Source organism: Pelophylax lessonae (assembly GCF_965119305.1).
Source record: "Pelophylax lessonae genome assembly, chromosome: 6".
NCBI lineage: Eukaryota > Metazoa > Chordata > Amphibia > Anura > Ranidae > Pelophylax > Pelophylax lessonae.
Window position 1 is genome coordinate 40,416,638 of NC_138773.1, and position 144,179 is coordinate 40,560,816.

Below are 144,179 nucleotides of genomic sequence, written 5' to 3' on the forward strand. Positions count from 1 at the left end.
AATTTAGTAAAGATATAGGCCGGTAGTGTTGAGGGAGAGTGGGGTCTTTCCCCGGTTTCGGTAGAGTTATAATAATAGCTTCCATCATTTCCTTGGGGAGACTGCCTCATTAAAAAGATTAGACAAGTGAGGAGTGAGAATGTCAGAGAACGCTTTATAATACTCTGAGGACAGGCCGCCTACGCCTGGCGCTTTATGGGATGGAAGATCTTTAATTACCTTGGTGATTTCTTGAGGGTCTATAGGTCTATCTACTAATTCTAGGGTCAATGCATCTATTGCGGGTAACCTCAATTTGTCCAAGAAAGTGTTAATTTCCTCTAGAGAGGGCTGATGTACACCAGGGTCCTCCCGCAAATTATACAATGAGGAGTAGTAATCGCTAAAGTTCTGTGCAATGTCATGTGGGCTAATAGCCAAGGTACCTTTGGCGTGATGAGCCAGTTGGGAGATCCGGGTTCTAGTGCGTTGTTGCTGCAACTGTCTGGCTAACCATTTCCCTGCTTTGTGTCTCTGCGAATAGGAGGATGCTTTTAATTTCAGGATATACCTATCATGATTATCTAACAGGGCCAATCTAAGATCAGATCTAACTTTAGTGAGTTCTGCCAGTACCGAGTACTGTAAATTAATTTTATGCAAATTCTCCAGCCGAGCAATCTCCGCCAGAAGAGACGATATATATTGTGTTTTTTTACGTTTAACTCTGGCATTCATCTATATTAGCAATCCCCGAACTAATGCCTTGTGAGCACACCATAGATTAAATATATCGACCGAGCCCCCTGCATTGAAGAAAAAGAACTCCTGAAGGCGGACCTTCAATTCCTCAGTGCAAGCCGGATCAGCCAGCAAAAAGGTATTATTCCTCCATAAAGAGGTATTGAACCTGGGGTGACCATCCGCGATCTCAAGAGAGACCGGTGCATGGTCAGACCAGGAAATGTTATCAATTGTTACATCAGATACTTTCAACAACAGCTTACGATCAACCAGGAAATAGTCAATTCAGCTATAAGAGGAATGCGGATTAGAGAAAAAAGTGAAATCCCGTCCAGTGGGATTCAAACACCACCAGGGATCGTGGAAGTCCTCTTTAAAAACATAGGGAGCCAAACTTTTTCTTGCAAGTTCCAGCTGTGGAATCTATAGATGGGTCCATGGTGATATTAAAGTCTCCACAAAGAAGAACATACCCCCTCTGCACTGATCTCACCTTCTTTTGTCAACAAACTTTTGTTGATGGGTATTAGGAGCATATAGTGTGACCAGGGTATAGGTAATGTTATTGATGGTTGCCACAACAATCGGGAACCGGCCGTTGACATCCGTAACTAGGTCCAGTAAGTGAAAGGACAGAGTGTCCCTGAATGCCATCATGACACCCCTTTGATTTTTAGAAAAGTTTGCCTGAAAAATATGTGGAAAAGATCTGTGAGAGCATTTAGGTGGGTTCAGTGCTGTGAAGTGCGTCTCCTGTACGCATAGAATATCTGCTTGTTTGTTAACAGCGTCTTTCCAAAGAGATCTCCTTTTGTGTGGGCTATTAGCCCTTTGTATTAAGAGATACTAGTTTCAGTACCATGGCAACACATTAGAAAAAGTATACAAAGGGAGTGCCACAAAGTCACGTCAGGTGATAAAGAAGTGCACGGTGCACCAACAAAAGGTTTGCTGATGAAATAAAAATATAAAGAATAATAAGACAACAAAAAAGGGGAAAATTTGAACATACAGGCAGCCGCCCTGGCAATGGAGGGCCTCCAGCGGCCCATTGGACAGGCGAATCCTATACGCATCTCTAAGGGGTTAAGATCAATAGTCCAGCCGGACGGGATCTGTCAATTTAGGAGGGGAAAAGCAACTCAAGGGAGTACGGTCAGGTAGGGGCCCAGAGAGCTCGGTGTAATAATTCCAAGGTGGAGGAACCACAGCGTGGTGTGGTAGGAGGGTCAGCGACCCGAATTGCCCGCTTGAGAGGGTTGGTCCGCGATGTCTTCATCATCCTCTGGGGGGAGTAGTCCCCATTTTCTCATTAAGAGGAGGCCATCATCCAGGTCAGAAATCCAAAAGGTCCTGTTGTTCCTTTCAATTTCAAGTTTAGTCGGGAACTTCCACCTGTACTTGATGTTATTGTTGCGCAGGATTTTTGTGATGGTGTTAAGATTTTTCCTGGCAGCTACAGTGGCTTGGGAAAGATCTGTGTAGAGTGAGATACCTGCATATGGTTCAGGCAGGGAGGCACGTTGTCTTGCATATTGCATTAAGCGATCTTTCACATGAAAGAAATGTATTTTTGCAATGACGTCTCTAGGTACTCTCTCAGGCAAAAAGGACGGCTTAGGGGGCCTATGAGCTCTGTCAATTGTCAAATCCTGACCTTGCACATCAGGGAGGAGTTCAGCAATCATCTTTTGTAGGTAGGAGCCTAGTTCTGCCGCAGGAACCGACTCAGCAATGCCGCAAAACTTAATATTGTTGCGGCGGGAGCGGTCCTCCAAGTCCGCCATTTTTATTTTCATGGTGCGCATTTCATCCAACAGAGCATCATGGGCATCTACTAATTCATTGTGAGCCTGAGCATAATCACTCATATTAAATTCCACTTGATCAACCCTATTACCTAGAGCTTCCATTTCAACTTTAGTTTGTTTCATAAAGCTTGACATGTCATGTTGCAAAGCTCCCCGCAGTGTAATAAGCATATCCTTCATTGTGGAATCAATTATGGGCTGGCCAGCAGTGGGAAAAGCATCCAGTTTTTCCCCAAAGAGATTTGTGTCAGGTGGAGTAATTATAGAGGAGGGAGAGGTACTCACTTGAGTAGTTGTAATGTCCAGCTTCCTCTGTTTCACTGGGCTCTGGAAAATCAAGGTGTCAGTGTGACCCTTCCCCTCTTGTGTATATTCCTGCCTTAACCACTTTACCACCGGAGGATTTTGCTGTCTTACGTCTGGGCCACTTTTTGCGATTCGGCACTGTGCGACTTTAACTGACAATTGCGTGGTTGTGCGGCGCCGTACCCAAACCAAATTTATGTCCTTTTTTTCCCACAAACAGAGATTTCTTTTGGTGGTATTTGATTACCTGCGCGATTTTTTTACTTTTTGCGCTATAAACAAAAAAACTGCGTAAATTTTGAAAAAATAACAATATTTTTCACAATTTTTTTATATGAAATTCCCCCCAAAAAAATGATCACCGCCGCTCCTCCGCTGGCCTGACTCCCGCTGTGACTGAATACAGTGGGAGCAAACCTCCGGTGGCGCACACGCGCCGCCCACAAGGGGAGGAGTCCATCGACGTAGGTCTACATCGCTGGATGGGAACAAGCCACTTTGCCGAAGTACAGTCAACGTGACTGGTCTGCAAGTGGTTAAGGAATCTGTCTCATGAGACACAGCAGCAGTAGCTGCTGTGGTTCTGTGTGGCAGTGCTGTGAGGCTGGTGCCATTTTGACTTCTCTGAGGCCCCGCTGTACTGAAGAAATGTATAAGTTTGCGGGGTCCTTCCCGCGACTTGCGTTTCCCCATGTGAAAAGTAAAGTTGTGGGGTAATAGTAGAGGTGTCTTGGGATGAATTTGCTACCTTCCCCATCGCTGTGAGCCGCCTAAACGATCCCGCTCATCCAGAGCTCAGAACTAAGCGTCCATCACCTCAGGATGCCGGCCACGCCCCCCCAAAAAACAAAAATAATAATACAAAAGTACATATATCACACAAAAATATAATACATTAAAATTCCTACACATATGCATGTATAAATACAATTCACATGTAAAGATATTGGATGAACCCCGAAAGAGGTACCGATCTATGCGTTTCGCCAACACTACAGGCTTCTTCAGGATCCAACTTCTATTTCATGTAAACCTTATATTTAAAAAAAAACAACAACACATAATAAATATACAAAGTGTACAAATAAAAATGAAATTAAATAAATATTGCATATACTAAGCGAACATACATTAATTATATATTGCATATAGGGATGCACCGAAATTTCGGCCACCGATATTTTCGGCCGAAAATGCAACTATTTCATTTCGGCCGATAGGGGGTTAAATATGCCGAAAATGTATGGCCGCTTATCTGTGCAGAAAGTGAAAGTAAAACTTTCCTGTCCGCCGCGATCCTATGCTGGAGCTTCACTGTGATTTACAGTGACGTCCCGGGGGAGAGGGACCCAGAGTGCAGAGTGTATGGGGGATCTCATCCTCCTCCGCGCCAATTGCTGCTCCGATTGATCGCTCCACCCACCTCCTCCCTTCACATGTTGTTCGCTCACGCTGTGGAGGAAGGTAATGTCAATGTACTGTATGCTGTAAAAAAAAAAAAAAAAAAAACGTTTCTCCCCTTTTCTCCTGTATAATAGAACAAATTCACAGCCTAGTGCTCATCCCATTCTAATTGCAGCGCGCTAGTCAGTGAGTGTCAGTCAGTTAGTCAGTGAGTGTCAGTCAGTTAGTCAGTGAGTGTCAATGAGTAAGTGTCAGTCAGTCAGTGAGTGTCAGTCAGTCAGTGAGTGTCAGTCAGTTAGTGAGTAAGTGTCAGTCAGTGAGTGTCAGTCAGTCAGTGAGTGTCAGTCAGTTAGTCAGTGAGTGTCAGTCAGTTAGTCAGTGAGTGTCAGTCAGTTAGTCAGTGAGTGTCAATGAGTAAGTGTCAGTCAGTCAGTGAGTGTCAGTCAGTCAGTGAGTGTCAGTCAGTTAGTGAGTGAGTGTCAATGAGTAAGTGTCAGTCAGTCAGTGAGTGTCAGTCAGTGAGTGTCAGTTAGTGAGTGTCAGTCAGTTAGTGAGTGTCAGTCAGTTAGTGAGTGTCAGTCAGTTAGTGAGTGTCAGTCAGTGAGTGTCAGTCAGTGAGTGTCAGTCAGTCAGTGAGTGTCAGTGAGTGAGTGTCAGTCAGTTAGTGAGTGTCAGTCAGTTAGTGAGTGTCAGTCAGTTAGTGAGTAAGTGTCACTCAGTGAGTGTCAGTCAGTTAGTGAGTAAGTGTCAGTCAGTGAGTGTCAGTCAGTGAGTGTCAGTCAGTTAGTGTCAGTCAGTTAGTGAGTGTCAATGAGTAAGTGTCAGTCAGTCAGTGAGTGTCAGTGAGTGAGTGTCAGTCAGTGAGTGTCAGTCAGTGAGTGAGTGTCAATGAGTAGGTGTCAGTCAGTCAGTGAGTGTCAGTGAGTGAGTGAGTGTCAGTCAGTTAGTGAGTAAGTGTCACTCAGTGAGTGTCAGTCAGTTAGTGAGTGAGTGTCAATGAGTAAGTGTCAGTCAGTGAGTGTCAGTCAGTGAGTGTCAGTCAGTGAGTGTCAGTCAGTGAGTGTCAGTCAGTCAGTGAGTGTCAGTCAGTTAGTGAGTGAGTGTCAATGAGTAAGTGTCAGTCAGTGAGTGTCAGTCAGTGAGTGTCAGTCAGTGAGTGTCAGTCAGTGAGTGTCAGTCAGTTAGTGAGTGTCAGTCAGTCAGTTAGTGAGTGTCAGTCAGTCAGTTAGTGAGTGTCAGTCAGTCAGTTAGTGAGTGTCAGTCAGTTAGTGAGTGTCAGTCAGTCAGTGAGTGTCAGTCAGTCAGTGAGTGTCAGTCAGTGAGTGTCAGTCAGTGTCAGTCAGTTAGTGAGTGTCAGTCAGTTAGTGAGTGTCAGTCAGTCAGTTAGTGAGTGTCAGTCAGTCAGTGTCAGTCAGTTAGTGAGTGTCAGTCAGTCAGTTAGTGAGTGTCAGTCAGTCAGTTAGTGAGTGTCAGTCAGTCAGTTAGTGTCAGTCAGTGAGTGTCAGTCAGTCAGTGAGTGTCAGTGAGTCAGTCAGTGAGTGTCCAGTCAGTCAGTCAGTGAGCCAGTCAGTGAGTCAGTCAGTCTCTCTCTCATAATGCAACAGATTCAGGAATTTATTCCTAACCGTAACATGTGCAAATTTGACAATAAGTGCTCAAAAATGGGTATCATAAATTATTAAACCCATTTTTAGCACTTAATGTCATATTTGCACATCTATTACGAATTTATTCTTGATCTGTTGCATTATTTGCACATTTTCTTCATCATTGTTTAGTATGCGAATCATGTGGTTATATTTCATTTGTTTATTGCTGTATTATTACTATCTACTTCTTGGAATTTGCATCATTCATTTTTGCTCCAGCCATACAGGCATACACAAACACAATTCCTTTCCTGCAGGCTGCACAGGACGCCCTCATCTAAACTAGCTTGCCCTCTGTGTATGTGGAGCTGTTAGCCATTAAATAGTCATTAAATGACAGGCAACTCATCACTGCTGAGCTACCCCTGCTGGTCAGAGGAAGGTCAAGGTATTGCAGAAAGCTGTGCTGGGCTTAAAGAGAGTGTCTGACTCCTGCTGCTGCAATTACTTAAAGCAGAGTTCCGGCCTCAACAATGACTTTGGGCCATCCGCTTGCGGACATTAACCTGAACAAGAAATGGATACTCCTGATTTTTTTTTTTTTTTTTTACTTACCTTGTTATAGAAGAAAATATACTTACCTTCCTTCCTCTTCCTCCCTCTGCTTGCGATGACTCCTGGGAGCTGAACGTCATCACTCCCAGGAGTCAATGCGCCTGCACCGGCCCCGCTCGTCACATCCGGTGCAGGCGCGTCATTCCCTGCTAAACAGCTTCTGGCTGGGCATGCCCAAAAGCTGTGCAGGGATGACGTTCCTGCATCGGAAGTGACAAGCGGGGCCAGGGCGGGGCATTCTGGGACTCCAACGTCACTGAAGAGGATGCAGAAGAGGACGCGCTGGCCTCAGCTGCCCACACCTGAGATGGCAGCGCTGGACAAGACATTTTCAAGGTATTTCTTTTAAAAGGCAAGTGTGACCCGGGACAGTTCAGAGGCTATCCATTGTGGAATGTACTAGCCCTGACTGCCCCAGGGGTATTTTTTTCTAAAAAACTTTTCCGAGGCCGGAACTCCGCTTTAAATCGTGTGATCAAGTTTTTATAAGTAAATAAAAAATAATAAAAAGTTAATTTTTAAGTTAGTCACTTTTTTTTTCTTTTTTAATCTATAGCTGAGTTATAGTTCTCTTCCAGTGACTTTACAATGTCAGCGGTGTGGAAATATTTCAAAGTTTCTGATAAGGACTTAAAATTTGCAGTTTGCAGTATTTGTTCAGCTGAAATTTCAAGAGGGGGTACAGTAGCGAGGCACTTTTCCACAACAGGGTTGATACACCACCTGAAAACACGACATCCAATTCAGCATGAAGAGTACAGAAAAGCAACAGTTCTTAAAAGTACCCCTAGTACTAGCACATCAACACCATCTGTCGCCACAGTCTTTGAAAAGACTAAGAAATTTGCAAACGATGGTCCCAAAGCACATGGCATTACAGAGAAAATAATGGAATTTATTGCCTTAGATGACCAGCCATTCTCTGTTGTGGAAGACATTGGATTTCGTAGGCTCATACAACACATTGAGCCTCGTTACACATTGCCAAGCAGACGTTATTTTGCAGACACCTGTCTACCTGAAATGTTTGATCGTGTTTCAAAACACATTCATGAGCTCATGATGAACGCAGACATCCCAGCTCTCAGTTTTACCACTGACATTTGGAGTTCAGACGTAAGTCCAACTAGCATGCTCAGCTTCACAGCGCAGTGGATAGACACTGATTTTAAGTTGCAAATAATTTTGCTTCATGCACAAGAATTTGTTGGACCACATACTGCAGCAGCGATATCTGAGGCTTTAGCTACCATGCTTGAAACTTGGCACATTGACAAGTCTAAAGTGCATCTGATTGTCCGAGATAATGCACGGAACATGGTAAAGGCTATGGAGGACAGCGGCCTTAATAGCATACCGTGCATGGCACACACACTGCAGTTGGCTGTGAATGAGGGAGTGCTCAGTCAGCGTAGCATATCGGATATAACCGCATCGGGGAGAAAAATTGTGGGCCACTTTAAGCATTCTCCACTTGCTTATTCAAGATTACAAGCTTTACAACTACACTTTGGAATGCCACCCAAACGACTGCAGCAAGATGTAGCCACTCGCTGGAACAGCACGTACTATATGCTGGAAAGACTACTTGAACAAAAGCGAGTCTTAGCTGCGTACATAGCAGATTACGAACTGCCAGCAACGTTCAGTGCACATCAGTGGATGTTGATTGAAAATATTGTGTCTCTTCTTGCTCCATTTGAACAGTTAACCAAGGAAATAAGCTCTGCTAATGCATCCGTTGCTGAAGTTATTCCTTTGATTGCAGCACTGAAGCGTCTGCTAGGAAAAGAGGTGCAAACAGACCATGGTGTAAAAACCGCTAAAAGCACTCTATTGGAGGCCGTTAACAAACGCTTTCAAGACACTGAGTCCAATCCCCTCTACTGCATTGCAACAATACTAGATCCTCGATTTAAAGACCATTACTTCGACGTGGAGAAAAAGCAGCGTGCACGGGAAATGATACAGGCACAGTTGGAGGAGATGGAAGCATCTGGTGAAGGTGACTTGATGCGCAGCACAGAACAAAGTGTGCCAGAGAAACGGTCACGACGTACAAGTGATGAGGAGCACAATCCCTCACTTTCTGACATGTTTGACGAGATTCTACAGGAAAGCAGCACCCCGATCCACAGCAGTGCCACAACAAGCGCAGCTACACAACAGCTGGAGATTTATCTCGCTGAACTACCCATCTCCAGAAGCGACAATCCCCTTGACTACTGGCGCATGAACAAAGATCGCTTTCCATTGCTTGCGCAGATTGCACGCAGATATTTATCTGCCCCAAGCACCAGCACAGAGAGTGAGAGACTATTCAGTGCAGCATCTCATGTTCTTGATGCGAAAAGGAACCGTCTCTCCTGCGAGAAAGCTGAGAAACTTTTGTTCTTGAAAAGAAACCTGCCACTTTTACTTAAATAGAAAGCGCTGCAGTCCAATTTGTGTAGTTACAGTTATTTTATTTGTATTAAAATTGTGTAGCCCTGCAAACATTTGTTCATGACTTAAGGCTACATCTGTTTACACTTGGAGGTTGGTTTATTTTTATTGTTTTAAGTTATTTTCTGTCCAATTTTGGTGTTAAAATACTTTCAAAGTTTCAATAAAAGTGTGGTTATATTTATTTTATTGGCTTGTAGTTTTTCATTTCAGATTCATTAAATTCAAGTCTAATATTGATAGAACTTATTTAAAATCATTTGGGGAAAAAAGTCATTTTCGGTTTCGGTTTCGGTTTTCGGCCAAGGGCATCCTGAATTTTCGGTTTCGGTTTCGGCCCAGAATTTTCATTTCGGTGCATCCCTAATTGCATATATTAAAAACAAGGAAGAAAGATGAAGAAACTGTGCCAAAAATAAAGAAGGGAAAAAGGAATGGGAGAGGGAATGTAAGGGACCACTCTGGGTCAGCATATTGGGGGGGGGGGGGGGAACAAAAGGCAAAGGAGGAAGGAAGGGAAGGGGAGGAAAGATGGAAAGAGCCAGATGTAAAGCCAAAAGGTTTACCTCCACAAGCCATCCACAAACCATCAATGCAAAGAACATCCTATTATTATTATGAATCTTGAAAGGGTAGAGAGACAACAAGTCTAAATTTAAACGTTTGGACGTTGGACGCTGAGAGTGTAAATGGGAAAATCGACATTAAAATAGGAATCTGGAGAATATAATCAAATAGTATAAAATATTTTTATAATATTATTATATTTTTGTGTGATATATATACTTTTTTGTATTACCAATTTAAAATGTATTATTTTTAGCTATTGTAAGATTTTTTTTGTCTTGAGCACACTCATATCCCCCATTTCCAGTGTCTCTTCCTTCCTTTTGAGACCTGAAACATACCTTGTACGTTATATTGTAATACAAACTTGCATGTGTAGTTAAAAGTGCAACAGCTACTATTTACAAAATACACTTGTAGCCAGTTGCAGTCTGTTTTCTCCACAGCAGGTGGCGCTCAAACGAGTCGTACCGTAAAGGAAGTCAATTGAAACCTGATTTCTCTGTGGTTTCCTGGGTCATGGAGCAGCATTCCTGGTTACTCTGCATCCATTTGTCCACTGGCAGCCATCTTGGGTCAGCAGGGTCATTATAATTCCCTGCCCCAAGCTTTTGGTGCACTCTTGCCAAGTGGGTAGAGTAGGGAGAGAGACCAGACAGGGAAAGTGATTAGCGGTCGTCAACGCCCCCTGAAGACGTGTTTGAGACAAAACGTACGTCGGAGTAGGGATACGGGAAGCAAATCGCAAAGAGCAGGAACCGGCACTTGAAGGTGGTGAGACACTGTAATCGGATCGTGCTCTCACTGAAAGATAATGTTTTAACCCGGGTGCAAGAAGAATGCACTGTAAAATGTATGCAAATTTTACGGTGGCTTGTAAATTATATTTTAAGCAATGTAAGGATTTTAGACTATTAGAGTCCTCTTTCCTCAATTTTATGGTAACAGGGATGTTAGAGTGGATGAGTGGCTGTCCTGGATATATTAACCCATGGGGGGAAAAAGTGATTTAAAGAGGAAGTAAACCCTCCTCTGACACTTTTACCTATAGGTAAGCCTATATTAAGGCTTACCTATAGGTACTGTAAATATCTCCTAAACATGTACCGTTAAGGAGATATTTACCTTACATGCAGCCAGTGACGTCACTGGCGCATGCGCTCTGAAGGAACGGCCGCTCGTGCCGTTCCTTCAGAGCCCCGTGCCGTGACCGTCGGCTCCCGCGCGCGTGCGTGGGAGTGATGTCACCGCAGCTCCGGCCAATCAGATGGCCGGATGCCGCGATCCCGGAAGACGGGCGACTGGTCATACAGGTAAGCGGGTGGCACAGCGGGGGCTCGTTCTAAGGTATTTCATAATGAGCTAGTATGCGATGCATACTAGCTCATTATGTCTTTCTCATTCAGGGTGAAAAAAAAAAATTTCGGTTTACAACCACTTTAAGACCTTACCATACTTTGTAGAAACACCTTTCCCTGCAATTACAGCTGCAAGTCTTTTTTGGAATGTCTCTACCAGCTTTGCACATCTAGAAAGTGACATTTTTCCCATTCTTCTTGGCAAAATTCCTTAAGCTCTGTCAGATTGGATGGAGAGCGTCTGTGAACAGCAATTTTCAAGTCTTGCCACAGATTCTCAATTGGATTTAGGTCTGGACTTTGACTGGTCCATTATAACACATGAATATGCTTTGATCTAAACCATTCCATTGGAGCTCTGGCTTTATGTTTAGGGTCGTTGTCCTGCTGGAAGGTGAACCTCCGCCCCAGTCTCAAGTCTTTTGCAGACTCTAACAGGTTTTCTTCTAAGATTGCCCTGTATTTGGCTCCATCCATCTTCCCATCAACTCTGACCAGCTTCCCTGTCCCTGCTGAAAAAGCATTCCCACAACATAATGCTGCCACCACCATGTTTCACGGTGGGTATTGTGAGTTCAGGGTGATGTTCAGTGTTAGTTTTCCACCACACACAGCGTTTTGCTTTGAGGTCCAAAAGTTCATTTTTGGTCTCATCTGACCAGAGCACCTTCTTCCACATGTTTGCTGTCCCCCACATGGTTTTTCACAAACTGCAAACAGGACTTCTTATGGCTTTCTTTCACCAATGGCTTTCTTCTACCCACTCTTTCATAAAGGCCAGATTTGTGGAGCACACGACTAATAGTTGTCCTGTGGGCAGATTCTCCCACCTGAGCTGTAGATCTCTGCAGCTCCTCCAGAGTTACCATGGACCTCTTGGCTGCTTCTCTGATGAATGCTCTCCTTGCCCAGCCGGTCAGTTTAGGTGGACGGCCATGTCTTGGTAGATTTGTAGTTGTACCATACTCTTTCCATATTCGGATGATGGATTGAACAGCGCTCTGTGAGATGTTCACTGCTTGGGGTATTTTTTTTTTTATAACTTAACCCTGCTATAAACTTCTCCCCATCTTTATCCCTGACCTGTCTGGTGTGTTCCTTGGCCTTCGTGATGCTGTTTGTTCACAAAGGTTCTCTAACAAACCTTTGAGGGCTTCACAGAACAGCTATATTTATACTGAGATTAAATTACACACAGGTGGACTCTATTTACTAATTTGGTGACTTCTGAAGGCAATTTGTTCCACTAGATTTTAGTTAGGGGTATCAGAGTAAAGGAGGGTGAATACAAATGCACAACACATTTTTCAGATAATTTATTTGTAAAAAATGTTGAAAATCATTTATTATTTTTCTTTCACATCACAATTATGTGAAAAAATCCCAATAAAAATACTTTTACGATTTTGGTTGTAACATGACAAAATATGGAAAATTTCAAGGTATATGAATACTTTTTCAAGGCTCTGTAGTAGATATGTTGCACTAAAATAAGGGTTAATATTGTACTAGAGAATGTGGTAGGAATTCCAAGGCACAACATTTTTGAGCGCTGTTTACTGAGATCTACATAGTTAATAGAACACTGATTGTGTTTTCCATAGCAGCTGTCATTGTAGAGAATGTGGGTAACGCGGGTACTACTGGTATATATATATATATGGTAACGCTGTATTGCTCTGATCACAGTGTGTTAAAAAAATAAATTAAATAAAACATGTTCTGTCACACTGCCACACTAGTTATATGATGGGGCTTTACTGCACTGGTGACAGCATGTAAAAAATAAAAATAAAAAAAAAATAAATTGTGAATTTTTTTTTTTAATTACTTTATTTTCCCAAAAATTATGACAAAAAAAAAATACAACTTTAAAATACTCACCATGCCTCTTACTAATTACATTGGCCTGTCTACTTTCCAAAAAGGGGTCATTTGGGGGATATTTGTACAGTCCTGGCATTTTCGGGCTTCAGGTAATGAGATAGGCTGCCAGTACATCAGAATGGATTGATTGTGCTTTGCATAGCAGCTGTCATTGTAGAGAATGTGAGTAACGCGGGTACTACTGGTATGTATATGGTAACACTGCATTGCTCTGGTCACAGAGTGTTAAAAAAAAAAAAAAACACTTTCTGTCACACTGCCACACCAGTTATATGATGAGGCTTTTCTGAACTGGTGACAGTATGTAAAAAAAAAAGAAAAAATTGAAAATTGTGAATTTTTTTTTTTAATTACTTTATTTTCTTAAAAATGATGGCCAAAAAAAAAAAAAAAAATACAACTTTAAAAAACTTACCATGCCTCTTACTAATTACATTGGCCTGTCTACTTTCCAAAAAGGGGTAATTTTAGGGGGTATTTGTACAGTCCTGGCATTTTCGGGCCTCAGGTAATGAGATAGGCTGCCAGTACATTGGAATTGATTGATTGTGTTTTGCACAGCAGCTGTCATTGTAGAGAATGTGAGTAACGCGGGTACTACTGGTATATATATATATATATATATATATATATATATATATATATATATATATATATATACAGTGGGTACGGAAAGTATTCAGACCCCATTAAATTTTTCACTCTTTGTTATATTGCAGCCATTTGCTAAAATCATTTAAGTTCATTCTTCTTCCTCATGAATGTACACATAGCACCCCATACTGACAGAAAAACACAGAATTGTTGACATTGTTGCAGATTTATTAAAAAAGAAAAACTGAAATATCACATGGTCCTAAGTATTCAGACCCTTTGCTGTGACACTCATATATTTAACTCAGGTGCTTTCCATTTCTTCTGATCATCCTTGAGATGGTTCTACACCTTCATTTGAGTCCAGCGGTGTTTGATTATACTGATTGGACTTGATTAGGAAAGCCACACACCTGTCTATATAAGACCTTCCAGATCACAATGCATGTCAGAGCAAATGAGAATCATGAGGTCAAAGGAACTGCCTGAAGAGCTCAGAGACAGAATTGTGGCAAGGCACAGATCTGGCCAAGGTTACAAAAAGATTTCTGCTGCACTTAAGGTTCCTAAGAGCACAGTGGCCTCCATAATCCTCAAATGGAAGACGTTTGGGACGACCAGAACCCTTCCTAGAGCTGGCCGTCCGGCCAAACTGAGCTATCGGGGGAGAAGAGCCTTGGTGAGAGAGGTAAAGAAGAACCCAAAGATCACTGTGGCTGAGCTCCAGAGATGCAGTCAGGAGATGGGAGAAAGTTGTAGAAAGTCAACCATCACTGCAGCCCTCCACCAGTCGGGGCTTTATGGCAGAGTGGCCCGACGGAAGCCTCTCCTCAGTGTAAGACACATGAAAGCCCGCATGGATGTTGCTAAAAAACACCTGAAGGACTCCAAGATGGTGAGAAATAAGATTCTCTGGTCTGATGAGACCAAAATAGAACCTTTTGGCCTTAATTCTAAGTGGTATGTGTGGAGAAAACCAGGCACTGCTCATCACCTGTCCAATACAGTCCCAACAGTGAAGCATGGTGGTGGCAGCATCATGCTGTGGGGGTGTTTTTCAGCTGCAGGGACAGGACGACTGGTTGCAATCGAGGGAAAGATGAATGCGGCCAAGTACAGGGATATCCTGGACAAAAACCTTCTCCAGAGTGCTCTGGACCTCAGACTGGGTAGAAGGTTTACCTTCCAACAAGACAATGACCCTAAGCACACAGCTAAAATAACGAAGGAGTGGCTTCACAACAACTCCGTGACGGTTCTTGAATGTCCCAGCCAGAGCCCTGACTTAAACCCAATTGAGCATCTCTGGAGAGACCTAAAAATGGCTGTCCACCAACGTTTACCATCCAACCTGACAGAACTGGAGAGGATCTGCAAGGAGGAATGGCAGAGGATCCCCAAATCCAGGTGTGAAAGACTTGTTGCATCTTTCCCAAAAAGACTCCTGGCTGTATTAGATCAAAAGGGGGCTTCTACTAAATACTGAGCAAAGGGTCTGAATACTTAGGACCATGTGATATTTCAGTTTTTCTTTTTTAATAAATCTGCAACAATGTCAACAATTCTGGGTTTTTCTGTCAGTATGGGGTGCTATGTGTACATTCATGAGGAAGAAGAATGAACTTAAATGATTTTAGCAAATGGCTGCAATATAACAAAGAGTGAAAAATTTAAGGGGGTCTGAATACTTTCCGTACCCACTGTATAAACAAAGATTATTTATTTGCAAAATTTGCAGAAACAAAGAAAAAAACGCAGGGTTTTTTTTTTTTTTCAAAATGTTCCATCTTTTTTTGTTTATTTAGCAAAAAAATAAAACAAAACAGTGGTGATTGTGATCAATATTATATATTAACCACTTAAGCCCCGGAAGATTTTACCCCCATTCCGACCAGGGGGTATTTTGTGATTCGACACTGCGTGACTTTAACGGACAATTGCGCGGTCGTGCGACGCTGTACCTAAACGAATTTGGCGTCCTTTTTTTCCCACAAACAGAGCTTTCTTTTGGTGGTATTTGATCACCTGTGCGATTTTTTGATCATGCGCTATAAACAAAAAAAGAGCGTCAATTTTGCAAAAATAGCAATATTTTCACATTTTTTATATGAAATCCCCCCCCCCCCCCCAAAAAATGTAAAAATCAAAATTTTTTAACATTTTCGGCCAATTTGTTTTATGCTACCTATGTTTGGTAAAAAAAATCGCAAAAAGCGTATTTTGATTGGTTTGCGCAAAAGTTATCGCGTTTACTAACAAAGGGAAAGATTTTTGTCATTTTTGTTGTTTTTTTTTTTAACGCGTAATGGCGGCGATCTGCGATTTTTTTTGTGGTACTGCGACATTGCGGCGGACAGATCGGACCCTTGACTGACATTTTTGACACTTTTGGGGTTACCAGTGACATTTCTACAGTAATCAGTGCTATATATATGCACTGTTACTGTAAAAATACACTGGTAGTGAAGGGGTTAACTTTATTTGGGAGGGAGGGGCTGTGTGTATCCCTAGGGGCGTGCTTTCTACTGTGATTGGCTGTGGCTTCAGCTGTAAGGACACTGATCAACGGATCTACATAGTAGATCCATGTGATCAGTGTCTTTACAGCGAGGAGAATGACAGGTGGCTTGTTTACACAAGCTGCCTGACATTCTCCCTCTCCCCCGCCGATCGCCGAGTGGCCGGCGGACATCGGGTCTGCTGGTCACACGCGCGGGGGGGTCCGTGACCACGCGGGAGCGGGAGCGCGCGCGCGCTCCCTAGACCCTCACAAGCAAGCGACGTAGCCCTACGTTAGTTTGCCTGTGAGGGGCTGACCGCCGACGTGGATAGTCGTGCGCGGTTGGCAAGTGGTTAATTAATATTATATACAGTAAACCCCCGCTCCATTGCGGTTCAGTTTTTGCGGTCCCGGTATATTGCGTTTTTTTCTGTAATGTTATTTTACTATATAAATCATTAAAAATTAAATATATTTGTGTTTTCCATAGCTCTTGCTCAGTCTCTCAGTATCTTTTATGTGTTTAAATGAGTTTCTATTGTTTTAAAAGTGTGTTTAAAGACCCTAAAATGCTTTTACACGTACAGTGACAGTAAAAAAATCATGCCTACAATGTATTTTAATAGGGTTTTTCTATTTTGCGGATTTTCACTTTTCGCGGCTGGGTCCGGTACGTAACCCCCACAATGGAGGGGGGTTTACTGTATTGATAAGTATGTATTTAGTATGGAATTGACGTCAGTCTCTGTATCCCAGCTACACTCAGACATTTCCAGCCGGGAAGTTCATCAGCACTAAGCTCAGTGGAGGGAGGAGGAGGAGGAGAAGGAAAACAAAAGTGAAAGGAACAAATTGCTTCCCTTTATCGGGATAGAGGACATTTTCAAGCTGTTTTTTTTGTTTTTATTTTTAATATAGATCTACATTTCTCCTTCTGTAAAATCGCATGAACAGCTGAGTTGGAAGTTCAGCAAAGGATAAAGACACTGAAGGGGTGACAATGGGGAATAGGAAATTCTCCACCTTCCTAGGAAAAGAAATGTCTCTGGGATTATTATTGCTTCTTTTCTTACAACACACGGGTACGTTTTCTTTACATTCATTGTAACATATGAGACAATCAGTCGGAGGTAGGTGCCCCACCCGCACTCAAAGGGAGGGGGGAGATATTAGCAGATTTGTGGGAAGTGTTCTGCCGTTATGTGACCTCAAGTTTCCAAAAATAGTCAGCAAAAGTTCTATGCAGACATTCCCTGCATTAGTCCTTGGTTATAGGACTATATCGTATGGCTGATGTGTTTCCTTAACCACTTAAGCCCCGGAAGATTTTACCCCCTTCCTGACCAGGCCCTATTTTGCGATTCGGCACTGCGTGACTTTAACGGACAATTGCGCGGTCGTGCGACGCTGTACCCAAATTAAATTGACGCCCTTTTTTTCCCCCACACACAGAGCTTTATTTTGGTGGTATTTGATCACCTGTGCGATTTTTACTTTTTGCGCTATAAACAAAAAAAGAGCGTAAATTTTGAAAAAATAACAATATTTTTAACATTTTTTTATATGAAATTCACCAAAAAAATGTAAAAAATCAAAATGTTTTAATATTTTAGGCAAATTTGTTTTCTGCTACATATTTTTGGTAAAAAAAAAAAAATTGCAATAAGCGTATTTTGATTGGTTTACGCAAAAGTTATTGCGTTTACTAACTAAGGGAAAGATTTTTGTCATTTTTATTGTTTTTTTATTTTTAACGAGTAATGGCGGCGATCTGCGATTTTTTTTTGCGGGACTGCGACATTGCGGCGGACAGATCGGACCCTTGACTGACATTTTTGACACTTTTGGGGGTACCATTGATATTACTACAGTAATCACTGCTATAAATATGCACTGTTACTGTAAAAATGACACTGGCAGGGAAGGGGTTAACTTTATTGGTGATGCAGGGGTTAAGTGTGTCCCTAGGGGCGTGCTTCTAACTGTAGAGGGGTGTGGCTAGTGATGTAACCACAGAGACATACGATCCTACATAGCAGGATCGTATGATCTCTGCAGTTAGATCAGGGAGAATGACAGACGGCTTTGTTTACATCAGCCGCCTGCCTTTCTCCCTCTCCACGGGGAGATTATGAGTGACCGGCGGACATCGGGTTAACGCGCAAACTTGTTAGGGAACGAGCGGGAGCGCGCCTCCGGTGGCGCGCGCTCGCCCCCTACAGGCTCACAGGCTAGTGACGTAGTACTACATCACTTTGCCTGTACGGGGCTGACCGCCGCTGTAAATAGTCGTGCGGCTGCGGTCGCACACCTGACTCCTTCACATATAATGCAGGATTATTGGTCTTGCATTGTACACAATGATGGCAAGGGAATGCCCAGTGTCAGGGAGAAAAGGAGAAAGCCGAAGCATGGGCTAAGGTAAGTTATACATCCTCTTCAGTTCCCCTAGAGGGGGGGAGGTCTCACAGCAAGGGTTTTTTTTTTTTTTTTTTCCATACTTGGATTGAGCTTTAAGTCCTCGTTCACACCGGTGCAACTTATCATGCCATTTGACAGTTTTAAATCGCATGTCAAGTCGCACCCTATGGTTGGCAATGGAACTGTTTAAATCCGGTAAACAGTCTAAATCGGTTCCTGCACTATTTTTTGCAATTTCAGGTGTGACTTGCATAAACATCTGTGCACGGAATCGCACAGTTGTCAGGCAAGTGGCACCTGAAATCGCACTGACCTGCTGCTTTGAAATCGTGATCACAAAGTCAAGATTTCATAGTCGCATTTAGTGTGAACCAGAGCTAAAGCAGAACTGCATGCAATTATATAAGCCATAATATAGTTTAGTATTGTATATATTGTAATCAATCATATTTTTCAATATTGTTAGTTCCAAATAAGTTAATATTTGGTCCTTAGTCCCCCTGTACTCTTCCCAGATCTCAAAACTCACTGTATGTTTCCCCCCCACAATTCATATTTTCAAGGAGGAAAATTGCACTGTTTTAATCAGCATACACTGCAGTAAATGGCTTGTGATGTGTGCACATTGCATATTGATTTGACTAAAGTCCATTACATGTAGATTGTTTGACGTTGATCCTCCAGTATATTGTACCTGGTTAGTATTTACTGCAGACTTAGGCCTCATGAACACTGGATTTTTACAGCTGCTTCTAGGGGCGCTTAAATGAAAAAGGACTGAAAATTGTGAAAAAAAATGTTTTCTTTCATTCCGGTAAAACTGTTGTAAATAAGTAAATTTTCTCCTTCACTGATGTGTGCTGATGAGGCTGCACTGATGGGCGCTGATGGGGCTGCACTGATGGGCGCTGATGGGGCTGCACTGATGGGCGCTGATGGGGCTACACTGATGTGTGCTGATGAGGCTGCACTGATGGGCGCTGATGAGGCTGCACTGATGTGTGCTGATGAGGCTGCACTGATGTGTGCTGATGAGGCTGCACTGATGTGTGCTGATGAGGCTGCACTGATTGGCGCTGATGAGGCGGCACTGATGGGTGCTGATGAGGCTGCACTGATGTGTGCTGATGAGGCTACACTAATGGGTGCTGATGAGGCTACACTGATGGGCGCTGATAAGGAGGCACTGATGGAGGTGGCACTGATGAGGAGGCACTAATATGCAACACAGATGGGCAATGATAGGCGGCACTGATATGCAGCACTGATGGGCACTGATATGCAGCACAGATGGGCACTGATGGGCAGCCTTTAAGGGCACTGGTAGTCGGCAATGGTGGGCACTGATGGGAAGTACTGATGGACACTGATAAATGGCACTGATAGGCAGCACTGGTGAGGAGGCATTGACAAGCATCACTGATGGGTACTGAAGGGCAGCAACGATGGGCACTCGTGGACTTTGGCAGGCATTGCTGATTGGGCTGCAAGGATAATCATTGCACTGATTATCAGTGCAGATCCCTCATCAGGAAAGCCGCTCATCAGCTCATTTTTATTGTTTTTTTTTTAACTAGTAATGGCGTCGATCTGCAATTTTTTTTGCGGGACAGATCGGACCCCTAACTGACATTTTTGACACTTTTGGGGGTACCAGTGACATTACTACAGTAATCAGTGCTATACATATGCACTGTTACTGTAATAATGTCACTGGCAGGGAAGGGGTTAACTTTATTGGTGATCTAGGTTTTAAATGTATGCCTGGTGCTTACTGACGTGTGTGGGGGGGAGGTGACTGAGTGACACAGGCACAGATCGCAGGTTCAGCTATGCTGAATCTTGCAATCTGACCCTGCCTGTCACATAGGAGATCCGCCCACTTTGTTTACACAAGCGGGCGGATTTCCACACTGGATCCCCGACAATCGGGGAAAAGCGGCGGTGATCACCGCCTCTCGTCCCCTGGCCTGACTCCCGATGTGTCTGAATACAGCGGGAGCGAGCCTCCGGCGGCAGGCGTGTGCCGCCCACAAGGGGAGGAGTCCAGCGACGTAGGTCTACGTCGCTGGACGATAACGAGACACTTTGCCGCAGTACGCTCCATGTGAGCGGTCGGCAAGTGGTTAAAGTGTTACTAAACCTACAACAGTAAAATCAATGTGTATATGCAGTAAAGCATGGCTTGTTGTACTCACTGAGGAACCTTAGGGGTTAATCCTCCGCATTGTGTAAAAAGGCAATTTGATTCTGGCTTCTCTGATCCTCCCCTTCTTCCACAGTTCCTAATCTATCTCTTGATAGTACAGAGACTTGGGGACACTCTAGCAATACACACCAAACTGAACATGTACAGAGTTTTTTTTTTTTTTCTTGAGAGGGCGCATGTGATCAGCACAGGGCCAATCAGCACTGTCCAAACAGAGGGTCAGGGGTCCTGCAACCTTATAGGAAAACTCCTCTTACAAGCTTAAAGCAGTGCTCAGCCGGACAGTTATAGAAGTTGCAAGACTGATATATACCATGAGATAAGGTATTTAACAGTTTAGATTTACTATAATAATTGCATTTCCATGTTCTGTGTACTGTGGGGGACCAGATAGACATAGTGAATGAAGGGTTCTGGGCTTAGTAACACTTTAACCAGTTCTGGACCGGAAGGATTTGCCCCCTTAATGACCAGGCCATTTTTTGCAATTCAGCACTGCGTTACTTTAACGGAAAATTGCACGGCCGTGCAACGCTGTATCTAAATCCTTTTTTCCCCACAAACAGAGCTTTCTTTTGGTGGTATTTGATCACCTGTGTGATTTTTATTTTTTGTTTTTTTAAACAATAAAAGAGCGACAATTCTGGGAAAAAAACTATATTTTTCACATTCTGCTATATTAAAAAAAAAAAAAAAAAAAAATGTTTTATCCTTTTAGGCCAATTTGTATTCTGCTACATATTTTTGGTAAAAAAAAAAAAATCGCAATGATTTTTTTACTAGTAATGACGGCGATCTGCGATTTTTAGTGGGACTACGACATAGCGGCGGACAGATCGGACCCCTAACTGACATTTGTGACACTTTTGGGGGGAACAGTGACATTACTACAGTAATCAGTGCTAAAAATATGCACTGTTAATGTAATAATGACACTGGCAGGGAAGGGGTTAACATAGGGGGTGATAAAGGGGTTAAATGTAAGCCTAGGGGAGTGTTTTCTAACTGTGGGGGAGGGTCTTGTGAAATGATCATAGAGACCTGTGATCCTATATAGAAGGATCACTGTCGCTCTGTGATCATTTCAGAGAGAAGAACGGTCAGCTGTGTTTACAACAGCTGACCATTCTCTCTCAGCGGGGCCCCGTGCATCGGCATCCCTGCTGCCTAGTGGGGGCGGGAGTGCACCGCCGTCAGCGCACGCTCGCCCCCCTAGCACCACGAGCAATCGATGTAGTACTACGTCGGTTCGCGCAGCCGAGCCAGCCTGCCGCAGTAAAACTGCAGCGGGCGGTCGGCAAGTGGTTAAATAAAGTTATGTTTTGGGGATGGATAATGCACAAGCCAGTGCACCCTGTGTTTTGCTTTATGGTTTCAGGTTTATGGTATTTCCAGACTTCTCCAGTCTAATGAGGGCAGCAAGGCGAGAATTATCCATGAAAGCCAGGATGGGAATATAGTCGACTGGTATTTCTGGGCCCATTCTCAAGCACAGGAGATTTTATGTTTGATCTACTTTGATTTATCAAGGGTTTGGGGAGCACTGTTTGAATACTGGGAATAAAAAATAGTGGATAAACCCACTAGGTCAGGTGCAGTGGTAGTCAAATCAAATAAATACATATAAGTGTGTGTGTATATATACCCCTATACAGAAGTTCAGATGTTTTGCCTGTCTCCAAAGACCCCAATAAAATGCCCCAATGGGCATTTTTTGGGGGTCTTTGGAGGCAGGCAAAACATCTGAACTTCTGTATAGGGGTATATATACACACACTTATATGTATTTATACACATACACACATATAGGTGTGATAGCAGAGAAGCCATATGGGTGTTAATTATTTCATTAGCGCAAGCATAGTGTTCTGCTACTTTCACACCTATATATGTGTATGTGTATATATACATACATGTGTGTGTGTGTATATATATACCCCTACACAGCAGTTCTGATGTTATGCCTGCCTCCAAAGACGCCCAAAAAATGCCCAAAAAAATGCCAGCTACAAAAATGCCCAGGTGTGTTTTTGCAGCAGGCGTTTTTTTGGGCATTTTTTTGGGGTCTTTGGAGGCAGGCAAAACATCTGAAATTCTGTATAGGGGTATATATACACACACACTTATATGTATTTATACACATACACACATAGAGGTGTGATAGCAGAGAAGCCATATGGGTGTTAATTATTTCATTAACGCAAGCATAGTGTTCTGCTACTTTCAAACCTATATATGTGTATGTGTATATATACATACATGTGTGTGTGTATATATACCCCTACACAGAAGTTTTGATGTTATGCCTGCCTCCAATAACCCCCAAAAAATGCCCCAAAAAACGCTTGCTACAAAACCGGCAATGTGTGAAAATAGCGGAGCCATATCCCTGTTCTATATTAATTCTAATACAAACAAACTTTTTTTTTTCTGGTTCTGGACATGCTACATAGCTTCACAGGTACACTTTTTAGACCCCCAGACACTAAATCCAAAGAAATCTCATTTTTTTTTTTCAATAATTTTTTCAATAATTGGCTCTCTATCAAAAATGACAGTTTTTAAGAACTTTTTTTGTGTGATTAATAGTCCCTGGGGCATGACCCAGAACCCTAGGCACTTTTTAGGGGCATTTATTGGGTTTTAGGGCTTCAAAATGGTGTTTTTTGATTACCGAAGTTAGGGTCCCATTGATTTCAATGGGGTTCTGAAATCCGGGCTGAACTTTCGGGAAGTTCGGGTGTTCTGGTAGAACCAAACTTTTGAAAAGTTCGATCATCCCTAGTAGCAAGGAAATGATGCAGATCTGCTGTGTAGTCAAGCAAGGTAAGGACTATCCCATAGGGCTAGCACACTCGTGACTGAGAATTGAACTTGCTGCATATGAATTACAGGATCAATAGATCAAAAGGGTTATCACCAGGGTATAGTTGAGACTGCTGGTGTTCCGTGAAAAAACCCTACCCGTGAAAATTCCCTACCCTCGTCACTTCCTGTGCACGTACGTCATTGAACAGCTGAGAAGCTTCCCACTGCACATGCTCACACCTCTGGAGGGTAGGGAATTTTCATGGGGTAGTGTTTTTTAACATTACACCGCATCAGCTGTTGCCGCGGGTACATTAAAACATCTCCGCTGCAACATTAATTCATCTCCGCTCCAACCCCTCTGACTTCCCTGATCTCGGCTCCAAAATATAAAAGCGGCGGCAGGTCTATGAAAAAATAACTCATGGAGCTGAGATCTCTGTGAGTTATATTTTCATAAACCTGCCGCCGCTTTTACATTTTGGAGCCGAGATCAGGGAGGCTAGAGGGGTTGGAGCGGAGATGAATTAATGTTGCAGCGGAGATGATTTAATGTACCCGCGGCAACAGCTGATGCGGTGTAACGTTAAAAAACACTACCCCGTGAAAATTCCCTACCCTCCGCAGCTGTGAGCATGTGCAGTGGGAAGCTGCTCAGCTGTTCCATGACGTACGTGCACAGGAAGTGACGAGGGTAGGGAATTTTCACGAGGTAGGGTTTTAATGTTACACCGGCATCCTCATTTGTGAAAGATATGAAGGGGGGAAGGGAGGAATCAATCTGTGTAGCAGGTCTAGAAGTTCAGTCCCTTGTGAGATATGGCAAGTAAAAGCAGATTATGCTATACGGACATCCAGGAAGAGAGAACATGAGACATTTGCACAGATGACAAGCTCTCCGTGTGTGAGGTGTCAGACTTGAATTCACAGGAGGGGCTGACTGGTAACTTCCGGCCCAGGAGGCAAGTACAAACCAGAGGCCCATGGTGCAATGATTTGGCTCCCCTCCCACTCTCCCTCTTCCCAGCTTCCTCCTGACCCCCATTCCAAGCTGAAGCTCCTCTCAGGTACTCTCTACTCACCGGCTGAATCAGGGTTCCTGACCTGACCAGCAGAGGGTGGTTGGGGGGAGCTGGGACAGCTAAGTCGGGGCTGCCTGGGGAAGGAGAGTTTCCAGTGGGGCATTGAACTGGCCTCTGCTCAAACACAGTTTACACCATCCATGCTAGGGAAGGGGAGGCCTGCGCTCTGTCCTTGTCTTCAACCTGCACTCAATAGGTCAGTGCAGGGACTTTTTACTACTCTTCACCAGAAAACTTTAGGCATGTCTGTGGCAGAAGTGGTGCGGCCTTTTTACGGGGCATCAGAATGGCCCAGGGGGCAATTGCCCCCCTGTCCCCTGGCCCAGTCCTCCCCTGATCTACAGTAATGCAGATAGAGTGCTGAAATTGCTGACAGCAGCTGTGGGCTGAACAGCAGCAAGAGTGTGTGAATATCACACAAGGGGCATATAGGGATATATATATATATACATAAGGACATGTCCGAGGCTGCGGGCATGGTACAGGAGATGCAGGGGATGCGGGCATGGTACAGGAGATGCAGGGGCTGCGGACATGGTACAGGAGAGGCAGGGGCTTTGGACATGGTACAGGAGATGCAGGGACTGTGGGCATGGTATAGGAGATGCAGGGACTGCGCACATGGTACAGGAGATGCATGGGCTCCGGGCATGGTATAGGAGATGCAGGGGCTACGGGCATGGTACAGGAGATGCAGGGGCTGCGGGCATGGTACAGGAGAGGCAGGGGCTCTGGACATGGTACAGGAGATGCAGGGGCTGTGGGCATGGTACAGAAGATGCAGGGGCTGCGGGCATGGTATAGGAGATGCAGGGGCTGCGGGCATGGTACAGGAGATGCAGGGGCTGCGGACATGGTACAGGAGATGCAGGGGCTGCGGACATGGCACAGGAGAGGCAGGAGCTCTTGACATGGTATAGGAGATGCAGGAGCTACGGACATGGTATAGGAGATGCAGGGGCTGCGGACATGGTACAGGAGATTCAGGGGATGCGGACATGGTACAGGAGATGCAGGGGCTGTGGACATGGTACAGGAGATGCAGGGGCTGCGGGCATAGTACAGGAGATGCAGGGGCTCTGGACATGGTACAAGAGATGCAGGGGCTGCGGGCATGGTACAGGAGATGCAGGGGCTGCGGGTATGGTACAGGAGATGTCAGAGGCTGTGTTGGCATGGTACAGGAGATGCAGGGGCTGCGGACATGGTACAGGAGGGGCAGGGGCACTGGACATGGTACAGGAGATGCAGGGGCTGCAGGCATGGTACAGGAGATGCAGGGGCTGCGGACATGATGCAGGGGCTGCGGGCATGGTACAGGAGATGTCAGAGGCTGTGAGGGCATGGTACAGGAGATGTCAGAGGCTGTGGATATGGTACTGGAGGACATGTCAGAGGCTGCGGACATGGTACAGGAGATGCAGGGGCTGCAGGCATGGTACAGGAGATGCAGGGGCTGCGGACATGGTACAGAAGATTTAGGGGCTGTGGGCATGGTGCAGGGGATGCAGGGGCTGCGGGCATGGTACAGGAGATGCAAGGGCTCTGAACATGGTACAGGAGATGCAGGGGCTGCAGGCATGGTACAGGAGATGTCAGAGGCTGTGTGGGCATGGTACAGGAGATGTCAGCGGCTGCTGAAATGGTACAGGAGGACATGTCAGTGGCTGCGGGCAGGGTACAGGAGATGCAGGGGCTGCGGGCATGGTACAGGAGATGCATGGGCTGCGGGCATAGTACAGGAGATGCAGGGGCTGCGGGCATGGTACAGGAGAGGCAGGGGCTGTGGACATGGTACAGGAGATGCAGGGTTGCGGTCATGGTACAGGAGATGCAGGGGCTGCAGGCATAGTGCAGGAGATGCAGGGGCTGCGGACATAGTACAGGAGATGCAGGGTTGCGTGCATGGTGCAGGAGATGCAGAGCTGCGGGCATGGTACAGGAGATGCAGGGCTGCGGCATTGTACAGAAGATGCAGGGCTGCGGGCATGGTACAGGAGAATCCTGAGGAGATGCAGAGGCTGCGGAGGAGTCTCACCTTTTGGTGAGGCGCCTTACATTTAAAAATGCCGCCGCCCAGCGCCAACACGTCACCGCACATACGCCGTCTGCCCGGGAATAGCCGAACGTGTACGGGCTTTCCCGAGCGCATGTTGGGCCGGCCGCGGCCATTTTTTTTACAGGTATCAGCGGCCCCAGGGCAGGGGGATTTGCTGGCCTACCTGGAGATTTCTTGGTATCCCGATAGGCTTTAAGCATAATCTGCTTTCACTTGCCATATCTCACAAGAGACTGAACTTCTAGACCTGCTACACAGAATGATTCCTCCCTTCCCCCTCCATATCTTTGACATATGAGGATGCCAGCAGTCTCAGCTATACCCTGGTGATAACCCTCTTGATCTATTGATCCTGTAATTCATATCATATGCAGCAAGCTCAATTCTCAGTCACGAGTGTGCTAAACCCTATGGGATAGTCCTTAGCTTGCTTGGCTACACAGCAGATCTGGATCGTTTTCTTGCTACCAGTGCACTTTATTAGGGTCAAGAGTTCTGTTTGTTTTACATAGTGTATTTATCATTATCCTTCACTATCAATGTTGGTATTTGGTGGAGTTGGTTATTTATTATTGCAACAGTGTGTCTCTTTTTCAAGTCTCAATCAATAAAGTATTTTAACTAGTTCTATTACTTGGATCTCTGTTTACCTCTTTGCATGGCTCTGTCCATGCTTTCTTTGAATATTGGGAAACCTGAACTTAGAATCAAATACAAAATCTATTGGAAGTGCAAATCCTGTTATTAATTTTACCAATTTTTAGGGCTAATAGGTAGGCTAATATCCAAAGTTTGAGAGTCTTTTCAGGCAGATTCAAGGGCAAAGGCTGAAAACACACCTCTAAATAACATGCTTGGGGGATGCCTTAAAAGAGAAGTACAGCCAAAGCTCAGGAGTGCAGTCCGTTCTACACTCCTGTGACCCGTTTTCAGCTGACAGTGGGCTGAAGCCGCTGTCGGCTGGCGTCACAGAGCCGGTCCAGGCTGGGGAAATATCTCGACCATATGACCGTGATCCACCCTGGAGCCTGGACAAGCACCTTGCTCAGCCTCTCATCCAGTTACAGAGATCCTGGGCCAGCCGCTCCCACCCTCTCCACAGCCCAATGCTCCAGTGAGCTCTGATGGGGCAGAGCAGAGAGTCGGTGACTGGCAGTCACCAGCTCTCTGCTCAGGAGCTCTGAGAACCAAGCGATTAGCGGTGTTAGCTAATTCAGTTCTCACCCTTAGAGACGGTGGGGGACAGATGCAGCATTACATTGATGCTGCATCCACCTGGGTAAGTATGATTTAAAAAAACAAAAACAAAACCCAAACTTCTCTTTTAAAGCGGTTGTAAACCTAAAAAAAAAAAAAAAAAAAACCTGCAAGACAAAGGCATAATGAGCTAGTATGCATCACATACTAGCTCACTATAAATTAATTACCTTAGAACGAAGCCCCAACACGGACCCCCGAACACCGCTGTGGGAGCTGACATGATCCCTCGGCTTCTCTTCTGGGTTTGGCGGCTCCGGCGCTGTGATTGGCCGGAGCCGCGATGACGTCATTTCGGCAAGCTCCCGGCAAGGAAAGCTGAAGGTCCGCCGGACCTTCAGAGCGCATGCGCCGCTCGCGTGAGCGGCTGCATGCACTGCAAACATCTCCTAAACCATGCCGGTTTAGGAGATATTAATTGTACCTACAGGTAAGCCTTATTATAGGTTTACCTGTTGTTAAAAGTGGAAAAAGCGGTATACTACCGCTTTAAAGCTGTATGTGATGTTACAGAACAGTACAGTGTTCATGGACAGTTCCAGTGACAGTATGCAAATTTGGTTTTGGAATTGATTCTGTTTATAATATAATGCTTACTTCAGGTAGTTCTAGCAGTGATGCATGCCTTCATCAAATGGTAACAAGTTTGACCCACAGAAAAAAAATGACTAGTAGTTTAATGAAACTGTCCTTCTTGCTGATGAAAATTTGTCCTATCACTGGCTAATTTCTATCAAGCTTTCAAGAACAGTGATGGGCAAATCTTGCTGGGTTTCCATCCGCCGAGGGTTCTGCAATTCTGGTTTGAAATTTGGCAAACCCAAACTAGAAGGTGAATCCCATTGAGGCCTATCCTGTTGATACATTCTGGGCATTTGTAGGGCTATGAGACTTACTACTGCAAAGAAAGGCATGAAAAGATGAGGCACTGCTATGGGAGACATGGACCAATGCAGGTTTTACCATACAGTAGGAAGATGATCTTTTCATGTGGCTTTGAGGGCAATATTAAAAATGCATTACATCAAAATCACATAGTAAACAGGTTTTGCTGTAAGCATACATCATTTATAGTAAATTCCTGGCAGTAATTACATTCTATTGTATATATGATTTGCAGGTGCTGCTCTGGAGTACATACTTTTCACTCATTCAGCTAGAATGGGATCAAATACAACTATTCCCTGCAAGTTTGATGTCAATGCTGTCCCACCAGCACAAAGAACTTTCTCAGTACTATGGCATTTTCAAGAAAAGGAAATCTTCAGGTATCCAAATAACCCAGGGGCGCTTAATTCCAGACTATCATTAGATCAAGATAGAATAAAAGATGGAATTGCCGATTTGTACATATCTGGTGTATCTATATCGGATGGTGGACTTTACAAGTGTTCTATGGTTCATATCCCTGGGGAGAAGGAAAAAGAGATCAGACTGGATGTCTATGGTAAGGCCGTCCATTACATCAAAGTTTCCCTTTCACATCAGAAGACCCCCTTCCATCAAGTCCCCACTTTCACAACAGGAAACCTGCCATTACATTAGAAACCCTCCCATCACTTCACAGCTGCTTTGGACCGGGTAAAACCTTGTAGCAGGCCAGATGTGGCCCTCGGGCCATAGTTTGTAAACCCCTTGCCTAGAGCAGAGCATTAGTCTACAGCTTTGTTTGCTAAAGTGCAGTGATATGCATTTCTGAAATGTTGGATTACATTCCAAATCAAGTCCATTATAAACAGAGATGTATAAAGTACTATAGACCCAGACTTGAGTAAAAGTACAAGTGCTCTATCAATAAAGTGACTTGAGTAGAAGTTGAAGTGCTCTTTAAGCACCACACTTAAGTAGAAGTACTAAAGTATTCAACATTTTTTGTACCTAAGTATTGCAAGTAGTTTATTTTAAAATTGACTACTCAAGTACTGAAAGGAAAAGTACAAGTATTGTGTTATGTAGTTATTAAAGAAAGTAGTCAAAAGGCCAGGGCCCCCCTCCCATTTTAGATCCCCCTTAGAGCAGGCCAGGGTCCCCCTCCCATTATAAATCCCCTTAGAGCAGGACAGGGTCCCGCTTCCATTACAGATTACCTTTAGAGTAGGCCAGGGTCCCCCTCCCATTATAGATCCCCCTTAGAGCAGGCCAGGGCCCCCTCCCATTATAGATCCCACTTAGAGCAGGCCAGGGTCCCCCTCCCATTATAGATCCCACTTAGAGCAGGCCAGTGTCCCCCTCCCATTATAGATCCCACTTAAAGCAGGCCAGTGTCCCCCTCCCATTATAGATCCCCTTTAGAGCAGGCCAGGGTCCCCCTCCCATTATAGATCCCCCTTACAGCAGGCCAGGGCAGGTCCCTCCCCCCCCCCCATTGAATAGATCCGATCCCCTTAGTGAGTGACTTGACTTCAAGACAGTTCTTACTTCTCCTACCTTAGGCTGTCTCGAGTCATCCAGCCTCTCTCTCCACAGTCCCCAGTCCAGTCCCCCCTGCTGACAGAAGAATATATTCCTACCTCCATCCAGTTCTGCCGCGCTGCACAGTTCCCAGAGACAGTCTAGTAGTCTAGTCTCTAGTAACTCACAGTCCCTTCCCCAGCCAGGGCCCAGAGAGATCACTCCGCAGGCAGGTGTCTCTCCTCTCTCGCCACCACCACTTCACTTGAGAGCCGAGCAGAGGTGGCGAGGCTCTGCCCCTGAGCCATCGCAGCGGGTGGGGGATTGGTCGTGACTTGTGAGTTTCAGAGACAGTGACACTTGAGTAAAAAAAAGTCAGCGGCAGTGCGGGTTGGAATGGAATGATTCGTAACATTTTTATAATTGTAACGAGTAACGATGCAGCACATTAAAAAAATCGCAGTAAAAGTATTAAACTCATCGAAAATATGTACTGAAGTAAAAGTGGAAGTAGGAGAAAAAATTTATACTCTAGGAAAGTAAAGATACCGCCTTTTAGTACTTAACCACTTGCCGACCGCCGCACGACTATCTACGTCGGCGGTCAGCACCTCACAGGCAAACTAACGTAGGTCTACGTCGCTTGCTTGTGAGGGTCTAGGGAGCGAGCGTGCGCCCCCGGAGGCGCGCTCCCGCGTGGTCACGGACCCCCCCGCGCGTGTGACCAACGGACCCGATGTCCGCCGGTCACTCGGCGATCGGCGGGGGAGAGGGAGAAAGTCAGGCGGCTTGTGTAAACAAGCTGCCTGTCATTCTCCCCTGTGTATGAATGATGATCATACGGTTCTACTATGTAGAACAGTTTATCACTGTTCATACATCTGAAGCCACAGCCAATCACAGTAGAAAGCACGCCCCTAGTGACACACATAGCCCCTCCCTTTCAAAAAAAGTTAACCCCTTCACTGCCAGTGTATTTTTACAGTAACAGTGCATATGTATAGCACTGATTACTGCAGTAATGTCACTGGTAACCCCAAAAGTGTCAAAAATGTCAGTCAACGGTCTGATCTGTCCGCCGCAATGTCGCAGTACCGCAAAAAAATCGCAGATCGCCGCCATTACGCGTTAAAAAAAAAACAACAAAAATGACAGAAATCTTTCCCTTTGTTAGTAAACGCGATAACTTTTGCGCAAACCAATCAAAATACGCTTTTTGCGATTTTTTTTACCAAACATAGGTAGCATAAAACAAATTGGCCAAAAATGTTAAAAAATTTTGATTTTTACATTTTTTTGGGGGGGAATTTCATATAAAAAAATGTGAAAAATATTGCTATTTTTGCAAAATTTACGCTCTTTTTTTGTTTATAGCGCATGATCAAAAAATCGCACAGGTGATCAAATACCACCAAAAGAAAGCTCTGTTTGTGGGAAAACAAGGACGCCAAATTCATTTAGATAAAGCGTCGCACGACCGCGCAATTGTCTGTTAAAGTCACGCAGTGCCGAATCGCAAAATACCCCCTGGTCGGAATGGGGGTAAAATCTTCCGGGGCTTAAGTGGTTAAGTACAGTAGTGAAGTAGTTCTACTTAGTTACTATACATCTCTGATTATAAAGAAGCTGGTCTTCCCTTTGTTGCTTTTCAAACAACACAGCCTTTACTGCAGTATTAACCTAGCATGATCAAGAACACACTACCAGCCTGCTCATTGAATAATTAAAGTGTAAGTTTACTTTTACAGAAAATCTGTGAGGTAAACTTGCACTGGACCCCCTTCCTTATTCCCCCTGGTCCCACTGACCTGGAGTCCCGCATTCACCCACTGTGAGACATTGGGTCCCTGCTTTCTCTCCCCTTCTCCGGGGCTGGCAGGACGGGCTAGGCAGGCTCTGATTGGTCAGCGCTGTCCAAGTGATGGCGCTGACCAATTCGAATGCCTCCTATCCATACATGCAGAAAGGTACTGATAGGAGATTAAGCCGCAGGGATTTCAAATCCCTGGACTGGTAAATTGGCGACCTGATGTCTCACAGCGGGGGATCGCGGGACTGCAGGTCAGCAGGACCCAGGGGAGGAGGAAGGGGGTCCAGTGCAAGCTTACCTTACAGATTTTCTGTAAAGGTGAACTTACCCTTTAAGGAGCAGCAGAAAACTTTGAAGGTGTTTCCTTGTGTGTGCCAAGGGGATTGCTTTAAGGAAGAATTTTTCAACCAGTCTGCAACCCTAGCTGGCCCATGGGTATAACCTAGATGACCCTAGCCATCTTTATGCAGGATATGTTTTTATTTTTGACAATAACAAAAAAATTCCAGATGGTAATTGACTTTACATTCATAAATTACATTTTTTTACTCACCACAAAATCCTTTTCTTGCAGTACATTTAGAGACACAGGATTCAAAGACAATTGGGTTATGCTGATGCCTACAGGAGGATTTGGACACTGGCAAACAAAAAAATAGTAACCAGCCACAGCCAGATATAACCCACCAAGTCCAAGCATGCCTCTGTTTTAAGAGCAATACTTTAACACAGAGGGTTAGGATCTGTGTATGAACAAATAAACTCCAAGAAAATAATTTTACAGTAAATACTAAAATCCATTTTTTTTTCTCAAACGTTGAGGGACACAAGATTCAGAGACAAATGGGTCATCTAAAAGCACTCTTATTGAGAGGTTGGCAGCACATCAAACAATTGCTAACCTAGAGAATGCAGGAATAGAAGGCTGGCAGCCCTTAAAATTTGGGAAACAGTTGCTTGATGCCAAAAACCACAAGAAGCACTCACAGATCTAGTAGAGCAGGGGTCTTCAAACTATGGCCCTCCAGTTGTTCAGGAACTACAATTCCCATCATGCCTAGTCATTTCTGTGAATGTCAGAGTTTTACAATGCCTCATGGGATGTGTAGTTCCCCAACAGCTGGAGGGCCGTAGTTTGAGGATCCCTGTAGTAGAGTATTCCTTGGCATGAAAGGGTGGAACCCAATCCTCATTACTGGAGCAGATTAAAAAAAAGGGAATGATCTTTTTTTATACAGACATACAGAAAAGGTATACGGAGAGGGAGGGTACATTTTTAGGAATAGATATAGTAAGGCTTTCTTCCACTTTAAGGCTTAGAAAGGTGCAGTCTATACTCCCCACTGCAGGTGGCACTTGACTGAAGCAGCAATGCAAGAGGGGAAGGAAGTTGTGAGGAACTTGTTTCCTCTACCATACATGATTTCAGTGGACATCTTGGATCAGGCAGAGTCTATTTAAGACTCCAGCTCCTGAGTTTGGTGTGCTTTTTGCCAGTGGATAGTGTAGAGACAGGTCCCCTGTCTAGCAGGGACAGTGCATAGAGATAGGGAAAGATTCTAGAGGAGAAAGGACAGTGCGGGGACTACGTCTACCTTGCTTCAGGAAGCTTGCTATTTTTGGGCATGAACTATCCAGGCCGCATTCTGCTCTTTGTTGCAGACGCTGTTGGCATCTTCGGTTCTACAGACCGCTCCTATGTAAGTGGCTCCGGGTGGTATGCCTACCTGCCGGGCCTAACTGCATTGTGTTTAACCTTTCTACAATATATCACTAGTGCCTAACTTGGACTCTCTGTGTTCACTATCCACTACCCCACACTGCACCTTGCTCACAAGGGTAGTCCATGAACTACAGAAATCAGAAAGTCTCCACTTTAAAAACAATTCTTTAAAAACTGAAAAACTCGACTTTGTAGCAAACTCTTATAGTCTAAGCTTGTTTTGACCTAACACGGCTTTTGTTACAGCCCCTCCAAGAATCAACATAACAGGCAAAAATGTAAGTAAAACTAAAGAGAATATCCTGAGCTGTGCCATTTCTGGATTCTACCCGGTGGACATCGACATTAAATGGCTTCGGGATGGAATAGTACTGAACAATATTACATTGGAGAAACCTCAAAGAGGCCCAGATGGGATGTACAGTGTGAAAAGTTTAGCAACAATAATACCCACTGAGGAGGACAGGAAGCGGAACTTCTCTTGTAGAATCCAACACGAGTCTCTCACTGCACCTCTCCAGGAGGACTTCAAGCTGGAATTTGGAGGTAAAATAATTATTTCTTAGATCTGGCATAGACAGAGCTGTGTAGTCTGTATGTGGTTGAAACTACAAGGACACAAGCAGATCATTAAAACAGAAATTTCATATCACTGTTTCTCTCCATGGAGATTTCCATCTACATCTTGGTACAAGCATATAAAACATTCCACAAGATGAGAGTCCTTCAATAACTGTTGTATATTAGGCAGTGTTAATTTCGTCGACTAAAACCGACTAAAACATTTTCGTAGACTTAATTAGCACAATTTTAGTCGACTAAAATACAACTAAAACTAAAATGGCATTTTAGTCAGAAGACTATAACTAAAACTAAATCGAAATTTGCTGCCAAAATTAACACTGGTGGATGCTCAAAGCTTAATACCATAAATAATAACATATTCGATTTTTCACTCCAGGACCAGCAGTAGTATATAATGAGTTTGGAAATTGTAGAGAAATGCTTAAATAATGCATTACAATACAAATTACCATTGAACTACACCCATTAGATTATAGATGACTAAAATGAGTTTTAGTCGACTAAAATGTAGGACATTTTAGTCGACTAAAATGTACTGGAGTTTTAGTCGACTAATTACGACTAAAACTAAAACACTTGCAGAAGACTAAAATGGGACTAAAACTAAAATGCCATTTTAGTCCTAAGACTAAGACTAAAACTAAATTGAAATTTGCTGCCAAAATTAACACTGATATTAGGTTGACTTTAAATCAGTGGCGGCTGGTGGATTTTGGGAGGGGCGAAGTCGGGCCCCTCCAGGTCAACACTCACCCTACGGTGAAGCCCTCCAACTGTTATGGCTCCCCTTGTGCCTGGCACCATGGCTTCTATCTTAACCTGGTCTTTCTGGGTCTTTCTGTCCTGATTGGCCGGCAAGCCAGAAGCCGCTGGTAATCCCTGGTACCGCAGGGTGAGAGGGCTCTGCACCCTGAGAACAATATGAAACTGCTCAATTTGGTCATGTGTCTATGAGGGGCTGACCTGGTTCGGCGCTCCACACAGTGCACGGCCACACGTTAGCTAGAACTGAAATCACACGCAAGTCGCACCCACATATGTAAACGGTGTTCAAACCACACATGTAAGGTATCCCCACAATCGTTAGAGCAAGTGCAATAATTTGAGCCCTAAACCCCCACTGGAACTCTAAACTGGTAACCTGTAGATATGTTTAAAATGTTGTCTATGGGGATTTTTAAGTACCGATGTTTGTCGCCATTCCACGAGCGTGCGCAATTTTTGAAGCATGACATGTTAGGTATCTAATTACTCGGCATAACATCATCTTTTACATTATAGAAAAAAATTGGGCTAAATTTACTGTTTTCTTATTTTTTTTTTTTCATTAAAAATAATTCATTTTTTCCAAAAAAAAAATTGTGTTTGTAAGACCACTGCGCAAATACGGTGTATTAAAAAATATTGCAACAATCTCCATTATACTCTCTAGGGTCTCTGCTAAAAAAAAATATATATATATATTTGAGGGTTCTAAGTAATTTTCTAGCAAAAAAAAAAACAAACAAACAGATTTTAACTTGTAAACAAGTGTCAGAAAAGGCTTCCAGTCAGTGTGGGGACAAAGACACCATGAGACTGTCCAGAAATTCCTAGAACCAGCCAGGCTGAAACTGAGAACCTCGGACCCCCTGATTTTGCTGCAAACACCAAGGGCAGCAAATCTAAACCTTATCCTTATTTAAGCCCCATTCACACTTGTAGCTTGAAGCTCACAAAGGCTCAACAAGCAAAAATCTATTGTTTTCAATAGCCCTTGTTCACATCTGAGCATCTTCTCGCTTGTAGTAAAATGCCTGTTGCTCAGGCAGAACTGAAGAAGAGGGAAGGAAATACCCCGGATCACCACTAAATAGTACACCCTGATTAATCAGGAAAGGTCAGTCCGTAATTCCAACTATGTAGACCATAGCTACAGGGTCTCCTATCACAGCCACCAGGGCTGAGCAGTCTCCAACCTTGACAAAAAAGTAAGGAATCTGTATAGTGCAGGATCCCAAAAGAGGTTGATCTGAGCATTTTTGTCTTAGACTTTAATGGAAACTCCTGAAGAGCGCAAAATTAGCTTTTTTTTCATGCATTTTTTAAGCGTTTTCTGCTCAAACAGCAGCTCTCTGCCCCTTTTTTCAGCAGCACTCCACACCTTTTAATTGAAAAATGCTTGAAAAAACACCTGAGGCCCTGTTCACACCTGAGCGTATTTCAGCTCATAAAACGCTCATCTCTAAAGTCTCAAAACGCCCAAAAAGCAAAATCCAATTCATTTCAATGGCCCCTGTTCACATCTGAGCGTTTTGTCTCCTGAAGCAAAATGCCTGAAGCTCAAAAAAGTACATGGGCTTCTTTTTTGGCAGATTACAAGCGTTTTTGTTTAGATGTCAATGACTTCCTCCAAAAACCTGCAAAAAACACCTGAAAAAAACACCTCTAAAAAGCCCAAAAAAAATGTCTGTAAAAAGCCCCCAAAAAAACGCCTGAAAAATGATATGCTCAGGTGTGAATGGAGCCTAACAAAAGCTTAAGTGTGAATGTAGCCTTATTGAATTAAATGTTTGAAACAATGTTTCATTTCTATTCAAGCTCTTATTAACCTCCCTGGCGGTATGATTATGTCAGGAATTCTGTACCAAAAGCGGTACAATTTTTTTCATGGAAATTTGGCGTTATGTATTATAGGCCTACAATTCTTAGTAATTACTGACTTAAACCTGACCAAAACAAGACTCTAGTAGACATCCCAGATGTGATAAATGTGAAACACAAACGCATGAATTATAATCGAATCAATAATTATTGATTATAAATTATATTATTGATTTGATTATAATTCATAATATATGTGTGTGTGTGTATATATATATATGTGTGTGTGTGTGTATATTATATATATATATATATATATATATATACATATATACACATATATACATATATACGCACACATATATGTTTGTTTGTGTTTTGTGCAACATTTGAATTTCCCTCCCAGTTCCGCTCCCATGCAGCATTGCTGCTGCAGGGAACAGAACTAGGAAGTCATCACACCGACGGAGGACGGAGGAGCGGCGGGGATCTCGGCTGGCGGTCACAGCAATGAGAGCTCATCGCTGGATCGCCAGGAGAAGGTAAGAGAAAGCGCTGCGTGCTCTGCACATCTATCCCGAGCATGACTCGGGGATACCGATCCTAGTCTAAAAAATCCACCCCGAGTCACGCTCGGGGATACCGCCAGGGAGGTTAAAAGAGATTAGTACATAATTCAAATTATAGATTATACAGCTCAGTTCTCACCAAATTTAAAAGTCAAGAAGTATGACAATTAAAGTGGAACTTCACTCTCTCAATTAACATGGACTGTTTCTAATCCTTATGCTGCTAGCAGTAGTAAATAGATCGGAAAGCATATAATATTTATTCGTTTTACTTTTTTTTTTTGCATTTCTTCAGTTACTTCCTGGTTTCCTGCCTGGACAAATGATGTCATACATCCCAGCAGTCTTGAGGAGGGGAGGGAGGGTTCTCAGCTCAGCCCATGCCTGAGACGGATTCCAGGAAGTAAAAAAATGCTACATGAATCATCTGCCCTTACTCAAGATGGCCACAGCCAGAAATGCCAGGGAGGGCATTTTTCTAAATTATTTCTCAGCAAAATAAAGCATTGAGACATGGATGGATGGGGGAGTTTGCTCCAAATACTACAAATTAATGACATAGCATTTTTGGTTTGTGGTGTCCAGATGCAGTGCAGTTCCACTTTAAATTCCTAACAAATGCTGTTTAAAGGCAATCATTGTAACACATGACTTGTGGTCTGGTATGTTGATATTTGTACTTTATCTTTTATATCCTACAGATACACAGAGCTCTACACCCTACACCATCATTCTATCTGTGATTGCTGGTGTTGTGATATTTATTATTATTATTATAATAGTTGTTGCAATATTTTGGATCAAGAGAAAAGGTAGGAAAGTATTTATTTCTCACAAAAGCAAAATCACAATCCTTTTTTTTTTTAAAGGGTTAGTTCACCTTTTCAGAAAAAATAAAAAGGTAAACTAGCCTCCTGCACCCTCCTGCTCCCCGCTGTATTTACCGCCATGGGCAATGAGCTATCAGTGTCCATTTTCTTCTTTACGACAGGCAAATGAATTCATTTTTAGCTGATGATTGATAAAGCATTTGCTATAACAATGTATTAAAGGGTAACTCCACTTTCGTGGGGAAAAAAATAGCAAATAAAGAAAAAAAACAATATAGCGTATACAATTGTCACACAAATCATATTGTAATTGAATGTTATTATTAAAAATGACCTTTCCTTTTCAATCTACAGCTGTTGTAATTTTCTGGAAATGCAATACAATATGGCCACCTGGAGGTGTTCTGTACACAGAATGTATACTGACCACACCCCCAGAAACATCATTTCCTGCTTGTGTGATTGGCTCACCAATTTTCCCAGAAGTCTGCACTAAGATACAAGTCAGATTTCTGGCATCCCCTGCAACAAAAATGTCATTTTTGGTGAGATACTCCCAATAGGAACAGGTCTAAAGGGATTCAGGCCTAGCAGCTTCCCTCATTAGAGCCCTGCAGCTGCCACAGGTGATAGATAATTATGAAACTACTCCTATTAGACCCACACAGCACAGAGGAACAAACAATGATTTCTTCAGAATAACAAAAGGTAGGAATCTGCAACAAAGTTTATTAAAATCCTTGTAATGTACAGAGATCACCCAGAGGGAAATGTTTTTTTCTCAACAAAGTGGAGTTACGCTTTAAGTATGTGTATCACCCTCCCTGGTAGGTACTAGGCCAACTATAATGGGGGGTCTTGTCTGCTTATCAGAAGGGCCTAATTGTTCAGCTAGGCTGTCATGTGCTTTCAGGTGTGACTGTTGAGCTTGGGGAGTCTCCCCACTGTGTCCAAGGAGGCCTCTCATTGGGCAGTGGAGGAAACCTGGCCAATAGCACACCAGGGCTTGTATCTGTCCCAGAGGGCAGATTCTGCCGCAATGCATCCTGGGAGGGGGTATAAATCTGAGGGGAGAACATAACAGGTTGTCTTTGGCAGGAAGCAGAGTCCCAGGATGGAGGTGACGGCTGTCTCTCCTCCTGTCAGCGTGAGGCAAGTGTCCTAGACAGTCGGCCTAAGAGGACAGATGGTTGAGCTGAGCTGCAGAGAGGGATCCAGAGTGCTGAGGACCAAGCGGAGCTGCTGGGGCAGGAGTTTCCAGGAAAGCAGAGTCGTGAGTACTGTAAACTGCCCAGGGGTCTGCCTAAGAGAGGGGACCACTCTGGAAGGTCAGAGGGATCCAAGAGCCAGCTAGCCGGTAGAGAAGGCTTAGAAAGGGGGTGCAAGTATCTAAGCCCTGAAGAGAAGGAGGGCGCCAGTGTGGGCCCTGAAGCGTCAAGAGTTGCAGCAGTATACAAGTAGCTACCTCAGCCAGGAAGGCTAAAGGGAGCAGTAAAAAGGACTTTTGAGTCACAAGGAGGTGTCAGAAGTCAGTTCAAGTTCACAGACAGTCAGTTAACTAGCACCATCGGGCGTTGACCGGCATTCAGCCAGCGTCAAGTCAGCATCAAAAGGCATTTTTCTCAGTGTCCCATTCTATGTGTATAGTGGAGTCAGAGGAATATCCCACTCATTCCCTTCTCCCATCCAAGTTCCTAAAATAAATCCAAAAACCAAAGATACCGGACTGTTTCATGTCTCAGTGCGCACACTTGGGGAACATGCTTAAATGTGCTGTTGTTGCTAGCGGTTACCTTGGCGGACCCACATCCAGCAACATGGCTGGGAAAAGTGCTATATATGTTATAATTTATGAATATACATAAAAACCAACAGTTGATAGTTTTTTAAATTCATGATGGATGTATAGCAGCATTGCCTGTTCTGCTTTTTTGAATCGCTTCCAGCTTGATTCCAGTGTGGTAGGGTCAGGTATCTGTGCGCCACCTGGAGCCGCTTTCCCATTTCCTTTTTCCATATAAGTCCCCAAGTAACTGATTGGGGCAGGCTTGACAAATAGGCGTAACCTCAAAATGCGTTGCCACTCCCTCATTTGCTGTATGATCATGTCAGCAATTCACACAGCAGTGGGGATTCGGGAATGCTGCTTTGGTCTTCCTGTACATAGTGAGTTCCAGCCAGCACGGATGAGTTCTCCACATCTCATGTCTGAACTGTGATATCTTGGTCTTACACGAATTTGGCTGACAACTGGCTGCTGTGATGGGAGTCTGCTATTGTTTTTTTATCCAGTATACTGTATATTGAAGGCTTTCTAATCAGATCCCGCACTCCTGTCCACCTTGAACACCCCAGATGGAACCTTGGCACCCCAGATGTTTTGGAACTACATTTCCCATGATGCCCATGCCCTTTACATTGTAGTTGAGCATCATGGGAAATTTAGTTCCAAAACATCTGGGGTGCTAAGGTTTGCCATCACTGGTATAGGGTATTGGTTCACCTTTCTTATTTTTTCTGAAAAGCTGAACTACCCCTTTAAAACGTAACTCCACTTATGTGGAGAAAAAAACTTTCCCCTCTGGGTGATCTCTGTACATTACAAGGATTTAAAAAACTTTGTTGCAGATTCCTACCATTTGTTATTCTAAAGAAATCATTGTTTGTCTCTCTGTGCCTCTTTGCTTAGTGGGTCAAATGGGAGTGGTTTCATAATTATCTATCAGCAGTGCACCTCACCAAAGGATCTCACCAAAAATGAGATTTTTGTTGCAGGGGATGCCAGAAATCTGACTTGTATCTTAGTGCAGACTTCTGGGAAAATTGGTGAGCCAATCACACAAGCAGGAAATGATGTTTCTGGGGGTGTGGTCAGTATACATTCTGTATACAGAACAGCTCCAGGTGGCCATATTGCATTGCATTTTCAGAAAATTACAACAGCTGCAGAATGAAAAGGAAAGGTCATTTTTAATAACATTCAATTACAATATGATTTGTGTCACAGTTGTATACCTTATATTGTTTTTTCTTTATTTGCTATTTTGTTTCCCCACAAACGTGGAGTTACCCTTTAAATATACCTAAAAGTCTACTTGGATTAAAACAAAAGTAAACTTTATAAACTTTTATTATATCTGGAAAACCACATTAGCTCTTTAAAGGCTATGAAGTGTTGCCTTTTATTATGTGTAAATGTGCATACACCCCAATCATTGTAGTAGCATGCGCCTATACACATCTAGATCCTGAGAGATCTTTACAAAAAAGAGGTAGTTCAATCCTCAATACACATTTATTGAAAGGGTTATATAATATACATATATATATATACAAATTACACACTAAACAGTATTTACAACACATTATTGGTATAAATCCCCTGACTTATATGATATTTACAAATTACCCACAATAGCCATATTTACAATACAATGTATGTATAAGCAGGGATTCAGTTTACCTTTCCACTCCAGGTTGGGACATGATGCCTGTCCATAGTTACCATCCCCATGAGAGTTTCATCCTAGTCTTCTTGCAAGAGAGATTTCTCTCCTTCCCACCTTCACTAATATGGATCCATATTGCCTTGCTCAGAGCCATTCTGATTGGTGTAGCAATCTTACCCTTCTCCCTCTGGGCGTATCTTATTCAGGATTGGACAATTTCCCCATCCCCTATATTTAGCATAACCCAGCCTCTCGATAGCCCTCCTCTCTGTTGGAGGGAGAATTTAATAATACATGTTGATTCGCTCTGAAATTGAAATTTAAGATATGCAAAGTCATATCAGGGGCACATTGTCCAACCCTCAACAGATGGTCTATCTTCATTACCTATATTAATGAGAGTTCTTTGATATGGAGGCTGAATGACATACCCTATCGCCTTGGCCCCAGGATGTCTGGCTAACCGGAACTTAATTATAGGGTGATACTATCATTATGTGTTTAAGTGTAAATTGCAGGTGCCCCCTGGTAGCTCAGGCATGCATTTCAAACGGACTTGTTAATCAAATTACTATTGCTGGTCAGACTTAAAAGTCTACACTAATAGTCATCTATGTGTTTGACATCAACACTCAATATCTTGAAAAATAAATATTTACATCCATCTATTAACAATTACTATAGGAGATTTATACATAACTCCTCATCAGGCAACACGCTAAGGCCCCGTTCACATAGGGGCGATCCGACTTGGGGTGGCGACCTCCGAGGTCGCGGTGCGAGCAGCGCGCCGCGACCTCGGAGCGGCCACCATGGACTTCATATCATTGAAGTCTATGGCGGTCGCCTCCTGGTCGCCCCAAAGAAGCTCCGGACCCTTTTTCTAAGTCGGAGCGACTTGTGTCGCTCCTATTAGAACGGGTCCGCAGCTTCCCTATGGGAGACGACCTACGGCGACCTGTGAGGCGACCAGGTCGCCTCACAGGTCGCCTTAGTGTGAACGGGGACTAATGGAGATTACACATAAACTCCTTATAAGGCAACAGAAGGCAACTTCCAACCAAAAAATAGTTGTGTGATCCAAATGGTGAGTGGGCCAACCAGTTATCCAATAACTGCAAACTAACCATTTGGATCACACTTCTTGATGTTGTAACCCAATTTTGTCCGTTATTTTATACCATGTAATATGTGATGTAATATATGTGGTTCAAACCTTATAAATTCAGGAAATAAATGCTATTTTAACCTTCATTTTTGGTTAGAAGTTGCCTTTAAAGTCCTAAAAAGAGCAATTGTGGTTTTCCTGATTTAATTAACAAGTATGGTGGCAATGACACCCAGAGTCACACACAATAATTGTAACTAAACGTTTATTGCTGATAAAAAGGAATGAAGTGTGGCTTTCATTCCTTATTGACACTAAAATAATTACTTCATATGTAGATAATTATTGAAGAACCAGTTTGCATGCATCTTCTTCACACTGAATACTAAACTGAACCTGTGATAAAACAAAGACCTCTAAACTGATCCTTTTATTGGCTCATTCACACATCAGTGCAGTCATACTGCGCATCATAACACACATTATAATGTAATGTGAATGACGTGAAGTGGAACCTCCGCTCATTTGCTTCCTCCCCCCCTCCGGTGCCACATTTGGCACCTTTCAGGGGGGAGCGGGGAGGGGGGAACGGGTACTTCTTTTTGTAAGGTACCCTTCCCCACTTCTGGGATACGGCGCCGCGGCGCTGTTCCTCCGAACTTTGGCCCCCTCCTCCTTGCCCCGCCGCAAAGCCAATACGAATGCACAGCACGCTACGCGCATGCGCAGTAGGGACCCGCCCATGAAGCCATAAGGGGTTCCCTTACCGGAAATGCCGGCGGCAGCACCCGACAGCCGACATCGCCGGACTCCAGGACAGGTAAATGTCTTAATATTAAAAGTCAGCAGCTACAGTATTTTTAGCTACTGACTTTTAATTTTTGGAGGGAGGAGCGGAACTCCGCTTTAACACGCGGTAGCATGCTGAATACAGGCCGGGACAAGGGGTGGATGCAGTGAAGCAAAGGGGGCAAAAAAATTGATGCAGGATGGTACACCCATTCTACGGCATGTATTAATAGTGGGGGAGGAGGAGCAATTCTGCATCCTTGCCCTGGACGATGGATGACGCTGTCCAAGTACTGGCTGTATATGTGTGTTGCAGTGCATTGCAATTCTTTCTGAATAGCGCTTGTTGCGGAGTACACCACAGTGCACAGATAAAAGTGAACCCTGTGTTGTAGAATACTTGGTTTAAAAAAATAAGGGACCCTGCTCAATGCTGTTTTACACCAGCTATCAGTGATCTGGCTTAGTGGAAGTAATATCCTGCTGGTGGATTTAATGACCTCCAATTAGCCAATTACAACACACTTGTTATCTGGCTGTAAAAACCTGGCCAAGATACACTATGATACCAAAAGTATTGGGACACCTGCTTTTACATGCACATGAACTTTAATGGCATCCCAGTATTAGTCTGTAGGGTTCAATATTGTCATTGTCATGTTGGAACAGGAAAGGGCCATCCCCAAACTTTTCCCATAAAGTTGGGAGCATGAAATTCTCCAAAATGTCTTGGTATTCGGATGCCTTAAGAGTTCCCTTCACTGGAACTAAGAGACCAAGCCCAACCCAAACCTCTAAAAAAAAACCCACAACATAATCCCCCCTCCACCAGATGATTAGGACCAGTGCACAAAGCAAGGTCCATAAAGACATGGATTAAGAAAAAAAAAAAAAAAAAAGGAGAAGCGCTCTAAGTGTAGACAGTTTAATAATACATAAGAAGCAATGTGTGTAGTAACTCACAAGACATAAGTGAAAGTCAGGCTGTGTAACATCATCAGATCTTTAAAGCATCCTCTGGGGGGAGGGAGGTGGTGATGTCCAATCCAAAGCGCTGTCCGTGGCTGAGTAGATGTTTAATGGGAGGAAAAAAAGCCGGCAGCCTCCCGCCTCAGTGTACGATGAGCGGTCAGATGGAAGTGACCGACGGCTGCAAGGTTCCGTGGATGGATGGACGCTCTCCCGTCACCAGGGGTGGTGAGTTCAAACAGCAAAGGAACGGCAGGCACGACGCGTTTCTGAGCATGCGCGGGGTCGATGTACCCGGCGCGCTCTTTCCTCAGGTGCTGGAGAGCCGTGGACTCTACAAGGTTTTTATCTAGCTCAGTTAATTAGTGATTCACCGCAGCTGGAACAAAAGGGGAATGCCTCGGGATGAAAAGGATTTGGAACCAGAGCTGAAAGCAACCAGTTCATGGAAGGACAACAACTTTAAAATCAATTATACTTGAATGTACAGCATTAAAAACATAAACAATTAAAAGCATATGTTAAAGGTGGATTGTACTCGATTGGCTGGCCACAAATTCACATGTATGGGGCTGAAACAATAATTTCTCATAAGAATCAGATATATACCAAAATGGATGATAGGAGATAATCAGTGATAATATTCAAAGTTAGACAAATGAGCATGAACTGATCATGACTCCTAAACATGATAATAAAGATAAAATTACAAATATATATGTACATGAAAAATCATGACTTTAATGAAATTATGAATGTTTTAGAGGTGAAATACACTCTAAACCTATGGACACTAGGTATGTGGAAGGGGAAAAGGGGGACAAAAAAATTGTGATATTAATGTATTTATGACTAATAGTCCAAGAAGACATCATGTAACATAATAAATTATTATGACATGATGGAACATGCATCAAGCAGCACAATACACAAAAAGTATCGTAAAGGATCTATATAAATCTATAACAACCTATAAATGTAAGGTATGTAAAAAAATATAAATATATAAAAATATTTATATATATAAAAATGTGAATACATACATCTATGAGAAAACTATCTGGTTGAAAGGGTATAAACGGCTCAAATTAAAAGATCCATGTGTGTGTAGATGGATAAAGGGAAAAAGAAAACTAATAAAGGCGACATATCATACAAGGGACCCAAGTCTGTATGTGATTGTTGACAAATAGATATGTCAAAATGGAACATGTATATATATATATATATATATATATAAGGTTATCAAAAAACCTTTTTTTGATAACCTTATATATATATATATATATATATATATATACATCTTCCATTTTGACATATCTATTTGTCAACAATCACATACAGACTTGGGTCCCTTGTATGATATGTCGCCTTTATTAGTTTTCTTTTTCCCTTTATCCATCTACACACACATGGATCTTTTAATTTGAGCCGTTTATACCCTTTCAACCAGATAGTTTTCTCATAGATGTATGTATTCACATTTATATATATATATATATATATATATATATATTTTTATATATTTATATTTTTTTACATACCTTACATTTATAGGTTGTTATAGATTTATATAGATCCTTTACGATACTTTTTGTGTATTGTGCTGCTTGATGCATGTTCCATCATGTCATAATAATTTATTATGTTACATGATGTCTTCTTGGACTATTAGTCATAAATACATTAATATCACAATTTTTTTGTCCCCCTTTTCCCCTTCCACATACCTAGTGTCCATAGGTTTAGAGTGTATTTCACCTCTAAAACATTCATAATTTCATTAAAGTCATGATTTTTCATGTACATATATATTTGTAATTTTATCTTTATTATCATGTTTAGGAGTCATGATCAGTTCATGCTCATTTGTCTAACTTTGAATATTATCACTGATTATCTCCTATCATCCATTTTGGTATATATCTGATTCTTATGAGAAATTATTGTTTCAGCCCCATACATGTGAATTTGTGGCCAGCCAATCGAGTACAATCCACCTTTAACATATGCTTTTAATTGTTTATGTTTTTAATGCTGTACATTCAAGTATAATTGATTTTAAAGTTGTTGTCCTTCCATGAACTGGTTGCTTTCAGCTCTGGTTCCAAATCCTTTTCATCCCGAGGCATTCCCCTTTTGTTCCAGCTGCGGTGAATCACTAATTAACTGAGCTAGATAAAAACCTTGTAGAGTCCACGGCTCTCCAGCACCTGAGGAAAGAGCGCGCCGGGTACATCGACCCCGCGCATGCTCAGAAACGCGTCGTGCCTGCCGTTCCTTTGCTGTTTGAACTCACCACCCCTGGTGACGGGAGAGCGTCCATCCATCCACGGAACCTTGCAGCCGTCGGTCACTTCCATCTGACCGCTCATCGTACACTGAGGCGGGAGGCTGCCGGCTTTTTTTCCTCCCATTAAACATCTACTCAGCCACGGACAGCGCTTTGGATTGGACATCACCACCTCCCTCCCCCCAGAGGATGCTTTAAAGATCTGATGATGTTACACAGCCTGACTTTCACTTATGTCTTGTGAGTTACTACACACATTGCTTCTTATGTATTATTAAACTGTCTACACTTAGAGCGCTTCTCCTTTTTGTTTTTTTTGCTCTAACAGAATCTCCTCTTGGTCTGTGGAAGAGCGGCTCAGTGTTTATGGACTACTCCTTTCTGACTACACGTCGATCCCATACAATACAGTAAATTTATTCCATCAGCTTTATTTAGTGTTTTGCTTTTGTCCCTTTCCCTCCCCCCCCCCCTCCCTCCCCCTTCTCCTTGCTTTTTTAATTGACTCATCATACCCATCCCCTGTGTTGGAGGTTTTTAGCGCTCTGGTTTCACATATGATAAAGACATGGATTAGCCAGTTTGGGGTCGAGGAACTTGACTGGCCTGCACAGGAATGGTCAAACATTCCCATAGACACACTCCTAAACCTTGTGGACAGCCTTCCCAGAAGAGTTGAAGCTGTTATTGCTGCAAGAGTGGGCCAACTCAATATTGAACCCTAAGGACTAAGACTGGGATGTCATTAAAGTTCAAGTGCATGTAAAGGCAGGCCTCTCAATACTTTTGGTAATATAGGGTACTTACAATCCTTTTGTAGAATTTTATGCTCCTCTGCTTTGTCATTTAAAAAATGAGAGCCACGCTATGCTCAGTGAGAATTCCCATTCTCAGGTGGGGGTTCATCGGATATCATTATGACAGATTGGCCTGTGGCCAACTTGCACTGCAAGATTCTGATCAGTGATGATGGTTGCATGACCTCTTATGATCCATCTGAGCACCCCTAAAATTAGTACAGTTTAATTGGGTAGATGCAGCAATGGATCACATATTCCAAATTGATAGGCACTCCAGCAGCTTAATATAACATTGAGTTGAATTGTCAGCTAAGCAGCTTCCCTAATATTATTTCTCTGTAGACAAACGTATCTGTTAACTCTGTTTCTAGTTGTAGTGTGGTCACTGCATTGGGGCAGTTGTCCAGGGTGCAAAATTCTAAAAGTATTGTGCCCACAGATTAGGGGTGCAATACTTGCCTTACTCTGGGCATTGACAACCCACACCACACCGCTGTAGGGAACTTGGAAGCTGTCAAAACTGACAGCCAATCCTAGGCAGCAGAGGCATTCCTCTACCTGCCCCGCAGTATACTCCCTGCCTACATGCAACTGCGGGGTGCAGAATGCCTCTGCTGCCTATGATTGGTTGTCAGCTATGACAGCTTTCAGAGGGGATAACTCGGCCTCGTGTTCGAACATGCCTACAGGATATCCTGACACCTGAAAGTTCTGTCTCCCTACTTAATGTATTCGTTTACAGTTTTTGTTTTTCCACCATAGGTAGACTTTAACCAGTCTGGAATGTATACATATATAATATAACACAGAAACCTAATTTGCTTTTAGTCTGGATTGTTTATAATCAAAAGAAAAAATAAAATGATAATTTGCTCAGTTAACCTGTTTTCCTCTTTTTAATACAAAAGGTAAAAATAATCACAAAGAAGGTACAAATCTAGAAAACCAAGATGAAAACTTATTGGCAAGTAACCAACAAGGTAACCAACAAGGTAATGTTATGCCCATTTGTATTTTCATTTTTTTCTTTACTTCATACCTTTTACTATATAACAATACACAGCGAATGTTATTTTTAGGCCCAAAGTGCATTGGGTAATTTGCCCCACTCTAAGGAGCGAAGGTGTTTAGCTGGGGGCAGAGTGCACAGGTGTTCTTTGGCTCATACTGCCTTAAATGTTTGTACTGTTAGGTGCACCATCAACTAGACATATTCGGTTAACATGGGCGTCCGCAAGGGATAGCAAAAGGGGGCAAGTGCCCCCCCTGGAATCTCAACTTCCCTTTTAAAGTGGTTTTTAAGCCACTTTATACAATCCTGTCTGCTCCATTTAATAATCCTATGTGCCCCTGTGTATGTGTTTTAAAAAAATAAGCCAATCTTTACCAGTTTTTAGAGCACCGATCGCCACTCACATGCAGTGGCGGCTGGTGCTCAAAATGTTTTTTTTTGGGGGGGGGGCGCAAACAGAAAATATCTAATAGGCATTGCTTTGCGGCAAAAAATTGCATGACTTTGAGGACACAAAAGTGTAAAAGGGGCCTTCAGTAATCATAGTATAGTGTGCCCCCATTCAATGCAGAGTTACTACAGTGTGCCCCCATTCAATGCAGAGTTACCACAGCATGCCCCCATTCAATGCAGTGACCAGCATGCCCCCCATCAATGCAGTGACCAGCTTGCCATGCCCCCTTCAATGCAGTGACCAGCTTGCCATGCCCCCTTCAATGCAGTGACCAGCTTGCCGTGCCCCCTTTAATGCAGTGACCAGCTTGCCGTGCCCCCATCAATGCAGTGACCAGCTTGCCGTGCCCCCTTCAATGCAGTGACCATCTTGCCGTGCCCGCTTCAATGCAGTGACCAGCTTGCCGTGCCCCCATCAATGCAGTGACCATCTTACCGTGCCCCCTTCAATGCAGTGACCATCTTGCCGTGCCTGCTTCAATGCAGTGACCAGCTTGCCGTGCCCCCATCAATGCAGTGACCAGCTTGCCGTGCCCCCATCAATGCAGTGACCAGCATGCCATGCCCCCATCAATGCAGAGACCAACGTGCGTGCCCCCTTCAATGCAGTGTGGGCCCCCCCCCCGAGACCAGTGCACTTACCTGGAGACCTGGAGCGGCGGCGGCTTCTCTTCAGTCCCGGCGGCGGCTTCTCCTCACTGTGTCCCCTGGCGGCGCTTCTCCTCCAGTCCTCCCGCTCCCGCCTCCTCCTCGGCCAATGGCATGGGGTTTGCCTTGCGGCCAATCAGGAAGTGCATATTGGACGCGCTTCCTGATTGGCCAGGAGGAGGATCAGTGTGACAATAGCGAATTGTCACACAATGGGTGGGCTCGGGGTGCACTGCTCTGCGCCCCGGCTCCACCCTTTGCATCACCCTATAAGAGCCTCTGGCTCTAATCAGGTGATTTAAAAAAAAAAAACATTAAGCTCCATGCGTCCGGCGCCCTGCATGCAAATTAGGGGGCCGTACGCATGGATGGGGGAAGCGGCGCCCCTGCGCCCTCAATACACCGGCCGCCACTGCTCACATGAGAGCCACGCTATGCTCAGTGAGAATCCCCATTCTCAGTTGGGGGCTCATTGGATTCCATTATGACAGATTGGCCTGTAGCCAACTTGCACTGCAAGATTCTGATCAGTGATGATGGTTGCATGACCTCTTATGATCTATCTGAGCACCCCTAAAATTTAGTACAGTTTAATTGGGTAGATGCTGCAATGGATCACATATTCCAAATTGATAGGCACTCCAGCAGCTTAATATAACATTGAGTTGAATTGTCAGCTAAGCAGCTTCCCTAATATTATTTCTCTGTAGACAAACTTAGCTGTTAACTCTGTTTCTAGTTGTAGTGTTGTCACTGCATTGGGGCAGTTGTCCAGGGTGCAAAATTCTAAAAGTATTGTGCCCACAGATTAGGGGTGCAATACTTGCCTTACTCTGGGCATTGACAACCCACACCACACCGCTGTAGGGAACTTGGAAGCTGTCAAAGCTGACAGCCAATCCTAGGCAGCAGAGGCATTCCTCTCCCTGCCCCGCAGTATACTCCCTGCCTACATGCAACTGCGGGGTGCAGAATGCCTCTGCTGCCTATGATTGGTTGTCAGCTATGACAGCTTTCAGAGGGGATAACTCGGCCTCGTGTTCGAACATGCCTACAGGATATCCTGACACCTGAAAGTTCTGTCTCCCTACTAAATGTATTCGTTTACAGTTTTTGTTTTTCCACCATAGGTAGACTTTAACCAGTCTGGAATGTATACATATATATTATAACATAGAAACCTAATTTGCTTTTAGTCTGGATTGTTTATAATCAAAAGAAAAAAAAACATGATAATTTGCTCAGTTTTCCTGTTTTCCTCTTTTTAATACAAAAGGTAAAAATAATCACAAAGAAGGTACAAATCTAGAAAACCAAGATGAAAACTTATTGGCAAGTAACCAACAAGGTAATGTTATGCCCATTTGTATTTTCATTTTTTTCTTTACTTCATACCTTTTACTATATAACAATACACAGCGAATGTTATTTTTAGGCCCAAAGTGCATTGGGTAATTTGCCCCACTGCAAGGAGCGAAGGTGTTTAGCTGGGGGCAGAGTGCACAGGTGTTCTTTGGCTCATACTGCCTTAAATGTTTGTACTGCTAGGTGCACCATCAACTAGACATATTCGGTTAACATGGGGGTCCGCAAGGGATAGCAAAAGGGGGCAAGTGCCCCCCCTGGAATCTCAGCTTCCCTTTAAAGTGGTTTTTAAGCCACTTTATACAATCCTGTCTGCTCTGTTTAATAATCCTATGTGCTCCTGTGTATGTGTTTTAAAAAAATAAGCCAATCTTTACCAGTTTTTAGAGCACCGATCGCCACTCACATGCAGTTTGGGGGGGGGGGGGCGCAAACAGAAAAAATCTAATAGGCATTGCTTTGCGGCAAAAAATTGCATGACTTTGAGGTCACAAAAGTGTGAAAGGGGCCTTCAGTAATCATAGTATAGTGTGCCCACATCAATGCAGAGTTACTACTACAGTGTGCCCCCATTCAATGCAGAGTTACTACAGCGTGCCCCCATTCAATGCAGAGTTACTACAGCATGCCCCCATTCAATGCAGAGTTACCACAGCATGCCCCCATTCAATGCAGTGACCAGCATGCCCCCCATCAATGCAGTGACCAGCGTGCCGTGCCCCCATCAATGCAGTGACCAGCTTGCCATGCCCCCTTCAATGCAGTGACCAGCTTGCCGTGCCCCCTTCAATGCAGTGACCAGCTTGCTGTGCCCCCTTTAATGCAGTGACCAGCTTGCCGTGCCCCCATCAATGCAGTGGCCATCTTGCCGTGCCCCCTTCAATGCAGTGACCATCTTGCCGTGCCTGCTTCAATGCAGTGACCATCTTGCCGTGCCCCCATCAATGCAGTGACCATCTTGCCGTGCCCCCTTCAATGCAGTGACCATCTTGCCGTGCCCGCTTCAATGCAGTTACCAGCTTGCCGTGCCCCCATCAATGCAGAGACCAACGTGTGTGCCCCCTTCAATGCAGTGTGCCCCCCCCCCCCCCCCCCCCCGAGACCAGTGCACTTACCTGGAGCCCTGGAGCGGCGGCGGCTTCTCTTCAGTCCCGGCGCTTCTCTTCAGTGGCAGGGCGGTTCGGCTGTGCATAATCACGTGATTATGTGCACGCGGTCTCAGCGGGAGCCAGACCGCGGGGGGAGCGCCGGCAATCGCTGCTGGCCTCCCACGATCTTCACAGAAACTGACATAAGACCCGCCTGCTTATGTAAAAGCAGGCGGGTCTTCTGTCACACAGGCAGAGAGAGATTAGGAGTTTCATTGTAATGAAATTGTAAATAAAGGTGATGTCCTTCCATATGAATATTAATTCTCACTAGTACTGCTGTATGAATGACTCCTAATGATAAACTCCACTGCTTAGAGGATTCTTAGAGGATTCTTAGAGGATTCTCTCCTAAACGCTAATCACTCCCTTCATGATGGTAACAATCCCTATAAACGGGACAGGGGAACGGACATAAAGTGCATATTGGCATGCATTGTCCTGATAGTTCATGTCTATGCAGGGAGAGGAATTACGAAGAGCGGCAAGGGATGAATCCCAAATCCTGTCCTGGTAGTCTGTGTCTATGGAGGGGGAGGAATCACGAATATTTTACAAAATGGCAACCACTTAACGGCAAATAATAAGTCCCAAACAAGATGCGGAGGGAGGCTAGGCAGGATGATTTATCACCAAGTAATTTTGGGAGTTCTTTATTGCTTTGTAGCTTCACCCTCGTCTATGAACTCCGCAATGTCTGCATAGACTTCACCACTCCTGGTTAATGTTTCGACTCCTTCAGGTTTTGAGTAAAAATAGTCCAAATAGTGCTTAATGGTAGTAAAGTGATGTAAGGTGCAAGAGCTAGAGCCGTTCCACCCAAGGTAAAATATAGTCAGTCACTGTAAATACAAAACAAAAGAAGGGCGCACCAGCCTAGCGCATTATCCTCAGCGAGTTTATTAATAAAAAAAGGTAAAAGTCAGCTACTCACAAACATACGTGAAAGTCAAGCATTTCAATTCCATAAAGCAGCATCTTTACAGGAGTCCAATATCTCGTAAAAGCGGAGGGCTGATGCTTTTCAAGGCCATGCCTCTTCCTCAGAACCTGGAGGCCATGACTAAGTCCATAGCTTAAATATGGTAGACTGGGCCTCCACATGACCCTCAGAGATGTGGGAGGAGATACCACCCATATGGGCGTGGCTACACAGTTAATTGCCTAAAAACATAGCATATTTTAATTAATAAACCCCATAGATCTATTGGCTAAGCTTGTACATTAGCCATTTAGCAATGGCCGAGTACTATGTGTGTCTGTACAACTTATATCTTATAATTTATAATTTATAATGTATAACTTATCATGTGTCAGGAAGGTGATGTTGATTGGTCAATGTACAAGCTTAGCCAGGTATCTCCTCCCACATCTGAGGCTGGTGCGCCCTTCTTTTGTTTTGTATTTACAGTGTCTGGTCGACCACCCCGGTCGTAGAGGGCAGCAAAGCCCAGCCATAGTGGATGCCAAGTATGAGTACAAGTTCCAAGATTGAGGCAGCCTGAGGACCAGGTTCTAAGCGCAGGAGCAGGGTGCTGAGCAGCACTTATCTTTTTCTGAAATATAGTCAGTGTCTCTACAACAGAACGGCTGACATCCAAGTCTTTACACTCTGCTTTAGTTGGCTTGGGGGAGGCTTCTCCTGTTCAGCACTATTCATCACTGGTTTCCCCAGGGACTTTATTTCTGGCTAGCACTATTTAACCAGCTATATTCATATGTCCAGCCTCTACATAAGTACTCCCAAGGTTACAACATTGGCTTCAATGATGATATACTGACTAGTGATCGACCGATATTGTTTTTTTTTTTAAAACCGATTCCGATATTTTGGCCTTTGAATATCGATATTTTTGTACATTTAAAAACATTTTTTTTTCTTGACAGGTACTGTTGTGGAGGGATCTGAGGGTCTAAAAGACCCCCAAACCCCTCCTTTGCACTTAAAAGAATTCAAAACGCCAAGTTCGGCTGTTTTTGAATGCTGTCATTTTTTTTAATTTAGCGCTGAGTACCTGGAAGTGATGCCATGACATTACTTCTGGGTTTTTACATGGAGACCTGATCAGAGCCGAATGTGGCTTTGATCGGGTCTTCGGCGGCCATGCAGGATGGTTGCCCGGGTCCCCTCCTGCTACTTGTAATGACAGCTTCTCAGCCACATCGGTTGTCATTACAAGACAGCCGACCGTCGGCTATGGATGCCGGTACCGGGGTGATGCCTCTAGCTGCAGGCATCACTCTGGTAAAAGCACTTTCCCGAAATATCGGAAATATCGGTAACCTCAGGGGCCGATTCTGATATATCGGGGAAAGTGCATATTGGCCCCCAATATATCGGTGTCAGGGCCGGACTGGCCATAGGGCAGACCAGGCATATGCCCGGTGGGCCGAGGCCTCTGCTCCGGGCGCATGAAGTGTCCCTCCGCTCTGATGCCGGTTGCCGCTGGCCTCTCCGCGGCCAATTCCGCGGAGAGGGCCGGCCGCCGCATTACCGGCCGGCGGCCGCTACCGCATATTCTTCTAGCTGCCCGCCCCGGGTATGTCCCCGACTCCCCGTCACTCCTAAGGCACTGTTTGGGCTGGCCGCTCACTGCGGCCGGCTCCGCAGCCACCCAGCGTAGCTATGGAGGGGTGAACCAGGTGACCGTGTCTCACTGTGAAGGGGGTGGAGCTAGCGGGAACCCCTTCTGCCTGTCGGGTTGAGAAGAAGCGGGAACAGTGTCTCTGGCTCTGCAGCCGCACGCACCGCAGACAACAACACACCACCCAAGCTAAGGCCGGCTGCAAGGTAAGGAAAGGGCATCCCATCCCTCCCCCCGCTCCCCTCTCCTGGATCCCACCATCCCTTCCCCCGCTCCCCTCTCCTGGATCCCACTATCCCTCTCACCGCCACCCCTCTCCTGGATCCCACCATCCCTCCCACCGCCACCCCTCTCCTGGATCCCACCATCCCTCTCACCGCCACCCCTCTCCTGGATCCCACCATCCCTCTCACCGCCACCCCTCTCCTGGATCCTACCATCCCTCCCACCGCCACCCCTCTCCTGGATCCCACCATCCCTCCCACCGCCACCCCTCTCCTGGATCCCACCATCCCTCCCCCCGCTCCCCTCTCCTGGATCCCACCATCCCTCCCCCGCTCCCCTCTCCTGGATCCCACCATCCCTCCCACCGCCACCCCTCTCCTGGATCCCACCATCTCTCCCACCGCCACCCCTCTCCTGGATCCCACCATCCCTCTCACCGCCACCCCTCTCCTGGATCCCACCATCCCTCCCACCGCCACCCCTCTCCTGGATCCCACCATCCCTCCCACCGCCACCCCTCTCCTGGATCCCACCATCCCTCCCCCCGCTCCCCTCTCCTGGATCCCACCATCCCTCCCACCGCCACCCCTCTCCTGGATCCCACCATCCTTCTCACCGCCACCCCTCTCCTGGATCCCACCATCCCTCCCACCGCCACCCCTCTCCTGGATCCCACCATCCTTCTCACCGCCACCCCTCTCCTGGATCCCACCATCCCTCCCACCGCCACCCCTCTCCTGGATCCCACCATCCCTCCCCCCGCCACCCCTCTCCTGGATCCCACCATCCCTCCCACCATCACCCCTCTCCTGGATCCCACCATCCCTCTCACCGCCACCCCTCTCCTGGATCCCACCATCCCTCTCACCGCCACCCCTCTCCTGGATCCCACCATCCTTCTCACCACCACCCCTCTCCTGGATCCCACCATCCCTCCCACTGCCACCCCTCTCCTGGATCCCACCATCCCTCCCACGCCATCCCTCTCCTGGATCCCACCATCCCTCCCACTGCCACTGATGTCATCCTTATCCCCACCACCACTGCCACTGATGTTATTCCTATCCTTACCACCACTCCCACTGATGTCACCCCTATCCTCATCATTCCCACTGATGTCATCCCTATCCTCAACACCGCCACTGATGTCATCCCTATCCTCAACACCGCCACTGATGTTATCCCTATCCCAACCACTATCACTGATGTCATTCCTATTCCCACTGCCACTTATGTAACCCCTATCCCCACCACCAATGCCACTGCTGTCACCCCTATCCCCACGACCACTGATGTCACCCCTATCCCCACCACCACTCACTGCCACTGATGTCACCCCTATCCCCCACCACCACTGATGTCACCCCTATCCCCCACCACCACTGATGTTATCCCTATCCCAACCACTATCACTGATGTCATTCCTATTCCCATTGCCACTGATGTAACCCCTATCCCCACCACCAATGCCACTGAGGTCACCCCTATCCCCACCACCACTGATGTCACCCCTATCCCCCACCACCACTGCCACTGATGTCATCCCAATCCCCACTACCACTGATGTCATCCCAATCCCCACTACCACTGCCACTGATATCATCCCAATCCCCACTACCACTGCCACTGATGTCATCCCAATTCCCACTACCACTGCCACTGATGTCATTCCTATTTCCACTGCTACTGATGTCCTCCCTATCCCCACCACCACTGCCACTGATGTCATCCCTATCCTACCACCACTACTGATGTCATCCTATCCCCACTACCACCACTGCTACTGATGTCATCCCTATCCCCACTACCACCACTGCTACTGATATCATCCCTATCCTCACTACCACCACTACTGATGTCATCCCTATCCCCACTACCACCACTGCTACTGATGTCATCCCTATCCCCACTACCACCACTGCTACTGATGTCATCCCTATCCCACCAATACCATAAGAAACTACATACACATTTTGGGGGCGCTTGTGAACAAAAACCTTGATTTTACTACACGTGTAATATATGACCCTGCACACTGGAATGAGAGCAATAATTATAGGATCATTATTCATGGTTAACTCTGAACTGATGACCTCTATGATCTTTAATAGCTTTGCCTATGGAAAATATAGGGTACTGAAATGTGTTGCTATTTTCGGACATGCATAGTCTTAAGGTTTGACATGTTGGGTATTTATTTACTTGACACAAACTCATCTTTTATATTTTACCCAAAAATTCGGTAATATATTTTTAATGTACCCTAAAATTACCGTTATCTCTTAGCCTGGGTTCACACTAAATGCGGACAGCATCTAAATAGCAACCCGTCCATGCAAACAGATTGCGGAGTGTATGTTAGGTTAACGACACCCCGCAATCGGTTTTCAAAACACAGTGCGATTTGCAGAATCGGATCGCATGGGTGTGCAGGCTAAATATAACTAAAAAACATAGAGAAACCGGTAGTTGTTCATCATTGGTCATTTTGTTTTAAAAAAAAAAAAAGCATGGGCTGCTCAGCCTAAAATGCCCGGGCCTATTTTATGTCCCAGTCCGGGCCTGATCGGTGTTGCCGATAATCGGTCGATCTCTAATATTGACTACTGTGGTGATTGGCGATTAGACACTAATTATCACAAACATGCTCTAGTCCTCATTTAATGTTTGAATTCAGGTGCATACTAGGAATTTTACTGCAGTTCTGGGTCGTCACCTGGATGTTTTTTAAATTTGTGTTTGTATGTCATGTTTGTAGCATGTTATTGATATATGTGATACTTTTTACACAATAAAGTTTGGAATTTTTTCAGCCACTGATAACGCGTGGGAGTCATACCTATCTTTTGAATAGCTCCTTCAGCTGTCCCCCCCCTTTTTTGTCATATGGTTGTTAACCAATAGGTAACCCACACCTACTAGGTGAGACGGTTTGGCTTAACCCCCGTTCTAAACCAGTGAGCACACTTGGTTTATTTTTCTACATATACTTTATTAATGACACTGGCAGGGAAGGGGTTCATTAAGGGGTGATCAAAGGGTTAAGTGTGAGCCTAGGGGGTGTTTTCTAACTGTGTGGGGGAGGGACTTTTGGAATCAACACAGAGACATGTGATCCTAAATGGGAGGATCACAAGCTCTCTGTGTTCATTCCAGAGAGAGAAACTCTTTGCTGTGTTAACAGCAGCAGACCGTTGCTCTCTCTCAGCGGGGAGCGATTGCGGGTGCCCGGGGGTTCGCCGGTCCCGTGGTTCGGCATCCCTACTGCCTAATGGGGGCTGGCGTGCTCCCCCAAGAGCGCTCCCGTGAACCGCCGTACAGGTACGTCAGTTCGCGCAGCCGAGCCAGTCTGCCGCAGTATATCTGTGGCGGGCGGGCGGCAAGAGGTTAAAGTGTCGCCTATAGAAAATATAGCATATTGAAGTTTGTCTCCATTTCATGGGTGCACGCAATTTTAAGGTTTGACATGTTGCGTATCTACAGTGGGTATAGAAGAGAATCACCCCCTCTCATTGTGTTGTTTTGTAGCCTGAAATGAAGACCGACACAGTTGTTGTTTTATCCAGCTGTATTTATTCATTGCAACTTATAGCATCCAAGTAAAAGCTATAACACCAAAATGTCAGAAAAAAATAAAAAAAATTGAAAAACTGAATTGGAAAGAAAATCACACCCTTGTGTTAGTATTTTGTTGAACCACCTTTTGCTTTAAAGCTGTTGTAAACCGCTGCCTGCAAGGTAAAGGCATAATGTGTTAGTATGCATCATATACTAGCACATTATGTGAAACGTATCTAAAAACGAAACCCTCCAGCGATGCAATGTAGTTGCTGGAGGCAGTGGCCATCTTCACCCGATCTTCCTTCAGGGTCCATGGTCTCCGGCTGTGTGACAGGCCGGTGCCGCGATTAAGTCACTCCCATGCATGCGCGGGTGAGCCGTCATTAACGGTACAGGTACCTAAAAGGAATGGCACAAGATGACGTCATCGGCTGCGTGGAATGTATCATCTACACGGTACACATTTAGGAGATATTTACAGTACCTATAGGTAAGCCTATAATAAAGGCAAAGTATGAGTTCGAGTTTACTTCCTCTTTTTTTCCAGCCTTTAGTCTGTTGGGATAACTCTCTACTATCTTTACACATCTAGACTTTGCAAAATTTGTGGAACTGCTCAAGTTCAGTTAAATTTGATGGTGATTGTTTGTGGTCTGCACTCTGCAGTCTTCAAGTTATTCCACAGATTTTCAGTGGGGTTTAAGTCTGGGCTCTGACTAGGCCATGCAAGGACATTCTCCTTTAACCACTGTTTGCCCATTGTTGCTGTGTGCTTTGGCTCATTGTCATGTTGGAAGGTAAACCTTCTTTACATTGACAGCTTTCTGGCAGAGGGCAGCAGATTTTCCTCATGAACTTGATGGGATTTTGCCCAATTTATTTTTCCTTCTATCCTGACAAGTGTTCCAGTCCCTGCTGCAGAGAAACACCCCCATAACAAGATATTACCCCCCTCCCCATAACAGGATACTATCACCTCCATACTTTACTGTAGGAATGGTGTTTATTGGATGCTGAGTTGTGTTGGACATTTTGTTTTGGTGTTGAGACCAAATAATTAAATTTTTGTCTCATCTGACAATAACACCTTTTTCCATTTTGGCCTCAGAGTCTTCAAGGTGCCTTTTGGAAAAGCTCAGTCATGACTGCATGTGGCTTTTCTTAACCAGTTTACGACCGCCCACCGCGGATGTACTGTGGCAGGCAGCCGCTCCCAGGAAAATCGCCATACATGTAAGGCGCTTCCTCTTGGGAGGCTAGGGGGCGAAGAGGCGATTGCTTCCCGATGAGAATGAAGGACGGTCGGCTTTAGTAAACACAGCCGACCGTCCTTCTCCCTGAAATCATCACAGAGCCCATGTGATCCTTCTATATAGGATCACAGGTCTCTATGGTCATTTCAGAAGTCATGCCCCCCCCCCCCCACAGTTCGAATCACTCCCCTAGGCTCACATTTAACCCCTTGATCACCCATAATGTTATCCCCTTCCCTGCCAGTGTCATTATTACAGTAACAGTGCATATTTTTAGCACTGCAACCTCATCTTTTCTATTTTTCCAAACAATTGGGTAATTCACTGTGTTTGTGGTTTACTGAAATTTTGCATTTGCCAAATTGTTGCGCTAATATCAGGATCGGAGTAACCGCTTAGAAATTTGTTGAATAAAGTGTTTAGAGAAAGCCTCATAGCACCAGTTTTGAACCTACGTATGCATTACAGTTCTGTTCTCTTTCAGCCCTCAGCCAGCCTGGGATTGGCTATGATTTTTCAGGACAGGAAAGCCACTCAAAGCCATCTGTGAATCGTCAGGATTCTGTGCACAATGGACTTCATGCAGCGCCAGTCCACCAGAAACCAACTACTACTGGTTATACAGCCAGCCACTGGGACTCACACATCCCACATGATACGAGGAATCTTACACAGAGCGGAGATTCAGGCAACAGACAAGCAGCACAGTGGCCTAAGATTGGTATATATAAATAATCTAATACAGAAAGCATATTGACCTCTTATGATTCTGTCTGTTACATACAAATGTGGCTACTCTTAGAAGATCTTCCCTTTCTTCTTTTTCTGCGTTTACTTAAAAGAATAGTAGTTACGTGCTGAGGTAGTTCAGTTTAGATGATACGACCAGTGCCACCTTAACAGCATCATGGTCCCCTGGGCAAAGTAATGCACCGGAGCCCCTACAAGGAAGATGGTGACTTGCGGCGCCATGTCTGATTAAAGATTTTAGTCTGATTTCTTACAATTTTTTTTATTTTTTTTTACAAATTTTTTAATTTGTTTATTTTAATGTTTAAATAATTTTAATTTAATTATTTTTTTTACATTTTTTTTCACAATACTGTTGGGGGGGGGGGGGGTCTTTGGTGAGATTTCAGGGGTCTAAACAGACAGCTGAAGTCTCATTTTTAGACAGAGAAAGGGATTGAAGACACACATTCCCCATTTCCTTTCTGTGGCCTCAGCTGCACTGCAGATGAATGAACAGGTGACAGAGGCTCCTATTCCTTTATAAACTGAAAGGAGTTGTAAAGGCAGAAGATTTTTTTTATCTTAAAGAGGTTGTAACATAGTAGCTCATTATGAAATACTTATCTTAGAAATTAGCCCCCGCAGTGCCGCCCGCTCACCAGGGTGACATGGCCATCCTGCTTCCTGGTTTATGCCCTCCGGCCATCTGATTGGCCGAAAGCGCGATTACATCACTCCCACCCGTTCACGGCACAGGGCTCTGAAGGTACGGCATAGGTGGCCGTTCCTTCAGAGCGCAAGCGTCGATGACGTCATCCGCTGCAAGTAATGTAAATATCTCCTAAACGGTGCAAGTTTAGAAGATATATACAGTACCTATAGGTAAGCCTTATTAAAGGCTTACCTATAGGTACAAGTTATAAGAGAGGGTTTACAACCACTTTAATGCGTTCTTTGCATTAAGATAAAATGCCTTCTGTGTGCAGCAGCCCCCCCTCAGCCCCCCTAATATTTACCTGAGCCCCATCTCAGTCCAGCGATGTCCACGAGTCCCTCAGCCATCTGGGACTCTCCCTCCTGATTGGCTGAGACACAGCATCGACCTCATTGGCTCCCACAGCTGTCAAAGTCAGCCAATCAGGAGATAGCGGGGGCAGAGCTGAACGGCAGCTCCATGTCTGAATGGACACACGGAGCTCCAGCTCAGCTCAGGTGCCCCCCTAGAAAGCAAAATTATTAATGTATTAATAATAAGATATTAAAAAACATGATAAACACCTTTCTTATAAGTGATCACATTCCCTCTGTTTTCAGCTGTAAAGAGCTGAGGGAGAAGAAACCGCAGTACACTGAGCTTCACAGTGAAAGGCTGTGCAGGTGTGTGTTTGCTTCTGCATGCAGCACGGAAGGACGGTTCCTTTTTTTTTTTTTTTTTTTTATCTAATTCTATTTTTTTTTTTTTTTTACACTGTCCCTTAAAAAAAAACATTCTTTTTTTTATCACTGTTATTGCTGTCACAAGGAATATAAACATCCAATATCACAGTAATAGGCACTCTTTATAGAGGGATCAGGGGTCCCCCAAACCCCTCCTCTGCACTTAAAAGCATTCAAAACGCCAAGTTTGGCTGTTTTGAATGCCGTCATTCTTTTTCAAATCTGGCGCATTTAAGGCTCCAGTAACCGGAAGTGATGTCATGATCACTTCTGGGTTTTTCCATAAAAAATCTGGCATTGTTCAGGTCTTCGGCCAGCCAGCAGACATGCCAGCTGGTCGCTTGGGTCTTCCGGTTGGACGGTGGACCAGGGGCGAGCTGTGGAAGGTGCCGGGAGGGGGGGAGCTGCTTCTTAGCTGTTATTGCAAGTAAGCCGACCGTTGGCTCTAAACATCAGTACCGGGGTGATGCCTCTAGCTGCACCCATCACCCCGGTACAACCCCCTGAAGTCGAGGCTGCATATTTGTGTTCCGTCGCTGTGAAGGGGTTAAACCAGAACCAAACCCCCCAAAAAACTCTAAAAACACTTTTATAATGTAAAGGAAAAAAAAAATGTTTTTTTTTTTTTTTTAATGGGTATGAGAATTGGGGGCAAGACGATTTGGTGAGTTGCTGACTGATGGGAGTGAATCTGATGTGACACACAAGCGGTGGTGGAATTCTGGATGACGCATTCCCAATAGGACATCACATCCCATGCATCAGGAATAGAGACTCTATTGGTCATGAGTCTCATATAAAGTCCCAATCTTTCTCTCTCCCCTTGTTATCACAGGAGATCATAATTTTTGCATGGAATCACTTTTTAGAGGATTTTTCTTGGACTTTTGTGCACTATTACTAAAGTTTTTTTTGATCACTGATTTGGTTTAGTGATAGAAGTTTTGTGTTACTGCGCACTTACATCTATAAGTTATATTGAATTTTTGTATTTTCACTTGGTTTTATAGTTAATTTTAAAGTGCTGCTCAATAAAGAAAGTAAATAATGTGTCAGTAGTGCCAATATATAAATAATAAATATGATTGGTTGTCAGCTATGACAGCTTTCAGAGAGGATAACTCGGCCTCGTGTTCGAACATGCCTACAGGATATCCTGACACCTGAAAGTTCAGTCTCCCTACTAAATGTATTAGTTTACAGTTTTTGTTTTTACACCATAGGTAGACTTTAACCAGTCTGGAATGTATACATATATAATATAACACAGAAACCCAATTTGCTTTCAGTCTGGATTGTTTATAATCAAAAGAAAAAAAAAAATGATAATTTGCTCAGTTAACCTGTTTTCCTCTTTTTAATACAAAAGGTAAAAATAGTCACAATAAAGGTAAAAATCTAGAAAAACAAGATGAAAACTTATTGGCAAGTAACCAACAAGGTAACCAACAAGGTAATGTTATGCCCATTTGTATTTTCATTTTTTTCTTTACTTCATACCTTTTACTATATAACAATACACAGCGAATGTTATTTTTAGGCCCAAAGTGCATTGGGTAATTTGCCCCACTGCAAGGAGCGAAGGTGTTTAGCTGGGGGCAGAGTGCACAGGTGTTCTTTGGCTCATACTGCCTTAAATGTTTGTACTGCTAGGTGCACCATCAAATAGACATATTTGGTTAACATGGGCGTCCGCAAGGGATAGCAAAAGGGGGCAAGTGCCCCCCCTGGAATCTCAACTTCCCTTTTAAAGTGGTTGTTAAGCCACTTTATACAATCCTGTCTGCTCCGTTTAATAATCCTATGTGCCCCTGTGTATGTGTTTTAAAAAAATAAGCCAATCTTTACCAGTTTTTAGAGCGCAGATCGCCACTCACATGCGGCTGTTGCTCAAAATTCTTTTTGGGGGGGGGGGGGGGGGCGCAAATAGAAAAAATCAAATAGGCATTGCTTTGCGGCAAAAAATGCGGCAAAAAATTGCATGACTTTGAGGTCACAAAAGTGTGAAAGGGGCCTTCAGTAATCAAAGTATAGTGTGCCCACATCAATGCAGAGTTACTACAGCGTGCCCCCGTTCAATGCAGAGTTACTACAGCGTGCCCTCATTCAATGCAGAGTTACTACAGCGTGCCCCCATTCAATGCAGTGACCAGCGTGCCGTGCCCCCATCAATGCAGAGACCAGCATGCGTACATGCCCCCATCAATGCAGTGACCAGCGTGCCGTGCCCCCATCAATGAAGTGACCAGCATGCCGTGCCCCCATCAATGCAGTGACCATCGTGCCTTGCCCCCATCAATGCAGTGACCAGCGTGCCGTGCCCCCATCAATGCAGTGACCAGCTTGCCGTACTCCCTCCAATGCAGTGACCAGCTTGCCGTGCCCCCTTCAATGCAGTGACTGGCTTGCCGTGCCCCCTTTAATGCAGTTACCAGCTTGCCGTGCCCCCATCAATGCAGTGACCATTTTGCCGTGCCCCCTTCAATGCAGTGACCAGCGTGCCGTGCCCCCATCAATGCAGTGACCAGCGTGCCGTGCCCCCATCAATGCAGAGACCAGCGTGCGTGCGTGCCCCCTTCAATGCAGGGTGGGCCCCGCCCCCCGAGACCAGTGCACTTACCTGGAGCCCTGGAGCGGCGGCGGCTTCTCTTCAGTCCCGGCGGCGGCTTCTCTTCAGTCCCGACGGCGGCTTCTACTAACTGTGTCCACCGGCGGCGCGTCTCCTCCAGTCCTCCCGCTCCCGCCTCCTCCTCGGCCAATGGCATGGGGTTTGCCTTGCGGCAAATCAGGAAGTGCGTATCGGACGTGCTTCCTGATTGGCCAGGAGGAGGATCAGTGTGACAATAGCGAATTTTAATTCGCTATTGTCACACAATGGGTGGGCTTGGGGTGCACTGCTCTGCGCCCCGGCTCCACCCTTTGCATCACCCTATTAGAGCCTCTGGCTCTAATCAGGTGATTTAAAAAAAAACCCATTGAGCTCCATGCGTCCGGTGCCCTGCATGCAGATTAGGGGGCCGGGCGCAGGGATGGGGGGGCGGCGCCCCTGCGCCCACAATACACCGGCCACCACTGCTCACATGACCCGCTGGCTCTCTCCTCTCCCTGTCTGACAGCTGCCTGCAGCAGGCAGGGCTGAGGATTCCCCTCTGCAGTCAGTCGGGAGGGGAGGAGGAGGAGAAGAGAGATGGCAAGGCCACGTGAGCGGCGATCAGTACTCTGAAAACTGGTAAAGAACAGCTTATTTTTTTTTTCTCCATAAAAAGCTTATTTACACATAGGATTATTAACCACTTGCCGACCGCCCCATGCAGATTTACTGTGGCAGGGCGGTTCGGCTGTGCATAATCACGTGATTATGTGCACGCGGTCTCAGCGGGAGCCAGACCGCGGGGGGGAGCGCCGGCGATCGCTGCTGGCCTCCCACGATCTTCACAGAAACTGACATAAGACCCGCCTGCTTATGTAAAAGCAGGCGGGTCTTCTGTCACACAGGCAGAGAGAGATCAGGAGTTTCATTGTAATGAAATTGTAAATAAAGGTGATGTCCTTCCATATGAATATTAATTCTCACTAGTACTGCTGTATGAATGACTCCTAATGATAAACTCCACTGCTTAGAGGATTCTTAGAGGATTCTCTCCTAAACGCTAATCACTCCCTTCATGATGGTAACCATCCCTATAAACGGGACAGGGGAACGGACATAAAGTGCATATTGGCATGCAGTGTCCTGATAGTTCATGTCTATGCAGGGAGAGGAATTACGAAGATCATGATAGTGTCAATTACTCAGATCTTCTGAGCGGCAAGGGATGAATCCCAAATCCTGTCCTGGTAGTCAGCGTCTATGGAGGGGGAGGAATCAAGAATATCACAAAATGGCAACCACTTAACGGCGAATAATAAGTCCCAAACAAGATGCGGAGGGAAGCTAGGCAGGATGATTTATCACCAAGTAATTTTGGGAGTTCTTTATTGCTTTGTAGCTTCACCCTCGTGTATGAACTCTGCAATGTCTGCATAGACTTCACCACTCCTGGTTAATGTTTCAACTCCTTCAGGTTTTGAGTAATGCCCAAATAGTCCTCAATGGTTGTAAAGTGATGTAAGGTGCAAGAGCTAGAGCCGTTCCACCCAAGGTGAAATATAGTCAGTGTCTCTACAACCAAACGGCTGACATCCAAGTCTTTACACTCCGTTTCAGTTGGCTTGGGGGAGGCTTCTCCTGTTCAGCACTATTCATCACTGGTTTCCCCAGGGACTTTATTTCTGGCTAGCACTATTTAACCAGCTATATTCATATGTCCAGCCTCTACATAAGTACTCCCAAGGTTACAACATTGGCTTCAATGATGATATATTGACTAGTGATCGACCGATATTTTGGCCTTTGAATATCGATATTGGCCGATATTTTTGTACATTTAAAAACATTTTTTTTTTCTTGACAGGTACTGTTGTGGAGGGATCTGAGGGTCTAAAAGACCCCTAAACCCCCTCCTTTGCACTTAAAAGCATTCAAAACGCCAAGTTCGGCTGTTTTTGAATGCTGTCATTTTTTTTTTATTTGGCGCTGAGTACCCAGAAGTGATGCCATGACATTACTTCTGGGTTTTTACATGGAGACCCGATCAGAGCCGAATGTGGCTTTGATCGGGTCTTCGGCGGCCGTGCAGGATGGTTGCCCGGGTCTCTCCATGGAACGGGAGACCAGGGCGAACCGCAGAAGGGGGCAGGAGTGGGGGGGACGTCCCCTCCCACTACTTGTAATGACAGCCGAGCTCCCAGGAAAACCGCCTTAAATGTAAGGCGCTCGCTCTTGGGAGGCTAAGGGGCAAGCGCGCGCCACCGGCGGCGCGCTCCCACCCCGCTCGGCAGTGGGGAAGAGGCGATCGCTTCCCGCTGAGATAGTAGGATGGTCGGCTGTTGTAAACACAGCTGACCGTCCTTCTCCCTGAAATGATCACAGAGCCCATGTGATCCTTCTATATAGGATCACAGGTCTCTATGGTCATTTAAGAAGCCACGCCCCCCCCACAGTTAGAATCACTCCCCTAGGCTCACATTTAACCCCTCGATCACCCATAATGTTAACCCCTTCCCTACCAGTGTCATTATTACAGTAACAGTGCATATTTTAGCACTGCAACCTCATCTTTTCTATTTTTCCAAACAATGAGGTAATTCATTGTAATTTTGGTTTACTGAAATTTTGCATTTCCCGAATTGTTGAGCTAATATCAGGATCGGAGTAACCGTTTAGAAATTTGTTGAATAAAGTGTTTAGAGAAAGCCTCATAGCACCAGTTTTGAGCCTACGTATGCATTACAGTTCTGTTCTCTTTCAGCCCTCAGCCAGCCTGGGATTGGCTATGATTTTTCAGGACAGGAAAGCCACTCAAAGCCATCTGTGAATCGTCAGGATTCTGTGCACAATGGACTTCATGCAGCGCCAGTCCACCAGAAACCAACTACTACTGGTTATACAGCCAGCCACTGGGACTCACACATCCCACATGATACGAGGAATCTTACACAGAGCGGAGATTCAGGCAACAGACAAGCAGCACAGTGGCCTAAGATTGGTATATATAAATAATCTAATACAGAAAGCATATTGACCTCTTATGATTCTGTCTGTTACATACAAATGTGGCTACTCTTAGAAGCTCTCCCCTTTCTTCTTTTTCTGCGTTTACTTAAAAGAATAGTAGTTACGTGTTGAGGTAGTTCAGTTTAGATGATACGACCAGTGCCACCTTAACAGCATCATGGGCCCCTGGGCAAAGTAATACACCGGAGCCCCTACAAGGAAGATGGTGACTTGCGGCGCCATGTCTGATTAAAGATTTTAGTCTGATTTCTTACAAATTTTTTATTTTTTTTTTTTACAAATTTTTTAATTTGTTTATTTTAATGTTTAAATAATTTTAATTTTATTATTTTTTTACATTTTTTTCACAATACTGTTGGGGGGGGGGGGTCTTTGGTGACATTTCAGGGGTCTAAACAGACAGCTGAAGTCTCATTTTTAGACAGAGAAAGGGATTGAAGACACACATTCCCCATTTCCTTTCTGTGGCCTCAGCTGCACTGCAGATGAATGAACAGGTGACAGAGGCTCCTATTCCTTTATAAACTGAAAGGAGTTGTAAAGGCAGAAGATTTTTTTTATCTTAAAGAGGTTGTAACATAGTAGCTCATTATGAAATACTTATCTTAGAAATTAGCCCCCGCAGTGCCGCCCGCTCACCAGGGTGACATGGCCATCCTGCTTCCTGGTTTATGCCCTCCGGCCATCTGATTGGCCGAAAGCGCGATTACATCACTCCCACCCGTTCACGGCACAGGGCTCTGAAGGTACGGCATAGGTGGCCGTTCCTTCAGAGCGCAAGCGTCGATGACGTCATCCGCTGCAAGTAATGTAAATATCTCCTAAACGGTGCAAGTTTAGAAGATATATACAGTACCTATAGGTAAGCCTTAATAAAGGCTTACCTATAGGTACAAGTTATAAAAGAGGGTTTAAAACCACTTTAATTCATTCTTTGCATTAAGATAAATCGCCTTCTGTGTGCAGCAGCCCCCCCTCAGCCCCCCTAATATTTACCTGAGCCCCATCTCTGTCCAGCGATGTCCACGTGTCCCTCCATCTGGGACTCTCCCTCCTGATTGGCTGAGACACAGCAGCGACCTCATTGGCTCCCACAGCTGTCAAAGTCAGCAAATCAGGAGATATAGGGGGCAGAGCTGAACGGCAGCTCCATGTCTGAATGGACACACGGAGCTCCAGCTCAGCTCAGGTGCCCCCTGAGAAAGCAAAATTAATAATGTATTAATAATAAGATATTAAAAACATGATAAACACCTTTCTTATAAGTGATCACATTCCCTCTGTTTTCAGCTGTAAAAAGCTGAGGGAGAATAAACCGCAGTACACTGAGCTTCACAGTGAAAGGCTGTGCAGGTGTGCGTTTGCTTCTTCACGCAGCACGGAAGGACAGGTGCTTAATTTTTATTTTTTTTTTTAATCTAATTCTATTTTTTTTTACACTGTCCCTTAAAAAAAAACATTATTCTTTTTTTTTATCACTATTATTGCTGTGACAAGGAATGTAAACATCCCATATGACAGTAATATGCAGTGAGAGGTACTCTTTATAGAGGGATCGGGGGCCTAAAAGACCCCAAACCCCTCCTCTGCATTTAAAACGCAAAGTTTGGCTGTTTTGAATGCCGTCATTCTTTTTAAAATCTGGCGCATTTAAGGCTCCAGTAACCGGAAGTGATGTCATGATCACTTTTGGGTTTTTACACAAAAAATCCGGCATTGTTCAGGTCTTCGGCCAGCCAATGGACGCGCCAGCTGGTCGCTTGGGTCTTCCGGTTGGACGGGGGACCGAAGGGGGGAGCTGTGGAAGGCGGCGGGAGGGGGGGGGGGGAGCTGCTTCTTAGCTGTTATTGCAAGTAAGCTGACCGTTGGCTCTAAACATCAGTACCGGGGTGATGCCTCTAGCTGCACCCATCACCCCGGTACAACCCCCTGAAGTCGAGGCTGCATATTTGTGTTCCGTCAGTGTGAACCAGAACCAAACCCCCCAAAAACTCTAAAAAAAGCTTTTTTAAGGTAAGGGAAAAAAAATCTTTTTTTGTGTTTTTTGTTTTTAATGGGTATGAAAAAGGGGAGGGGGGGTGGGGGTCAAGACGATTTGGTGAGTTGCTGACTGATAGGAGTGAGTCTGATGTGACACACAAGCGGTGGTGGAATTCTGGGTGACGCATTCCCAATAGGACATCACAGGAGATCATGATTTTGGATGGAATCACTTTTTAGAGGATTTTTCTTGGACTTTTGTGCACTATTGCTAAAGTTTTTTTGATCACTGATTTGGTTTAGTGATAGAAGTTTTGTGTTACTGTGCACTTACATCTATAAGTTATTGAATTTTTGTATTTTCACTTGGTTTTATGGTTAATTTTAAAGTATTAGCACTCAAAAATAGTATTTATGTATTTTAATCTGTAATATTTGGTTTTCACATTTTAAGTCATTTAGCATAGGGGGGATTTACACAATTTATCTAATATTATTGTCATCCTGTAGGCCATTTGGACCCCCTCAGAAGCCTGGGCAAAAAACTCCAATTTACCAACCCCAACGTCCTGTTTTATTGCTAGATATGAAAAGCGTCGGGACACAGATAGCTGCCATAACCCCGGTATTTTTTTTAAATTTCTTTCACATAAGGGTGGTCCCAGCGATGGATTCGCCGCGGGATCACCCTTATGGTGCGGTGGGAGAGGTGCCCCCCCTCCCTCTCGCAGCTTCCTGGTCGTTTCCCCGCTTACCGGGCCCGCCGGCAGCGGGGAAAACGATCCGTTCCGCGCTTCTCACAGGCAGGAAGTCAAGTGAGGACAAAATGGCCCCCACTCCACTCTATGGTCTTGGAGGACTGGAGCGACGTCAAACGTCATCTCCTAACAACGCATTTAAAGAGCCCAATTTTTTTCATCATGAAAAAAAATGACTTTTTTTTTTCTTTTTTCATGTAGATGTGAGGTCTTTTTGACCCCAGATCTCATATTAAAGAGGACCTGTCATGCTTATTTCTGTTACAAGGGATGTTTACATTCCTTGTAATAGGAATAAAAATGATCAATACTTTAAAAAAAATAAATAAATAAATAAAAAATAATAGATTAAATAAATAGGGAAATAAAAAATTAAATCCCCGTTAGCTCGCACAAGGGCGAACGCATGCACAAGTCGCGCCCACATATGTAAACTGTGTTTAAACCACACATGTGAGGTATTGCCACGAGCGAGAGCAATAACTTAAGCCCTAGACCTCTGTAACTCTAAGCTGGTAACCTGAAGAAATGTTTAAAGTGTCGCCTAAGGGAATTTTTAAGATACCAATGTTTGTCGCCATTCCACAAGCGTGCTCAATTTTGAAGCATGACATGTTGGGTATCTATTTATTGGCGTAACATTATCTTTCACATTATAGAAAAAAATTGGGCTAACGTTGCTGTTTTCTTATTTCTTAATTTAAAAAAGGGAATTATTTAAAAAAAAAAAAAAAAAGTAATTAAGTTAGTGACTCAGTTGCCACATTGAAAAAGTAATTAGTTAGTTACTCAGCAAAGTAACTGACTTTTTTTTACTATTCTATAATGTAATTACGTTCTATAAGATCTTTAATAGTGGTGGCGGTGTGGCACACTGTGGGGGTCTGAGTCCTCCTGACTGTGTGAGTAACTGTATTTTGTTTTTGTTTTTTGTTTTTTGGTACCTGCTTCCTGGAGTGGCTGGCTGGTGGTGGTGTGGCACACTGGTGGTGGCGGTGTGGCACACTGGTGGTGCTGGTGGCGGTGTGGCACACTGGTGGTGGTGGCAGTGTGGCACACTGGTGGTGGCGGTTTGGCACACTGGTGGTGGGGGTCTGAGTCCTGACTGTGACTGAGTCTGTGAGTAGCCGTATTTTGTTTTTTGGTACCTACTGTGCTGCTGCTGGCTGTTGGTGGTGGTGTGGCTTGCCCAGGCAGGCACACTGGGGTCCGTCTGGCTCCGTCCCCCTCCTCCAGGCCTTTCTGTCTGCCTGTGCTGTGTGCGCATCTCTCTTGGGCTGGCTGGCTGTGTGCGGTGGTGGACTGGTGGTGGACTTCCTGCTGCCCTGGAGACTCCTGGACTATATGTTTTTATAATAAAATCTATATGGCTGGCAAAGTGGCAATGGTGGTCGGCTGGTCGCATGCTCTGCCCTTCTGGGCCTCGCACGCTGTGCTCTGCCGCTTGCCTCTCCTCACAGAGTCTCCTCCTCCTTTCTCTCTCCAGTACCGCCGACAGCGCCGGCCGCGGTCATAGAGGAGAGGGGGAATTACAATTACACTACTGCCATCTAGTGGCGGTAGATGTAATTGCGGTAACACAGCCAAAGTAGCGGCAAGTCCTATTCAACAGGAACTGTTATCGTAGCTGGGATCGTTCCCACAGTCAGAACCTGGTGTCCTTAACCCTCTCACATCCACTGCTATTCAGGGAGAACAGGATAGATGGCGTATCCACTCAGATCATGCCCAGAGTTCAAAACAGGCTGCATGGAACATTCACAAAATCGGAGTCTAAAAAGGTGCTAATATAGTGTAGTATTTATTGTAAAGGTTAAAACCATGTACATGTAAAATGATAAAAAACTCACGCATGAAGACCGCCGTTCCTACAGCATAAGGACACGGCGGGCCAAGATGCCAATGTGTAGGTCACTACCTGGGTGCGCATGCGTGGGAGTGACATCATCCCTTCCAGCTGCTCAAGACAGCTAAAGACCAGCACCCAGAAGAAGCCAGGCAGAACATGCTGTAAGGGACCTCATGGGCATCAAGGTAAGTATTTTTTCCTTTTTTGTCCACTTGGAACTATGGCCATACTATTTGACAGTTGCAGTGATCCCTGGAAAGTATTGTGTTATTGGAATTTTGTGTTCTCTACTATCTAATTAGTGTTTCCATTATCGGCAGGAAACCAAGGTGGTTTGAATCAAGCTAACAATACAACATCTGAACGTCAGAGCCAAGATGTGCAAAGGTTTGCTAAAAGGACCTCATTATCTGAACACCAATCAACAAACCAATTCATGGATACAAATAAAGAAAATTCAAATGAAGTAAACGATGCATGCAGTGGTGTAAATGTAAACGCTCTAAAAAGACAGTTTGAACCAAGTGGTGGCTCAGTATGACCAGAAAAATGGAGTCTTAAACATTCCTGCAAGGATACTACAAAGACACTTACTGCACCCTTCACGCTTTCACATCACCAAAAGCCCTTGTGACCAGAGATGAGTACATCTACCTGGGTTTGATCTGCCAGTGAATCCAGGTTGAGATCCTGAGTGCCCGAACCTTGCAGCAAATCCCATTGAAGCCTATAATGGAGGCCATACCTGTTTGAAAATTCTAACTATTTTTTAGGCCAGCTGTTTTAAAAAATTTACTTGGAAGCCATGCACTGCCATAGGGGACAGGTACCAATGTGAAAAAATACTGTATAGTGGGGAGATATTCCTTTTTATGTGAATTCATGGATGACACAAATTATTTACTACAATAGAAATAAAGTAATCCTAACGCTTCTATTAGTTGTAAATGGTGCGTCCCCTCCCCCACACACACACGTGTGACCCAGGCTCACCCAGGAAAATATGGAAATGTAATTGTGTTTGTGTGCACTAAAATTAATTAAAATATATTATTTACTGAACATAGAGATGTAATAAGAACAATTATTACACTGATATGAGATTGTGTAATTCTATGGGTCCTCTGCTTTCAAAAAATAGGGGTTTTAAGTGTGTTTTCATGTAAAAACAAATTGCGCTTTAGTGCTAAAAAAGGAGAAAAAAGGCTCCAGCTATGAAAGGGTTACATTACATGCTTGCATATCATCTTAAAGTGTAACCCTACTTTTGTTGAGAAAAAAAAATAAAAATAATTCCCTTCTGGGTGATCTCTGTTCAATTCAAGGATTCTAACAAACTTTGTTGCAGATTCCTACATTTTTTTTTTATTCTGAAGAAATCATTGTTTATTCCTGTGCTGAACGAGCTTAATAGGAGTGGTTTCATAATTATCAATCAGCTGTGCACCTGCAGAGCCCTAATGAGTAAATCTGCTGGGCCTGCATCCCTTTAGACGTGTTCCTATTGGGAGTATCTCACCAAAAATGAAATTTTTGTTGCAGGGGATGCCAGAAATCTTACTTGTATCTGACTTGTATCTCAGCCCACATTCACCTTGGTCTGATTTGACATGGAACCGACAATGGCACCGTCTGAATCAGTGCGATGCCAACTTTGTGGAGCCGCGCCCATTCCCAAACGTAGTTTCTGTACTACTTTTTGACAATTTGGGGGGTGGGGGGTTATTCCATAGACGTTTGTGCAGGAACCAGCAAGAATTCAAGAAAAGCACTACGTAAATTGACAGCGCTATATAAGAACCTGAAATAAATAAAATAAATAAATAATTTTAACTATATTTTTGATATGAATAAATTAATGTTTTAAAATAGTTTTTTTGTATATGTTGTCACATTGAGTGGGGTAGTCTAGCGCCTGGAAAGGCCCACTTTTCCCTTCTGCACATTCTATGCATAATATAGGCAAATTGGTTACACACAGCGTCTGGCGTTCTTACAGATAAGACGTCACCACTACTTTGCCCCAGTGACAACCCGTCATGTTACCCCAGTGACGACGTTCAGTAGAACGAAACGTATATGGGGTTAGTGGTAGCAGTGACGTCTTATTGTCTGTAACCGATTTGCCTATAATATCCTTCTTTCTTGTAAGTACATGTCTATACCAATAAATTGTGTTTTTATGGATGTCTGCGCAATGAGTTGTTTCCTCCTTTTTCATGTGTGATACAACTAGGGCTGCAACTAATTATTATTTTTATAATCGATTAGTTGGCTGATTATTATTTTGATTAATCGACTAATCGAAAAATAACCTTAGAAAAAAAAAAAAGAGTGGTGTATAATTTAGTTATTATGTAGAGTAAAAAAAAATATATATATATATATATATATATATTCTTATTAATAAATATATATATATATATATATATTCTTATATTTCTATATGCAGTGGTTAATATAAATAGCCAACTATATGGTTAGGGAGTAAAATCTCTAATTCACTCTGAGAATAACAGACAGAAGAGATATACTGTATACATACTAGTTGAATCTGATAAATATCATCAGACTCAGAGATCCAATTTTTTATTAAAAGAAAAAAAAAATGAATTTTTTTTCTGATTTTTAGACAGAACTGTAATATATTATGTATGACTCTCTTGTCATAGGCAGGTGGTTTGATAAAATCTTCCCGCGCCTGCTGTCACTTATGCTGGCCATACAAAAACAATGTCTTCCTTCAAAAAAAACATTTTAATTTTAAGAACATTTGTTCGATTTTCAAATCGTTAGTGGGGGTCAAATCGACGTTCATTTTTTACCACAGTGATGGGAAGATTTGAAAGAGAAGAATAGAAAACTTCCTGGTCAAAGGAATTTTTAGACTGTGAATGTGGCTTTCGTTCAGAAATTACATTCATTTGTGCTTTTTGCTGTGCCTTTTGCGCACGCAATTTTGCTGCAATTTGTGTTTTGCATTTTTTATGCTTTTTTGTGGGCCAATTTGTTGTTGGGCAGATTAAAAAACACAAAAAACAATAAACATGTTGTATTTACCTGCTCTGTGGAATTGTTTTGTACAGAGCAGCCCTGATTCTCCTCTTCTGGGGTCCCCCTGACGTCTCTGGTTCCTCCTGCCTTCAGAGTGCCCCAATAGCAAGCTGCAAAGTATAGAGTGCCCCTATAGCAAGGTTAAAAAAAAACTTCTGCCTTTAGAACCATTCACTTCCTTCCCAGGACTACATGTCCCATGAGGCATTGCTCCTTACACATTCACATTCACAAGTTCTCAGGCCCTTACTGACATCTATAGACGGTGTACTGAGCTGTATGTGTGCTTCACTGTGTCTTCTGAAATGTAAACAAATAACACATTCTGTATGCCGGCTAACTAATCGGCTGACCAATTAATCGATTATGGAAATAGTTGAAAGCGATTTTCATAATCGATTAGTTGTCGATTAGTTGTTTTGTCTCTAGACCCAACGAGCTGGAGTGTGGATTACTAGCACAGCTTGATGTTAATGAGATGTGGTTTATCCATCCATACTGAGAGCCTGGATTTGCTAAGAAAGTGTCATCCCATAAATGCATCGTAAAAGCTGCAAAAAGGCTGCGTTAGATCTGCAAAGGTCGATCCATCTGGTAAGAGGCAAATCCTCTTTTGTGTGCAGGGGAGCACGGTGTATTTATATAGGTTCACAATTTTATATAGGAAGACTCACCTCTGAATGGTTGTTGGGAATCTACACCTGATCACACTATCTTGTGCATGGAACTATTTTACATCTATAGAATAGGCCTGGAGATGGAAGGAAACAGTGAGCGGAAGGCCGGACATGACTAGGTTAGCAGGAAAAGATGGGAGAATTGCAGGGGTTAATTAAATCAATTTGATGTAAACATAGGGCCAGTTTTGATTGGAGAATGGAAGGGTGGGACAGGGTGGAGTCAATGGGAGAGTAAGGGGTGGTTTTAGGGTCCTAGGAGTCAGTTGGAGCAGGACAGCGTGGAACTAGCTTCTCCCTCCCTCCCCCTTTTTTGCAGTTACTCTTGTTTTGTAGTGCTCTCCTTTTCAGGGTAATGTTGTTCAGGGGATCACCCAGGATGGGGATGGGCTGGGGGCAAATACCGTTGTGGGAATGTCGGCTTTCGGGAGTTTTTGTCATAGCAGTTGGCAGGGGTCTTAGGTTCTTGGAAGGCTGTGACGGTTATAAAAGGTGAAAAAGGAGGGGTGGGGCCCATCTCAGGTATGGGTGTACCTTGGTAACAATTAAAGACAGTAATGGTTAAGAGTCATGTGACTGTTTTGAGAGTATCTTAATAGTAATAGTTGCGGCTGAGGGCCTCGAAGTCTATTTTGATGGTAGATACAGCCAGTTGGTTAATATAAGTTATATTTATATTGTGAAGATGCGCTGGTCAAAAAGATGGGGATTGCTGCAGTAAAGTTCCTGAATATTGGGAAAAAGAAAACAAAAATATAAAAGAAATGTGCTATTCTGTAAACAGTGTGATCATAAATCACTGATATAAAATAGATCTATCAATAAGGACTCTGAAAAAACACACAGGGGTCTCTAGTGTGGAATTGTCCAACCATATGGATGCTGCATAATATAAGTCCCATGCAATAAATTGTGGCTCTAAGAAAAAAAAACCTCCATATGAAGTAATAAGCAGTGCGGTCCTGCATTTGCATGTGTTTATGAACTGAAGAGATAATTCTGCCAAATCCACAGGAGTACAACGGAAATCACCCACAAGACTTCTCAACACTATGAGGCATGAGCAGTTGAAACATCAATACGGTGTTAATAGGAGGTAGTGCTCGCTTACCAGCTAGCCATGGGCAAGCGGCATAGTAATCCCGATTATCAATGTAGGAGACTGTTGCCTCTATGCTCCTGCTCCTTGATCCAACTCCCCTGGGTTGAAACAGCTGATCCCGAAGGTGGAGCCGGCCGGCTTCTCAGGACGCAGGTTGCCATATATAAGTTGCCTTCTAAGACCCTAGACGTTGACGAGGTTAGTCACTGTACCAATTTTGGGTCATTACTTACTGTTAAGTTAAAACAAATTATTATGTAACAAAATTGTATTTTGTTTAATAAAATGGCTGCTATGGCCTTTCTAACCCAAGATGTATATGGTGTTGATTGTTTACAGTTTGTAGATGTACGGTAAGTTGGGTTTTGGAGGTAAAGCAGCTGTAATATCTGCTATACCTCAGTCATGATTTAACCCGGACTCACTTTTAGTTTAATTATTTCACTTTGTTTGTGAAAAACACCCATTTAGGCCTCATGCATATTGGACGTTTTTTACAGCGGCTGTTTTTGGCGTCAGACGTTTTTTTTTCTACAGCCTGTAAACTCCCCAGCATGTTATCCTATGTGTCCATGCACACATGGGCTGTTATCAGCAGTTTTTGGGAGGGGCGTTTTCTGGCTGTAATAAAAAAACGAGTGGGTTTTGAGTGGCGTTTTCTCAAGTCGTCTTCCAGGGCAGCCCATGAGACCTAGGGCTCCTCCTACCAGAACAGGAAACACATTGAAATCCAATCAGATAAAAGACGGCCCTCTGGTCCTCACACTTCAGTATTAGTGTTTCCTCCAGACAGGGGGTAACATGTCTGCGTCTTGGGCCGAAAGGGCTGGTGCCTCACCAGAACAAATCTGTAAGGCAGCTACCTGGTCTAACTTTTCGACCTTTGTTAGACTTTATCGCCTGGACCTTCTCTCTTCTCAGAAACAGGCATTTGGTGGAAAGGTGCTCCAGGCAGTAGTCCCTCCCTAGACTGGTAAGTTTCTGGCTCATCGTCTCATCGGCTGTCCTGGAAGACGACTTGAGAAAAGCTGAGTTAGACTTACCGGTAACTCCTTTTCTGAGAGTCTTCCAGGGCAGCCGGATTCCCACCCGGTGATGTCTTGTATTATATATATATATATGTATGTTTTACAGGAATGTCCTACGGTTCTTGAGAATACTGAAGTGTGAGGACCAGAGGGCCACTTTTTATCTGATTGGATTTTAATGTGTTTCCTGTCCTGGTAGGAGGAGCCCTAGGTCTCATGGGCTGTCCTGGAAGACTCTCAGAAAAGGAGTTACCGGTAAGTCTAACTCAGCTTTTCTCAAGTCGTGAGATTTGCACCAAAAACGCATCACATTCCTGTGCACATCACATGTGATGTCTGTGCGATGCGATTTGAGCCATATATTTTGTAAAGCTCAAATTACATCACATTTGCACCAAAATGTTGTAGGACCCTTTTTTTTTTTTTCTCCACACCTAAGTGCATTGCATGGGTGTGAACAACTAAGTGATGCGATTCTGGCAAGCGCACTGCATTTTGGAATCTGTTTTGGGGTATCGTTCATGGAATATGAAGTGTATTGTATTTGCACTGTCTACCCTCAAGTTGTAAAGCGCTGCGTAAACTGTCGGCGCTTCATAAATCCTATATAATAATATTAATGTCAAATCGGAGCCTATTGCCGGCAACGGCACCAGTTCACACCGAGGGCGGGTTTGAAATCATTCAGCTGAATTCCCACAATTTCAAACTCCCATGTTAGTGCGACTTCGGGGGCGATTCGACAGACATCTGTACGGGTTCATGCACAGATGTCTATTGAAATTGCCCTGAAGTTGCCAAACGTAGTGCAGAAACTACTTTTGGGAATCGGTGCAGCATCGCAAAGTCCGATTCGGACAGTGACATTGCCGACAATAGGCTCTGATTTGGCATGCGATTTGACATATCAAATCGCATGCCAAATCTGCCCGATGTTAACGGGGGCTTAATGTTTCATGAACGGCACCCGAAACGGATTGCAAAATGCAGTGAGCTTGACAGAATCGCATGGCATGGGTGTTCACACCCATGCCATGCGATTTTGAAGCAGGGGGAAAAAGGGTTCACAATTGCACCAAAATGTTGTAGGACCCTTTTTTCCCCGCACCTAAATCTTATCGCACAGGTGTGAACAACCATGCGATGTGATTCTGCCATGCATTGCCTTGTGGGAATGTCGGAGTTACTAAAATAGCAGGGAGGTGATTTTTAGTTAAAAAACGCTAAAAAATGCTGAAAATGCTGAAAAACGCCAATGCAAAAAAAGCTAAAAAAAAACAGGAAAAACTGCAAAGTTACTGCCATTTTTATAACATCCTGTGTGCATGAGACCTTATAATTGATACTATTAATGATTTTTTTTTAGCACTGTTGTTTTGGATAGGTGCATTTATTTTCTATACATGGTATTTTCTATTGTTATGTGCAATATATTTAAGTGCTGCTATACCCATATTTGTTTGAATTCACATATATGTACACATTTGTTTTTATGATTGACACCTTGTTATTTCACATATTATTTAACCACTTCAGACCAGAAGATTTTCCCCCTTAATGACCAGGCCATAATTTGTGATTCGGCACTGCGTTACTATGACGGACAATTGCGCGGTCGTGTGACGCTGTACCTAAATAAAATTAATGTCCTTTTTTTCCCACAAATAGAGCTTTATTTTGGTAGTATTTGATCACCTGTGCGATTTTTATTTTTTGCGCTTTAAACAAAAAAAGAGCGACAATTCTGAAAATAAAAACAATATTTTTCACATTCTGCTATATAACATTCCCCAAAAAAAAAATGTAAAATCAAAATTTTTTAACATCTCAGGCCAATTTGTACGATGCTATATATTTTTGATAAAAAAAAAATCGCAATAAGTGTATTTCGATTGGTTTGCGCAAAAGTCATTGCGTCTACTAACTACGGGAAAGATTTATGTCATTTTTATTGTTTTTTTGAATTTATTTTACTAGTAATGGCGGCGATCTGTGATTTTTTGCGGGACTGCGACATTGTGGCGAACAGATCAGACCCCTAACTGACATTTTTGACACTTTTGGGGGGACCAGTGACATTACTACAGTAATCAGTGCTAAAAATGTGCACTGTTACTGTAATAATGACACTGGCAGGGAAAAGGTTAACATTGTGGCTGATCAAGGGGTTAAATGTGTACCTAGGGGCGTGTTTCTAACTGTGGGGGGCGTGGCTTGTGAAATGATCACAGAGACCTGTGATCCTATATAGAAGTATCACAGGAGCTCTATGATCATTCCAGGGAGAAGAACAGTCAGATGTGTTTACAACAGCCGACCGTCCTTCTCTCTCAGTGGGGAACGATCGTGGATGGCAGCCTGGCAGGCAGCAATCGGAGCCGCCTGCCCCGTGCATCGGAGTCCCCTAGCTGCAAGCTTGCGACCGACATATACCTACGCCACAATATAACTGCGGCGGGCGTTTGGGAAGTGGTTAAATACTAGCGCAAATATTACACTTTTGTCATAAAAATTAATAAATCAAAAAATTATATATATATATATAAAAATAAATGGTGTTATTTACAATTCATAAAGTCCAGCGCATAACAAATGTTTAAATAAAGTGCAATATAAATGATAGTTCTTAAATCGGAGTTCCGGTCTATTTTGCAACTTTAGTGATTCCTGGAGTGCTCGCTATGCTGATCAACAATTGGGCATTTTCAATTTTCTTCGGGGGTCCCTTACCTTATTTTCAGGGCATTTTTGATTGTACTTCCTCCTTCTCCCTCCTCTGTGGCCACGGCCACCGACATCACTTCCGCCTTTGCATTGCATCCTGGGAGCTGTTTGTCATCACTCCCAGGAGGCTGGAATCAGGAAGAACTCCCAGAACACTCCCTGGAATCAGGAAGAACTCCTAGAACACTCCCTGGAATGAGGAAGAACTCCCAGAACACTCCCTGGAATCAGGAAGAACTCTCGGAACACTCCCTGGAATCAGGAAGAACTCTCGGAACACTCCCTGGAATCAGGAAGAAGGACACAGCAGATTACACTGTGGCTTCAGATGCCCACATCCAAGATGGCCACACTCAGACAGAGTTTTTAAAAGTAAGATTTTGACTAAAATCCAATACCGTACACCTTGTAAGTAGGAGAATAGCGGTTCTGTAAAGGGTGATGGATTAGTATTATAGGGGTATTTTTAGTTAAAAAAAGGTATTTGAGGCCGGAACTCCGCTTTAATGCGGTGATAAATCTCAGTGGCGTTCTCCCCTCCTATGGTCCTGCCCCTCCTATGGTCCTGCCCCTCCTATGGTCCTGCCCCTCCTATGGTCCCGCCCCTCCTATGGTCCCGCACTCTCCGACAGCAAGAGTCAAACAAGCATGACAAGTTTGTAAATCTGTGGTCTCTCCTGCAATCCACTCTCTCACTATAATCTCCAGGCAATGATAGATGGCTCACAGAGTTTGACCAACGTATATGGTGTGTGGATGGACGGTCTCTCGTACATTCCTTCTCCTCTCTCTGTCTCTCTCTCAGTCTAACCTCCAAGCTCAATGCAGCATTTCCATAGGCGATGCTCCATAGGCGACGCTTTAAAAATTCCTACAGGTTACCAGTTTAGAGTTACAGAGGGAGTCTAGTGCTAGAATTATTGCCCTCTTACACTATCCTTTTTTTTTTTAATCACTTTTATTCCTATTACAAGGAATATAAACATCCCTTCTAAAAGATGTTTACAAAATGCCAAGATAGCACAACCCTCCCCCCCAATGACCCCTTTTCGGAAAGTAAACACCCTAAACTTTTTGATGAGAGGCATGTTGAGTATTTTGCAGATCTCGCTTTTTGTCACAAAGTTTTGAAAATTGAAAAAAGAAAGAGAAAATAAATTTCCCTTCCATTTCTTCATTTTCCAAAACAAATGAGAGCTGCAAAATGCTAACCATGCCTCTTAGCAAATAGCTTGGGGTATCTACTTTCCGAAAAGGGGTCATTTGGTCGCGGGGGGGGTTGTGCTATCTTGGCATTTCATGGCCTCCGAACCTGTGATAGGTAGTGAGTAGGGATGATCGAACTTTTGAAAAGTTCGGTTCGGCCAGAACATCCGAACTACCCGAATGTTCGGCCCGGATTTCAGAACCCCATTGAAATCAATGGACCCGAACTTCGGTAATCAAAAAACACAATTTTAAAGACCTAAAACCCAATAAATGCCCCTAAAAAGTGCCTAGGGTTCTGGGTCATGCCCCAGGGACTATTCATCACACAAAAAAAAAGTTCTTAAAAATTGTCATTTTTGATAAAAAAGGCAATTATTGAAAAAATTTAAAAAAAAACAAAAAAGATATTTTTTGATTTTGACTTTGGATTTAGTATCTGGGGGTCTAAAAGGTGTACCTGTGAAGTTTCAGCTCTGTAGCATGTCTAGAACCAGAAAAAAAGATCATTTTTCATTAGAGCAGGGATGGTGGGACCCCACTTTTACACCTATATGATCTTTTTTTGGGGATTCTGGACATGCTACAGAGCTGAAACTTCACAGGTACACCTTTTAGACCCCCCCAGACACAAAATCACACAAAAAAAGTTCTTAAAAATTGTAATTTTTGATAGAGAGCCAATTATTTAAAAAATTAAAAAAAAAAAAAAAATTCTTTGGATTTAGTATCTGGGGGGTCTAAAATTTGTACCTGTGAAGTTTCAGCTCTGTAGCATGTCCAGAACAAAAAAAAAAAGATCATTTTTAGTAGAGCAGGAATGGTGGGACCCCACTTTTACACTTAAATGATTTTTTTGGGGGGTTCTGGACATGCTACAGAGCTGAAACTTCACAGGTACACCTTTTAGACCCCCCAGACAAAATCACACAAAAAAAAGTTCTTAAAAATTGTCATTTTTGATAGATTTTTGATAGAGAGCCAATTATTGAAAAAATAATAAAAAAAATACATTTCTTTGGATTTAGTATCTGGGGGTATAAAAAGTGTACCTGTGAAGTTTCAGCTCTGTAGCATGTCCAGAACCATAAAAAAAATATATAATTTGTATTAGTGCAATTATAGATCTGGAATATGGCTTCTCGCTTTTCACACCTTGCCGGTTTAATAGCAGGCGTTTTTTTTTTTGGGCATTTTTTTGGAAAAACATCAGGAAAAACATCTGAACTTGTGTATAGTGGTACTGTATACACAAGTTCAGATGTTTTGCCTGCCTCCAAAACCCCCCAAAAATGCCTGCAACAACACACCTAGGCGTTTTTTTGTTTTTTTTTGGCGCTAGCGTTTTTTGGGCATTTTTTTGGGTTCTTTGGAGGCAGGCAAAACATCTGAACTTGTGTATAGTGGTGTATATACACACATACTTATATGTATATACACACCTAGACATATATAGGTGTGATAGGAGCAGAAATATATTGGTGTTAATTATTTCATTAGCGCAAGTAGTTTTTTCTGCTCCTTTCACACCTATATATGTCTAGGTGTATATATACATACATGGGTGTGTATATATACACCCTATACACATGTTCAGATGTCATGTCTGACTCCAAACATGTGCTCAAAAAAGCACTCGCAATGCCTGCAGCCAAAAATGCTGGCGGCGACGAAGCCATATTACAGAAACGAAAGTGACTTCAGAGAAACTAGCTTTTCTCTATAGCGGTCACCCTGCTATGGAAGGGTTCGGTCACCCTACCATAGCAGTCACTGTCAGTTCACCCTACACTACATTACGGTCACCCTGATATGGAAGGGTTCGGTCACCCTGCCATAGCAGTCAGTTAACCCTACACTACATTACGGTCACCCTGACACTTCATACTTTCCCTACAGAAACTAAATTTTTGAAGCTAACTAAAGTGTAAAGGAGCACTCTAACTACACTAGATATCCCTTTCCTCACACTAATAAATGCTAAATGACACTTTTAAAGTAAAATTAACAAAACTGCTTTCACTCTCTTCCATGTCCAGTATAACAATGCTAGGAATTTGGCGGGGGCTATCTTATATACTGGGGGGCGTATTCACTAATGATTGGACTATGGACCCCCTAGTCACTCCAATCACATTCCTAGCATTCTTCTGCCCCCTCAATTGGCTTTTGCTAATGGCTCTGGTCCAATCACGGGCTTTTAAAGCCCATTTCTTGAACCATTGCATTTTGGTCGGTTCTGGTTGCCGAATTCTGAACTTTTTGGGCAAAAAGTTCTAAATTCGGCCGAACCTCGAACACCCAATGTTCGGGCAGAACCAATGGTCAACCCGAACCGTTCGATCATCCCTAGTAGTGAGGAGTGAATTCAACAATTTATGCCCTTAGAAAGCCTGAAGGCGGTGATTGGTTTTTGGGGTCCTGTACGCGGCTAGACTGCCAAAAAGTCTCACACATGTGTTATCCCCATACTCAGGAGAAGCAAGCGAATATATTTTGGGGTGTCATTTCACATATACCCATGGCATGTTTGAGCAATATATCATTTAAGTGACAACTATGTGTAAAAAAAAAAAAAAACACATTTTTGTAATTTTCCCAAAACTTGTGGCAAAATATAAAATATTCCATAAACTCAACATGCCTCTCAGCAATGGCCTCCAAAACTGTGATAGGTAGTGAGGAAGAAAAATTGGCAATTTACCCCATTAGAAAGCCTGAAGGCGGTGATTGGTTTTTGGGGTTCCGTACACAGCTAGACTCCAAAAAGTCTCACACATATGGTATCCCTATACTCAGGAGAAGCAGCAGAATGCATTTAATGCATTTTGGGTGTAATGTTACATATACCCATGGCATGTGTGAGCAATATATCATTTAATGCCAACTTTGTGTTAAAAAAAAAAAAAATTGTAATGTTCCTGAAACTTGGAGCAAAATATAAAATATTCCATGGACTCACCATGCCTCTCAGCAAATAGCTTGGGGTGTCTACTTTCCAAAAAGGGGTCATTTGGGGGGTATTTGAACTGGCCTGGCATTTAATTCCCAATGTTCGAAGCTTATGCCACACATCATCCACTCTTCTAACCACTTGAATATCAAGCCTTTTCTGACACTTTTTTTGTTTACATGAAAAAATTATTTTTTTTTTACTACAAAATTACTTTGAACCCCCAAACATTATATATTTCTTTAAAGCAGAGACCCCACAGAATAAAATGCTGGGTATATTTTTGTCACACGGTATTTGCGCAGAGATTTTCCAAACACATTTTATTGGGAAAAAAAACTTTTTTTTTAAATTGAATGCACAAATACCCTATATATTGCCCAATTGCTTGGTAGAATGTAAAAGATGATCTTATGCCAAGTACATAGATACCAAACATGACATGCTTTTTTTGCATTTTCTACAGACACAACATCTTATTTGGGGTGCTCTTTGGGTAGAGGTACCACGGAGGACGTCCGGAAAATGCCTCTCATGCATCCGGGTCACTGCATCTGGATTGTGAATTTGGGCCACCTCCTGGATACAGAAAGGCTGTGATGATCTCTTCCTGGAATATTAGGAAGGATCCACTTCTTCCTGACGCTTTGTATAGCACATAATCATTTAGCAGAGCCAATTGAAATAAGTATACAGACACCTTTTTGTACCAGCGTCTGGCCTTATAGGCAATTAAGTACGGCGCCATCATCTGGTCGTTGAAGTCCACCCCTCACATGTTAAAGTTGTATTCATGGACATAGGGGGGCTTCTCAGCAACACCAGTTGCCGTTGAAATTTGGACAGTCGTATCTGCGTGAATGGAGGACAGAATGAAAGCATTCCGTGTGTCCCTCCACTTCACTGCAAGCAATTTATTACACTTCAAGCAGGCTCTCTCCCCCCATCTAAGTTGGGAATCTACAGGCTGTTGGGGAAAGCCCCAGCGATTAGATCACATGGTGCAACATGCACCAATTCCATAATCAAAAAGGTGACTAAAAAGTGGCACGCTTGTGTAATAACTGTCCACGTATAAATGGTACCCCTTTCTGAATAAGGGTGACACCAAGTCCCAAACAATCTTGGCGCTGCTCCCTATGTAGTTTGGACAGTCGGGGGGGCTCCACACTACTATCTTTACCCTCGTAAATCCAGAAACTAACTGTATAGCCTGTTGCCCTGTCACAGAGCTTATACATTTTGACCCCGTATCTGGCACGCTTGCTGGGGAGAAACTGTTTGAAAACAAGGCGGCCAGAAAATTTAATCAGGGACTCATCAACGCAGACAGCTTGTTGGGGCGTATACAAGGCTGCAAATTTTTGGTTGAAATTTGTGGAGCCGGTCATATCCAGGGTAACCCCAAGGACAACAGAGTTCATTGTTATTGAAATGCATGAACCACAAGATTTGCTTAAATCTAGTCCTGGCCATGGCAGCAGAGAACACCAGCATAAGATGAATTGGGTCAGTGGACCAATATGACCGCAACTCACTCTTTTTAGTAATGTCACTCTTTTTAGTAATGCCCATTATGAGGGATAGGCCCAGAAAGTTTTCAATTTGGAAACAGTGATACGATCCCATGCAAATTCTCTGGCAAGGGTCACATTTGGGTTTGTGGCAATAAATTGATCGGCATATAAATCGCTTTGGTCCACAACAGATCTGTACAGATCTTCTGTGAAAAACAACTCATAAAAATCAAAGGGAGTAAAATCAGCTGTTTCAACATGAATTCCAGGTTGGCCAGTGAATGGGGGGAAGTACGGGTGCTGCAGAAGTGGGGGCTCCCAATCCGGATTTGCAAGCGCATCAGGAAGGACACTATGGGCTCTACGGGTCTGTCTTCGAATTCTTAGTGGCTGCGGGACACTACTTGTGCTAGCCACCGCACCAGCTTGAGCTGCATTTATGGGACTCACCACATCACCAAGTGTTACTGCAGTGCTTGTTTGTCTACGACCAGGATGTACTAGGCCGCTGGTGAATAGAGGTCACCAGAAGGTTAAGCAGCACTTGTACCGACACTCTTCTGCATATGAGAACCATGCGCTTGTTGCACCTCAGCAACAGAAGAATGGGGTCAGATACCCCTGACCTTAGCAGGGACCACTATTCCGTCATCAGAACTATCTGTCAGGGTGCCACTGCTCTCTACAGGTTTGAATACTGAGCCTGATTCTGACAGTGAGGATTCCCCATCGCTCTCATCTGTCATGCTCAGCATCGTGTAGGCCTCTTCACTAGTGTACCTCTGTTTGGACATTTTGGCCAATAAATTTATAGGTACCTAGTGTGACTCACAGGTAAAAAAGCACCTGGTTGTCAAGGACTGTTTGAGCCACTACCAAAAAATGTAACTGCTAGCGCTAGCAGAGATCAGGCCTGACTCTGATAATGCTGTGGTTTTGCGTGCTGTATATCAGAAGTAACAGTGATCTGCTGATACTGAACTTCTTGGGGTGCTGGGCGGAGGGGCTAAATGCAGGTGCTGGCATGTGTCAGAGCTGCATTTTGGGAACACTATATCAGGGATATGCAGTCAGGGGAAGGCAGGGGAGAAAGAAAAAAAAAATGATCAAGCTTTGAGGGTCATAGCTCAGCAACCTGGCGTCACAGAGACCCCAAAGTACCTGAAGTACTGAAGAAAAGGGCAGGATGTGGACTCTTCCAGCCACTGTTCTTCAAAAGACCCACAATCCACATCAGGCAGAACTTTTAACTGAGCTCAGGTCTAGCCCCCCTCACCCCGTACCGTTCAGCCAATTGTATTTGATCCATTTGCATACTGCGGTCTACCAACTCCCGGCTAGGCCCCCATCAGTCAAGGCTCCATTTCCCTTCATAGTATGTAGGCAAAGAACAGGTTCCTGCCACAGGCTTAAGCTTTGTACACACGATCAGATTATCGGATGATATTTTGTCCGTTTTTTGTTGCATGCTAGTCTCATATGGAAAGTGAAGAGGTTACTTTCATAAGAAAATTCCCGTATGACAGAATTCAACTTCAGAAGTGATGTCATGTGTTGAATTGTTTTGCATGTGTTCTTTCGTTTCTGAGCATGCCTAGTCTTGCTCTTACAATTTTTTTCGGATGAAAACTGTACTAATTAAATGAAAATTGAACGTTGTGTTCACGTACGATAAAAATGTTATATCCTGCACATTCAGATTTTGTCGTCTGAAAATTCGTAATCGGCTTTAGAAAGCACTATACTAACAATCGGAAAATCGGCAGATCGTTTGTCGGACAAAATTTTGCTTCCGATTTTCGTATCGTGTGAATGGGCCTTTAGTTACACGAACTACAAAAGTCTAATATGCAGAAAATAATAGCTAAACCATGCAAACGTTTTTGGTTGTTTTTTAACCTCCATTGTTCCTTTATATTGGGTTTTCAAAGTCATAAATGCTGTAATATAGAGGTCTGACAAAAAAAAGCAGTTTAACACTTTTGGTAGTAAAATAGTACATTTTGTATAGAGATATATTGAGCACGTCAAACCAAAATGAGGGACAGCTGGGAGCTATGCCTAAAGCTGGATACACACTATACAATCATCTTTTAGATTTTTTCCTTTAGATTTACCAAAACCATATAATATGAAGTCTATCCTAAACACTTTCAATTTGTATGCAATCAGGCTGGCCCTTGCACTACATAGTTGAAGGTAAATCTATAGGAAATTGAACAACAAAAGTTGTATAGCGTGTATCCAGTATCCAAGGGGAGTTTCACACTGTCCCTCTGTGGTTGGCCTCAGTGCAGGAGCAGCGCACCCATGGTTTTCATGCACTTTTTGCACTTTCCCATAGACTTCTATTGGATCAGGCATTTTTTGGTGCGTTGTCTAGAAGCGCACCAAAGATGCAGCATGCACGACTTTTGATGAATGCAGAGAATGCACCAAAAATGCCTGATCCAATAGTCTATGAGAAAGTGTAGGTAACCCGCATGAAATGTTAATGAGGCTAATTAAAGTGCTACCAGTGCATAAATGTAATTTCAGAGGAATTGGTATCAAATGGGATGGATAAGCCTGAATTGCTGTATTATAAAATTTTATGAACACACCTGTGGTGCTTACTATGGTATTAAATAACGGATACCATACTAAGAACCACAGGTGTGTTCATAACATTTTGTATTTATCATTTATTGTTTATGCACTGCTGGCACTTCAGAACTTAATTGAATATTTCAGGTGTACCCATCTCATTTGACACTCCTTGCATCCATATATAATTTGTTACACTGTTAGCACATAAAGCACTTTAGTGCCAGTTCACGCTAGTACGAATCGTCAGGCGACTTGGGCAGCCCAACAAGTCGTGCACCGTCGCGGTCCATTGTGTGGTACAGGAACGGTTCTAATAGGAGCGACACAAGTCGCTCTGACTTAGAAAAAGGGTCCTGTACTACTTCGGGGCGACCTGAAGCGACTTGCATAGACATTAATTTTATGAAGTCCGTGCAAGTCTCGCCGAAGTCGCGGTGCACGCGTCTTCACAGGTTGCCCCCGAAGTCGTGCCGCTTCAGTGCGAACCGGCACTTAGTGTGTTCATCAATTATTCTACCTATATTTATTGTTTACGCACTATTAGCACTTTCAAAATTTATAATACAGCAATTCAGGCTTATCCATCCCATTTGATACCAATTCCTCTGAAATTACATTTATGCACTGGTAGCACTTTAACCACTTGCCGATCGCCGCACGACTATTTACGTCGGCAGTCAGCCCCTCACAGGCAGAGCGACGTAGTACTACTTCGCTAGCCTGTGAGGGTCTAGGGAGCGCGCTCCCGCGTGGTCACGGACCCCACCGCGCGTGTGACCGGCAGACCCAATGTCCGCCGGTCACTCGGCGATCGTCGCTGCAGAGGGAGAAAGGCAGGCGGCTGATGTAAACAAGCCGCCTGTCATTCTCCCCTGTGTAGAAACAGTGATCATACGGTTCTACTATGTAGGACCATTGATCACTGTTCCTACACCTCAAGCCACAGCCAATCACAGTTAGAATCACGCCCCTAGGGACACACATAACCCCTCCCTCTCAAATAAAGTTAACCCCTTCACTGCCAGTGTAATTTTACAGTAACAGTGCATATGTATAGCACTGATTACTGTAGAAATGTCACTGGTAACCCCAAAAGTGTTAAAAATGTCAGTCAAGGGTCCGATCTGTCCGCCGCAATGTCGCAGTACCGCAAAAAAAATCGCAGATCGCCGCCATTACGCTTTAAAAAAAACAACAAAAATTACAAAGATCTTTCCCTTTGTTAGTAAACGCGATAACTCTTGCGCAAACCAATCAAAATACGCTTTTTGCATTTTTTTTTACCAAACATATGTAGCATAAAACAAATTGGCCGAAAATGTTAAAAAATTTCGATTTTTTACATTTTTTTTGGGGGGGGGGGGGGGGGATTTCATATAAAAAAATTTGAAAAATGTTATTTTTGCAAAACTGACGCTATTTTTTTGTTTATAGCGCATGATCAAAAAATCGCACAGGTGATCAAATACCGCCAAAAGAAAGCTCTGTTTGTGGGAAAAAAAGGACGTCAATTTCGTTTGGGTACAGTGTCGCACGACCGCGCAATTGTCCGTTAAAGTCACGCAGTGCCGAATCGCAAAATAGGCCCTGGTCAGGAAGGGGGTAAAATCTTCCGGGGCTTAAGTGGGGAGGTCCGGCCTCGGAAACTATTTTTCGATAAAAATACCCCCGGGACAGTCAGGGCTAGTGCATTACAGAATGGATAGCCTCTGAACTGTCCCAGGTTGCACTTACCTTTTAGAAGAAATACTTACCTTGAAAATGTCTTGTCCAGCGCTGCCATCTCAGGTGTGGGCAGCTGAAGCCGCAGCGTCCTCTTCTGCTTCCTCTTCCATGTCCTCTTCTCCCAGAATGCCCGGCACCGACCACGCTCGTCACTTCCGGGGGAAGGGGCATCATCCCTGCACAGCTTCTGGGCATGCCCAGAAGCTGTTTAGCAGGCAATGACGCGCCTGCCCCGGAAGTGACAAGCGGGGCTGGTGCAGGTGCATTGATTTCTGGGTGCGATAACGTTCAGCTCCCAGGAATAAATGCAAGCCAAGTGACGGCGCAGGCCGCGGCCGCAGAGGGAGGAAGTGGAAGAAAGGTAAGTATATTTTCTTCAATATCAAGGCAAGTAATTATAAAAAAAAAATGTGACTATCCATTTCTTTTTTAGGTGACAAAGTGGATTTTGAGGCCGAAACTCCGCTTTAATTAACCTCATTAATATTTTATACTCACAGCAAGCGCTTTAGGTAGCCCCTTCACTTGTGGCTATATACAACACATCTCTATCCTTTCTATAGCAGCTGCATTTGACACACATTTACTACTGGACATTTGCCCTAAAGTATTACCTTGGTTCATTGGTGCGGGGGATATACTTTTAAGTATATATACCCTTCAACCCACATGAAAACCGTGCAGCAAAGCTACAGCAGAGCAGCATGAAACTGCCCTTTAATGCTTTTTTTTTTTTTTCTGAATGGGGAGATGGGGTGGGGATGTTTTCTGTATGGTGGGATTTCCTTACGAGGCTGAAGTTGGTTTCTTATTCGTCCAGCTTCTTATTCACTGAATCTGATTGTTCACAAATAATATTTAACATTTATGTAGAAAAAAACAGATTTACTGCAGAGGAATAAGAGGAAAAAAGGTTTATTTGTCATAGTAATGTATAAGAAACTGCCGAATAAGAAACCAACTTCAGGGAATAAGAAACTGGACGCATAAGAAACCAACTTCAGCCTTGTGATCTCCTTTCAAGCTTCTTTACTGGAAAAGCAGAGAACAAAAAAGGAAAACTGAAAGTGAAAGCTTGTATTTCCCCGGATTGCAGGAAGATACAATGTTTGTACCATTTCTGTTCCTTCTTTTCCTACAACAAAAAGGTAATTATCTTAGAAATTATTGCGACTAATTACAGGATTAAAGACACAAAGGAGATGACCGAATGGGTAGACAGGATGATAAATTTGAGAATATTGTTCTCTTTGCTGCTAGAGCGTTTCTTTCAGTGCTAGAGCTGGGAAGAGAAAAGAGAAGGGAGGTTGCTTCCATTAATACTCTCTGTGATCTGACATCTTCCCTTCCTATAATAAACTTACGCTACCTTTAACCCTGATCTAAATGTATTTCATGTCATGAAAATCACCATCAGGATAAGATTATGGTTAATGACTGTAATATAAAAGAAGGATATTTATATTTTATGCAACTAGCATCATTTTAACCAATTTTCGAATCTTAACCAATTTATTCAAAATTTACTTGATTTTTTTCAAAGGGTGTGATTTATTTAAAAAGGTGTTTTTGTATGAATTGAAGGTAGATTTCTCTATTTTTGTGTTGTTTGTATTTTTGTTTATGTTTTTTCTTTGCGTATTTGGGTGTTTTTGCATGCATTTTATTATTTTACTTTTTTTTTTTCTTTCAGTAAAAAAGTAAGAAGAGCGTACTTGATGTGGTAGTAAAATTCAGGGAAAACTCCCACGCTATCGTGGGTTTATTGTGTAGTAAATATCAAAGAGTAAAAAAGAGGGGCTGCTGCTGACTCTTAAAAGCTTATCCTTAACCTTTGATGGGTAGCAATGTGTAATGTATGCAGCAATACATTACACATTGCTAAAGTGGTAGTAAACTTAGTTTTTTGACTCGTACCTACAGGAAAGGCTATAATAAGGATTACCTGTAGGTACAGTGAGAATCTCCTATATTTGCACTATTTAGGAGATATTCACAATGCATGTAGCCGGTAAGGTCACCTGCAAATGCGCTCTGAAGGTCCATGCTGGACCTTCAGAGCGCATGCCGTAAATGAGGGCTCCTGCACACCATCATCGCGGCTCCTGGAGTCCGCGAACCTGGAAGGAAGACTGGGGGAAGATGAAAGCCCTATCAGCGGTGACAGCGCGCGGCTGGAGGGCTTCATTCTAATATATTTCAGAATGCGATAGTATGCGATGCATACCTTCATGCTGGACCCTTAAGCCCCGTACACACTATCAGAATATCAAACGATTAGTCGTCCGTATTTTGTGGCATGCTAGTCTGATGTGGAAAGTGAAGAGGTTATTTTCATACGAATTTTCCCTATGACAGAATTCTACTTCAGAAGTGATGTCATGTGTTGGATTTTTTTGTATGCGTTCTTTCGTCTCTGAGCATGCTAGTCTTGCTCTTAAGATTTTTTTCCGTCGAAATCTGTACTAATGAGACAAAAATTATACAGCCTGCACTTCAGGATTTTGTTGGCCGAAAAGTCGGAGTCGGCTGTCGAAAGCACCATACTAACAATCCGAAAATCGACAGATCAGTCGTCAGACGAATTTTCCCTACAGATTTTCTTATCCAGTGTATGGGCCTTTAGAGCTTGTGCCACAAATGAGGGCTCCCAGGCGCATATGCAAGAGGGACGTCATCGTGGCCTCGGCCATGTAGCCGAAGGCTGCGAACCCAGAAGGGAGATAGAAGCCCTGTCAGCGGTGACTGTGTGCTGCTGGAGGGCTTCGTTTTAGGATAAGTCTCACATAATGTGCTAGTATGCGGTGCATACAACCATATTATGCATTTGTCTTACAGGGGAAAGTTTTTTTTGTTTTTTGAAGCAGCACTTTACTACTGCTTTAAGGAAGCATTTTGTAGAGCAAGAACAGGTCCGGGATAGTTGAAAGGAGCTTCTGTAACCCTTAGGAGACATTTAGATTCACATTTGTGTGATGCGAGAACTCACGCAAAATTGCGCATGTTCTCACAACATACAGAAAACAAACATTTCTTTTTTAGGCATGCAGTGGTGCAATTTTTTCCTAATGGCACCCCAACACACTGTGCTAATGTGTGCCAAATCACAGGTAACAGAGATTAAATATGGTAACAAGTCTGACTATGTGGTATTGTACTCATGCAATTATCTGACGGTGCTTTTTATTGTATGCTTATATGCAGTGCTTAACTCAATAAACGTTTGTTTGGTTTAAAAAAAAAATATGGTAACAAAAGTTTCTAAATTGGAGTCATGTACTCCTTTTATATAAATTTCCCTCATAGGGAAACCTATTGAAATAAACAGACTGCCCTAAACACTCCTTTGCACCTGCATTGTTAAGCACGGGGTCTTGAAATGGATCTGAACTCCAAAAGTGAAAATATGCTTTGTTATACAAGACATTTAGAAATGGTAATTGTGCCTAAGCAGTATCTTGAAAAATCTACCCTTTGTCTGGAATTCCTCCTGAAAATAGCAAAGTACTTGTACTGGTATTGTATACCTAAATATATATTCAAGATATATAGAGATTGAGGCTGCACTGGTTAAGTCAAAAAGTGTGACCTTGTAAATACAAAATGAGTAGATGACGAACTATATTTTGCAAGATGACTCTTACAAAATCCTACATCACAATCCTACATCAAATAGCAGTCCACTTAAAAAAAGACTTTTAACGCTAAAAGAGTATAAGAATCAGTCAATGTTCAACAGTTATTAATATGGCAATTCACATCCCATTCATCGTGAATGGGAATGGAACGGTCAGCACGCTACATACACCGCGGTTCTTTTATCTTGTGATATGCTTTGAAACATTCGCAAGATTGTGAATACATTACTTTTTCTTCAATAAACGCCTATTTTGTACAGTCTACACTATTGTCCATCTTTACTCTTTGAGGTAATTTGGAGATGGTTGGAGTGGTTCGATTTGACTAGTTCCAGTGGCTTATCCTTGGTTGACCTGTCTGAGAGATTTATACTAAGGATGATCGAACTTTTGAAAAGTTCGGTTCGGCCAGAACATCCGAACTTCCCGAAAGTTCAGCCCGGATTTCAGAACCCCATTGAAATCAATGGGACCCGAACTTCGGTAATCAAAAAACACAATTTTTAAGCCCTAAAACCCAATAAATGCCCCTAAAAAGTGCCTAGGGTTCTGGGTCATGCCCCATTAACTATTAATCACACAAAAAAAAGTTCTTAAAAATTGTAATTTTTGATAAAAAAGCCAATTATTGAAAAAATTAAAAAAAAAAAAGAGAGAGAGAGATTTTTTGATTTTGAGGGGTCTAAAAGGTGTGCATGTGAAGTTTCAGCTCTGTAGCATGTCTAGAACCATTAAAAAAAAGATTGTTTGTATTAGAACATTTCAGCACAGGAGTATGGCTTCTCGGTTTCCACACCTTGCCGGTTTAATAGAAGGCATTTTTTTGGGTTCTTTGCAGTCAGGAAAAACATCTGAACTTGTGTATAGTGGTACTGTGCACAAGTTCTGATGTTTTGCCTGCCTCCAAAAACTCCCAAAAAATGCCAGCAAAAACACACCTGGGCATTTTTTTTTTTTTGACGCTAGTGTTTTTTTTGGCATTTTTTTGGGTTCTTTTGAGGCAGGCAAAACATCTGAACTTGTGTATAGTGGTATATACACACATACTTATATGTTTATACACACCTAGACATATATAGGTGTGATAGTAGCAGAAATATATTACTGTAAATGATTTCATTAGCGCAAGCATATATTTCTGCTACTATCACACCTATATATGTCTAGGGGTATATATACAGACATATATGTGTATATATACCCCCTATACACATGTTCAGATGTCATGTCTGACATCAAACATGTCCTCAAAAAAGCACTGGCAGTGGCAAGCCCTGCAGCATAAAAAATGCTTGCTGGTGAGAAGCCATATTCCAGTTCCGAAGCAACTCAGAGAAATGATCATTTCTCTATAGCGGTCACCCTGCTATGGAAGGGTTTTGTCACCCTTCCATAGCAGTCACAGTCAGTTAACCCTACACTACACTACGGTCCCCTTACACTTAACACTTTCCCTACAGAAACTACATTTTTGAAGCTAACTAAAGTGTAAAAGGAGCACTCTAACTACACTAGATATCCCTTTCCTCACACTAAAAATAGCTAAATGACACTTTGTAACACATTAGAACAGAACAGCATTCCACTCTCTTCCATGTCCCGTACAAGAATGCTAGGAATTTGGCGGGGGCGATCTTATATACTGGGGGGGCATATTCACTAATGATTGGACTATGGACCCCCTAGTCACTCCAATCACATTCCTAGCATTCTCCTTCCCCTCAATTGGCTTTTACTGATGGTTCTGGTCCAATCACGGGCTTTTAAAGCCCATTTCCTGTCCCACTGCATTCTGGTCGGTTCTGGTTGCCGAATTCTGAACTTTTTGGGCAAAAAGTTCTAAATTCGGCCGAACCTCGAACACCCAATGTTCGGGCCGAACTGATGGTCGACCCGAACCGTTCGATCATCCCTAATTTATACGTCTGTTTTGACCACTTTCTGGTAAGCAGTTTGTGTGACCATCACGAATGAGTGTACATACCTCTTGATTTCACCATTGGTATCCAGGATCTTGCTCTGGCTTTTCCCTCTCCATCATCTTTGCATTTGACACTATTTGGACTGTATTACAATATATTGGACGTTTTTATTCAATTTTATATCATCTTTTGGCGCTGCTTTTACCTCTTTTTACATATCAAAATATGCTGTCAGTTTTTCCAGCTACCAAAAAAGAGAGAGAAGGAGAGGGGGTTAGTAGTCCAAAATCAGGAGGACAGCCTTGAGTGACAGTCATGGCTCCCATGAAGCTACACTACATTACTGTTTTAGTTTTTGGTTTAGCTTTAGCTTTTTAGGTTTGGTTTTTAGTCTTCTGGACTGAAGAAAAAAAAATTCATGTTAATTTTACAAAACTAATGGTTGGCATTGTATGAACATTCTTTTGGAAAGAACAATGCTTTATTTATTGGGGTATATGGGAATTTGTATGGGGGCGGGGTAATCATACACTTTTTTTGTCTTAGTGTTGATGGCTGGTGGAGCAAGTAGGGAGGGTAATTTCTTCAGTGGGCACAGAAAAATGTCAGCCTTAACACAGGTTCTAACCCTTCCCTACTTCATCCAAAACTAAAAAGAAAAGTTTGGTATTACACTCTCAGACAACTTCTGTCCACTGAATATGTATAACTATAAAAATACATTTTTCTGTCTACAGGTCACGCTCTGCAGCTGACTGCTCCTTCATCTCATCGAGCCAAAATGGGGGAAGACGTGAACATTCCCTGCTCATTCACAGTCAATAACCCTCCTATCAATCAGAAATTTCTTGCCATAACCTGGTATTTGCAGGGAAAAGAAATTTTAAGTGTTCAGGACACGGAAGTGATAGCAAGAGATCCTCGCACCTCGTATAAAGGTCGGGCACAGGATGGAATCGGTGATCTGTCAATATCAAATATAACTATAATGGATGGAGGGATCTATAAGTGCTCCATACTGTACACCCCAATAGGGAGGAGAAGGAGATCAGATTGGATATACAAGGTACACAGGTCAAAGTATTTAACTCCCTGTTATATAGGTTTATTCCCTTAACATATTATCAGAATTGGATCGCTCACAAGGTGACCTAGGTGGTAAATTAGGGCCTAATAGATGTTCAGGGATTCACTGTGCTAGGCCCTGATGGAGAGCTGATGGAGCTTAAAGTAGTATTAAACTAGCAGCATTGTTAAGCTTAACACATTGAGAAAGTAGGGGAGCGCGTTTTCATCCTAGGCTTTGGGGCTGTGTGCATCTTTAATCCCGCGTGCAAGGGTGGATTTGTATGATTCTGCTATAGAAAGGTGCCACCCTGAGACAGGAAACCTAATCTAGCAGTCACCACATCAACTTAAACTGAAACAAAGGCAAGGATTAAAAAAATATAGAGCCTGCATGTTCAGAAAGTATATACATCAGCTGCTGAAAGTGCTTTAAGCATTATAAGGGTTAAATATAATTTTAAGGAACTAAGGTTCACTCATCTGCTCTGCTTAGTGGGAACTAAGAAGTGCTCAACTGAGCACTTCCATGTTCAGAGCCGTCAGATTCCCAGCACTACTGGCCATCCGTGCTTTAAGTTGGGGTCTCTGCATCCTGGATCAGCATAAAGTGCAGGAAGAAGAGATATTAGGGGCCGAAGAAACCCAAGATACCTCAATAAGGAGTACCTTTATACAGTAAAGTCCTCCCTCCACACCAGCTGCTAGAAGGGACATATCCTGCCGACTACGGTGGGTGCAGCGTGGTGCGGCGACAGAGAACACTCAGAGACCAGGTGCAGAAAACAGAACTGTATTGAAGTTGAAATTCAGCAATACACAACAAGCCCGATGTAACGGTAGAAAACCATACCTCGTGAAAATTCCATACCCCGTCACTTCCGGTGCACATACGTCATGGAACAGCTGAGCAGCTTACCACTGAGCATGCTCAGAGGTCCGGAGGGTAGGGAATTTTCACGGGGTAGTGTGTTGTAACGTTACACCACATCAGCTGTTGCCGCGGTAACATGAAAACATCTTGGCAGCAACATGAAATCATCTCCGCTCCTACCCCTGTCACTTCCCTGATCTCGGCTACTAAATGTAAAAGGGGCGGGTGTATGAAAATATAAGAAGATCTCGGCCTCCGCTTTTGCATTTAGTAGCCGAGAAAATTCCGGAGGGTGAAAATTCCCTACCCTCCGGACCTCTGATTATGCGCAATGGTAATCTGCTCAGCTGTTCCATGACGTAGGTGCGACGTAGGTGCACTGGAAGTGACGAGAGTAGAGAATTTTCACGGGTAGGGTTTTTTCATGGAACACCGGCACTAAGGCAAATATAACCAGGAACACTCACAGGATGTGACAGCGAAGAGTAGTAGCAGGGGGTCTAAGGTGTGCTGACAGTGTCTGTCTCAAGGAACGGAATGCAGCCTGTCCAGTCTGTACCCATATAAGGAGGCTTCCAGGAAGGATGGCATGTCCCTGCACTTTCCCTACTCATCTGGAACCTCTCCCTGATGCTAAACACTATCCCTGACAGGTAACCTGTCCCTACCCTAGACACACAAAAAATGCGAAATGCTATCGAGAGTCACATGGGGCACCAGCATCCAATCAGATAGCTGCTCACTGTGACCCAGCAAACCATAGAGGAAATAAGTCCCTCTTGACTTCCTCTGCAATGCCACTGCGGTTGAGCGCCACCTGTAGTGGAGAAAGCAGACTGTACCTGCCTACAGGTTTTAGGATAACATGTATTTTTGTTTTAGCTACTCCACAGATCAATATCACAGGCAGAGTTGTTGTTCCAAATAAAGAGAGTTCCCTGCACAGTGTTATCTCTGGATTCTACCCGGTGGACATCGACATTAAATGGCTCCAGGATGAGGAGATACTGGACAAAGTTATCATAGAGAAACCTCAGAGGGACCCGGATGGGACGTACAGTGTGAGGAGCTCAGTAACCATAACACCCACTGAGAAAGACAGAAAGAGGAACTTCTCCTGTAGAGTCCAACACGAGTCTCTTACTGCACCTCTCCAGGAAGAATTCCAGCTGGTGTATGGAGGTAATATTATCATTGTTCAGTGCGATGATCTAAAATTACTTTAAACAGAACAGAACTATCTGCTCTAACCTACCCTTCCTTTCTATGCTATATCCTTTCCTATGTACAGTAATAGTAAAAATAATTAAGATTTGCACATGGAGGGTTCTGCCTTAAATCAATCGAGATTCCACCCACAGCACTCCTATTAGTCTCACCTCTTTCTTCTGCCTAGAGCATATAAACCTCACTTCCCATTGTCCATGGCAGCAGTGAGACGGCCCCTCCAGTACTTTACCCCCCTCCTTTAATCTCCTCTTCTGCACATTCTGCCTGCTGTTATATACCCCATGCTCCTTTACTGCTCATACTGCTCTAGTCATGACTCATGCCCTCTAAATTCCTCTCCTGCACATACTGCTCAAGTCACGCCCTCTACATTCCTCCTCTGCACATACTGTTCAAGTCACGCCCTCTACATTCCTCCCCTGCACATACTGTTCAAGTCATGCCCTCTACATTCCTCTCCTGCTCATACTGCTCTAGTCACGCCCTCTACATTCCTCTCCTGCTCATACTGCTCTAGTCACGCCCTCTACATTCCCCTCCTGCACATACTGCTCTAGTCATGCCCTCTACATTGCTCCCCGGCACATACTGTTCTAGTCATGCCCTCTACATTCCTCCCCTGCACATACTGCTCAAGCCATGCCCTCTACATTCATCCCCTGCACATACTGCTCAAGCCATGCCCTCTACATTCCTCCCCTGCACATACTGCTCTAGTCATGCCCTCTACATTCCTCCCCTGCACATACTGCTCTAGTCATGCCCTCTACATTCCCCTCCTGCACATACTGCTCTAGTCATGCCCTCTACATTCCTCCCCTGCACATACTGTTCTAGTCATTCCCTCTACATTCCTCTCCTGCACATAATGTTCTAGTCATGCCCTCTACATACCTCTCTAGCACATACTGTTCTAGTCATGCCCTCTACATTCCTTCCCTGCACATGCTGTTCTAGTTATGCCCTCTAGATTCCTCTCTAGCACACACTGCTCTAGTCATGCCCTCTACATTCCTCCCCTGCACATACTGTTCTAGTCATGCCCTCTACATTCCTCTCCATTACATACTGCTCAAGTCATGCCCTCTACATTCCTCCCCTGCACATAATGCTCTAGTCATGCCCTCTACATTCCTCTCAAGCACATACTGTTCTAGTCATGCCCTCTACATTCCTCTCCTGCACATACTGCTTGCTGTTATACACTCCATGCTCATTTTCTGCTCATACAGCTCTAGTCATGCCCTCTACATTCCTCCCCTGCACATACTGTTCTAGTCATGCCCTCTACATTCCTCCCCTGCACATACTGTTCTAGTCATGCCCTCTACATTCCTCCCCTGCACATACTGCCCAAGTCATGCCCTCTACATTCCTCCCCTGCACATACTGTTCTAGTCATGCCCTCTGCATTCCTCTCCTGCACATACTGCCCAAGTCATGCCCTCTACATTCCTCCCCTGCACATACTGTTCTAGTCATGCCCTCTGCATTCCTCTCCTGCACATACTGCTTGCTGTTATACACTCCATGCTCATTTTCTGCTCATACAGCTCTAGTCATGCCCTCTACATTCCTCTCCATTACATACTGCTCAAGTCATGCCCTCTACATTCCTCCCCTGCACATAATGCTCTAGTCATGCCCTCTACATTCCTCTCCAGCACATACTGTTCTAGTCATGCCCTCTACATTCCTCTCCTGCACATACTGTTCTAGTCATGCCCTCTACATTCCTCTCCAGCACATACTGTTCTAGTCATGCCCTCTACATTCCTCTCCAGCACATACTGTTCTAGTCATGCCCTCTACATTCCTCCCCTGCACATACTGCTCTAGTCATGCCCTCTACATTCCTCTCCAGCACATACTGTTCTAGTCATGCCCTCTACATTCCTCCCCTGCACATACTGTTCTAGTCATGCCCTCTACATTCCTCTCCTGCACATACTGTTCTAGTCATGCCCTCTACATTCCTCCCCTGCACATACTGTTCTAGTCATGCCCTCTACATTCCTCTCCAGCACATACTGTTCTAGTCATGCCCTCTACATTCCTCTCCTGCACATACTGTTCTAGTCATGCCCTCTACATTCCCCTCCTGCACATACTGTTCAAGTCATGCCCTCTACATTCCCCTCCTGCACATACTGTTCTAGTCATGCCCTCTACATTCCTCTCCTGCACATACTGTTCTAGTCATGCCCTCTACATTCCCCTCCTGCACATACTGTTCAAGTCATGCCCTCTACATTCCCCTCCTGCACATACTGCTCTAGTCATGTCCTCTACATTCCTCTCCTGCACATACTGTTCTAGTCATGCCCTCTACATTCCTCTCCTGCACATACTGTTCAAGTCATGCCCTCTACATTCCCCTCCTGCACATACTGTTCAAGTCATGTCCTCTACATTCCTCCCCTGCACATACTGTTCAAGTCATGTCCTCTACATTCCTCTCCAGCACATACTCTTCTAGTCATGCCCTCTACATTCCTCTCCGGCACATACTGCTCTTGTCATGCCCTCTACATACCACTTCTGCGCATACTACTCTAGTCATGCCCTCTGCATTCCTCTCCTGCACATACTGCTCAAGTCATACTCTCTACATTCATTTCCTGGCTATACTGCTTCCTGCCATACCCTTTGCACCGAACTTCCTGTTGTCACATCATCCACACTCCTAAACTGCACATATTGCCCAGTGCCATACCCACCAAACTCTGCTTCTGCACATACAGCCAGCTGTCATAGGTGTGTGCACTGGGTGTGCCAGAGGTGCTTGGGCACACCCTTATCAACACATGTGGTACAGATTCCACCTGCTGTCCCTCCCTCCTCCCCAACAAAGCACTTTCTATTCATTACACTATTCCAGGTCAGATGAAGCTACAAAGAAAGGGACTAAGGAATCTCTGTTCTCAGTCGCTTTTTCTGTTTCAAAAGTGAGACATCAAGGATCTGTTCAGACCCATGATATTTCACCAAAGCCATTCAATGGGACACTAAAAAGAAAAAAAAAATTGTAAAAAATAAAATAATACAATTAAAAAAAAAACTGACAGCGTCCACATCCCTACTGACACTGACTACTGCCCTGCTGACACTGTCTACTGCCCATGTGTGCTTGAGCTTTGGGGTGCATGCCCTAATGCAATAGGCTTTGCACACCTATGCCACCTGTCATCCCCTCCATATTCCTCTCCTGCACTCCTCCTTTGCATATATTTCTTGCTCCTCTCCTGCACATAATGTCCACTGTTGTACCCTCCACACTCTCCTGCTGCACATAATGCTTGCTATTGTATCCTTAGGCCCCTTTCACACATACGGTCCGATCAGACCTGCCTGTCAGTTTTTCAGGCGGACCTGATCGGATGCCCCATGCATCCCTATGGGGCAGCCAATGTCAGCAGAGACATGTCCGCCGACACCCGCTGCCATCCGATCCGATCCTGTCCGTCAAATCCGGACGGATGGAAACCCTATTTTCCATCCGTCTGGCGGATCGGATGAGAACGGACAGGCGGTCCACTATCATCCAATTCCCCCATAGAGCACAGTGGAGATCTGACAGCTCTGTCTCCGCACATAGAGCAGAGACGGAGCTGTCATCCGCCTGCTCAGCGGGGATAAGGGGATCGATCCCCCGCTGAGCAGAACGGAGTCCATCGGCGGAACGGACAGGTGTGAAAGGACCCTTAGGAAAAATGAATGGGGTGCACACCGCTCCAAAGGCTGACCTGTAAGATCCTAGGCTGCCATAAACTCCTGGGGGCCGCCTGGATCTGCAGTCACATCCATGCAAATAGAGGAAGAAGGAATAGCGGCATTTCCAGAAAATGAAAAGAGCTCTTTTATTGAAAAATTGTTAAAATAGAAGACATGCCATACACATTCAACCCACAGAGGGTTAGCAAACGCGTTTCATACTCCTGCGTTTAATCATTGCTTGTTGTGCCCTACGCACTTCTCTCCTGCACATACAGCCAGCTCTCCTACCCTCCATAATCCCCTCTTGCACACAGTGCCTGGTGTCACCCCCTTCACAATCATCTCCTTAGCATACTGCCCACTGTCATACGCTCTATACTCATCGGCTTCACATGCTGCCTGCTAAGACACTACTTTAGCATTGTAAATGTTATCAACATTGCCCTTTTTTGAAATGGTCACACATTTACTAGTATGAATACAAATGTAAAGATGATAATCAATAAGTAGCTTTGCAATAGTGTACACATACCTTTAGTCATAAAACAGCATTAAGAAAACGTATAAATACCTTGTATTGCAGATATCCCGTCCATTCACATCACTTCCCAAGCATTTAAGTTAAACGTGGAGCAGAAATTGCTGTGCAGTGTTTCTGGATTTTACCCAGAATCCATCACTGTGAACTGGTTCTTGAATGATACCCTGTTGGAGAATGCCAAGACAAGGAGGATCAGTAGCTCAGCTATGGAATCTGTCTATCTCTTCACTCCGACAGAACAGAACTGGGGCATGGAGCTGAGATGTGTGGTGGATCATGCAACCCTCACCATTCCACATGTGGAGAGACTGCTGATACAAGGCACAGGTGAGTGACTTTCCAATTCAGTAGTGTAACTATAGCTCCAGCCATGATCCTGGTATAACCCTTTACCACTTGTTGACATGACTTTTTTAATATGTACACCGGTCTGCAAGTGGTAAAAGAGCCATTCTTCCCTTTGACAACTAGTGCAAATGTGCCCTTTTTCCACTTAGCACCAATGTAAAGGGGTCTTCCTCTCACTAACTACCAATGTAAGGGGGTCCTTCTCCCACTGAAACAATTGCATGTAAGCTGCTCAGGTGGGAAGATGTAATCAGGTGAAGGTCAGATCCGTAGTCCTCAGCATTATCCTCAAACACAAAGTGATGACTGCACTCCGATATAAACATGTGAAGTTTTTTCACCACTCTAAATCCAAACTCAACATCAATACATCACGGACAAGAACAAAGGTTGACGCGTTTCACGAGTTTACACTTGCTTACTCATAACCAATTGTTTCAGTCCTTCTCCCACTGGCCACCAATGTAAGGGGGTCCTTCATCCACTGACCACCAATGTAAGAGGATCCATCTCCCAATGACCACCAGTATAAGAGGTTTCTTCTCCCACTGCTCACCAATGTAAAAATGTCCAACTCCCACTGGCCCCCAATGTAAGGGTGTCCTTTTCCCACTGACCACCAGTATAAGAGGTTCCTTTTACCATTGCTCACCAATGTAAGGGGTACTTCTTCACTGCTCACCAATGTAAGGGGTACTTCTTCACTGCTCACCAATGTAAGGGGTACTTCTTCACTGATCACCAGTTTAAGGGGGGTCCTTCTCCCACTGACCAACAATGTAAGAGGTTCCTTTTATCATTGACCACCAATGTAAGAGGTTCCTTCTACCACTGACCACCAATTCTCCCACCACTCACCAATTTAAGGGGTCCTTCACCCACTAGCCACCAATGTAAAGGGTTCATTTTACTACTGCTCATTAATATAAGAGGGCACTTCTCAGTATAATATTATATCTGAGGATGATATTTAAGTTGGATAAACCTATCTTTGGAAGAGATAACTGAAGATATATAGGACTTCTCAAAATCTTCCCAATCCTCAATTGACAGTTGTGGAAGTATATTGTGCCATTTAGACTGGATAACAAGAGTCAGGTCTGTTTTAATTGATAGTATTAGAGCATAATACTTAGATATCAATTTAGTATTATTTTAGGATAATACATTTTTCTAAAGGGGTTTGTATAATAGGTACCATGTCAGTCTTAAATTGATTAATGGCTGCATGTCGAAGTTCTTAATAACATTGGAGTTTGGTATAAGGGATCACATATTATAACTGAGTGTACTGTGTGCACTGTGTACTATGTGTACTGAGTGTACTGTGTGTACTGTGTACTGTGTACTGAGTGTACTGTGTGTATTGTGTGTACTGTGTGTACTGTGTGTATTGAGTGTACTGTGTGTATTGAGTGTACTGTGTGTACTGTGTATTGTGTACTGAGTGTACTGTGTACTGAGTGTACTGAGTGTACTGTGTGTATTGAGTGTACTGTGTGTACTGTGTATTGTGTACTGAGTGTACTGTGTGTAGTGTGTACTGTGTACTGAGTGTACTGTGTGTACTGTGTACTGAGTGTACTGTGTGTACTGTGTACTAAGTGTACTAAGTGTACTGTGTGTACTGTGTGTACTGTGTGTACTGTGTATTGTGTACTGAGTGTACTGTGTACCGAGTGTACTGTGTGTACTGTGTATTGTGTACTGTGTGTACTGTGTACTTAGTGTACTGTGTACTGTGTGTACTGTGTACTGAGTGTACTGTGTGTACTGTGTGTACTGAGTGTACTGTGTACTGTGTACTGTGTACTGTGTGTGTTGTGTACTGAGTGCACTGTGTGTACTGTGTGTACTGTGTACTGAGTGTACCTTGTGTACTGAGTGTACTGTGTGTATTGTGTACTGAGTGTACTGTGTACTGAGTGTACTGTGTGTACTGTGTGTACTGTGTATTGTGTACTGAGTGTACTTTGTGTACTGTGTACTGAGTTTACTGTGTGTACTGTGTGTACTGAGTGTACTGTGTGTGCTGTGTATTGTGTACTGAGTGTACTGTTTGTACTGTGTAAGGAGTGTACTATGTGTACTGAGTGTACTGTGTGTACTGTGTGCACTGTGTGTACTGAGTGTACTGTGTACTGAGTGCACTGTGTGTACTGAGTGTACTGAGTGCACTGTGTGTACTGAGTGTACTGTGTGCACTGTGTGTACTGAGTGTACTGTGTACTGTACTGAATGTACTGTGTGTACTGAGTGTACTGTGTGTACTGAGTGTACTGTGTGTACTGAGTGTACTGTGTATTGTGTACTGAGTGTACTGTGTGTACTGTGTAAGGAGTGTACTGTGTGTACTGAGTGTACTGTGTGTACTGTGTATTGTGTACTGAGTGTACTGTGTGTAGTGTGTATTGTGTACTGAGTGTACTGTGTGTACTGTGTACTGAGTGTACTGTGTGTACTGTGTACTAAGTGTACTAAGTGTACTGTGTGTACTGTGTGTACTGTGTATTGTGTACCGAGTGTACTGTGTGTACTGTGTATTGTGTACTGTGTGTACTGTGTACTTAGTGTACTGTGTACTGTGTGTACTGTGTACTGAGTGTACTGTGTGTACTGTGTGTACTGAGTGTACTGTGTGTACTGTGTACTGTGTGTGTTGTGTACTGAGTGCACTGTGTGTACTGTGTGTACTGTGTACTGAGTGTACCTTGTGTACTGAGTGTACTGTGTGTATTGTGTACTGAGTGTACTGTGTACTGAGTGTACTGAGTGTACTGTGTGTACTGTGTATTGTGTACTGAGTGTACTGTGTACTGAGTGTACTGAGTGTACTGTGTGTACTGTGTATTGTGTACTGAGTGTACTGTGTGTACTGTGTACTGAGTGTACTGTGTGTACTGTGTATTGTGTACTGAGTTTACTGTGTGTACTGTGTGTACTGAGTGTACTGTGTGTGCTGTGTATTGTGTACTGAGTGTACTGTGTGTACTGTGTATTGTGTACTGAGTGTACTGTGTGTACTGTGTACTGTGTGTACTGTGTGTACTGAGTATACTGTGTACTGAGTGTACTGCGTGTACTGTGTATTGTGTACTGAGTGTACTGTTTGTACTGTGTAAGGAGTGTACTATGTGTACTGAGTGTACTGTGTACTGAGTGCACTGTGTGTACTGAGTGTACTGTGTGCACTGTGTGTACTGAGTGTACTGTGTACTGTACTGAATGTACTGTGTGTACTGAGTGTACTGTGTGTACTGAGTGTACTGTGTATTGTGTACTGAGTGTACTGTGTGTACTGTGTAAGGAGTGTACTGTGTGTACTGAGTGTACTGTGTGTACTGTGTATTGTGTACTGAGTGTACTGTGTATTGTGTACTGAGTGTACTGTGTGTACTGAGTGTACTGTGTACTGTACTGAATGTACTGTGTGTACTGAGTGTACTGTGTGTACTGAGTGTACTGTGTACTGAGTGTACTGTGTACTGTACTGAGTGTACTGTGTGTACTGTGTATTGTGTACTGAGTGTACTGTGTGTACTGTGTAAGGAGTGTACTGTGTGTACTGTGTATTGTGTACTGAGTGTACTGTGTGTACTGTGTAAGGAGTGCACTGTGTGTACTGAGTGTACTGTGTGCACTGTGTGTACTGAGTGTACTGTGTACTGTACTGAATGTACTGTGTGTACTGAGTGTACTGTGTGTACTGAGTGTACTGTGTGTACTGTGTAAGGAGTGTACTGTGTGTACTGAGTGTACTGTGTGTACTGTGTATTGCGTACTGAGTGTACTGTGTATTGTGTACTGAGTGTACTGAGTGTACTGTGTACTGTACTGAATGTAATGTGTGTACTGAGTGTACTGTGTGTACTGAGTGTACTGTGTACTGTACTGAGTGTACTGTGTGTACTGTGTATTGTGTACTGAGTGTACTGTGTGTACTGTGTAAGGAGTGTACTGTGTGTACTGTGTGTACTGAGTGTACTGTGTGTACTGTGTGTACTGAGTGTACTGTGTACTGTGTGTACTGTGTGTACTGAATGTACTGAGTGTACTGTGTGTACTGAGTGTACTGTGTGTACTGAGTGTACTGTGTGTACTGTGTGTACTGAGTGTACTGTGTACTGTGTGTACTGAATGTACTGAGTGTACTCTGTGTGAGTGTAGTGTGTACTGTGTACTGAGTCTAGCACACATTATCATTATACGTATGTTTCCCTTTATTTTCAGATCTGAAGGCACACTATAAACCCCTCATTATAATTTGCAGTGTTATGTTGGTCGGTATACCTGGAGCTCTAATAATCGTTCTGTTTCTCATTAAAGAAAGAAAAAAACGTAAGTAAGATTGTGAAATGTCACTCTGTGCCATATAGAGGAAGTACATTCTGTTTATAAAGTTAGAACTAAACTGATCAAGAGGAGATTTCTTCTGTCACTTACAGTTAATTGGTTCATGTAAAGCAGATCCTTTGGCAGCTTTGGACTTCACACAGCATCTTCTATATAATGCAGTAATAAAGTGCCACTAAAAAATATACTCATTCTGTCTTCTTGTAACATGCTCCATGAGCTCTCTAACCCCTCCATTTCCCTCTCATTTCCGTTTATTTAGAAAGAGCAGTAAATGTGAGTTGTAGTCAGGGCTTTTTTCAGAGGGAACGCGGCGGAACGCAGTTTCGGCACCTCCAGCACTGAATGCATGTAATGGTAAGGGATACTGGAGGGTCTATGATGCTGGCTGCTAGGAGATCTGTTGTAACTGGCGGGGATATATTTTTGCATGGGGGGGTCTATTGTTGCTTAGGATTAGGGTTGAGCGGACACCTAGATGTCCGTGTTCGACGGGTTCGGCCGAACTTTAAAAAAAAGTCCGGGTCCGTGTCCCGGACTTTTACCGAACTTTTCCCGGACACCGAACCCCATTGAAGTCAATGGGGACCCGAACTTTAAGGCACTAAAATGGCTCTAAAACACCAAAGGAAAGGGCTAGAGTGCTGCAAATGGCAGCAAAACGTAATTAAGAGCATGGCAAGTGCTCTGCAAACAAATGTGGATAGGGAAATAACTTAAAACAACAAAAAAAAACAGAAAAATAAAACAATGTTCTTCTTCATCTCTGAAGGACGAGGCCCATATGGAGTAGGAGGGAGGTTGAGGTGGTGGTGGATGTGGCGGTGACATAGGCGTGCGCACAGGGTGTGCTGGGTGTGCCTGGGCACACCCTAATCACCTAGGGCACATAGCATTGCCAGTGAGGAGATGGGAAAGATCTCCCTGGGACCTGCTCTGCTCTATTTCTCCTTGCCTACAGGTACATGGCCCCGATACATTACTCTCCCTGCTGGCAAACACATGCATGTGTATTTCAACTTTGGGGTGCACACCTTAATGCAATAGGCTGCGCACACCTATGGGCGGTGTAGGTGGAAGCGGCGGTGGAGGAGGACCAGGGCCGGATTAACAGCATCATGGGCTTGGTGCTGAGGATTTTGAAGGGCCTTAAGGGCCGTGCCTTGCCATGCACCCAGAGGAGGAAGGGTGCAGCCATGCATGCCTAATTCAACATGGGATGCTGTCTCTGAAGCCCATAAACACATCCATGCATCGCCAACTGTCCCTCCTTGTCCGGCCTTCACGCTGTGTGGGGAGGTTCTGAGGGTGCTGCCTGGGGAAGCGAGCATAGAAGCCAGACTTCTGTGTTTACAAGTGACAGAAGAGCGGTAACAGTGAATATGGCCAACCCGGGGCCTATATAAAAGGTAGGGGCCTGGAGCTGCAGCTCCAATAGCCCCTACATTAATCTGGCCCTGAGGAGGAGGACGAGGTAGCCAACACTGCTTCTTTTCAAAAATTTTAAATGAGGGTACACCCCAAAAGAGTGAGAAAGAGCAAAAATGGAACAATGGGTGGGTAAGGTCGGTATCCATTGCTATTCTGCATAAGGTACGGAAAAGTCCCGTGGGATCCATGCCTGGTTCATTTTAATGAACGTGAGCTTGTCCACATTGTCTCTGGACAGGCGGCTGCGCTTGTCTGTTATAACGCCCCCAGCCGTGCTAAATACCCGTTCAGATAATACACTGGCTGCAGGGCACGCCAGCACCTCCAAGGCGTAAAGGGCAAGCTCAGGCCATGTGCCCAATTTGGAGACCCAGAAGTTGAAGGGGGCAGACCCGTCATTCACTACATGTAGGCGTGTGCACACATACTGCTCCACCATGTTGGTAAAATGCTGCCTCCTGCTAAGACGTTCCATCTGAGCTGCTGGTGCTGCTGTTTGTTGTGGCGTGCTGACAAAGCTTTTCCACATTTCGGCCATGCTAACCCTGCCTTCTGAGGTGCTGGCGGTGCCCTGGTTGCGTTGGCGACCTCCTCCTCCTCCTCCTCTGCCTTGTGCTTCCACTGTGGCCCCGCTGTCAGATGGGAATGCCAGCAGCATGGCGTCTACCAGCGTGCGCTTGTACTCGCGCATCTTGCGATCGCGCTCCAGTGAGTGAATTAAGGACGGTACGTTGTCCTTGTAACGGGGATCCAGCAGCGTGGCCACCCAGTAATCAGCACAAGTTAGAATGTGGGCAACTCGGCGGTCGTTGTGGAGACACTGCAGCATGTAATCGCTCATGTGTGCCAGGCTGCCCAGAGGCGACGAAAGGCTGTCCTCTGTGGGAGGTGTATCGTCCGTGTCCTCTGTATCCCCCCAGCCACGCACCAGTGATGGCCATGAGCTGGCCTGGGTGCCACCCTGCTGTGAACATGGTTCCATCTCCTCCTCCAGCTCCTCCTCCTCCTCATCCTCCTCATCCTCCAGAACTGTGCCCCTGCTGGACAATTGCGTCCCTGGCGTTTGCGTGTGCAGGAACCCACCCTCGGAGCCCCTTGCGAATGACTGCCCTGAAAGCCTTGGAAATGTTACCTCTTCATCCTCCTCCTCCTCCTCATCCTGTGCCACATCCTCTTCCATCATCGCCCGAATTGTTTTTTCAAGGAGGCATAGAAGTGGGATAGTTAAGCTGAGAACGGCGTCATTGCCACTGGCCATGTTGGTGGAGTACTCAAAACAGCGCAACAAGGCACACAGGTCTCGCATGGAGGCCCAGTTATTGGTGGTGAAGTGGTGCTGTTCCGCAGAGCGACTCACGCGTGCGTGCTGCAGCTGAAACTCCACTATGGCCTGCTGCTGCTCGCACAGTCTTTCCAGCATGTGCAAGGTGGAGTTCCACCTTGTGGGCACGTCACATATGAGGCGGTGAGCGGGAAGGCCGAAGTTACGCTGCAGCGCTGCCAGGCGAGCAGCAGCAGGGTGAGAACGCCGAAAGTGCGCACAAACGGCCCGCACTTTCTGCAGCAGCTCTGACATATCGGGGTAGTTTTTAAGGAACCTCTGCACCACCAAATTCAGCACATGCGCCAGGCAAGGGATGTGCGTCAAACCGGCTAGGCCCAGAGCTGCTATGAGATTTCGCCCGTTATCGCACACCACCAGGCCGGGCTTGAGGCTCGCTGGCAGCAACCACTCATTTGTCTGCTGTTCCATGCTCCTCCACAACTCCTGCGCGGTGTGTGGTTTGTCCCCCAAACAGGCAAGTTGTAAAACTGCCTGCTGTCGTTTACCCCTGGCCGTGCTGAAGTTGGTGGTGAAGGTGTTACGCTGTCCGGATGAGGAGGCGGTAGAGGATGAGGAAGCGGAGTAGGAGGAGTTAGGAACAGGAGGCAAACTGAAGCGCCCTGCAATCCTCGGTGGTGGAAGGACATGCGCCAAATTGCTATCCGCCTCAGGCCCATCCGCCACTGCATTTACCCAGTGTGCCGTTAGGGAGATATAACGCCCCTGACCGTGCTTACTGGTCCACGTATCCGTAGTTAGGTGGACCTTGGCACAGATGGCGTTGCGCAGTGCACACCTGATATTTTCCCCCACTTGGTTGTGCAGGGAAGGGATGGCTTGCCTGGAAAAGTAGTGGCGGCTGGGCACGACGTACTGTGGGACAGCCACCGACATAAGGTTTTTAAAACTGTGCGTCTCCACCAGACGGAATGACAGCATTTCAAAGGCCAATAATTTTGAAATGCTGGCATTCAGGGCCAGGGATCGCGGGTGGGTAGGGGGGTACTTCCTCTTCCTCTCAAGTGTTTGGGAGATGGAAAGCTGAACGCTTCCACGGGACATTGTGGAGATGGTTGTTGGTGACCCAGGTGGTGGTGTTGCTGACAGATCGTCTGTTTGCGGGGTGGCAGGTGCCGGTATCACTACAGATGTGGCTGGAGCCGCCGAGACTGCAGCAGAAGAGGAAGCAGGATGAGCCAGAGACGTTTCTTGGTTTTGAAGGTGTGTACTCCACTGCAGCTCGTGCTTTGCACTTAGATGCCTGATCATGCAGGTTGTGCTCAGGTTGAGAAGGTTTATGCCTCGCTTCAAGCTCTGATTGCACAGGGTGCAAACCACTCGTGTCCTGTCATCAGCACATTTTCTAAAGAACTTCCACGCTAGAGAACTCCTTTGAGCTGACTTTGGTGCGCTCGTTCCCTTGCTGCGTTGGGCAGTAGCGGGCGTAGTGTCTAGGGCACGGCCGCTCCGCTTCTGCACCCTGCTCCCTCTTCTGCTGTGCTGGTGGCTCTGTGCGACCACCGCCTCTTCCTCCAAACTACTCAGGTCACCTGCATGACGTTCATTCCATGTGGGGTCGAGGACCTCATCGTCCTCCACATCATCTTCCACCCAGTCTTCACCCCTGCCCTCCTTGTCGGTCTCCACAATGCTGAACGCCGCAGCAGTTGGCACCTGCGTTTCGTCATCATCGGAGACGTGCTGCGATGATCCTTGCATGTACTCATCTTGAGAAATAAGTGGTTGGGCATCGCTGCACTCAATCTCTTCCACTTCTGGGGCAGGGCTAGGTGGATGGCCCTGGGAAACCCTGCTGACAGAGTCCTCAAAAAGAATAAGAGACTGCTGTATGGCTTGGGGCTCAGACTGCTGGCCTGATTTGCAAGGGGGTGAGGTGAAAGACGGTTGGACATTGGCTGCAGGTGCCAACTCTGACCTTTCTGCAGTAGACTGGGTGGGAGACAATGTGAAGGAACTGGAGGCACTGTCAGCAGCAAACCAATCTACTATCGCCTCAACTTGTTCTGGCCTCATCACTTCTAGGGGCGTTTGATGCCCTACCAAATACTGATGCAGGTTCTGTCGCCTACTCACACTTGAGGAAGGTGTTTCACTTGTGCGTGTAGCTGGCACAGATCGACCACGTCCTCTCCTTGCAACAGGAGCTCTACCAGCAGCACCACGACCCAGGCCACGGCCCTTATTTGACGGTCTCCTCATATTTCTGTAATTTAAGATCTTGCCCTAGAAAGGTTTTTATTGAATAGCGGAATAGGAAATATGATCCAAAAAAGTGTATGTATCTCGCACGTACAAAACCACACTAGGCCCCAATTACTATTGTTTCTACCCCTAAAAGGATGGATGAGGAGTAGGAGGAGTATGGAACAGACAGCACCCTCAAATCTTCAGAAGTATGAGATGAACCCCAAAAACTTGGAAAGGTGGATCTCACACGTACCGACACAGACTATCCCGCAATTCAATTGATCCTCAAAGGTTTTTATTGAATAGCGGAATAGGAAATATGATCAAAAAAAGTGTATGTATCTCGCACGTACACAACCACACTAGGCCCCAATTACTATTGTTTGTACCCCTAAAAGGATGGATGAGGAGTAGGAGGAGGAGTATGGAACAGGCAGCACCCTCAAATCTTCAGAAGTATGAGATGAACCCCAAAAACTTGGAAAGGTGGATCTCACACGTACCGACACAGACTATCCCGCAATTCAATTGATCCTCAAAGGTTTTTATTGAATAGCGGAATAGGAAATATGATCAAAAAAAGTGTATGTATCTCGCACGTACACAACCACACTAGGCCCCAATTACTATTGTTTGTACCCCTAAAAGGATGGTTGAGCAGTAGGAGCAGGAGTATGGAACAGGCAGCACCCTCAAATCTTCAGAAGTATGAGATGAACCCCAACAACTTGGAAAGGTGGATCTCACACGTACCGACACAGACTATCTCGCAATTGAATTGATCCCCAAAGGTTTTAATTGAATAGCGGAATAGAAAATATGATCAAAAAGAAAGTGTATGTATCTCGCACGTACACCACCACACTAGGCCCCAACTACTATTGTTTGTACCCCTAAAAGGATGGTTGAGCAGTAGGAGGAGGAGTATGGAACAGGCAGCACCCTCAAATCTTCAGAAGTATGAGATGAACCCCAAAAACTTGGAAAGGTGGATCTCTCTCACACGTACCAACACAGACTATCCCCCAATTTAACTGATCCCCAAAGGTTTTTGATTAAATAGCGGAATAGAAAATATGATCCAAAAAAAGTGTATGTATATCACACGTACACAACCACACTAGGCCCCAATTACTATTGTTTGTACCCCTAAAAGGCTAGATGAGGAGTAGGGGGGGTATGGAACAGGCAGCACCCTCAAACCTTCAGAAGTATGAGATGAACCCCAACAACTTGGAAAGGTGGATCTCTCTCACACGTACCAACACAGACTATCCCCCAATTTAACTGATCCCCAAAGGTTTTTGATTAAATAGCGGAATAGAAAATATGATCCAAAAAAAGTGTATGTATATCACACGTACACAACCACACTAGGCCCCAATTACTATTGTTTGTACCCCTAAAAGGCTAGGAGTAGGGGGAGTATGGAACAGGCAGCACCCTCAAACCTTCAGAAGTATGAGATGAACCCCAACAACTTGGAAAGGTGGATCTCTCTCACACGTACCAACACAGACTATCCCCCAATTTAACTGATCCCCAAAGGTTTTTGATTAAATAGCGGAATAGAAAATATGATCCAAAAAAAGTGTATGTATATCACACGTACACAACCACACTAGGCCCCAATTACTATTGTTTGTACCCCTAAAAGGCTAGGAGTAGGGGGAGTATGGAACAGGCAGCACCCTCAAACCTTCAGAAGTATGAGATGAACCCCAACAACTTGGAAAGGTGGATCTCTCTCACACGTACCAACACAGACTATCCCCCAATTTAACTGATCCCCAAAGGTTTTTGATTAAATAGCGGAATAGAAAATATGATCCAAAAAAAGTGTATGTATATCACACGTACACAACCACACTAGGCCCCAATTACTATTGTTTGTACCCCTAAAAGGCTAGATGAGGAGTAGGGGGGGTATGGAACAGGCAGCACCCTCAAATCTTCAGAAGTATGAGATGAACCCCAAAAACTTGGAAAGGTGGATCTCTCTCACACGTACCAACACAGACTATCCCCCAATTTAACTGATCCCCAAAGGTTTTTGATTAAATAGCGGAATAGAAAATATGATCCAAAAAAAGTGTATGTATATCACACGTACACAACCACACTAGGCCCCAATTACTATTGTTTGTACCCCTAAAAGGCTAGATGAGGAGTAGGGGGGGTATGGAACAGGCAGCACCCTCAAACCTTCAGAAGTATGAGATGAACCCCAACAACTTGGAAAGGTGGATCTCTCTCACACGTACCAACACAGACTATCCCCCAATTTAACTGATCCCCAAAGGTTTTTGATTAAATAGCGGAATAGAAAATATGATCCCAAAAAAGTGTATGTATATCACACGTACACAACCACACTAGGCCCCAATTACTATTGTTTGTACCCCTAAAAGGCTAGATGAGGAGTAGGGGGAGTATGGAACAGGCAGCACCCTCAAACCTTCAGAAGTATGAGATGAACCCCAACAACTTGGAAAGGTGGATCTCTCTCACACGTACCAACACAGACTATCCCCCAATTTAACTGATCCCCAAAGGTTTTTGATTAAATAGCGGAATAGAAAATATGATCCAAAAAAAGTGTATGTATATCACACGTACACAACCACACTGGGCCCCAATTACTATTGTTTGTACCCCTAAAAGGCTAGATGAGGAGTAGGGGGAGTATGGAACAGGCAGCACCCTCAAACCTTCAGAAGTATGAGATGAACCCCAACAACTTGGAAAGGTGGATCTCTCTCACACGTACCAACACAGACTATCCCCCAATTTAACTGATCCCCAAAGGTTTTTGATTAAATAGCGGAATAGAAAATATGATCCAAAAAAAGTGTATGTATATCACACGTACACAACCACACTAGGCCCCAATTACTATTGTTTGTACCCCTAAAAGGCTAGGAGTAGGGGGAGTATGGAACAGGCAGCACCCTCAAACCTTCAGAAGTATGAGATGAACCCCAACAACTTGGAAAGGTGGATCTCTCTCACACGTACCAACACAGACTATCCCCCAATTTAACTGATCCCCAAAGGTTTTTGATTAAATAGCGGAATAGAAAATATGATCCCAAAAAAGTGTATGTATATCACACGTACACAACCACACTAGGCCCCAATTACTATTGTTTGTACCCCTAAAAGGCTAGATGAGGAGTAGGGGGAGTATGGAACAGGCAGCACCCTCAAACCTTCAGAAGTATGAGATGAACCCCAACAACTTGGAAAGGTGGATCTCTCTCACACGTACCAACACAGACTATCCCCCAATTTAACTGATCCCCAAAGGTTTTTGATTAAATAGCGGAATAGAAAATATGATCCAAAAAAAGTGTATGTATATCACACGTACACAACCACACTGGGCCCCAATTACTATTGTTTGTACCCCTAAAAGGCTAGATGAGGAGTAGGGGGAGTATGGAACAGGCAGCACCCTCAAACCTTCAGAAGTATGAGATGAACCCCAACAACTTGGAAAGGTGGATCTCTCTCACACGTACCAACACAGACTATCCCCCAATTTAACTGATCCCCAAAGGTTTTTGATTAAATAGCGGAATAGAAAATATGATCCAAAAAAAGTGTATGTATATCACACGTACACAACCACACTAGGCCCCAATTACTATTGTTTGTACCCCTAAAAGGCTAGGAGTAGGGGGAGTATGGAACAGGCAGCACCCTCAAACCTTCAGAAGTATGAGATGAACCCCAACAACTTGGAAAGGTGGATCTCTCTCACACGTACCAACACAGACTATCCCCCAATTTAACTGATCCCCAAAGGTTTTTGATTAAATAGCGGAATAGAAAATATGATCCAAAAAAAGTGTATGTATATCACACGTACACAACCACACTAGGCCCCAATTACTATTGTTTGTACCCCTAAAAGGCTAGATGAGGAGTAGGGGGAGTATGGAACAGGCAGCACCCTCAAACCTTCAGAAGTATGAGATGAACCCCAACAACTTGGAAAGGTGGATCTCTCTCACACGTACCAACACAGACTATCCCCCAATTTAACTGATCCCCAAAGGTTTTTGATTAAATAGCGGAATAGAAAATATGATCCAAAAAAAGTGTATGTATATCACACGTACACAACCACACTAGGCCCCAATTACTATTGTTTGTACCCCTAAAAGGCTAGATGAGGAGTAGGGGGGGTATGGAACAGGCAGCACCCTCAAATCTTCAGAAGTATGAGATGAACCCCAAAAACTTGGAAAGGTGGATCTCTCTCACACGTACCAACACAGACTATCCCCCAATTTAACTGATCCCCAAAGGTTTTTGATTAAATAGCGGAATAGAAAATATGATCCAAAAAAAGTGTATGTATATCACACGTACACAACCACACTAGGCCCCAATTACTATTGTTTGTACCCCTAAAAGGCTAGATGAGGAGTAGGGGGGGGTATGGAACAGGCAGCACCCTCAAACCTTCAGAAGTATGAGATGAACCCCAACAACTTGGAAAGGTGGATCTCTCTCACACGTACCAACACAGACTATCCCCCAATTTAACTGATCCCCAAAGGTTTTTGATTAAATAGCGGAATAGAAAATATGATCCAAAAAAAGTGTATGTATATCACACGTACACAACCACACTAGGCCCCAATTACTATTGTTTGTACCCCTAAAAGGCTAGGAGTAGGGGGAGTATGGAACAGGCAGCACCCTCAAACCTTCAGAAGTATGAGATGAACCCCAACAACTTGGAAAGGTGGATCTCTCTCACACGTACCAACACAGACTATCCCCCAATTTAACTGATCCCCAAAGGTTTTTGATTAAATAGCGGAATAGAAAATATGATCCAAAAAAAGTGTATGTATATCACACGTACACAACCACACTAGGCCCCAATTACTATTGTTTGTACCCCTAAAAGGCTAGATGAGGAGTAGGGGGAGTATGGAACAGGCAGCACCCTCAAATCTTCAGAAGTATGAGATTGTGTTCACTGTACCCCACAAAGATTGAGTTCACTGCACCCCACAATGATTGTGTTCACTGCACCCCACAAAGATTGTGTTCACTGCACCTCACAAAGATTGTGTTCACTGTACCCCCCAAAGATTGTGTTCACTGCACCCCACAAAGATTCTGTTCACTGTACCCCACAAAGATTGTGTTCACTGCACCCTAAAAAGATGTTGTTCACTGCACCCCACAAAGATTGTGTTCACTGCACCCTAAAAGGATGTTGTTCACTGCACCCCAAAAAGATTGTGTTCACTGTACCCCCCCAAAGATTGTGTTCACTGCACCCCACAAAGATTGTGTTCACTGCACCCCAAAAAGATTGTGTTCACTGTACCCCCCAAAGATTGTGTTCACTGCACCCCAAAAAGATTGTGTTCACTGTACCCCCCAAAGATTGTGTTCACTGCACCCCACAAAGATTCTGTTCACTGTACCCCACAAAGATTGTGTTCACTGCACCCCAAAAAGATTGTGTTCACTGTACCCCCCCAAAGATTGTGTTCACTGCACCCCACAAAGATTCTGTTCACTGCACCCCACAAAGGATTTTGTTCACTGCACCCCAAAAAGATTGTGTTCACTGCACCCCAAAAAGGATTTTGATCACTGCACCCCAAAAAGGATGTTGTTCACTGCACCCCAAAAATGATTTTGTTCACTCCACCCCAAAAAGATTGTGTTCACTGCACCCCACAAAGATTGTGTTCACTGCACCCCAAAAAGATTGTGTTCACTGTACCCCCCAAAGATTGTGTTCACTGCACCCCACAAAGATTCTGTTCACTGTACCCCACAAAGATTGTGTTCACTGCACCCCAAAAAGATTGTGTTCACTGCACCCCAAAAAGGATGTTGTTCACTGCACCCCAAAAAGGATGTTGTTCACTCCACCCCAAAAAGATTGTGTTCACTGCACCCCACAAAGATTGTGTTCACTGCACCCCAAAAAGATTGTGTTCACTGCACCCCAAAAATTATTTTGTTCACTGCACCCCAAAAAGGATTTTGTTCACTGCACCCCAAAAAGGATGTTGTTCACTCCACCCCAAAAAGATTGTGTTCACTGCACCCCAAAAAGATTGTGTTCACTGCACCCCACAAAGGATTTTGTTCACTGCACCCCAAAAAGATTGTGTTCACTGCACCCCAAAAAGGATGTTGTTCACTGCACCCCAAAAAGGATTTTGTTCACTGCACCCCAAAAAGATTGTGTTCACTGCACCCCACAAAGGATTTTGTTCACTGCACCCCACAAAGATTGTGTTCACTGCACACCAAAAAGGATTGTGTTCACTGCACCCCAAAAAGATTTTGTTCACTGCACCCCAAAAAGATTGTGTTCACTGCAGCCCAAAAAGATTGTGTTCACTGCAGCCCAAAAAGATTGTGTTCACTGCAGCCCAAAAAGATTGTGTTCACTGCAGCCCAAAAAGATTGTGTTCACTGCAGCCCAAAAAGATTGTGTTCACTGCAGCTCACACACAGAAAAATGGATGTGGATCACTGACACCTGCCTATCTCCAATCCCACACCACACAGCAATATCGATTGTAGTTTGTAGAACACAGTTTCCCTAAAATTCAGCAGACTCTGTCCCTAACAGGATTGAGAAGAGATCGTAGATCAGGATTGAGTGCAGATTCACCCCACCCCCCACACAGCAATATCGATTGTAGTTTGTAGAAGACACTGACCCTATAATTCAGCAGACTCTATCCCTAAAATGCCTACAACTCGCCCTGCCTAAACACTCCGACCTGTCCCTCAATTCTATCCGGACACAAATGGTTTTTTCCTGCCTATCTTTCCCTAATCAGCAGCCAGCACATTGATGTGTGCTCTGTCCCTTAGCTAAGCAGCAGAATGACGCTGCTGCGGCGGCTGCCTCGAACTTATAAAGACTTGGTCACATGCTTCAGACGGCCAATCACAGCTACTAAGACATTTGCAGGCATGGCTGGGATGGCTTAAGGCACACCAGTTAAACGATTGTTGATTGGCTGTTGAAAGCCCGCCATGAAAAGAGCGCCAAAGCATGCAAAACCCGGAAATAAAACGACCGAACACGGATTTTTACCCGAACATACAGTAAAGTGTCCGTGTCCGTGTTCGGGTAAAAAAAATCCAATTATTCGGTACGAACACGAATAATACAGTCCGTGTTCGCTCAACACTACTTAGGATGTCTTAGGTTGCTGAGGAATCAATTGTTGCTGGGAAGGATCTGCTGTTGAGGGAGAGGTCTATTGTTGCTTGCTGCTGGAAGATCTGTTTTTGCTGCTGGAGTGGATCTATTGTTGCTGAAGTGGTATTTTGTAACAGTAGCCAGACTTCCCTTGTGTCCAACAGGGTCGAGTTCTGCCATTCAGTCCCCTCTGCAGGTTCTCCGCCAACACGTGGGATAGCCCCTGCACACTGGCTCACTCTGGCATCTGCCATCTTTCTCCTCCACACACGTGTCTGCTCCTCAGCTACACCTGATGGCGGAAGTGATGTCTCAGCTCCCTCAGCGGACGGCGACTCTACCCACGGCCCCAGGCTAGCTGACTGTGCAGCGGTTGCTCCCCCTGCAAGGCAGATCTCTTTGGCGCGCTCTCTCCCGCGTGGTGCAGTAACCCCCTTGCTCACTGCCATAATGCTGTTCAGCCTGCACAAATGGTACTGCAATGCAGATTGTGTTCCCTGCCACAGATATACATACATTATATATACATATACAGTATCTCACAAAAGTGAGTACACCCTCACATTTTTGGAAATATTTTATCATATCTTTTCATGTGACAACACTGAAGAAATGACACTTTGCTACAATGTAAAGTAGTGAGTGTACAGCTTGTATAACAGTGTAAATTTGCTGTCCCCTCAAAATAACTCAACACACAGCCATTAATGTCTAAACTGCTGGCAAAAAAAGTGAGTACACCCTTAGGTGGAAATGTCCAAATTGGACCCAAAGTTTTAATATTTTGTGTGGCCACCATTATTTTCCGGCTCTGCCTTAACCCTCTTGGGCATGAAGTTCACCAGAGCTTCACAGGTCGCCACTGGAGTCCTCTTCCACTCCTCCATGACGGCATCACAGAGCTGGTGGATGTTAGAGACCTTGCGCTCCTCCACCTTCTGTTTGAGGATGCCCCACAGATGCTCAATAGGGTTTAGGTCTGGAGACATGCTTGGGCAGTCCATCTACCCTCAGCTTCTTTAGCAAGGCAGTGGTTGTCTTGGAGGTGTGTTTGGGGTCGTTATCTTGTTGGAATACTGCCCTGCGGCCCAGTCTCTGAAGGGAGGGGATCATGCTCTGCTTCAGTATGTCACAGTACATGTTGGTATTCATGGTTCCCTCAATGAACTGTACCTCCCCAGTGTCGGCAACACTCATGCAGCCCCAGACCATGACACTCCCACCACCATGCTTGACTGTAGGCAAGACACACTTGTCTTTGTACTCCTCACCTCGTTGTCGCCACACACGCTTGACACCATCTGAACCAAATAAGTTTATCTTGGTCTCACCAGATCTCAGGACATGGTTCCAGTAATCCATGTCCTTAGTCTGCTTGTCTTCAACAAACTGTTTGTGAGCTTTCTTGTGCATTATCTATAGAAGAGGCTTCCTTCTGGGACTACAGCCATGCAGACCAAATTGATGCAGTGTGCAGCGTTTGGTTTGAGCACTGAAAGGCTGACCTCCCACCCCTTCAACCTCTGCAGCAATGTTGGCAGCACTTATATGTCTATTTCCCAAAGACAACCTCTGGATATGACGCTGAGCATGTGCACTCAACTTCTTTGGTCGACCATAGCGGGGCCTGTTCTGAGTGGAACATGTCCTATTAAACGGCTGTATGGTCTTGGCCACCATGCTGCAGATCAGTTTCAGGGTCTTGGCAATCTTCTGCCATTTTCTATGTAGAGCAACAATTCTGTTTTTTAGATCCTCAGAGAGTTATTTGCCATGAGGTTCCATGTTGAACTTCCAGTGATCAGTATGAGAGAGTGAGAGCAATAACACCAAATTTAACACACCTGCTCCCCATTCACACCTGAGACCTTGTAACACTAACGAGTCACATGACACTGTTACACATGACATTTAAATTAAATATGACAATTTATATGACTTTACACCAAGGTATTTGTGAATATAGTCCATGGGGGTATCCGAGGCAAATATTTGCATTCACTAAATCTGGTCTCCCACAGTACACAGAACATGGAAATGCAATTATTTTAGTAAATATAAACTGCTAAATACCTTTTATCATCAGCAGTATATAGCAGCCTTGTCAAGAAGAGAGAAGACCGGGCGCCGATCTAAGTGTAGCAATAAAACATTTTATTAGCAATAGCAGGAGTACTACTCACAAGAGTACGGTAAAAACAGGCATCTCAATAATGGTGGGTATGCAGAGTTCGTCCAGGGGGTCCTCCCAAGGTCCTGTTGGAGCTGGTGCTGCGAGGGATAAGCTGCGGTCTCCTGGTGCGGGACGCGCTGATCGCTCTGTGATGATCCGGCAGCGTGAGTCCGTAGGATGGAGGGCTGTGGTGTCACTTCCTGGTCGACTCTGTGTGCTTGAACGGCGACGCGTTGCGGAGCATGCGCTCCTTCTCCAGGCCGTGCACATTCACATAGGGAGGGGGTCCGGGATCTGGGGGGCCCCCCTTGTTAAAGGGGGCTTCCAGATTCCGATGAGCTCCCTGCCCGCAGACCCCCACAACCACCGGCCAGGGTTGTGGGGATGAGGCCCTTGTCCTCATCTACATGGGGGCAAGGTGCTTTGATGTGGAGGGTGCAGAGCCCCCCCCTGCCTCAAAGCACCCACACCCCCCCATGTTGAGGGCATGTGGCCTGGTGTGGTCCAGGGGGGGTGGGGCCGCTCACTCGTCCCCTCCCCTTTCCTGGCCTGCCGGGCTGTATGCTCGGATAAGGGTCTGGTATGGATTTTGGGGGGGACCCCACGCCGTTTTTTCGGCATGGGGCTACCCTCAAATTCCATACCAGACCCGAAGGGCCTGGTTTGGAACCAGGGGGGGACCCCCACACCGTTTTTTTTCCCATTTTGGTGTGGAGTTCCCCCTCAAGATTCTCACAGCGCATGTCGCCCCGCAAGTCGGATTCCGACTTGCGATGTTGCGGTGCGACCTCTATTCAAATCAATAGGCTCCCATAGGGAACCATTGATTTTGAATGGAAGAAAAAAAAACGTATAACGTTGCTTAACGCACGTTAAGCAACGTTATAGCAATGTTATTCAGCCTTTAGCAGCGTCAGGCGTTTTTAACGCTCTAACGCTGGTCCTCAGAACGCGCAGGTCGTGGGTTCTTGTTGCAGCTTAAAAACGTCTAGGCCACTTACAGCTCAAAAACGTCTGAGTGTGCATGAGGCCATAGAATAACATGGAGGGGCGTTTTTAGGCTGCAAAAAGAAAACGCCTGACGCTACTTACAGCGGCGTTAAAAACGCCCCGTGTGCATAGGGCCTAAAGCTTGTTGGAGGAGTTTTTATACTGCACTGGCTGTTCTATCAGGATGCATGACTCCTGACCCTCTGTCTGAACAGGGCTGATTGCCCCTGTGCTGATCACATGCACCCTCCCAAGAAAAAAGGAAAACCTCTCTCTAGCAATACACTCAAAACTGAGCATGTGCCACCTGACTCCAAAGCTTCTGTATTATTCTGTAGCACCTTCCTAGGTAGGTGCTAGAAGAGAGTATAGTTTTGGGGTTTTTCTGCTTACCAGAGAGATTGCCAGGAACATTTATATTGCTCTCTGACTACCAGAGAGAAGGATCTATTAGTGGGGTCTGCTTATGGTGCCCTGGTGCAGCTCAGTTTGTCTGAAGTGTTTCACACTGGTTCAATAGGGAGGCATATTGGACAGTGGGAGGAAACCTGACATATGATTTCACAGGCATTTACTACAGCTTTGGTGATTGGCAGAGGAAAGTGCCTCAGTGCACACTGGGATACTATATAAATGCCAGGGCACAGGTGCTCTGGGTCTTTCAGATGGAGAGCAGGGTCCTGGAGAGAGGGGGCGGCTGCCCCTCCTCTGTAGAAGCTTATATGCGGTCTCAGGTGGTCAACCTGAGGGCTGGAGAGTTAGAGAGAAGCTGAACCCAGAAGTCCTGCAGAACTGACTGTAAGGGAGACACTGGAAAGGATCTGATTCTGCCTATAGTGAATACAGATCTGTGTCATGGGGCCTGTCCTGTGAGGGCCATCCCTTTTGCTAGAAGAGTCAGTGGATGGGTGTCAATCAAGGGGATGCTAGAGAGTGTCCTGAAGATAATGTAGTTGAATCAAATCTGCTGCTATAGAGAGCAAGAAGACTTAATTCTTCCGTAAAAGTGGCAGTATGGTTAAAGCAGTATGGTTAAAGTGAGAGTTGTCCTTATCTACTGTGAATAGTTCAAGTTGGAGTATCCCACTATTTCCTTCTCCCATCCAAGTTCCACAATAAATATAAAACCAAATCCCCTGGACAGTTTATTGAGCACCGAGCAACTGGGAGTAAGGACGGGTGAGTGAGACTGTCCCTGAGTGACCGTCTGAAGGTAATCAGAGGAGACCCAAGAAGTCATCACACAGCACTACGGGGACAGCGCTACAATTCGGACATGTTTCTGGAATCAGTGGAAGAAGAGAAGGATCTGTATATACAGGATCAAAGTCTTTGTACAAAATGCAGAAGATAAACCCGTTAGGTTCCACAGTGAATATAACAAGCATGCTGTACTGCATATACAAACTGAATTTACTGTTGTGGGTTTAGTAACACTTTAAGTTGATAGTGTGGGAGCAATGGGTAAAGTAAGTGTCTGTAGTCATTGTGATAGGAGTCACTTTGGGCATGGGGGTTGTGGACCCCAAATTCCTTTAAAGAGGTTGGGAGGCACCATGTCCAGCCTTGTGTGGCTTTCTTATGTTTAAGTCACCCTGCATCTTTTATGGATGCAGAGTGACCGGGAGGGTGGTGTACACTGAGAATATGGTTTGGACTACTTCAAATGGGACAGTAATATGCATAACCTGTATCTCTCAGGAAATTTGGAGATCTACCTTATTCCTATACACTGTAACTCCTAATTTGGGCGTCCAATAACTAGGAGAGACACCATGTCTGATAATCAATGTGTATTAGCTGCAGAGAGAGGGGGGGGGGGTTGTTTCCAGCAGCCCCTCCTAAAGAATGTCTACTGATTAACTAAGTGCTTTTGTCTAAAATAGGACAGTATGACAATTGGGTCTGAGACTATTGATAAGTATGTTAATGAGCTCACCTGGCTGTCTACTAAGAGATGTAATTACACAGTCACTGTTCATGTGGTATTCTCAAAGTGTATATAAATGCTGTGTTTCTTTCAATAAAGAGTAGAAGAGAGTTATTCTCACTTGACCGCAATACGGAGCCTTGTCTCGTACTTGAGGGGGGGGGGGGGGATTATTTGTATGGGCTTCATGTATGGCGGATTGGAGTGGTCGATAGCTTTCCTGGTGTTTGGGAGCGAATTATCCTCGACGACTGTAACCCCTTTCATACTTTGAGGTGTTGTTACAGTCATATTTTATGTTTTTCTATATAGTTGAGTTGTAAGGGTTTAGACTAAAGTTTTCAAGTGCTGATGAATGCTGAACAGTATGAGGAAATTAATTCACGAAAAAGTAGAGCAGATCGTATAAAGTCCTGAATACAGGTATATGAAGAGGTGACTAAAGTGGAGTATTAAAGCTTAGTTCCTAACCAATTGTTTAGATATATTATCAAGTAATAAACAGTTTGCAATTATTCTTTTATTACAGGTCTCCCAAAGGTGAGAGAGATCACCCACTCCTCAGGTGGCATTTTTAGTTTAGATGTAGATCATTTCTACCCCAACAAAATTACTGTAACCTGGGAGGTGATCCAGCCACCATCAAGCACACAGCCTCGTTCCATAGGTTCTACCATTCTAATGCATCAGAACCAAGATGAAACCTTCAATGCCACCAGCACATGTGAAAGTCTCAGAGGGTTGATCCGGGAAGATGAGGCTTATATTGTGCGAGCCTTGGTGGAACACAACAAACTTAAACACCCAAAACACAGAGAATGGAGAAGCGATAAGAAAGATAATAAAGGTATGGGAAATATTGATTCTACTTCCACAAAGTTTGTAAATGTGTTCTCTTCTGTACATTATTCCTCATACTGTATGTGGAGGTTCATTACATACATATAATGAACTGCCCTTTGCTGTTATCTTTTTCAGATTTTCTTGCACAGCCAGAAGTAGAGATGATACAAATACCCAAATTGTTTGCTAACCAACAGACACAACTGCAATGTAGAATATCACACTTTTACCCCGATGATCTGATTGTGAAATGGATTATTAAAGATCATGGAAGTGGGCAATTAAATCAAATACATGATGGTGGGAGATACAGGATTCCAGACAGCACATCTCAACTTCAACCAGATAAAACATTTACTCATACAGCACTTCTGGAATTTACCCCATCAATAGCAGATCATGGGTCAGAGGTCATCTGTACAGTGAACCATCCCAGTCTTGAGGAACCAATAGAGAGGACAAGTGGAACCTTAAAGGTGTTGGGTAGGTACCGCTAGATTTACAACGGAGTAGTTTGTAGAGTTATCAAATCTTCTCTTGAACTTGTGGAGGATAGCCAGGCTAAATATCCCCGAAAACATTAAGACGGCATTATTTTCCGTTCTGTTGAGTGAGTTACCCAAGCATCATAGATCCCACGTCTATTTATTTTTCTAGCAGCCAAAGTTACCATAGCGCAAGCATCAAAATCTCCTGTGATTAACCGTGCGTTAGTCAAAAACAAAACCCCCTGGATCATGATTAGTAAAAAATAGGCTAGTATCCCCTGGGACAAGCAACTTCGCTTTGAAAAGGTTTGGAACCCCTGGATTAGATACCTTCAGTCTCTGTGATGGCGGGGGGGGTTAGCAGCCTGGGACGTGATCAGTCTTTTTTCTTCTCTCCCTTTTTCTTTTCTTCCATCTAGCTTTTATATTGACTCCCCTTGAACGCTCTAATGTAGGCTATAGGGTCACCTCTAGCCTAAGTATGGAAGCATGGTGTTCCTCTGTTTGGCACTGGAAATTTGGTTAAGTTTTACAGAGACTATTTTTTATAGCATTTTTATTTTCCTTTAAGAACAATATACGCATAATAGTTCTGCATTACTGCATGCGCAAGTATAATCTTTACAATACCTATAGTGAATGGACAACTTCAACCACTATACTCTGTGCCTTCTGTACATCTTCATACTCTCCAGGTGGAGTTGGTTGTAGATTCCCACTCTAATATTGCTTAGTTGTAGTATAATCAAAATACAATGTAACACCATTGTTTGATATTCATTTGTACAACTCAGCTCTTTATTGTTTGTCTAAACCTTTTTCAATAAAAATTATTAGAAAAGAACTTGTGGAAGAACAAAAGTAATTTTATCCGTCTGCAGGATACAGGCTTTTCCATGCAATCAGTCACTGCAATTCAGCCAAATCAGGGGAAGAAAAATTAAGGGCCAATTTTCCGACCAATTTGGTCAATATTTTGAGTTTGTAATAATAATAATATTACAACACTTAAAATTAATGCTATTGGGTTCACAGTTGGAGGAAAGCTACAAATGACAATACTATAATAAAAAGAGACGTGATCACCTTGTATATGTACCATTAGCGCAAGTGAGGAATATTAGTTGTCAGAAAGAATGATATTAAAAAAATGCAAAGTCAGTTTGCGAAGACTCAAAGACTGATTTAATATAAAAGTGGTTATAAAGCTTCAAGGTTTTTTTTTTTTTATCTTAATGCATTACCTTAATAACCACCCCCCTCTTATTGTTATCTGGACCCAACCCAGCGATGTCTACGAGAGCAGCCATTGGCCCCCACTGCTGTTAATCAATTGCTGTGATGGGGGGAGGAGGGCAGACTGGGCTGCTCAGGGTGCGAGCACACACCGTTCGTCCCCCGCCCCCCCCCCCCCCCCCCCCCGCCGGGAAAAGTCCATTTGGCACTCGCCAAACAGGAGGGGCCTGGAGTGCTGACGGGGAACCCCAGAAAAGGAGGATTGAGGCTGCTTTGTGCAAAACCATTGCACAGAGCACGTAAGTATAATATGTTTAATATTTTAGTAAAAAAAACAAGGTTTCATATTACTTTAAGCTGTTCTGTAGTGGAGTCTGAAGAGTCATATCTTGACAAGTTATAACCATGGAAAAATTGGGAAGGTTTGTACATGCGCTGCTATACCACTTCATTTTGCTGATGATTTGGCCTGTTCTTTGCCCCTGAGCACACTGTCCTATAGCAGAATTGTTGTTACTGTGCATGCCTTGGGTGGACATTCATGTACTACAGAGTGAAGCAGGCACAGTCCTCCATCCAGATCCAGTCCTCCACTGTAGACAATGGCAGAGAAGAACCTTTTTGAAGCTAGCTTATACCTCTAATTTGGACACAGGCAGAACAGAACCATAAATATATTACATGCACCAGACTAGGGTGCACAGTCCTTCAGCTTTAGGGCTTGTTCACACTTCACTAACTTTCTAACACTTAACAAACACTCCTATAGCATTAGTATGAGCGTTAGACTGGCGTCAATGAGCTTTAGTATGGGAGTTAGACTGGCATTATACAAGCGTTAATGACGAGTTAAAAATGCTCCCAAAACACCCTATGTGCAGTTTTGAAGCTTTCACAAACTACACTAATTGTAACACCCCCAACCGCACGCAAACACCTGCCAGAGCGTTTGCGAAGTGTTATCATAGACTTGAATGGGAGATGTTGAAAGGCTTTAAACGCAAAGCAACGCAACACTGTGTGCTGTCCATTGTATAATTTGCATAGGCATTTGAGGGGCATTTTTAACACCCCTCAAATGCCTGCTTTTAACGCAAGTGTGAACTTAAAGCGGAGTTCCGGCCTCAAAATCCACTTTGGACCATCCACTTGCTCAGTGTCACCTGTAAAATAAATGGATAGTCACAATTTTTTTGTTGTTTACTTACCTTGTTATTGAAGAAAATATACTTAACTTTCTTTCTTCCTCCCTCAGCGGCCGCGACCCGTGCCCTCACCTCCATTGATTCCTGGGAGCTGAACGTCATCGCTCCCAGGAATCAATGCACCTGCACCGGCCCCGCTCGTCACTTCCGGTTCAGGCACGTCACTCCCTGCTAAACAGCTTCTGGGCATGCCCAGAAGCTGTGCAGGAATGACGCGCCTGCACCGGCCCCGCTCGTCACAGGCGCATTCTGGGACGAAGTGGAAGCAGAAGAGGACACCGAAGAGGACACGTTGGCTTCAGCTGCCCACACCTGAGATGGCAGAGCTGGAAAAGACATTTTCAAGGTAAGTATTTCTTCTAAAAGGTAAGTGCGACCTGGGATAGTTCCGAGGCTATCCATTGTGGAATGTACTAGCCCTGACTGTCCCGGGACCGGAGGCCGGAACTCCGCATTAAGTAGGGCAAATAAAATAGCTGAAATAGAGCACCAATACTTTTGCACTGGTATTGGTTGCCCGGGCACAGTATTGGCAAGCAGGGGAGTAATTTATTCTATTACATTATCAATGTGCACATGTCGGAGACTTGGTTCTGTAATTGGTGGACAGTCTACTAAAAAAAGAAGATATTCAACTAATTGTTTGATTTTGTTTTATTTGGTTTCTTTTAAAACCCTTATCCAACTATTTTACATATTACATTCTTGTCTCTTGTAGCAAAGCCCAAAGTCCAGCAGCCCATACAACTCCCCATTCTTGACTCAGGAGATATGGTGGCAACTATCAGCCTTCTCGGCTTTTACCCAGAAGATTTAACAGTTATTTGGACATATTGGCCAACCCGGGAGAAGAAGCCATCAGAGGAGGCAATCAGTGAGAATTCAGATGGAACATTTACTGTCACCAGTCAGTGTAAAATTCCTGAAAGTCTCTTTGAAAACCCTAAATTCATAGTCAGAGTGACATGGGAGCATCCATCCATGAAGAATGAGGAATACAGAGAGATATCTGTACGAGATCCAGGTTAGAAAAGATATAAATATTACTGGAAACACTGTGAACCTGATTTACAGAGGCATCTGAAACATGAACTGTCAGTGTTGGGCAATCAGATGCTCTGTTTCATATTCCAACCTACCATGACATCATGTAAGATAGATGGTGAGCAGTTACTATAGACAACACAGACATTTTTATATTAGACACTTTTATTTTATATTTTTCTTTTGGAGGTCAGTGAGAATAATGTCCCATACACTGGTGGTGAGTGAAAAAAATGCCCCTTACATTAGAGGTCAGTGGGAAGAATGTTTCTTACAGTGGTGGTCAATGGGAAGAATGCTCCTTACATTTGTGATCAGTGGGAAGAATGTTCCTTATGGAAAGAATGCTCCTTACATTGATGGTCAGTGGGAAGAATGCTCCTTACATTGATGGTCAGTGGGAAGAATGCTCCTTACATTGATGGTCAGTGGAAAGAATGCTCCTGACATTGATGGTCAGTGGGAAGAATGCTTCTTACATTAGCAGTCAGTGGGAAGAATGCTGCTTACATTACTGGTCAGTGGGAAGAATGCTCTCTACATTGGTGATCAGTAGGAAGAATATTCCTTCTGTTGGCTCTGACAAGTCGTGTTGGCCCCAGAACTATGCAAGTACCACCAAATGGTAGGTCAATCAGCCACAGCTCAAGTAACTCCTACCAACATCCGGGGAGTCCTAGTTGAGAATGGCTGTCTTACAAACGACCAACACTCAGCGCTGTACTTGGTACAATAAAGGGATGATCCTAAGCAATTAGATTGAATGGTGTTTGAGGGACTATACTGACATCAGATGAGAGTGGGTACACCCCAAAAAATGCTGATAAGCAATGATCTAAAATCACAAGGATATACGCATGTGTATATATAGAAATTTATAAGCTTGGAGGTCTGGGCTGTGATCACTTAGTGAATAGCCTCTGGCTCACACAGTTGACTGGAGTAGGCTGCCTCTTTGGATAGGCTGAGAACCAGAAACCTGCAACAGAAGAAGGGGGAGGGTGGAAAGAGACATCAAGCCTCCAATGGTGTAGCAGGATTTATTCAACAGTGTATGTTTAAAATACAATAAAATTGCACTCACAAAGGTCGCCTAAAACAGGCATACTGTATAATAAGCTCCATGTGGAACCACCAGTGCAGAAACGAATCCTGACAGAGACCCCTGGGATGACAGGAGTGCTGTGGAAGCCAGGGCAAACCGCCAGAGAACCACCATGGGAGACTCAAGAAAGGAGCTGTCAAAGAAGCTGTCAGATGCCACGGACTCTGTGATCAATTAGGAACACATTTCAGAGGCCAAACTACGCCTCCTTCGTCAGCCACTTTTATTGTATTTTAGCATACACTGTTGAATAAATCCTGCTTACACCTCTTTCTCCCCCCACTTGTTTTGATGCAAAAAATTGCCCAACTAGGCAGTGCTTTCAAAAATACTTCTAGCAAACCTCTTCAGCTTGTAGATGCTATTGCAGTCTGAAGTTGGCCGTGTGAATGTGTTTAATACTGTTAGATACAATTGGAGCATTAAAAAGTAGCAGGCTATTTTTATCTGATCATGGTCTTTATTAAAACAGTCTACCAAGAAAAAGTCTTATATGTTAGTAAAAAAATTAATTAGTTGTAACACCCTCTAGCTAGGTGCTAGTGTGTATAGTTTTTTTTTTTTTTTTTTGCTAATGTAGGTAAATTTGTCTTTTCTGGCAGCCAAGCCTGTGTTGAATCTGGGTCAGGGTGAGTAATCTAAGAAGGCTGGATGACTCATCAAGCAGCACCTCTGGTACCTCCCCCTACTTACTGGAACCTTGGAGAAGCTTCCAGAAGAATGGGTGGGAAGTTAGGAGGGGCTGTGTGGGTTGGCAGGGGGCCAAGTGGGTTGGCAGGATGCAGGCCTAAATTGGGTCATGCCAGCTAGGGCAGTCAGGTGGAAAATGGAGAAGGAGTGCTGAGGAGGCTGTCAATGGCCCTTGAGGGTGCCCCCTAGTCTGGGGGGGGGGGGAGGGGGACCTCGGGCCTGGGGTCTCAGGTGCTGCAGGGATCTTCACAACACATGGAGGAGACCTGTCCCAGATTGAGGACAGGAGGAGAGAGAGTCAACACATCAAGGAGGTCTCCATGAGAAGTCAACTGGGTGGGCTGGTAAGTGTGCAGTCTGGGAGTACTGTGGGAAGTAGTCAGGAGGGCTAGTGAAAGAGGCAGCTGCAGCCAGGTAGGCTGGCAGTGCCTGAAGAGATTATGCTGGGATCAGTGGCCACAGGAATGTATACTGGACACAGAACTTTGCTACACAACCAAAGGGACCCATGGTCCTAGCCTGTAAAGGGCTTTTGCTTGATCTGGCTGAGTGTTTTGCCAGATTCATCAAACAGTGTTCCAGGTGGGTCTGTGTTTTTTTCTGCAAGTGAGTGCTAGAGGAAGAGGAGTGTATATAGACTGTATATAGGAAAGTTGTCCCTGAAGAGTTCTGAAGTCAAGTGGGCAACCCGTTATTTCCCTATTCCCTATTTAAATTTTATCACCTCAATAAAACCTAAAAACAAGCACTGGACTGTTTCTTGACTCTGGGATACTGTAAAGATTCAGTGTGCCTGGCTGTGCAGGGTGGGGAGCCCTAATTCACCAGGGGCTCCTACGTAGGGTGTGCTACATAGTCATAGAGTTACTGTCATGTTAAATAATGCGTAATAACGTTGATCAATTTGACTACTAGTTTTCAGTGACCTCTGATTCAAGATGTGGTTAGGGTGTAACTGTATGAACCAACTTACTTACGTATATCTTCCATATTTTTACTTTTAGATTTCCCTTGGCATCCACGTATTGAAGAAATCACCCCAATCATTCTGCAAAAACAGCAAACATCTACGGTGAAGTGTAAAGTCTCCGGCTATTTCTCCAGAGACACAAGAGTGACTTGGTTAGAGAAGAAGGGAGGATCTATAATAGACTGTACTCAGAATACAGACTACAGAATTTCTGAGATAACACATGAGAGAATGGCTAATAATTCCTATCATTGCTCCCCTTCCCTATCCTTCACACCGACATCAGTCTCGGAAGATCTGGAGTTTATCTGCAGAGTAGAACATCCCAGCCTGGAACAGCCAATAGAGCTAAGCACAGGACCGGCTAGGACAAATGGTGAGTCTTTTACAGAAATATAATTTCATAGGAACACACTAAAAATCCCAAAAACCAAACAGCTTTTGCACAATGAAAAATGCTGGGAAATAATGTGAATCACTGTCAGTAAATATATAACCTCATTGATGCAAATTTAAAGTGAAGGTAAAGGGGTGTTCTTAGTGCCATTACTGCCAATATTATGGGAGATTCGTAATAATGGGTATCTAGTATTTTCTTTGACTCTGTTATTTACATTTATTAGGAAAAATATTAAACTTATTTGAAAAATTGTGCAACGTGAGAGGCAATACATGGGTTAGAATATTATCACTTACTGATTATGGGTACTTTGGGATGTTATTTGGAGGGTCTTCATCGTAGAACTGTGTCCCGGCTATGAACAATTAAATATTTACATATTCTTAACAAGCAGCAAATGAGCTTAAAACATGTCCCCACTAACCTCTGTAGATGCAGGCACTGTTCAGCAATCTATCCTCAAAGTTCAGAGCAGAAAAAAATTCGCACCACCCTGCTCAGCAGTGACCCAAAATCTCAGCTCATCCAAATACCCATTCTTAGCAATGACCCAGCTGCTTAGCTCACCATGCTTCCCCCTCCCTGTAGTGACTCACCCTTAGCCCCTCCCCCCTTCCAGCAGTTACCCATCCCCTCATCCAACAGCTACTCATCAGCTCAGTTCACCCTTAGCCCCCCCCTCCTGCGGTTACTCATGAGCTTATCTCACCCTGCTCTACCTCCCAACAGTGACTCAGTAGGACTCAGTAGCTCAGCTCCCACTCTGCTGCTCTTACCAGCAGTGACTTGTCAGCACAGCTCACCATGATCCTACTCCCAGCAATAACTTAATTCTCCCTTGCTACCTTTACCAGCATTAGGCCCCATGCAGACGGAGTGGACCTCACCAAGCGGATCCGCCTGTTTAGCGAGGGATCTGTCCACTGAGGATGACAGGTTTGTGTCTGCTCCGCTATGCAGAGTGGACCACGGATAAAGCCCACTGTTCTCTATGGGATGGTCGGATGGAAATGGACTGCCTGTCTGTTCCCATCCAACTGTCATCTGATCCGACCTGCTGAACAGATGGCAATTTGTTTATAGCGGACCGGATCGAATGCCGGCACATGTCAGCGGATACATGTCCGCTGACATCTGTCACTCCATAGAGAGCAGTAGATGGTCTGATCAAGTCTGTCTGAAAAACTGACAGTCGGAGCCATTCGGTCCATCAGTGTGAAAGGGGCCTTCAGTTGATAGCCTTCCCACCATCTAATGTCTGTCAAATGTAAAAAAAAGTGCAGGTGCACAGGAAGAGGGGAAAAAGAAAAGTGCCAATACCCAATGACCTTACTGATCCTCTTTGAACTTTGAGAACAAATTTCTCCATGGTGACTGCACCTTCAGAGGTCAGTGAGGGTTTGTTTGAAAGCTTATTTAGGTGTTATTAAAGCAATTGTAAACCACTTGGTGTTTTTTTTAGACCTGCAAGGTAAAAACATTGCATTGCATACTAGCACATTATGTGAAAATTACCTGAAAACGAAGCCCTCCAGCGATGCGATGTAATCGGGGGAGCAGTCCTTTACATTCCAGGTATCTGAAGGAATAGCCTGGGTTCCTATTGCTTCAGAGTGCATGCATCAATGACGTCGTTGGCTGCATGTAACCTAAATATCTCCTAAACATGCACTGTTTAGGAGATGTTTACAGTACCTATAGGTAAGCCTTATTATAGGCTTACCTATAGGTACAAATTATGCCTTTGAGTTGACTTCCTCTTTAACCACTTCCCGCCCGCCCTATAGGCAATTGACAGCGGGAAGGTGGTTACATTATCCTGACCGGACGTCATATGACGGCGGCAGGATAATGCGCTCTGCGCGCCCCCGCTCACTCTGACACACCGCATCTCCGATCTCGGCAAAGAGCCTACTGGTGTAGGCTCTTTACCATGTGCCCAGCTGTGTCCAATCACAGCTGGTCACATAGTAAACAGGAAGAGCCATTGATCAGCTTTCCTCAGTTCGTGCCTGACAGGCACGAGTAGAAGAGAGCCAATCTATAGCTCTCCTGATGGGGGGGGGGGGGTCTGTGCTGGTAATCAGAACATTGATTACTAGTGCAGACCCTTGGGGGGGGGTGCAACTAGAACCACCAGGGATGACCACCCATGACGCCAGGGATGCCCACCCATGACCCCAGGGATACCCACCTATGACCCCAGGGATGCCCACCATGGCCACCAGGGATGGCAATCAGGGCTCAGGGAGCCTGCCAGTGAGGCCCTCCCCATCAGTGCTGCACCCTATGCCATTTATCAGTGCCACCCACCAGTGCCCATTATTACCCACCAATGCCGCCTATCAGTGCCCATCAGTGCTGCCAATCAGTGCCACCTATCAGTGCCGCCTATCAGTGCCCATCAGTGCCGCCTATCAGTGCCCACCAATGCTGCATATCAGTGCTGCCTATCAGTGCTGCATATCACTGCCGCCTATCAGTGCCCATCAGTGCTGCATATTAGTACTGCCCATCAGTGCCTGTCAGTGCGGCCGTATCAGTGCTCCTCAGTGCAGGAAAAAAACGTATAAACAAAAATCTTTTTTTTTTTTCAAACTTTTTGGTCTTTTTTTATTTGTGTAGCAAAAAAGAAAAATCCTTGCAGTGATCAAATACCACCAAAAGAAAGCTCTATTTGTGGGGACAAAAAATACATAAATTTGGTGTAGGTACAGTGTTGCATGACCGTGCAATTGTCATTCAAAATGCAACAGCGCTAAAAGCGAACAATTGGCCTGGGCAGGAAGGGGGTGAAAGTGCCCTGTATTGAAGTGGTTGAGACCTGTTAATGTCTATAACCTGTCCAAAGTTCTACCTAAATAAAAAGTATCATCAACATACTTGTGTGATATCATGTTGGTAGACTGTACTATGTAACACAGGAAAAGATGACACTCACACTAAAAGTATCCATCTTACATCATTCTAATTGTGTCTGTTTTTTAGCCTGGGTTTTGTCTGGGGATTACTGTATACAGTAAATACTAGTGATTTCATATTCAAAGCCAAGAAATAGGAGAATGATACCACAAAGGCACAGGTGAAGAGCTATTTTTGGACAATTAAACTAGATACTGTAAAGCTGTGCTCAAAACTTTGCATACCCTGGCAGAAATCATGATGACCTTTTGGCATTGATATTAAGAATATGACTGATCATGACAAAAAAATAGGATAGCTAAGCCATTTAATATCAAATAGTTGTTGGGCTCCTTTTTAAATAATAATAACAGAAATCACCCAAATGACCCTAATGAAAAGTTTCCATCCCCTGGAATATTTGGCCCTGGTACAGACACACTGTAATGTTCTGGTACCTTTGGGTACCCTAATTACTCTTTCATAAGTGTATGCGCCCCACCATTCTCTTTTGGTAAGGTGCGCATACACCTTTAAGACTGATGCTGTCATCACTGAGCGCCGGACTGGATGGCTATTTAGATCGCCGGCTCTCACTCACATGTGTTCGTTCAAACTGCTTTGTGCCTTGATGCTAACCTGTCTTGAAGCTCACATGCTTGCAAGCATACCTCGCTGTCGGAACCACGCTGCGCTGATCCCTGTATCCCGCTACCGGATCATCCGCTCTTGCCGAACCTCTCCTCTGCTACATTGCTATTAGTGATAAGTACCCCACAGGGGAAACCTCTATAACCTTTATACTAAAGCTTACACTATCTAGCTCTGCATACTAAGGACTATTACTACATCTGCATTATCTAAGATTGCTAGCTCTTGAGCCTACTACCACCTGTTCTTGCACTGGGTTGATCTCTCTTGTATGTCCACCTGCTACTCTGTCATCTACTATCATACATGATTGCTAAACCTATCTGCATCCCATCTGCTACTATCTTACTTTCAAGAACATTTCCTTTCAAGTGTCTGTCATCTACCATCTCTACCCAACCTGTCTCTTCAGCCTATCATCACTGTGTTACTATATACATAAGTCACTCTAGGAAACATCTTATTGAGTGTGTGTATTTACTTGCTGAATTGAGATCATCCACACATGATGAGTCATTGAGAGTTGGGAATGGTGTCTCAGCGTTTCTCTACATGACTACTGAAGTGGAATATTTCTGCAGCTGAAAATCCACATCATACGTAAAACGCAGGGGCGTTACACACACAAGGTGACACACGCAGGTTAAAATGGCAAATAAAGGGTATTTGCTCACATCTGTGGCTTTTTAAATTGCAATTAGTGTCTGTGTATAAATAGTCAATGAGTTTGTTAGCTCTCACTTGAATGCACTGAGCAGGCTAGATACAGAGACGTAGGGAGCAGAAAAGAACTGTCAAAAGACCTGCATAACAAAGTAATGGAGCTTTATAACGATGGAAAGGGATATAAAAAGATATCCATAGCCTTGAATATGCCAGTCAGTACTGTTCAATCACTTATTAACCACTTAAGCCCCGGAAGATTTTACCCCCTTCCCGACCAGGGGGTATTTTGCGATTCGGCACTGCGTGAATTTAACGGACAATTGCGCGGTCATGCAATGCTGTACCTAAACGAATTTGACGTCCTTTTTTCCCCACAAACAGAGCTTTCTTTTGGTGGCATTTGATTACCTGTGCGATTTTTTGATCATGTGCTATAAACAAAAAAAAGAGCGACAATTTTGCAAAAATAACAATATTTTTCACATTTTTTATATGAAATTCCCCAAAAAATGGAAAAATCTAAATTTTTTTACATTTTTGGCCAATTTGTTTTCTGCTACATATGTTTGGTAAAAAAAAATCGCAATAAGCGTATTTTGATTGGTTTGCGCAAAAGTTATTGCGTTTACTAACTACGGGAAAGATTTTTGTCATTTTTGTTGTTTTTTTTTAACGAGTAATGGCGGCGTTCTGCGATTTTTTTTGCGGGACTGCGACATTGCGGCGGACAGATTGGACCCTTGACTGACATTTTTGACACTTTTGGAGGTACCAGTGACATTACTACAGTAATCAGTGCTATACATATGCACTGTTACTGTAATAATGACACTGACAGGGAAAGGGTTAACTTTATTGGAGAAGGAGGGGTTAAGTGTGTCCCTAGGGGCGTGCTTCTAACTGTAAAGGGGCGTGGCTTTTCATGTAACAGCAGAGATCTACGGTCCTACATAGCAGGACCGAATGATCTCTGCTGTTGCACAAGGGAGAATGACAGGCGGCTGTGTTTACATTAGCCGCCTGCCTTTCTCCCTCTGTAACTGACGATCGCGATTGACCGGCGGACATCGGGTCCGCCGGTCACTCACGCGGAGGTGTCCGTGAACGAGCGGGGGCGGTAACGCGCCTTTCGGCGGCGCGCGCTCGCCCCCTATTTGCTCACAGGCGAGTGACGTACCGGTACGTCACTTTGCCTGCACGGGGCTGAGTATATGTACTTGCGGCGGTCGGCAAGCGGTTAAGAAGTGGAAAATACCAAACCAGGTATCAGATAGACCAAGAAAGATCACAACTGGCAGAAGAAATGTTTGGGATACAAGGAAAAACCCACTGGTAACCTCAAGAGAAATACAGACTGCTCTGGAAAAAGATGGCGTGGTTGTTTCAAGGAACACAATACGACAATACTTGAACAAAAAGGGATGCATGGTTGGGTTACTAGAAAGAAGCCTTTACTGCGCCAATGCCACAAAAAAAGCCTGTTTACAAAATTTGCAACAGCACCTTGACACGCCTCATTGGGCTTGTTTGTAGAATTGGCACAGTAAAGGCTTGTGTCACCTTGTGAGTCTGTATCAAAACCACAAAGTTCAGGGGATGTAAACTTTTGATGAGAGTAAATTAGGCGATTTCTGTTATCATTATGATTTAAAAAGGAGCCAAACAACTATTTGATAATAAATAGCTTAATATGATCACCAAGACAGTTTTTTAGCATGATCAGTATTTTCAGTATCAATGCCAAAATTTCTCAATTTCTGCCAGGGTGTGCAAACTTTTGAGGACAACTGTATACATAGGCAGATATTATTATTATTAGTATATTAAACAGATGTTGGTTACACAGTAAAGATGTAGTATTTGCTATCTTTAAACTCTCTCATTTTCTTCCAGTGGCTCCCCAGGAGAATAATGTGAAGTTCACAATCTGTGGATCAGACCAAGTGATGTGTTCTCTGAATTTATTGAAGTTTTACCCCCAAACTATTTTCATTACATGGACACAAGGAGAAGGAAAAAAAGAAACTTTAAACTCAACCAAGAAAATAATTCAGACCAATGATGAGAAAACCTTTGATGCTATAAGTGAGTGTATGGTTCCCCTGCAATATTTAAAGTCCTTGGTGCGTGTGACCTGGACACACGTGTCCTTAAAGGAGCCTGGAACTCGAGACCTCCATATGACAGGTATTACAACTTACAGAGCAGTCATAATAGAATTGTTCTGCAAAATAGCAGTGTTAACCACCACCTGCCGTTGTAGTGTCAAATGATGGGCAGGCAGCTGCACTCTCGTTCTGGGATGACGTCATATGATGTTGTCCCACTCTCACAGCGATTGCGCACCCGCAGTGCGGCGATCGGTGGTGCACTCTGTCCCATCAGAGACAATGACGAGGCTCTTTACCCATGTGATCAGCTGTGTCCAATCACAACTGATCACATGTAAACCAGGAAAAGCCGATCAGCGACATTTCCTCACAGGGGAGATCTGCACTGATAATGAGGGCATTGATCATCAGTGCAGCCCCAACAGTGCCCAGCAGTGATGCCAATTAGTGCTGCCAGTCAGTGCCCATCAGAGCTGCTCATAAGTACCGCCTATCAGTGCCCACCAGTGCCACCTATCAGTGCCGTATATCAGTGCTGCCAATCAGTGCCCATCAGTGCTTCATATTAATGCCTCCTCATCAGTGCCACCTCATCAATGCCTATCGGTGCAGCCTCATCAGTGCCCATCAGTCCAGTCTCTTCAGCACACATCAATGAAGGAGAAAAAAATTACCTATTTACAACAATTTATAACATAAACTTTTCAACTCTTCAAACTTTTCGGCCTTTTTTCATTTTTTTAGCAAAAAATAAAAAACCCAGTGGTGAATAAATACCACCAAAAGAAAGCTTTATCTGTCTCCAAAAAAATGTAAAAATTTTGTTTAGGTACAGCATTGCAAAACCACGCAATTGTCATTCAAAGTATGACAGCGCTGAAAGCTGAAAATTGGCCTGGGCAGGAGGGGGGTAAAAGTGCCCGGTAGGCAAGTAGTTAAATTGGGTTTTCTCCCTAAAGAACCTAAACTGTAGAACATTTAGTTTACTAAGCAACGCGTATCAGAAAAAAATGTAATTTATTTTTCATTAAATACAAATTTTCCCTATTTTTTATCCATTTGCCCACCTGGGCTGCCAATGTCTAGATGCAGTTACTCCAGCATCGGCTGCATATCATTGCTCTGGATTGGCTTCCTGATAGTGACAATGGTGGGCAAAGACTCCATCAGGCGGTACATGTGATATGGTAACAGTGCAGGGACACAGTAGGACAAATGGGATGCTCGCACAACGGAATTGAAAATCCAAGTAAAAACCTTTATTGCAGTAGAATCCACCAAACACATTCACAGGAGCTGGGAACATATGTTAATGCGTTTCACGCTGAACTTTGCTTAATCATAACATGAACATCAGCATGAAACGCGTTAACATTTGTTCCCAGTTCCTGTGACTGTGTTTGGTGGGAAAAAATGTATTGGAAAAAATCCCAATAAGTGTATATTGATTAGTTTGCATAAAAGTTATAGCATGTAAAAACTATGGGATATATTTATGGCATTTGTATTTATTTATTTTACTAGTAGTGGCGGCGATCGGCAACTTGTAGCAGGACTGCGATATTGCTGAGGATAAATCGGACACTAACTTGACACTTTTTTGGAACCAGTGACATTAATACAGTGATCAGTGCTAAAAACAAATTCACTGCCACTGTACTAATGACACTGGCAGGGAAGGGATTAACATCTAGGGAGATTAAAGGGTTACATGTGTTCTTAGGGAGTGCTTTCTCACTGTATGGGAGGAGGTGCTTGTACTGTGGGAAAGCAAAGAGCCGTGTTTCTTCTTAGCAGAAACAAAAGATCACTACCTTCTCTTGTCACAGAACGGCAATCTGCCTTGTTTTCATAGGCAGATCGCCATTCTGCCTGTGCCTTAAATGATTGGCAGGCCCTGTCAGACATCGCGTCTGCCGGACCCGCAGATGTGCACCTGCTGTGTCCAAGCTGTGTCCAAGCGCCCTAGACCCAGAAGTGCAGAATCACGTACCTGTACGTGATTCTGCGCACAGAAGCCGCCACCCCGCAGTAAATGTACGTGGAGCGTTTGACAAGAGGTAAAAGAAGAATTTTTACCTTTTGTAAAAAAATGAATAAATGCACCCACATTTTTTTTTTTGCTTCTTTTTTTGCAATAAAAGTGAAAAAAATAAAATAAATAAAATAGAATAAAAAATGTTTTATGGGGTCCGCTCCCACGCGTCGGTACGTTATCGGTGCTTGCACCGCACATGTGAAATATCACCACAAACATCAGATTAAGAGCAATGGTTCTAGCACCAAACCTCTTGTGTAAATCTAAAGTGGTAACCTGTAAAGGCTTCTCAATGCATCACCTATGAATAATATAATGCACAGGTTGTCACCGTTGCATGGGCATACGCAGTTTTGAAGTGCGACATGTTTGGTATCATCATCTTTTATATTTTACCAAACAATTAGGTATTATATTGTGTTTTTGTGCATTCAAATTTATTAAATTGTATTCCCCCCCCCCCCAAAAAAAAAATGCCCTCCATTATATTCTCTAGGGTCTCTGCTTAAAAAGTATATAATGTTTGGGGGTCATTTCCTAGCAAAAAATAAATTACACATTTTTTTACAGGTAAACAAAAAGTATCAGAATAGGCCTGGTCTTCAAGTATTTAAAGAAGAATTCAAGCCAAATATAATTATATTTAGGATAGAGTGGGGAGGGGTTGGAAAAGTCAATTTGATTAGCTAAAAATTCAGTCAAATTGACACTGAACATTATCCCGTATGGAGCACTCACTCGCACCAGGCAGAGGGTATTCAGTACAGAATTATGCTCTATGTCCTCAGTGCTGGGATCAGGCACCAACTATTGTGTGTGCTAGGACTTATTTTACGTATGGATTTTAGTATATCAATGGTTTTACGCTATGAGATTTTCTGTTTTCTGCTGATTCTTAACCATATAATGGATATAGTATGAATGGCGGTGTCAGCTCCTGGAAAAGTAATAAGCACTAAAGACTCGCCTATTAAATTAAGGGGTCTTATGGTCTTGTGACTGCTTGTCTAATTTGGTGAATCTTCCACAGCATGATCTAACAATAGCACAAAGTGGGAGATGGAGTGGCATGGGGTCAATTGGTATAACACGGAGCATGCTGCACTGTTTGCATACCTAATTTAGACTACAAACTGTATTTTTGTCTTACCGTAAAATTCTTTTCTCTGATGTTCATTGACGGACAAAGCTCCAGATCTTCTTGGCCCTTGGTTTTATGCTGCCCCCTACAGGAGTAAGACACTAGGCGGAAAAAAGTTTGACTACGGCTATAGGGCAGTCCCAGGGGGTATACTCCCACTTCCTGCTATAGGTCATCAGTTTTGTAACAAGCAGTGTCAGAAGTACATAAAACCCAACTCAATAGAGGGGTGGGTGCTGTGACCGTCAATGAACATCAGAGAAAAGGATTTTACGGTAAGACAAAAATACAGTTTTCTCTTTCGTTCATTGATGGACACAGCTCCAGATCTTCTTGACCCTTGGGACGTCCATAAGCAGTGTCAACATGAGGGGTGGGAAGAACACAGCAAGAAACACACTTCCCAAAGGCTAAACATAGCCAACCAGGTAAAATAGGAGCTCACCTGACAAAAACACCCTGAAAGAGGACCAATCTTCTCCAACAGCAGCCTGAAAAACCTAAAAGAAGCATCCACAGATGCCAACACATCCACCTTATAAAATGTTGTGAAAGTGTGCACGGACGACCAGGTGGCCCCTTGCAAACATGCACTACCGACAGCCTGATGAAGGAAGGCCCAAGAGAAACTAAGCACCCTCGTAGAATGCACCTTAACAGGGAAAGGAGGATCCTTACCCTTTATGGAATAGGCCTGCACCACTGTCTGCCTGATCCATCTAGAAATGGTGGCAGCAAACACGGCCAGCCCCTTATGGGGTCCATCCTTAAGGACAGATAAAGAATCAGATTTTTGGAACAACTCAGTCGCCACCAGGTACATCCTGATTGCCCGAACCACATCCAAAGAATGTAAGGCAATTTCTTTAGGATGCTTAGACTTAGGACATAAGGAAAGCAACACAATGTCTTCATTTAAATTGAAACCAGAGACAACTTTAGGAAGGAACGACTGGCAGGGACGAAGCACCACTTTGTCTTCGTGAACCACCAGATAGGGCGAACAA

The 144,179-nt window shown here is 44.1% G+C and overlaps 3 protein-coding genes across 3 annotated transcripts in view; all 3 read left to right on the top strand.

Moving 5' to 3' along the window:
- Positions 1-7,036: 7,036 nt before the first annotated feature.
- On the top strand, positions 7,037-8,875 carry LOC309558544 (uncharacterized protein; the record flags this gene model as incomplete). The annotated part of the gene is made up of 2 exons (XM_082261623.1): positions 7,037-7,564; positions 8,156-8,875. 2 exons carry the CDS (start codon positions 7,037-7,039, stop codon positions 8,873-8,875), a joined length of 1,248 nt encoding a protein of 415 aa, XP_082117749.1.
- A 19,870-nt stretch (positions 8,876-28,745) lies between these two features.
- LOC309558545 (tapasin-like) lies at positions 28,746-72,698 on the top strand (the record flags this gene model as incomplete). The annotated part of the gene is made up of 5 exons (XM_082261624.1): positions 28,746-29,082; positions 33,806-34,105; positions 63,323-63,406; positions 67,305-67,541; positions 72,478-72,698. Exons 1-5 carry the CDS (start codon positions 28,797-28,799, stop codon positions 72,696-72,698), a joined length of 1,128 nt encoding a protein of 375 aa, XP_082117750.1. The 5' UTR covers positions 28,746-28,796.
- A 19,126-nt stretch (positions 72,699-91,824) lies between these two features.
- LOC309558546 (uncharacterized protein) overlaps positions 91,825-144,179 on the top strand; it is a gene marked incomplete at its 3' end in the record, with an annotated part of 62,985 nt that continues 10,630 nt past the window's right edge. Inside the window, 11 exon segments of the mRNA XM_082261625.1 lie at positions 91,825-91,880; positions 97,030-97,320; positions 97,323-97,358; positions 99,114-99,413; positions 103,762-104,046; positions 108,298-108,405; positions 126,213-126,530; positions 126,662-127,009; positions 130,174-130,479; positions 133,299-133,640; positions 139,776-140,069. Coding sequence (XP_082117751.1) covers positions 91,838-91,880; positions 97,030-97,320; positions 97,323-97,358; positions 99,114-99,413; positions 103,762-104,046; positions 108,298-108,405; positions 126,213-126,530; positions 126,662-127,009; positions 130,174-130,479; positions 133,299-133,640; positions 139,776-140,069 — 2,671 coding nt within the window. The 5' untranslated portion in view covers positions 91,825-91,837.